We start from the raw sequence: 130,038 nt of genomic DNA, 5'->3' as shown, positions 1-130,038 counted from the left end.
AATGTAGATCGCCCCTGCACCCTCAACCACTATCGGGGTGAAGGGAATGCGGTTGGGGGGAAGGGGGGGTGATCATATCATCGAATGTACGCCCCTGCAATCAATGACTCATACCTCTTTCTTACTTTTGATAACCGTTAGTCTCTCAGTCATCTATATTGGGTTTGTGAATACGCACAAATCGCAAAAAGAAATCACCGTTAAGAAATATGCAACTGTCATCGATAAAAATTAGGCTTACTCAGTATTCTAAAGATCTTAAAGTTATGATAGGTTCAAATATGTCGATGTTTGAAGTTAGAACAACATGTAAGTTCCTAACCATCATTTTCCTTCTTTTTCCTTCATTCATTAACCTACCCATAATGTTGAATGGTATATGCTGTATACAACTCGCCAACTGAAATGATCTATTTAATTGAAATAACTCATTTCTGATAAACAAGTGCATGTTCGTCACCCCGCATAAAAAGAAGGGAAACGGTTTGGATATCTAAAATAAGATGCAGTTGCGTAAGTATCGGACTGTCGATTAAGTAGCTATACGTTGATGGACAACAGCGGACCACACTCCTATCAGTTGGTGAGCCAATGACAAAGAGGTCCATCTCTGGGAATTCACAATAAATATAAGAAAGTGGATATTTAATGAATGAATAAATCCATTTCAAAAATCCACAATCAATATGAAGAATATGGACGTCCAATACCAGGAGTCCATATCCACGACGAGATATCGAAATGGATGAACTGCTGTTAATGTAGAGAGGGTGGAGAGATAACATGTAACTCTACTTGGACGGGGGTTGGAATGGAAGGGAGGGGGGGGGGTGATAAACTCAGTTCATTTCCTGATCGTAGAGAGCTATGACCTCTTGTGTGTTCGTTTGTTTCCAAGTTGTCGACAATCTCGTGACGTCACTTGTGATGTCCGATAACCTTTGGGCGCATAATGACGAACGTATGCTGAAGACTAATTACAAATATACAATAAAATAATCAGCTATAACAAATTAATAGCAATAGTTGATATAACAATACATAATAATGGCGGTACTGGCTAACCACGTGACAGTGTGGTTGGGCGGGAGGGTGTGGTTTGGGCGGGAGGGGGGTTGGAGGGGTTGAAGAGGAGGACAGATTAGTGAAAGCAGACGTAGACAAATAAAATTTCATCACGGATTGCTTTGTACCTCAAAGGGATAATTACCATATACGACGCAGATGCAAGGACTACAACATTTAACTACTTTTATACGTTATAGTGGTAACATGAAGCTACAACAATGTATCCGTTTGGAATTTATTTAATCCCGTTATTAATAAATTAGGGAATCCTGCTTATTACGCAATGGCATAATGTTTATAAGAGTTAATTGTTGTTCCCAACAATGTTTTCATTCTGCGCATGTGCAGTTGAAATCACAATCTGCTATAATGCTTCTTCAACGAGTGCAATAGTTGGAACGCACTGTCATTATCATAATGAAGTTATGTTTAGTGATAGTAAATGAAGTTCCGTGTTCTCGCTTTAGATTTTCAACAGGGCATCAAGGACGTTAAACTTAAAGAGTTCAAAACGACTGTGGTGGATTTTAAAAGCCTTAACCGATACGGTCGAGTCTAACATACTCCAAAGTGAGTAAACAGTAACAACATATGTTTATATATTAATAGATAATATACTTTGTTTCAGAAAGGAACTATGATAGGAAAAATAACTTCCTCATGGAAGTATACACAACATCACTTTAACCTAGATTTGCATTTTTAGTGAGATCTTAAAAATTGTGTTGATTTGCATCATAAATGAATATATTCATAAGGCAATAGCCATAGAAAAATATTAATTCGAAGCATTTCCATGAAATTGTTCCGGATTACAAATAAGGTATCCAGACGTTTATCCCGATTTACCGGATACCCGTGGAGTCTAAAATCCTTCATGTTAAACTAGTCGGATATTAAGTTTATAACAATAATTATAAGATTTGATCGAAATGTTCAATATTCATACGAATACACGAGCGTTTACGCGCAAGCTGGCTTTCGTCATTAAATTGCGACTTTACTTTTCCAAGCAAGGTAGTCACGGGCCTTCCTGGTTTAGCAGTATGTCTCAGTGCTTCTCTTAAAGCAACCGTTGCTGGAGCGTCCTCCTGGAGTCTTGCTACATGACCGAAAAATCTCAATCTTCTATGTGCGACTATGGATGACCAAAGTGTTTGGTTTGTTTCATTGTAGAGCTCATCGTTTGATAACCAATTATTATTGGTCCATCTAATGTTGAGAATATTACGAAGAAGTCTCCTTTGAAAAGAGTCAATTTTGCGATCAAGATCCTTCGTTGTGCCCCACAGTTAGCACAAAAAAAACACTTCTTCCAACTTTCGTTTCCTTTTCATGTGATTGAAAATTTCTCAGTTTTTGTGCAATTGATTTTCAGATTCCTTCCTGTCAGTTTCTCAGAAACTTGTTTTTCGATATCTTGCAGTTTATGCTGACCAGCAAGTTGATGCCCAAGAGATTTCATCAGCGTACTGTTGGTCTACTGTGAAAAAAGAGTCGGTGGTATTGCTGTAATCATGATCAGCTAGCTGAGATGGCAGGATAACTGCATCGATATCATTATCATCTGATTTCAAAGAGTTGGCTAGATAAGTCATAAAAAATAGTGCGCTTGCACTATCTCCTTGTGGTGAACCAATGTTAGTGTTAAAAGGAAGTCCGAGTTTGCCCTCTAATTTGACGGTGTAGGAGACGTTATCGATTAGCAGTGATATCATGTGAAGTTCGTCGTTATCAAAAATCTTTTCTAGGTCATTAAGCAAGGATCCTCTTTGAATTGTGTCGAACGCCTTGCGCATATCTAGCATCAATAGATTTATAGTGTAACCTATATACGGATGTTATAGCTTTTTCTGCTAGCACTTTAGAAACGAAGACTAGTTCAGCTGTGCAACGTCCTGAAGTGTAGGCAGTCTGGGTAATGGCGAGGCTCATCAATCAACGGACGAATCCTCCTGGCCACACAAAATCGCAAGAATTTTCCTTAGTGTTGATAATAAAATGACTGGTTTTAAGTTTTCTGGTAGACCTTTAGTTTTTCCCGGTTTTTGGATAGGAGTTAGGATTCCTTGTTATATGTATATATATATATGTTTATATATATGTTTATATATATATATATATATATATATATATATGTTTATATATATATATATATATATATATATATATATATATATATATATATATATATATATATATATATATATATATATATATATATATATATATATATATATATATATATATACATTTCTTTTAAGGGAGTGCGATGTGCCATGCAGCAATACTTGTTGTGCTAATTTCGGCACTTTCATGTTTGACTGATTATAGCCAGTTATAAAGATTTGTAAAGATAATGATTTTTTACCGAATACACATATTTAGACATGGCAAACTCGAATTCTATTATACTGTGACAGAATTAAAGTAGTATTACGAGGAATTACCATTTTTTGGACGCTCCAGCTGGAATGCGCACGAATAAACTTCATTGTCGTAGGTGACCCGGTTTTGACTAACAACACAAGTAAAAGAAGTAGTTTCGCAGTATGTGACGTATGCGTGTTCCAACGTCATCTCTGGAAGGAGGGACGCTTTCGTCTTGTTGATGATCTGGTACGGACACTCACCGGAGGATGAAACAATCTTGACTTCAATCTTGGGATAAAAGTAACCAAGAACCGTACAATACAGCAAATAATCAGCGTCGACGTCCAATGGCAATGAAGCAGTGTCCACCGCTGAGCAAACAGGTTTTGGTGAAGGAGAATGAGTGTTAAACAGACGATACTTTTGATGTAGTGCGACGGTTCTTGCATGTTTGTATGAACCTTCTTTCAGTACAACATCGTAAACACCGGAATCTTGGGCAACAGTATTTCTGATAACAAAAGCAAGTTCTGCTGAAACTATATTTCCGTCGTTGTCTCGTTTTATATAGTCTATACGAAATGTGTAACGTTGAAAGAGATACTCATCTCTGTACCAAAATTTACCTCTCGACTCAAAACTGATATTCGAGGAACTTCCTCTTAAATTTTTCGTAAAGTTCACAAAAGTCCAATAGTAACCAGGATCAGCCATTGAGAATACTCGCGTTGGAAATACAACATCACAACCAGTAGACTGTACGTAACAACTGAGTTCATTATTTGACGTACCTGAACACATCTTATTACAAGCAAGAGTATCAATAAAGGATGGTTCGATAAAAGAGAGAAGTAAAATAATGTAAGCAGCTTTAAGATCCATCTTTCGAATCTTCTTTGTATGAATCTATCAATGCTGTTTAATTGCTACCATGTGTTTCTTGGTACAAAGCATTGCTGGCTCGTCTTTGGGTGCCTGTGTATCTTGAGATAAAGTGATCCTAATTCGTCGTTCTGCCTACAGCATACGTGAGAAAGTATCCTTAATGAGCGTAATTATAAACTATAGATTATAAACAGAAACATTTACACTTGATGGCTTTGCATCTTTCTATTTTGGAGGACATCGAAATATCATTCAACTTTCGCTATTTGATTGAGTTAGGCATTGTTTTCGAATATCAGACGTTCAATATGAATTTAAAAATAGATATTAAATTAGTCTTTGGTTTCAGAACCATCAACAGAACGCTAACTGTTTATGAAGTATTCAAGTACACGACATGCATGGACGACCCAAGCGCATGAGTGTGTGGGCGTGTGATTTTCACGTAAAATATAACATTAAGCAATTAAATCCAACCCCCCCCCCCCCCAAAAAAAAAAAAAAAAAATTCACTTGTCAAACTAAAATACCTGATTTATGATCAATTTGATCAAAGGGGAATGATATTCAAGGTATTTGAAGAACAATGTTAACATCGAACTATGATATCTTCTCATTTCTATAAATATATGCGTTAATATAACTATCAGTCAGGTATACGATGACAACATCATTTCTGATGACAAATTAACATATAGACAGAACAATTCTGACCTTTCAAAATGTTCTTTTGCATTTTGTGTATTTAAACTGATTGACAATAAAATAGTGACTTGATAAAATGGAGTTTCTGAAAGTACTTAACCCTGATACATAATGTACAAGATACTGTTAGACATTATGGGGAGGGTGGATGGGATAGGAAGGTGGGAGGGATGTGGTGGGAGAAGAGATAGGGAGCAAGAAGAGATGGGGAGCAAGAAGAGATGGGATGGTGGGTGGGTGGGCATGGCAAAGGTGTGGGAGAATAGATGGGGAGTGAGAAGAGATGGGATGGGGGATTGGATGGGATTGGATGTAATGTGGGATGGGAGAACGGATGGGAGAAGAGTTGAGGGAAAGATGGAGTAGTATGGGATAGGAAAGTTGGGATGGGTGTTGTGGGAGTACAGACGGGAAGCAACAGATGGGATGGTGTGGCGCATGGGATGGGATTTGGGTGGGGAAGGGACAGGTAGGGAGAAGGGATGGTGGAAAGATGGAGTAGGATGGGGGAGGGTGACTTACTGGTACAGCCATATTTCCACTGGACTCTGGTATCAGTTCCAGATGCTGCTGATCTCTTAATGAAGTCATCTGCCTTCAAACCAACAGACCGTGACGGCCATGGTTCCCAAGATACTGTCAAAAGAGGAAAGAGATGGTTGAAAGGTTACTTGGAAGTTACTTGACACAAAGATGCAGCACCTGCTTTAAAGTATCAATGAGTGTTGCTGATGAATTTCGGAAAACAGACTTCAGAAGCAGATTCGACGTTCCTTATTCTAAATGCGCTCTGACCAGATAGGTTTAATGGAGAAAAGAAATTTATTTTCCATTGCCCTTATAGTGCGAACGATTTACTGTAAAATCACTGCGACCGCCCATATCAGCATGTTCATTAGACAAAATGTAACCTATACTTGTATCATCGTCCACTCGTAAGTCCCATGCGTAAAATGGTAGTAAAAAAACAGAGAGATTTGATTGGCGCATGATCTGTTGGGAGGGGCTTACAAATTTTTGAGTGAAGTTTGTAGAATCTACGGACTCGTCAAAAATCTGGCGAATTTTATTCAGCACAAATTGTTTAACGACTGATAACTCAATCAAAATAATGATTTTTAATATGAAAATTGTACAGAATGGTGGTATTTTCACTGAGCTTTTAGGGCAGTAAGCTGGAAGGTCGAAGTTAAAATTTGCCAAAAATTTTTCCATGCCCTGCCAACTCTGTCTCTATTGTGTTCGTTCTCAGTGATGAGATAATGCGAGATTCTTAATAAATCAGATGAACAATAGGCTTATCCTAGGATGTCGTTCTTGTTACCTTCAAGACACGAAGGATTAAAAACTGCAAACAAAAGTGAAATGTTTTTCTTTATCACAAATTATTTGCTTCCGATTAAATCATTTGTTATCATTAATAAGAACAAAAGTCATTCCTTCTCAGGTCTGTGTATGATTGGACGCTATAGCTCGACATTTGGCGAAATTGAACGACAGAATATCCATTTTCTCAAACCAAAAATCCAAACAGTACACAATGTAGATCGCCCCTGCACCCTCAACCACTATCGGGGTGAAGGGAATGCGGTTGGGGGAAGGGGGGGGGGTGATCATATCATCGAATGTACGCCCCTGCAATCAATGACTCATACCTCTTTCTTACTTTTGATAACCGTTAGTCTCTCAGTCATCTATATTGGGTTTGTGAATACGCACAAATCGCAAAAAGAAATCACCGTTAAGAAAAATGCAACTGTCATCGATAAAAATTAGGCTTACTCAGTATTTTAAAGATCTTAAAGTTATGATAGGTTCAAATATGTCGATGTTAGAAGTTAGAACAACATGTAAGTTCCTAACCATCATTTTCCTTCATTTTCCTTCATTCATTAACCTACCCATAATGTTGAATGGTATATGCTGTATACAACTCGCCAACTGAATTGATCTATTGAAATAACTAATTTCTGATATAAAAGTGCATGTTCGTCACCACGCATAAATAGAAGGGAAACGGTTTGGATATCTAAAAATAAGATGTAGTTACGTAGGTATCGGACTGTCGATTAAGTAGCTACACATTGATGTACAACAGCTATGACCTCTTGTGCATGTTCGTTTGTTTCCAAGTTGTCGACAATCTCGTGACGTCACTTGTGATGTCCGATTACCTTTGGGTGCATGTAATGACGAACGTATGCTGAAGAGTAAATACAATACAATATACTATAACCAGCTATAACAAATTTAACAGCAATAGTTGATATAACAATACATAATAATTGAGGTACTGGTTAACATGGCAGCGTGGTTGGGCGGGACGGGGGTTGGAGGGGTTGAACAGGAGGACAGACGTAGGCAAATAAAATTTCATCACGGATTACTTTGTACCTCAAAGGGGTAATTACTATATACTACGCAGCTGCAAGGACTACAACATTTAACTACTTTTATACGTTATAGTGGTAACATGAAGCTACAACAATGTATCCGTTTGGAATTTATTTAATCCCGTTATTAATAAATTAGGGAATCCTGCTTATTACGCAATGGCATAATGTTTATAAGAGTTAACTGTTGTTCCCAACAATGTTTTCATTCTGCGCATGTGCAGTTGAAATCACAAGCTGCTATAATGCTTCTTCAACGAGTGCAATAGTTGGAACGCACTGTCATTATCATAATGAAGTTATGTTTAGTGATAGTAAATGAAGTTCCGTGTTCTCGCTTTAGATTTTCAACAGGGCATCAAGGACGTTAAACTTAAGAGTTCAAAACGACTGTGGTGGATTTTAAAAGCCTTAACCGCTACGGTCGAGTCTAACATACTCCAAAGTGAGTAAACAGTAACAACATATGTTTATATATTAATAGATAATATACTTTGTTTCAGGAAGGAACTATGTTAGGAAAAATAACTTCTTCATGGAAGTATACACAACATCACTTTAACCTAGATTTGCATATTTAGTGAGATCTTAAAAATTGTTTTGATTTGCATCAAAAATGAATATATTCATAAGGCAATAGCCATAGAAAAATATTACTTCGAAGCATTTCCATGAAATTGTTCCGGATTACAAATAAGGTATCCAGACGTTTATCCCCGATTTACCGGATACCCATGGAGTCTAAAATCTTTCATATTAAACTAGTCGGATATTAAGTTTATAACAATAATTATAAGATTTTATCGATATGTTCAATATTCATACGAATACACGAGCGTTTACGCGCAAGCTGGCTTTCGTCATTAAATTGCGACTTTATTTTTCCAAGCAAGGTAGTCACGGGCCTTCCTACTGGTTTAGCAGTACGTCTCAGTGCTTCTCTTAAAGCAACCTTTGCTGGAGCGTCCTCTTGAAGTCTTGCTACATGACCGAAAAATCTCAGTCTTCTATGTGCGACTATGGATGACCAAGGTGTTTGGTTGGTTTCATTGTAGAGCTCATCGTTTGATAACCAATTATTATTGGTCCATCTAATGTTGAGAATATTACGAAGTAGTGTCCTTTGAGAAGTGTCAATTTTGCGATCAAGATCCTTCGTTGTGCCCCACAGTTCGCAATTGTACAAAACATACTCTTTAATAAAGCCTCGAAAATCCTAAGCTTAATGTTTCAGCTTATGTGTTTGCTTTTGAAAATACTTGACAGTGTGTTGAAAGCACCGTTGGTTATACCAATTCTTCGGTTAATATCTTCTTCGGTCCCCAGCAAGCTTCCAACATATTTACACTTCTTCCAACTTTCGTTTCCTTTTCATGTGATTGAAAAATTTTCTCAGTTTTTGTGCAATTGATTTTCAGATTCCTTCCTGTCAGTTTCTCAGAAACTTGTTTTTCGATATCTTGCAGTTTATGCTGACCAGTTGATGCCCAAGAGATTTCATCAGCGAAAGAGTTGGTGGTTGTGCTGTAATCATGATCAACTAACTGAGATGGCACATCATGGCAGGATAACTGCGATATCGTTATCATCTGATTTCAAAAAGTTGGCTAGATAAGTCATAAAAAATAGTGCGCTTGCACTGTCTCCTTGTGGTGAACCAATGTTAGTGTTTAAAAAAGTACGAGTTTTACCTCTAGTTTGACGGTGTAGGAGACGTTATTGATTAGCAGTTATATCAGGTGAAGTTTGTCGTTGTCAAGAATCTTTTCTAGGTCATTAAGCAAGGATCCTCTTTGAATTGCGTCGAACGCCTTGCGCATATCTAGCATCAATAGATTTATAGTGTAACCTACAGATGTTATAGCTTTTTCTGCTAGCACTTAAAAAATGAAGACGAGTTCAGCTGTGCAACGTCCTGAAGTGTAGGCAGTCTGGGTAATGGCGAGGCTCATCAATTAACGGACGAATCCTCCTGGCCACACAAAATCGCAAGAATTTTCCTTAGTGTTGATAATAAAATGACTGGTTTTAAGTTTTCTGGTAGACCTAGTCTTTCCCGGTTTTTGGATAGGAGTTGGGATTCCTTTAACTTTAATTGGGAAATCTTCTGATTCGGCTATACTATTTAAGATATTTGCCATGTGTTCGTGGGTGCATATATATATATATATATATATATATATATATATATATATATATATATATATATATATATATATATATATATATATATATATATATACAAAAATACAAAAAAATAAAGACGAAAAAAACAATTTCACGGTTAGGTGTCAGTTTCCACGAACATGAATTAAAACCTGTCATTTCTTTTAAGGGAGAGCGATGTGCCGTGCAGCAATACTTGTTGTGCTATTTTAGGCACTTTCAAACTTGACTGATTATAGCCAGTTGTAAAGATTTGTAAAGATAATGACTTTTTACCGAATACAAATTTTAAGACATGGCAAATCAAATTCTATTACTGTGACAGAATTAAAGTAGTTTTACGAGGAATTACCATATTTTGGACGTTCCGGCTGGAATGCGCACGAATTAACTTCATTGTCGTAGGTGACCCAGTTTTGACTAACAACACAAGTAAAAGAAGTATTTTCGCAGTATGTGACGTATTCATGTTCCGTCGTCATCTCTGGAAGGAGGGACGCTTTCGTCTTGTTGACGATCTGGTACGGACACTCATCGGAGGATGAAACAATCTTGAGTTCAATCTTGGGATAAAAGTAACCAAGAACAGAGCAATTCAGCAAATATTCAGCGTCGACGTCCAATGGCAATGAAGCAGTGTCCACCGCTGAGCAAACAGGTGTTGGTGAAGGAGAATGAGTGTTAAACAGACGATACGTTTGATGTAGTACGGCGGTTCTTGCCTGTTTGTATGAACCTTCTTTCAGTACAACATCGTAAACACCGGAATCTTGGGCAACAGTATTTCTGATAACAAAAGCAAGTTCTGCTGAAACCATACTTCCGATGTTGTCTCGTATTATATGGTCTATACGAAATATGTAACGTTGAAAGAGATACTCATCTCTTTCCGAAAGTCTACCTAGCAACTTAAAACTGATATTCGAGGAACTTCCTTTTAAATTTTTCGTAAAGTTCATAAAAATCCAATAGTAGCCAGGTTCTGCCACAGAGAATACTCGCGTTGGAAATATAACATCGCAACCAGTAGACTGTACGTAACAACTAAGTTCATTATTCGAAACACCTGAACACATCTTACTACAAGCAAGAGTATCAACAAAGGATGGTCCGATGAAGGAGAGTAGTAAAATAATGTATGCAACTTTAAGATCCATCTTTCGAAGTCCCTCAACAGAACCCGTAAATTGTTGCTGTTTATTTGCAAGCAAGTGTATCTTGGAATGATGCTTTTCTAATTCGGCTGCCAGTGTCTGTATGCACGGAAAATGATTTCTACAGGAAGTATTCATTACCAAATATCTAGTACATTCTGCAATGAACATTTTCACTTTCTGTCTTTCCGCCTTTCAATAATTATTGAAGTACCGTCATTTGTTCTTATGCTGAGTGTTTCTAAGATCTATTGACGACAAATATTTTTGATAGCAAAATTTGGTTTCAAACCATTCGCACCGATCTTTAACGTGAAGTAGAAAGTTCTTTCATTAATGCATCTCCACATGAGTGGGCGTCATGAAATATGGAATTACATTCAAAAGAAATGAAAATGAATCTACATTCATATTTTACGCCCCGCCCAGAAGTGATTTATTTTCATTTTCAAATTCTCTGATATAAGATAAATTTGATGTAGACGTGTTATATTCAAGACATTTAAAGCAAATGTGAAATTGACTGTGAATATAAACAACGCTCCATCCATCCGATGTAGCGAGCTGCCTTAATTTACTACTGATACTTACGATCTTATTTGGCCATAGTAGAAGCTTACATGCGGTGCATTATAAAGTAGTAACTGCATGCAAAGTAGTACATCAAGATAAACAAAGCACGCACGATTAAAAAGTGTTACTAACTATAGCGATATAAACTACTCGAAAAAGAAGTGCATTTATTTTTTACAATATTTTTTATGACGTTTCTTGACAAGATTGATTCCACAGATGAAATATGTTGTCATTATGTTTTCTCAGTTTAGTTGTTCAAGCCTGCCATCATTAAACTCTTTGAGCGAAACTTTACACCTTAATTCAGTATCTTGTACATTATGTATCATGGTTGAGTGCTTTCAGAAACTCCATTTTATCAATTCACTACTTTATTGTCAACCAGTTAAATACACAAAATGCAAAAGAACATTTTGAAAGGTCAGTATTGTTCCGTCTATATGTTAATTTGTCATCAGATGAAAGAAGGCCAAAAATAAAGCACTGCATCTGACGTGAAACAATTGGGACGTAATGTATATGAAATCATTCTTCAGATAAGTCTTTCAAAAAAGGCTCGTCTTGTATCACGCGGGACATTCTTTTGTCCTGCTGGAGTCAGTTTTAATGTCTCTTTCAACATATACCTGACTGATAGTTGTATGATTGCATATTTCTATAAATCAGAAGATATCAAAGTTCTATGTTAACATTGTTCTTCAAATACCTTGAATATCATTCCCCTTTGATCAAATTTATCATAAATCAGGTACTTTAGTTTGACAAGTGAAATATTCATTTTTTTTTTGGGGGGGGGGGTCGGATTTAATTGCTTAATGTTATATTTTACGTGAAAATCACACGCTCACACACTCATGCGCTTGGGTCGTCCATGCATGTCGTGTACTTGAATACTTCACATAGCACTTATAGCGTTGTATTGATGGTTCTGAAACCGAAGCCTAATTTTATATCTATTTTTAAATTCAGATTGAACGTCTGATATTCGAAAACAATGCCTAACTCATTCAAATAGCGAAAGTTGAATAATCTTTCTCTTTCGATGTTCTCCAAAATAGAAAGGTGTAAAGTCATCAAGCCATCAAGTGTAAATGTTTCTGTTTATAATCTAGAGTTTATAATTACGCTCATTAAGGCTACTTTCTCACGTAAGCTGTAGGCAGAACGACGAATTAGGATCACTTTATCTCAAGATACACCCGCACTGAAAGACGCACCGGCAATACTTTGTAACAAGAAACACTTGCTTGCAAATAAACAGCATTAACAGGTTCATACAAAGAAGCTTCGAAAGATGGATCTTAAAGTTGCTTACATTATTTTACTTCTCTCTTCTATCGAACCATCCTTTGTTGATACTCTTGATTGTAATAAGAAATGTTCAGGTGTGTCGAATAATGAACTTAGTTGTTACGTACAGTTCACTGGATGCGATGTTGTATTTCCATCGCGAGTATTTTCTATGGCTGATCCTGGCTACTATTGGATTTTTATGAACTTTACAACAAGTTCGAGCCAAAATACATCGAATTTTATTCCGGCGTGGAGATATAGATTTTCGTACGAAGATGAGTTAACCTTTGACCGTTATAACTTTGATATCAGCTATATAATACGAGACAACGACGGAAAGCCAATTTCAGCAGAACTTGCTTTTACTATCGAAAACACTGTTGTCCAGGATTCCGGTTTTTACGATGTTGTACTGACACAAGATTCAAACATGAATGCAAGTACGGTTATACTGCATCAAACGTATCGTCTATTTAACAGTCATTCTCCTTCACCAAAACCTGTTTGCTCAGCGGTGGACACTGCTTCATTGCAACTGGACGTCAACGCTGATTATTTGCTGAATTGTACGGTTCTTGGATACTTTTATCCCAAGATTGAAGTCAAGATTGTTTTATCCTCCGGTGAGTGTCCATACCAGATCGTCAACAAGAAAGGGTCTCTCCTTGCAGGATTGACGACGGAACATGCATATGTCACATACTGCGAAAATACTTCTTTCACTTGTAACGTCAGTCAGATTATTGATGGCTTTAGTCTTGAGACCAGTCGCTTTAATTATTGCACATTTCAGCTGCAGGAACCTTCGACACTTGCATCGAAAGGATATGATAATACCATCCTATATATCATTTTGGCATGTCTGCTCATTATAATCCTGTTAATCCTGTTACTGGTAATAACATGTCATAAAGTAAAGCAAAGGCATCGTGTTTATAAGCATGACAGGAGAGATTTTTCTAACAAACACTATACACAAGTCGTCCGTCGATAATGAAAGATAATGTTAACAAATAGGTAACCATGAGAGGTACACAAAGTAAAAGCGTGTTAATACTTGTATGAGGATGATTACTATTCAAGTCAAGTAAGTAAATTAGGTGGCCTAAGCGAGTCAAACATTATATGTCCAGTATTCTTTGCGTTTAATCTAACAGCTTTTTCAGGAAGGTGCCGGGGTGGAGCAGAGGGGGATGCTGTACATTGGCTACTTTTGAAAGTGGGGGAGGGGCACACCGCAGCGTTGCTAGATCATTCAGCTGAAACCTTTGAATAATTAAGAGTCACACAGTCAAATGATTGGTTCCATAAACCTTACTATCCTTAATCGCCCTTTGGGTACAGTGGCCCAGAAAGGACATGGATAAAGTGGGATTTAAATTTGCTAAGTCGAAAAATTAACTAATTATCCGGAAGTTCCCAAATTTTCTCCCTTTTTTCATTCTTAACTAATATTTATTATATCTTTTGTCTCGACATTTCCACTTTTTATCTTGAAATTTGATTCATAATTTCACTCTCTTTTCCGAAATTTTAACATCGATATGAAATTTCGAGAAAACAAATTCAAAACTTTGATGTAATAATCCAATTTGAAATTTCGACATAGAATCTTCATTACAGGTTCGTAGAAAATAAGACAATATTAAGCAAATTGTTCTGTTTGATTAACTCAAATGATTAGATACTTAAAACGCACTGTAGACCGACCCCGTCCATACGAAGGGCTCACCAAAGTACAAGCTGGTCGATGGTTGAAAGTGTTAGCCGAGACACCTGTAGGGAGCTTTATATAATGGACAAATTAGAAGAAACAGGATCAATCGATTCCCAATATTCTTTTGTATCGCCCGTGCATGTGATACGTATCCATCTTAACTTTTCTTTTTAAATTTGACTAAATATAAATGTGTTTGTTTGAAACGGTTCGCATTGGCGACAAAGAATGGTCCTTTTCTATCTTATGTATTATTTATGACAGCTGTATATAGTTGTGAACTTGATTTTCTTTATCCCATTTATCCAGACTGTATGGAGCGATGACTGACTGACGTATCACAGTAAGAGCAACGAGTACCTATTTTAATTAAAACGTCGAACTTTAATTAATATTAAGATATTAGACAAAGTCTTCGTTTGTGGTTTCATGCAGCTATATCAAATTTGAAATCGAATGTTGTTTAACTTAAATCAGTTGCTCCCAACCTCCCCCCTTTTGCCTTTTGCTCTTTTTGAATATCAAGTTTTATCGTAATGAAGGCGGTACACCCCAGCAGAAGACACGTTCTTATCTTGCTATATAGTAAATTACAAGAGATGTTTGAGACGTGGATAAATTCCACCGTTCAGTTCAAAAGAAAATGCACTTCTTGCCTAACACGGAATCAAGTTCGACTTAATGTTCAAAGCTAGCCATAATAATTGTTTCTTGTTGCGGTTAGGAACGATGTTATTCAAATGGCACAGAACAATATTACTATCAATAAATTAATATAGACGAAGAAATCATAATTTTTTTGTGACAGTTAATGGTCTACTATTACTTATTCTAATCAATATTATATTTATCGATTCTGTAATCTTGAGAGAAAAAAAATACAAGACAATAGTAGAAATGAGAAAATAACCATTTTATTTGCCATGATTTTTATTTTAGACCCACAATCTATCATTAATTGCAAATACTTAAAACCTATACTTCAATCCAATAAAACAAAAATGGAAGCTAACATTTTCGTTAAACATTTGCAATTACTTGATACATTTGTTTTGTAATTCCAACAATGTCTGTTTCCGAATGGAATCTTACCCATGAAATCGGTCATTCAAAATAAACAAAATCCTTAATAATTGTTACCGATTGTAGGAACTTGAAGGAGGAAGTTATCCAAGTAAAATAGAGTTAAAACACAAAACAAATTGGTCCAATGCCAAGCTCGTCGTATGCAATTTAAAAACACAGAAAAGTTATTAATGTTATTACGTTATGTTAAGTACAAATATCAATGGTGTTATTATATGAGCGACACATCCCCCCCCCCCCCCCCCCCCGGTTCTTTTAGCACTGATATGAGCTGTCACAACTTTGGTAAAATTAAACAACCATAGTAAGGCACGTAGGCTTTTATTGTGATTGTTGGTTATAACCAATAACTTTGCTGAGAATTCAACACTTATTGTAATTTCTAATAAGCTTCAATTGTTTAAATTAAATTAAAACAAACAGGAGTGTTAGCTCAGTGGTTAACGCCGGTGCCTTCCAATCATAAGGTCCCCAGTTTGTGTCACTCCCAAGATTAATGTATTTCGTCCAGTTACAGAGTTGTTGAAAATTGACAATTCATAATCATGGACTTGCGGCTTTGATAAGCCAATGAGGCTTCTTCGCGAGTTCCTGCTTGCAGGAGGATCTAAAATACATACAAACAGTAAAGACAGGGACGTTAATAATGTTGTTCCTATGTGACATCACAGATAATTGCTAAATCAACTACTCTGCATAAAGCTACTATCTTTCAGGAGTTTTCTATTATCTCAGTAACATCAAAATAAAATAAAACTGTTAGCAAACTGCTTATCCACTAGAGAGCCTGTGTAATAGAATGTGTAAAAGTAAGTTGGCCTGACGTGTCGATCCTAGCAGGATCTTCTTCAGAGGCTAAATGACAAGTTACAGTAACAGAGGGGACAGAAACACGCACAGAACACAGACAAGTTAATGAGCACGGTGAACACAATGAGAAAGATGAAAGGGGATTATAAGTAGACAAGGGATGGTGAGAAGAAAGCAACAGGGGAAGAGGAGAGGTCGGAGATAAACAGTGGAGGGACAAAGAGACATATCAAACAACGAATATGGATGTTGCACCACGAATGTCTGCTATATTCACTGCTGTTTCACTAAAACAATTATTAGAAATCAGAAACAGCAACAACAAGACCTCTGGGTACAAAGTAATGAAATCTTTATGAAGGGACATTTGACATAAAGAGACAGAGAGAGGGTGATAGACAAGGATAGACATCTATGTGAGTTTCCATGGAGGTCTTCAATGGTCTTTATCACTTAAAATGTCCAAGACCTGTGTATAAAGTAGCTTAACAGAAAGGTTGTTGAAGAGTCCCTCAGCCAGTATCCCAAAATTGGAAAGTAGGCTTGAATAGGATTTCACTTTAATTTTTTTTTGTATATACAAGAAGCACTTCATGTAGGCTACTTCACTTATAATCATAGTGGCAGGTATTTTAAGTCCCAGTTGCTTTATGGTATCATCATTGCATCTGGAATTCTTATAAAATCCTGTATTTTGGTACTATATCATACATAATATATTATTTCTGCGTGACTTGGAAGTTTAAATTTACAAATTTATGATATTTTGATATGCAATATGATGTAACGACGGTTAAAGCAAATTTACCGAAAGATAAGAGATGCTAAATATGGCCAAAGAAATCAACATTCTTTACTGAGAATAGTTATTTCCATGTTCGTTTTTTCAAGCAACCGCTCCAAATTCCCCGCTTCATGAAAGCCCATTACAACTTCCGAAAATCCTTCCTGCCACCTCAAATACCAAAATGTCAACAATTTAAAAATCAGAGCTAATACTTGTACCAGTTACTCCATGGTCTGAAATTGTTAAATATCTTGTGGGTCAACCAACAATAGCACATTAAAATTGACCGACAGACAACCGTCTTATTTACAATAAATGGGCTTGACCCTTGATATAATGAATGTACCAAACATATCCACCATTTCTACGATTTGGACAATCTGTGACAAGATAGATCCAGTTTGAAAGCCTACAAAAAAGTCAGTCTAAATATGAAGAATTTATTTCGTAAACTGCCTGTGAAGTGTAGTAAATATTCCGGAAGTAGATCTTGTTTAACTTTCAATCAAACCACGTACACTATTTTAAATGGTAGCTTTGTTCACAATATCTTCCCTACTGCAGTACAAACATAAAACCCATCACTTCACACACAGACACTTGAACACACACATAGAGACCAAAAAGAGCATATTTACACGGCAAAGAAAAAAAGGTACAAACAAGTTATGAAATATTTAAGCAGGACAATTATTCTTAATAATAAAATGAAATGTCCATAGTGAAGTGGATGCCTAACCTTCCCCAACCCCTACCCCCTCTTTACCAACCTTGTTCAAAGTCATCTGATATTTACATTGCTTATTAAAGGTTACTATTATACAAAGATTTCGCTTAAATTACAACAAAATTGGCCAATTGTGGAATATTTACAACTAATTTCCATGACCCAAAGTTCTCAATCAGTAATGGAAATTAGTACATTGGTTCAGTCTGGAGGTCAGCAGTATTCATTTTCTTGCAGGGTTAACCAAGGATTTTCGATTTAGACTGTTTAAACCACCAGTAAGTAAATACTATAAATTTCAAATTATTCCAATGTTCTTCTTACACCAACTTATCAATTTTATTTAACTTCTGCCCCAACAGATGAGTTATGTTTTCTGAAATTTTTTAAAATTGTAACTGATCTTGCGTGGTGTGCAGATATTGTGTGGCGTGTAGATATTATGTTGTCGTTAGATTTTGTGTGGTAAGTAATTGTTTATGACTACTTCATGTTTATTGAAATGTTTAGAACATTTATATTCTGACTTCAATATTTCATATTATAACATCAATATTTCTGACATCAATATTTCTGACTTTTCCCAAGAGAGTGGCAACCCTGTTTAAATGTCCTTTAATAACATCTTTAATGTTTTTGTTGTCTTGACCGCCAACCCTGATTTGACCTTCTCGTGAAGAGCTTGACAGATCCACAGGCTGGATTGACTTCATCTTCTGACGAGGATGTGGGAGCGAGACGAGATGACCTTCTTGGAAAAGTTGACCCGATAGCAGCTCTGAAGGAGTTATCCCGACTCGAGGCAATCGACAGAGTGCGGCTAAGTTTGCTGACTGAGAGGTCAGAGCATTCTTCCTCGAGGGTTCGCTTCAGAGATCTGCAAAAATCCAGATGGAGAAGAAGAAGAAGAAGCGAACTGTCAAATATTAATTATGCATCAGCAGATCTCCATTTCCTATAAGAGATATTCAAAAGAACTCGGCAGAAAAGCAATATTTAGAGGTTTAAATCATCAGATATTTATCGGGTCAGAAGCAGTCTCCTCATTACAAGAAGGATACAGGAGATAGAGAGGGAGAAAAAGGGAAGAGAAAGCAATAAACAAAAAAAGAAAAAACACCTTCCAGGATGTTAACTTGCCAACTACTGCCATCACTGGACTAAAACAAATGAAAACAACAGCTTTGCAACACAACAAGCATGCAAATTTGAAATTAAAAAAGTGGAAAGCAAGCAAGCAAAAAAAAAAAAAAAAGTAAAAGTAAAAGTAAGCAGAAATGCTAAATGATCTCATCCATTAGCCAGATTGCAAACATGGATGCAACTGAAGCGACCGATGATACTATATTTTAAATTTTTTTGTATTTTGTATTGTTGTTGTTAGTTTTCAGAGAACCTTGTGAAGAGTTGACGAACATCCAAAGACCGCATCTGGGATACTATTATTAAGAAAGAGTGTTGGTTTGAAGCCTTTTTTTCTAATACTTGACTAGAATGACCAAACTAATGTACAAGCACCCGATACACACAGAGAACACAGTTAATACTGTAAATTGTAAGTTTTGTACCAAAGTATAAACTGGATCCGGCTATAAATCGGTAGCAGGTGCTATTAGGATTACAGTAAGAACTGAGGATATGTGTAATTCCACCAAATCAAGTTTTTGGGATTTTGTGGGATTACACATATCCTCAGTTCTTACTGTAATCCTAATAGCACATGCTACCGATGTATCAGATTTGTCAGCACAACCCAGTTTTTACTGTGGTACAAAACTTTAAGATTTACGGTAGTTACTGTAATCCCTGTGTGAATCGGCTGGTACAAGAGCTTCATGAAAAGAACTATAAACTAGTGAATTGCCATTCATACTCCATCAAGAGCATGAAACCTTCTTGATCTCATTATGGGACAAGAATGAATTTGTAGTTAACGTTCCCTTTCTACTGATAAAGTGTGTGAAGTATCAGAACTGTTCATCTTAGGATATCATGTTTCACAGATACATATATATATATATATGCCTTCAGGACTGCAAAAGTTATGATATTCACCAAAAACAATAGCTTTCCTTCCATGCTCCTGATGTTAAAGTTACATTTTAATGTTACTTACGAGATTAAATCACAGATATAAGATAAAAAGCAAAAGCAACAAAACAAAAAACAATGGAAAAAGCGGAAAATAAATTAATCATGCAAAATTTAAGTTTAAGTGCAATTAAAAAGTCTTTCTGCGCAAATTAAAACAACACAAAGTAAGCCTTATGAAGGTGCCACCGACATAAGTTACCTCTTATGAACTGGTCCTAGATCTCTGAAGGCAAATTAAAAAAAAAAGGACACGATTGAAAAAAAATATTAATAAAAGATTGACTTCTGGTTCTGATCTGAATAAGACACTTTATATTTGAAGTTATGAATCTGATGTCATGAAACAACAATTCATCTTTAATATGCAGCAAACTAAGTACACATTCCTTTGCATAATGTTACATGTCTATTTTGCATTTTGTAAAAGATTTGTTTCTGGAGTTAGTTTGACAACATCTTCTTGAAAGGAAGTTTTGTTTATGAAAACAAATATATTGTTTTATTAAAGCTAGTAGCTTTGCACTTTACAAGTTTACATCAAATAACAATCCAGTTGACACTTCTGAGGAAGTTATCAAATAGAAATGCCAATAATTCACTGACTGAATAAAAGAGTTAAATTAAGTGTTAGCTTTCTTACTATATATACCAGTCTTAGGGAATAATTGTAGTGTTCAAGTTTTGTCTAGCAGGTTTGGTGGCTCTGAATTCATCACTTGAAACACTATGATTACTGAATACAATTACTGCTATACATCCTTGCATAATAAGGTCCTTTGATGGGGACTTGAGTGTCCCTCCTGATCCTTTTTTTTCTACTAAACTAAACTATAAGTTCGTATATCACTTTACTATTTCTCATTGTATTTTGTTATGCAATTTTGTATTATGTAATTCACTGACCTACATCATGGTTTATCTGTCATGGGCATGAGGCATAAACATAATGCATAATGACTGCTTGACTGGTTTTACAGAATGATTTTGCACCACCCACCACACATTGTTTCTACTTTAATGCAGAGTTCCTTGTGTGAATAGAGGACATAACTATTCAAAGGATTTTCCATGTCTGAACGATATTAACCATTTACTGCAGCCTTGTCAACAAATACTGAAAGCTAGAGACTTCACAGGGTTGCATTATTTAAGCAGAAGATAAAAAATTTGTTTTACCCCCCCCCCCCTATATATGAAATATTATTTAGTAGCAGAGGTTGTTGGATGTCATGTTCTCTGGAAAGCTTCATGGCTGTTGACATTTCTTGATTATTTTCATGATTTTGATTAATTGATGTCAACAGGTTTTTTACTCACATTCTTGAACTTCTCCTGACCACAGCAGAAGGTGTAGTTGCAGCCTTGGGCGTGTCTTCCAAATCCTCCATATCGACCGTGGTCTCGGACGGCTCTGGGGTGTCGTCTAACAGGTTACCCTGCAGACATATAAGCTCAGCCTTCTGACTATGGTTGCTGGTGACATACACAGCCCCCTCCGATAACGCATAACCGGTGAATCGTGGGTTCGGTAGCTCCATGAATGAGTGTGCTGCCACCCTGTGCATAAATAATTCATAAGAAGGCGAAGGAAGTCAAAAATAGTTATGCTTTTATAACAATTTATTGAGCTCTGAAAGATTCAGATGCACACTTTCATAAGCATTACTATCAATCACGTTTAAAGCTGATATGAACAATGATAAATGGAAGCAATGTGCAAATGTCATAAATAATTTCCTCTTTGCTCTGAAATTTTTTTAGGTCAAAATCAATATGGAAAAAAAAAAAAAAAAATCACTATCATTTAAAAAGACGATGAAATTTTTATTTTTATTTATCCCTTCTTTTAAATGACAACCACATATGTTGATCACTCACCCTTCTTTAGCAGAAAAGGGTTTGATTTCCAGAACCTCCAGGCAGTTAAAGTGTGTAATGTAGAGGTACGGCTCCCTATAGGACACAGACAGGGGTAACCTGGACCACTGCAAGTCATCCTCTCGGGTACGCTTACCCTGGGCATCCACAAACAAGGCAAACTCTGAATGCAAAAGAAACGAAAGAGAACCTTTAATATGACCAGCTTGCTTTCACCCTATTTATAATTACCAGGCAAACTAGAGAAGGGAATTCAACTTTAAATAACTTACAGTGTGATGTTTGACTAAATTACAGAGTAAAGCAAACACTTATAGCTATATGGAGATGAACATGTCTTGTACTCAGTATACAAGATGCAGTGTCATCATTTTATTTTTTATTTTTTTTCTTCAAATTTCAGTGCAGTACCAGACTTAACTGTGTATGAAGAATCATCAATAGTTACTATGGTTACAGTATTCATGTAAATCACCAGTAATAACTGTATCAATGTAAATTCATCATTAGTAATTATTGCTACAGTATCCATATAGCATCATCAGTTGTTACTATGGTTACTGTTTCCATGTAGAATCATCAGTAGTTACTATGGTTAATGTATCTATGTAGAATCATCAGTAATAACTGTAGTTACTGCATCCATGTCAATTCATCAATAATTATTATTGCTACTGTATCCATATAGCATCATCAGTAGTTACTATGGTTACTGTATCTATGTAGAATCATCAGTAATAGCTGTAGTTACTGCATCCATGTAAATTCATCAATAATTATTATTGCTACTGTATCCATATAGCATCATCAGTAGTTACTATGGTTACTGTTTCCATGTAGAACCATCAGCAGTTACTACGGTTACTGTATCCCGGTAGAATCAACTCAAGTTACTATGGTAACCATTTCCATGTAGAGTCACACATGATCTCACCATGAAAGCAGAGTAGGAATTCTTCAGTTTCTCCAGCCGGTGCTACTTGTAGGACAGCAACCGGGAAACTGTTCATGATCGAACTGCTGTTGATAGCATGAGCCAGTGATGAATCATTGGAATCCAGAAATTCTGTCAAAAAAACACAGAAAATGAAGAAATATGTGATAAGAAACAAATGTCTTCATCTTTAAAATGGTCATCAGTAGTACTGTGTCCAAAATTTCAGTTTACAAGAAAGTTAGTTAAATACTTTTATACAGGCATTTGTCATTTAAACTTCTCCACAGACAGAAAATAAACTGACTTTAGACGATAATAACATGTTTCAGGGACAGGCAAATGATTTGAGAGTAGCAGTAAGTGCTTGTTCAAGTTTGAGCAAAAGTGACCGTTATTGAGCTTTTAGCATATTTGAGGGTTTTGCAGATGTCATTTCCAATACATGTATTGAAAAATCTTTATGGGAAGTAAATCAATTTAAACAAAAGAACTGGTTTATATCTGTTACGTGGAGTCATTCTTATCCTAGTTTTTGCTTTGATAAAAATTACCAAACTTTGATATGCTTTTAAAGATACACATTAAGTATATTCACTGTCCATACAAATTCAATATAATATTTCTGCTAGAGAACATTGTTTTTTGCCTGATGAAGAATGAAATGTAAAGCATATACCGTCTGTTTTAAACTGTTTGATTTCTACTTCGTAGAATCGATCCATCCCTGCTAGCAGCTTCCCGCTCTGCGAGAATAAAAGGCAGCTACATGGCTCTGCCGTGGGAATTTCCTGCAAAAATAAAAGACAACAACCTTGAAATAACATGTATTGTCTAATTGCATTTTTGTCTAAGTTCCAAACAATCTGAATCCCTACGAGAACAGAAAGTAACAACTAATGGAAGGGTTATCTTTTGGTGGAAGCGTTAAATAAATCACAAAATTAGTTCTGACTGACCTTCTTTAAGCTGAAGCTCTTCTTCTCGTAATTATACTTCATAATGGCAATCTTCTGAGGCTGAGCTGCACACAGGTAGATGGAGTTATTAATCTCTTCAACGGCGAATAAATGACAAGCCTGTGAATAATAAACACAACCAAATACAAAATAAATAACTAATAAAGCAGGACTCGTGTTATCATATTCTATCTGAGGATAGGAGGACAGGTTGGCACAGCCTGTGGGGAAAGGGGTCTAAGTTGAGAGGTTTCTTATGCCCCTTGTGGGTGGAAAATTGCTTTTGAAGGGTTTCTATCCCCCTTGTGGGTGAAAGTTGCTTTAGAAGGGTTACTACATGAAAATTGTACCAGATTTAAAGTTTGAAAAGCTAAGGTTCATGTGTAACGTTAGATTGAAGGATTGTCACTATTGACTATATATATTTCTTTGCTCACATTGGGTGGCTCCATCACTGCCAAGAAAATGATTCCACTGTATTTATTGCAACTTTTTTGGAACTTTTCTAAAACATTTGTACAAAAAAACATACGTAAAGTTGGCAGATATCTAGATATATGGTATCACTGAGTAGGACTGACATTGAAAAATAATCTTTTGTGATATTGCAGACAATATCGATAAAAGCATGTCATCTACAAATATTTAGGAATCAATGAGTCGCATTAAAAATTTCCAAAAACCTGGACGATATTCCAAGATGATACCTTCTATTCCAACATGTGTGTGCAAACTGCATCTATCAGTTACAGCTCACCTCAACATTCAGGACAGACGAACACCTAACGTAGGAATCTTTCTTGTTTGCTATCTTGGCTTGCGCCGTGAGATGAGATACTTCAATGCAACCGAGCTTCCTCAGCTCTCCTGACAACCAGAATAAAAAACAGAAGTAGTACCATTATATTATATTTAGAATTATGCTTTTTAAGAACTCATTTATCTACAGAGCAGCCATTTATATTCAAAATGGGCTCTTAGAATCTCTGTTATAATCCTTTAAATCTTTCAAACTTCTAATCCTCCATCTTATTTCTTATTTGTTCATGCTTTCATGATTGCACATGTTTACGTCTTTTGTGTATCATTATTATCTGTCCTATTTATAAATTTTGTAATTTATACTGCAATAAAGAAATTGAAATTGAAAATAGATTTCTGACTACCATATACTGTTCATTACTTATTTACTCCAAGACAGTAGTAAATTTTCTATGGATACCAAACATCGATACAAATGCAGTTCATTTAATTTGATTGGTCAAGTGTCATTTTAAGTTCTGAAATTTATTTGAAGAAAACTACTTAAGTTCAATATGAAAGTATTTTGGAAAACCAAGTCAAACAGGGCAAAGACTTTGAGAACCAAGTTAATATGAAAATTGATGTACACGGAGCAATCCTGACTCCATTTAGCACAAGAGAGTTATGACAGATGCCCACAATATATTACATACATACAGTGTACAGGGGTAACTAATATTGCTAGTTGCCAGTGGACACTGATAGGATCAGTGGTTGTGTGACCTTTTGCAAGTTTGGTATTAGGTTTAGACTTTAATCAGTCGTTCTTTGTTTGGAACACTGGAGATCTGAATGAACGCACCAACGAATATGAATCTCAATGTGTTAAAAAGATTGGTTAAATGTTACTCTGGGCTTAAGGTGTAGTATCAATTTTCAATGTTGGTTTTGAAACTTTGGAATTCCCTGATAATTATTACACAATTGTAACATTTTGTCAAAATAAAACATTAGTTAAAAATTTAAAAATATGACATGATAAAACAGGGGTAATATTTCCTCTGTAGAAGAAAAATATTGAACTTCTGACAAAAAATGGAAAAGTCACATCTATGGATTTGATGAACATTGATCAATCTCTGCATTGCTGAAGCAATGAATAATAAGACTATACTATCAGGATTGTAAACCTACCAGCTATAATGATGACAGATACCAGCTGAGGAATATACTTCATCTGATAAATACTACCGACACCGAGGAGCTGAGCTACAGGGTCCGACATCCTCTCCAAATTCATCACGTAGAGGCCCTCATCGCACCCTAGAAGCAGAAACTGATGAGATGAAGAAAAAGAAGAAGAATGAGTAAACCAAACACATTTAATCATCTTGAAAATATTCATGAGGAATTTTGAGTAAATTCCCATTTATTCCATATCATTTATTTGGTGGTTTTATTATTTTTTAATTATTTTTTGAGTGCTCAGTGATAACTGGGAGGTATTTTGTGTGGCTCAGGTTTATTTGTATCAACAGCCATATCTCTGAATATTTGTGAAACATATCACATGGAGAATGGATACCGTTAAACTTTAGTACAGAACTTTGCTTTTAATTTGAGGTTTACATCACATGTAGAATCGATACTGTTAAAATTTAGTACCCTATACGTTATGAGTTTTAAATCACATGATTAATTAATACCGTTTAACTTATTACACGATACTTTTAATTTGAGTTTTACATCACATGTAGCATAGATACGGGTAAACTTTTGTACCCTATGCTTTTATTTTGAGTCACACAATACGCTGCTGACATTGTCGATCACTTACTTCATCATTCAGTATCATGGTACAGTTGATGTCCAGTTTATTGTCCTGCTCTAAGCTGAGTAGAGTATTCGTATGTATGGAGGCGGTCGCTCTCTTCACCTCCGCGCCACCGAACCCATTCAGAGCTACCACATTCTCCAGCACCGCCACCCATCTCTGCTTCTCGGGGAAGGTCGGTGCCATCAGGTAGAGGGCGGTGTCCTCAGAGGGGAAGTACGACTGAGTGGTCTGGTGGTGCTCCAGGCGGATAACGAAAGGGAGATCGGAGGGGACTGTGTTTGGCAGCTCGGCTGGGATGATACCGGCGTGGATACTGACCCACCCTTCCTTCGGTTGAAGGTCAAAGGTCCTCCAAGGTTTACTTGTGTCTTAATAGTGAAGAATAAGAAGAGACAGAAATACCCAGATGATTTGATAACAGTCTGAAATCAAGCATAAGTTTTACGGAACATACTTAAACAGCTTTCTATCCTTCAGATTGATACTATGGTCAAGCTAATTTTTCCTTTCTAAACAATTTCTAAAAGGGTCCTTTTAATGCACAATTATAGAAAACAACATTCTCATTTCAGCTTAAACATACCAAAACATTGTAAAATAAACATTTATGATATACATTGTAAAATAAACATTTCATAAAAATAAATATGTAAAATAAATTTTACACATCTATAGCTCTGGTAAAGCCAGTGTAAAAAGAGATCATGATTTTCTTTGCTGCAGAACAAAAACATCAAAACAACAACTACAAAAAGAAAGAAAGAAACTAAAAAAACTAACCTTTCATATGTTCCCTGTTGAATATTAACAACTGAGGTCCCTCTAATGAAACCCATTTCTTATCCCAGCCAAGTTCAATTGATCTGAGAACAGAGGGAAAACTGTTGTAATATGGAGGAGCAATAATGGAAGATAGCATAGTTCGGAGTCTGCCATTATGTCAATGTTTGTTCACTAAGTGCACACAAAGTGGACAGCAACAAGTAGTGTTCAACCGATTAACCTAATCGGAATCGGAATCGGTACGAATATTGCATAATCGGAACATAATCGGAATCGGTTTAAATTACGTGGAATACCAGTTATTTCATACCGATTATTCAAAAACATATGGAAGGTGAAAATATCATTATTCAAAAACATATGGAAGTTGAAAATATCAACTGATATTAGGTTTGTTCTTTTACTACGAAATATTAAAATAAGACACGCTCTATACGTCTTTCACAGTGTATACTTTCATCAATTTACGCTGCCAGGGTCGCCGATTTTGCTTCCCTCGTGGTTAGTGACTTCAAATTTCTTGGCACAGTAGGCATAGCAGCAATACCAATTTCGCGAATTAACGAATGTGCTTGACAGGGTCGGAAATAAGCGGGAGCGATGTGCTAAAAAGCCCTCCTAAAGCACAATTACGAGTGTGAAAAAGAAATATAAGAAAATCGCCCTCGTTATATCAGGTGTCTGTGTAAAATTAGTTGTGACATGCGTTTGCTTTAGCTAGGAATTGCAGTTGCAGCGCGAATCGCGCAAACAGTTTTCACATCCCGCATCAAATTTGAAGCAGTGCGGTAGGGTCGCGCACAATCCCCGGGAAGTTACCGTGGACAATTACGGCGTGCACGAAGCAATTTCAGTACCAGCGAAAATAACCTAAAATCCTCACAAATCTCCGACCACATGGTAGCCTTACTTCACACTAAGTCAACTGCATGGAAATCTAACCTTGCCATCTGTTTATTCGCTCTAGTTGTGTCGCAAATAAAAAATAAAAATATCCACGGAAACTGCAATCTTCGACCACATGTTAGCCTAACAACCACACTAAGTCAATGAGAAATGTAGCCTAACCATCGGTTTGCAAAAAAAAAAAAAAAATGCGTAGCAAACTTTCAATTTGCTGGAAATCGGCATTTGTTTGGAAGGTACTGTAAGTGATATGTCTTATAGAGGGAATGTTATATTTTATATTGGAGTAGTTTCTAGTTGTTATTATTTCTTTACATCAATCTGGTATTACATTTTAGAGTAATTTTAAACAAGTTACGATGGTACAATTTGCTTTTCAGTTTGATTGGCCTAAGCTTACATTTTCTAATTGAACCTGAATAGAGTTAAATAGGTAACGAATAGGTATGTTTAACTTGAAGTTCGTAACATTTCTATTTGTTCATAAACAGTATAATACTGAAAATAAGTAGAAAATAATGTCGGAATGAAGGCAACATGTCATTAAAATTTACACTTTGGTAAAGATTGAAGATGAATGGTTTGTCTGAGATACTTTTTGAGATGGATATTTTGAGTAACTATTCTTAGCCCATTTCGAGCCATTAACAGGTGACATTCACGTCGAGGTGGTTAGGCCATTCGCTTAGCACAGTACTGACTAGGTAGGATGTCATATTTCCGTATTTTGGAAATTTAAAAAAAAAAAAACCCTTTTTTTTTCTTTCCGAGAAACTCCAGAGGTAATTTGGTACGTACAAAATGATACCTTAGAGCCTTGTATAACAACGAAGCAAAAGGAAACAGGGGAAAATCACAACAATTATATATTATATTGTTTCTGTCAAACTTTATTGCCGATTTCGTATATACGGGATATTTTCTCATTTTCAAATAATCGGAATCGGTACGATTATGGAAAAAATAATCGGTAATCGGTATTTTCTGTTATGCATAATCGGTTGAACACTAGCAACAAGTAAATCAAAAAACATCAAAATCTTACTTTCGGGGTTCAATATTATGTTATATTTCCCCCCCCCCCTTCCACCCCGAAGTGTGTAGCAAACATCTGCAATATTAGGGAGCAGTGTCTTCCCACAATGCATTGCTGTAGGACTATATTAAGAGTCATGAGTCTGTTGTCTTCTGAACCTCAGAAAGCAGTGAGAGTGATGTGTCTCTGCCTTCAGTACTTGTCAATACATTTGTTGTGGAGTAGATTTTAGACCACTTTTTTTGTTCTGGCACTTTTTGTGCTCTGTACTTTCATAGAGTACTTATTTTATTCTCTTCCTTATAAATTCTATATAAAAATCATACTAATTGTTATGTAATTGCAGAAAGATAATCGGAGTCTGAATAAATCAGCCAATCATTCCCAATTAATCTTCAATTGTTGTATCTTGAGTCCATTCGGGTATCTGATATAAAACCCCCTTCGGACCACACCTAGTTCACGACATTACCATTCCATGTAATCTAATGTTTATTTTGCTAATTTAATTAGTGGAAATTTAATTCCTTTTGTTTATGCGTATACAAACAAAGAAAAGGACAAAGACAGCAAGTGAGAGAGACAGACAGAGTAAGAGAGAGAGATAAGGAAAGAGGAAAACAAAACAGAAAGATCAGATACTGACCCTTGAACTTTCATCCACCCTTGTGACTTCATCAAAACAGAAGATTCTAATGAAGAGTTAAACGTTGAGACTGGCGAGTCTGTTTGTTGGTGTAGTGCCTCAGAGAAATGTCTCACAAACTGAAACGGCAAGCCACAGGTGTGTGGTAAGGCACTGGCACACTTTGGATGACAGACTCGATGACATTCTAGGAAGAAAAAGAGGAAGATTTATCTCAGCAACAGAGAAAGTAGGGAGATTCAGGGTTGGAATTTCTGGTAACGAGTCACTTCAACTGTAACGAGTCCCTTCAGAATATATTAATTAATGCCGAACTGAGTCATTACCAGTAACTTTTATGACTCGAGTCAAGTTACCTAATCGAGTTATCACCTCTACGGGCATTAACTTGAAACAATTCTTTCAGTCACTGGACTTTTAAAATCTAGTGACTTGACTGATAATGCCTTACAACCCTAGTTTGACTTTGAAGTAGGAAGACTAGAATGAACTCATTGTTTGTGTTTTGATTTCATGAGTGTCTCCAAAAATGCCAAATTTGAAAGATTTGTTATGAGTTTTTTTCCACAAAAGTCTCAGCCATTTATTATAATGGTTTGCAATGTTTCAATATTATGTACACACTGTAGAAATTATCTACTAATCTGGTGGCAATGTTCTTTGATAGCAAATGAGAGATGAGACCAATGTACATGTATATTGTGACATTCTCCAAACTATTACATATTGTAGGGACATGAAACAAGGAAAATATGTTCATCTTTCTTAAAATTTAAGTTTGAATTCAGCATCTCACTTAAAAAAAAATTATTTATTTTTATAAAAAATTTACAGTGTGGGCTTGACTCCTTGTATAGCATGCAAAAATAATTCTCATAATTTCTCATTTGAAAGGGAAAATTTAACTCTTGAGGTATCCAATTTGCTTTCTGCATGTCATGAGTACTAAACTGTTTCCACATAAAGCAAGGATAAAGAAACTATTAGAATTAAAAGGAATCATAGCTTACTCTTTACTTGATGTTCATTTATGGGAAACAGCTAGAAGAATACTCTTTGAACAATTTCAACTTTATGGTAAATTGTGGTTAATTGAGAGGATAAAATGCCAACAAACTGCTTTAGAAATAGCATATGGGTTACCTTGACATTTGGAGGCGTGCCTGCCAAAGTGCACTGTATCGACACAGACTGAGCACTTTGTCGGTTTCATGTTCAGAATGTTCGCGAAGCGGTGCGGGATGTTGTGTTTCATTCTCTCCTTGACACGCTTAGAAGCCCGGGTATTCTGAGAAACTTTCTTCCTCTTGCTACGACTAAAGGGGCCCCCTCCTGGTGTCGGCAAACTATCGGGGCTGGGCTGGTTCGATGGAGAGAGCACGATGGCGGAGAGGACCGTGGTGGCGTCGCTGAGAGCAGAGGACATCGAAATGTCAGAGGTCAGGGACAGGTGCGACGAAGAGTTGACTGATTGAGCTGGAAACGACAAGAGCCACATTTATGGAATAGGTTTTTAGGATAAAATATGTGATTTACTTGATAGCTGAGATATGGATATGAAAATCATTCATAGGCAATTATAGTCGCAACTTTGAAGATGGTTCTTCCTACTTTTGTGCAGTTTATAGAAGAACTTTACAATCAAATATATTAATGAATCGTTGAGGGGCATCATACGTGCTCAAAGTAAGAAACATTCAGAGGTAGATATTTTCACCTACTAAAATGGGTCTTCTTATTTTGCACAGTCAATCTGGAAACAAAAACCAACTGTACTAAACTATGAGACATCAAGAAAGAAGAGAGGGGTGGGCGGGGGGTGGGGGGGGAGAGTAACTACCAAGACACCTTGACCAAAGGTACATAACCAATTGTGCAGATTTTATTCTTCTTTTTATCTGAATTTTCAAGGACTGTGCAATATAAGTTTAAAGTACACTTACATATTTTGATAATTCAAATGTTGAAAATGTGTACATATCATGTTAGTACATCAAAGTCATTTACACTTATAGCACACTTATTTCATTGTTAATGTTACAGAACATCATCATATTGTAACAGTAGCATTGCTTCCAATACACAAAGCTCCTTCATGTACGGGTATATGCCACTATCTAGTTTAAGGATATGGATGAATTTGTCGCTGTATATGAAAACATGGAAGTCCATCTTATTAATGAATGTTTTTTGAAAGAATTATTAGAGTAAATTCCTCACTGTTTACCACTTGCAAGAGATACACTGCTTAATTTCTAAATATAACAACTTACATTTTAAGGATGTTGATTTAGCTGCTTGCAACTCTTTCCTGGTCTCGTCAAGTATTTGTTCCAGACTGATGTTCTTAGCTCTTTCATACTCTAGTATATCTTGAAGTTCTTTATACTAGAAAGGAAGAAATTAAAGACCAAACTGATTAGTTTTGCTGACGACGTAACATAGCATGTATTTCATTGTGACAGTCAGCAAGATGTAGCTTGCAAACAATCATCTCATGACTGCCTTATGTATGGAAGGAAAACAGATACCTATTGGAGTAGTCACAGAATGACAGCTGTTGGTGTGAACAATTATTTATTGCAATGTGAAAACAGAAACAAAGACATTTTCCAACTAAATACAAGAAACAAAAATCATGAAAGACTTAAAATCATCACCACCGTACAGCATCAGTTACCATCAAGGTCAAGGGAATCTTGTCCCTGGTGTGCATTTGAACCAGCAATGTGGGGCTATACTCTGCACTTCACTACACATTCACACCATTGGGGCCATCAGACCATCAGCAAAAAGAACATTGACAAGTCTCTCAATCTTCCGAAGAGAACCAAAGCTCCAAGTTTGACTGATTCATTTATTTCCCTCTAACAAACAAATCAACTAAGCAGAAAGCTATCATATTTAGCCTGCAAAAATGGATTCATCTTTTATCGACAGAAGCAGTATCAGAAATTTTATGTATAGAGCTAGCATTATGTTTTACCAGAAGACGTGGAAAATTTTAATTGTAGATTAAGTGTTACATTTTACTTGTTGAAACATTATCAGAGTGTTGCGGTATCCTATTTACCTGTAGAGTAAGTTATAGTCTTATAGATGTTGACACAGTATCAGAGTGGTACAGTTTCCTATTTACCTGTAGAGGTAGTGTTGCATGTTGACACAGTATCAAAGTGTTACAGTATCCTACTTACCTGTAGAGATAGTGTTATAATTGACTTGTTGAAACAGTATCAAAGTGTTACAGAACATATTTACCTTTAGAGGGAGTACTATATGTTGACACAGTATCAGAGTGGTACAGTTTCCTATTTACCTGTAGAGGTAGTGTTGTATGTTGAAACAGTATCAAAGTGTTACAGTATCCTACTTACCTGTAGAGATAGTGTTATAATTGACTTGTTGAAACAGTATCAAAGTGTTACAGAACATATTTACCTTTAGAGGGAGTACTATATGTTGACACAGTATCAGAGTGTTACAGTATTATATTTACCTGTAGAGGTAGTGTTGTATGTTGAAACAGTATCAAAGTGTTACAGTATCCTACTTACCTGTAGAGATAGTGTTATAATTGACTTGTTGAAACAGTATCAAAGTGTTACAGAACATATTTACCTTTAGAGGGAGTACTGTATGTTAACACAGTATCAGAGTGTTACAGTATTATATTTACCTGTAGAGGGAGGGAGTGTTATATTTAACCTATTGAAACAGTATCAGAATGTTACAGTATCCTATTTACCTGTAGAGGTAGTGTTGTATGTTGACACAGTATCAGAGTGTTACAGTATCCTACTTACCTGTAGGGGCAGTGCCATATTTGACTTGTTGAAACAGTATCAGAATGTTACAGTATCCTATTTACCTGTAGAGGTAGTGTTGTATGTTAACACAGTATCAGAGTGTTACAGTATCCTATTTACCTGTAGAGGTAGTGTTGTATGTTGACACAGTATCAGAGTGTTACAGTATCCTACTTACCTGTAGAGGCAGTGCCATATTTGACTTGTTGAAACAGTATCAGAGTGTTACAGTATCCTATTTACCTGTAGAGGGAGTACTGTATGTTAACACAGTATCAGAGTGTTACAGTATTATATTTACCTGTAGAGGGAGGGAGTGTTATATTTAGCCTATTGAAACAGTATCAGAATGTTACAGTATCCTATTTACCTGTAGAGGTAGTGTTACATGTTGAAACAGTATCAGAGTGTTACAGTATCCTTCTTACCTGTAGAGGCAGTATCATATTTTCAGCCAGTTGTTTATCCTTGGATGATTTTCCAAAGAGCTTTTTCTTTTTCTTCTTAGATGGAGCTTCAATCTTAGCCTGGAGATAGTCTATCAGTTTAGTCTGTTGCGACATCATCCCTTGCAGTTTCATCTTCTCGACTGAATAGTCGCTCTGTCAACGACGGAAAACAATATAAACAAGATGCACTTATGCCAAATTATACCATATTTTGAGCATAAAAACCAGTATTGTCTTGAAGGTAACCATGAACAATGATTGCATGTGAGATGACTTGGTTGACTTACCTGTAAATGGTTCACTTCGGACTCCAGGTTAGTTTTGGCTCCTTTCAATTCCTCTCCAGTCTCGATGGCTTTCTCCAAGCAAGACGTCAGTTTGAAGTTTGTGGCCTTTGTATCTTCAAACTTATTGACAATCGATGCCAGCTAGACAACAACAGAAAGAAGTTCAACAAGCTATTAGTGAACTGTCAAAACAATCAACAAACTGTAGATTGTATAAGGTAATTTATCAACAAGCTATAGATTGTATAAGATCAACTATCAACAATTTATAGACTGTATGAGGTCAACTATCAACAAACTGTAGATTGTATAAGGTCAACAATCAACAAACTATAGATTTTATAAGGTCAACTATCAACAAACTATAGATTGTATAAGGTCAACAATCAACAAACTATATATTGTATAAGGTAAACAATCAACAAACTATAGATGGCATAAGGTCAACAATCAACAAACTATAGATTGTTGACAGATAATTCATGAGTTGCTTTATACTTTGTTGAAATCATAACAATGACTGACTCATATTCATGCCAAGATATAAGACACTTAACTAAAAGTAATTATGACAACAAGACATTCAAACTTAACTGACCTCTGCAGACAAGTAATCACTGTCCTTACGTTCCACAGCAAATTTCTCCTTCAGGGATCTCAGGTCTTTTTCCATAGAGGCACTATTAGTTTGCATCTCTCCAAGCTGTTGTCAATCACAGAAAAAAAAAAATTGATTAAGGCAACGTGTCACAAAGCAAAGCTGCAAAATCCTGATGCAGCAAAGCTGAATTGTTTTATCAAACAAAAGAGATCATCTCTGCAGACAACTAGCAGGGCTATGAAATGCAAATGACAAAGGGACCAAGTCCAATAACACCCTGGCAGCAGTGATACTGCAGCCCTCTCAGTGTCATATGCCCGACATTGTTCATTAGCCGAACTTGAACTTGCAGTAAACATTAGAGGTACATTGCATAAGTAGGACTTTGGTATAGCTTGGATACCATTTATAATCACAGCATATACTAACTGCATGGATCTGGTCTTTTGCCTTATTAGCGTAAAAGAGCTTAGGTTTGTTATTTTCTTAACATAGCAGCAATAATTAATAATGCATCCTTCACTCAGACAGAAATAACATCTGATCATGTTGCACAAGACAGTAAGGGTGAGAAGTATGTATGATCTAAAGAAGCTGTTTGGAGGTAGTGAGCCACAAAAGTGGGTGGTGGTAGGATAGGGATGATGTAAGGTGGTAGGATAGGGATAGTGGTTTGGTGGGGTAGGGGTCTGGTAGGGGTACGTTTGGGGTTTCTTCCTCTTCATATTGTTTGATATTTATTTTCCCCTTCATTCTTCTTTTTCCAGGGAGTTTTCTACTCGTTAAGCCCACAATGGTTTTTAGATCACTTCCTTTCACATCTGTTATTCTTATTTATTTGACTTATTCATTATACCGTGATGTGAAAAAACAAATAAATGAAATGAAAAATTCCTGAGAAGAACAAATACATGTAGCCTCTATTCTAAGAAAAGTAGGCTAAATACATATGATATCATATGTTGAAAGTAGAATGCTATTCAGTGCACATCTCTACCAAGATATTAAAGCATCTAATGTCTCATTAATGCAACAACCTAATTAATTATAGTTTACTGTCAACAGAAATTAATGCCCAACGAAAAACAGCTTTTTTCACTAAACTTTGTAAAAACAGCTGCGGTTAGTTCGTCCAGAATTGTTACTCCTTTTGGAACAAACACGACAAGTGCGGCCAATTGGCTATGGCGTCAGACTCGTGATCCAAGGATTTCTGGTTCGATTCCTGCCTAGTTCATTACGTTGTATCCGTGGGCAAGATGCTTTATCTCAATTGCCTCTCTCCACCCAGGGGTTAAATGGGTACCTGTGAGGTAACTTGTCATTGGGCGCAGTATATAACTGCTGCCTACTGGAGGGATTGTCTCTGGGACAGGTTATCATTGACCAGGGGTAATATAACGTCTGCAAAGCGCTTTGAGACCTATCGCTGGTATAAAGCGCTATATAAAAAGCAAATATTATTATCATTATTAAGTGATTAACGTAGTGAATATCATTATTTTTCCAAACCTGTTGAGCTAGCTGGAGAGCCTGCTCTCTGTAATTTTCGCTCTGTTCTTGCCAGTGTTCGAGGTCTCCGCTCAACTCATCCTTCTCCTCTTCCAGAGCTTTCACTGCCTCTTCATGGGCTTTTAACTCGTTCTCTCTGTAAATAATTCAGAAACAAACAATTACATGATTTGACCTTAAACATAACAATACTAGACTAGTTTGTTACTTCTTTTGCTGTCTAAACTGAAGCTCATACATGAATATGGTGAGTATGGCTATGTGCTAAGAGTTTTAACTTTTAAGACTTAAAATGCAAACTTAATCGTAATTTACTATACAATTATTACCAATAGTTGATTTTTTTTGGTATCACCCCTTTCTTTTTTCTCTTCTTTGCTGTTCTATCATTCTAATTATTCGTAAAGGGAGACTGATCGTGAAAGCCCGTTCTTCAATTCAGTCCTCCTCCATTGACTTGTATTTATGTATACCATTTTAATATTTACATTTTGTGGAAACAAACTTAACCTCTGTAAAAAGGCACAAATACATATTTCCTACAATAGTAATTCTTTCATCTCAGAAACCTACGACCAGGACATAGCTGGCACAATATTCAACTCTTTGTATTCTTAACTTGACATAACTTTGCTTTAAAACTTTGTAAATGAGTTAAAAAAGGTTTGAGTGAGAGGGAGAGAGGAAAAGAAATAGAAATTTTAGATGACATATCCTATGAACTGATTTAACATTTAAAATGTGATTATGCTTGAAATTATCATCTGTTTATTGCAATAAATTACCTTGTTTTCTTTATTTCTGCCTCTCTCTTCTCTAAAGCAGCTAGTTTTCCCTTAACTGTTTCATTTTCTCTCTTCATCTCTTCCATCCTCTCTCTTTGGTCTGTCTTTTCCTGGGAATTCCTTTTTTCCAAGTCCTGGCATTTCTCTAGACTCTCACGGAGGTTAACCTCCAGTCTCTCCGATAAACTTTCCAGGTCAGCTATCTGTTCCTCGAGCATGGAACAGGTAGCCTGAAGTTCCGATATTTCCTGCAGAAACAAATTAATATATGAAGTCTAAAACACTTACTTCTATGGACACAGCTGAAGAAATAAGTTTGGAGGTTTCTACAGAAGACTTAAACAGAAACAGATACCTGTAATTGGACTTGTTCAACAGCAAGAGACGGAGTACAAGTATATATATATAAATACCCCTTGGTGTGAGAACGAGTGCAAACCAAATGTGAGTACAAGCTTGCACAAGTACCTATACTAGATTAAAACATCCCCATAGTGTGAAGACAAGTATAAACACCCCTTGGTGTGATAACGAGTACAAGGATCTAAACATGAGTACAAGCTTGCATTATTATCTATACTAGATTCAAACATGCCAAGTGTGTGAGTACAAGTGTCATATACCTTGATGTTAAAATGAGTACAAGGATCTAAATGTGAGTACAAGCTTGCATTATTATCTATACTAGATTCAAACATGCCCAGTGTGAGGACAAGTATAATACCCCTTGGTGTGAGAATGAGTACAAGGATCTAAATGTGAGTACAACCTTGCATTAGTATGTATACTAGATTCAAACATGCCCAGAGTAAAAGTGTAAATCCACAAGGGCTAGTACGAGTACAAGTATAACTCCCACTGGCATGAGTACAGAGTACTAGGTTGCAAGCATGAGTACAAGTATAAGAAACCCTTGTTGTGAGAACGAGTACAGTACAAGTATCTAAATGTGAGTACAAGCTTGCACTAGAATCTATTCTAGATTCAAACATCCCCATAGTGTGAAGACAAGTATAAACACCCCTTGGTGTGATAACGAGTACAAGGATCTAAACATGAGTACAAGCTTGCATTATTATCTATACTAGATTCAAACATGCCAAGTGTGTGAGTACAAGTGTCATATACCTTGATGTTAAAATGAGTACAAGGATCTAAATGTGAGTACAAGCTTGCATTATTATCTATACTAGATTCAAACATGCCCAGAGTGTGAGGACAAGTATAATACCCCTTGGTGTGAGAATGAGTACAAGGATCTAAATGTGAGTACAACCTTGCATTAGTATCTATACTAGATTCAAACATGCCCAGAGTAAAAGTGTAAATCCACAAAGGCTAGTACGAGTACAAGTATAACTCCCACTGGTATGAGTACTGAGTACTAGGTTGCAAGCATGAGTATGAATACTTTATATTGCACTAGTCAGTATTTATACTAGGTTTCCAAAATATCTCAAGTACAAGTAAAATTCAATTCAGACGAGAATGAACACTGTCAACTATGCTAGAATACAAACATGAGAACAAGACTCACTAGTGTGCCTAAAATTAAACTGCATGTAACTCAACTAGATGCATTAGTTTTGTTTTTGCAAACATTTAATCAATCTTATCACACTGTTTTAATGTACATGGCAGTTTCCATTTCCAAATAAAATCAACTGTTAGTTTTAAGCCAGTGTTCGCTTAGGCTTACATGACATTACTACCATCTGAGACTAATGTAATTGTTACTTTCTTACAAATTATTATATGTTTGGGAATAATTGTAGTGGTTGTCTAGGACTGATAAATCACACAGTCATTTGCCAAATGTTACTTGTGAAGCCTAAAATTACAAAATCGAAATTAGCTCCATTTTCTAATCTGAGTGGCCACAATCAACATTCCATTTTGACATAAGTCCCAATTATATCCCAAAGGTTGTAATGCAAAAGAATGGCCTTTCGGTGTAATGCAGGGGTTTCCTAACTGGGGTGCATGAACCCCCAGGGTGTGCGTGAGTCTATCCTAGGGGGTCTGGAGACGTTTCTGAAAGTCAAAACTATAGTACTTTTTGTTGAACTAAAATCTGATATATCACATAATTCAGTAATGTACAAATGTTGTAGCTATCGACAAACTCTACAATATAACACTATAAACTTGATCTCTTACGAAGCACTGTTATGCGTATTATAGTATTATAATGATTCAGATAGTGTCTTGAAAAGTTGGGGGTTCGTGGACAACTCTGACATCCACAGGGGGTTTGTGGATAATGACAAAAAACAAAAAAAAGATCTAATCACCTTCTCTTTCTCTTCCACAGCTGTCTTCCCTTCTGCCAGGAGTAATTCTACATTATGTTTATCAGTTTGGACTTGCTTCAAGTCTTCTTCTAATTTGCTTGCTTTGGTCTGTATTTCATCCTTCTCTCTTCTGCTTACCTCTGTAAAGTCACTCGCTTTAGCCTGGACTGAACAACGCTCTGAGAGTAAGGACTTGTTCTCCTTGGTAAGAGAGTCAACTTCTCGTTTTATTCTGGAGAACTCCGCCTGGATATAAATGGAAACAGAATTGACTTTTAGGTAGTCAATAGACTAAGTAACTTAGTAACTATTGCTTCCCAAAATGAGAGTAAATTACCCCCCCCCCCCCCAGAGGAAAATGAGCTGATTTGTTTGGGGTAATGTCACTGTTGCTATCACACACACACAACAAAAACATTAATGTAGAATGTGAAGATATAAAGTTTCATTGGTTCAGACCTGTGTGTCTTTCTTTTCATTTTGTGACTTAAGTTTCAAATTTATCAAAATCCATTATAAATACATGAAAGTACATAAATATAAGGGAAAAACTGCAATTGGGAGACTTTTTGCTGATACAGTTAATAAATACACTACTAAACAATGAAATAAATATGAACAGTTCTCAAACCATGTCTATGACTGTTTAATATAGATAGGACCAATCTGGGGGCCGGTGGCAGGAGGGGGGGAGGGGTTAATGAATCATGGAGGAAAGGGTGTTTTGGGCAGCGGTTCCAAAAAGCTTGGGAACCACTGACTTCAGTGACTGTGATTAAGAACCAGAGAGTCGGTTGTCAAAGGGATACAAAGTTGCTAAGGATTTCCATTTACCAACATGGTTAATACAATATGGCAATAAGGCAGACTTCCAAGGTAATGGTGCTACCGACATTTTACCCATGTCAATTCACCCATTAAATATGATGATATAATGTTTCCAGGGTGTGTCAAATAGCAGACTAAACAGTTGGTAGGGTGGGTGGCACTGCAGGCCGTTTTAATCGCTTCAAACAGAGAGTGATTTTTGTACATTTCATTTGAAATGGGAGTTTTTACACCGAAAGAAGAACGAACTCCAAACAGGTAGCCAAGGAAAACTATCTGATATCACATAACTCAATATTATTTTAGAGGCATTTCCCTCTAGTATCCTTGGTAATTTGCTATATTAGATTCTTTCTTCTTCTTCTGTCTGTACAACTTTGTTAAGAATTATAATCTTAATTTACCCAGCTTGAAAGTTTCAACAGAAAGGACTTTGGTTTTGCAAACTATGCAGTTTGTAAACAATAATCCTAAAAATAACGGGAAAATCTAATTACTTACAGAAAATGACCTCATCTCTTTACTATGGCTGTCCCTCTCCTTCGCAAGGTCAGATTCAGCTTGTCTCAATCTTTTAAGCGATTGTTGTTCTTTCTCCTCCAGACTTTTGTAGTTGCTTCTTAAGGTTTCCAATTGACCTTTGACATCTCTCAGTTCTCCATCCAGGACAGTCACAGTATCTGCTGCTTTTGCTTGCGTCAGATCTTGTCGGAGGTTTCTGTTCTCCTCCTGATATAGACAAACACACACACATGTTTGTATTACATTCAGACCGAGGACCCCATTGTATTTTCCATTGTTCAAATCCACGTACCCTAACCTTAACAATACCCCATACAATAGAATTATTCCGAGGACGTGGTGATTCTTTAGAAATCACAACCGAGGACCTGAAATTCTGTTGTTCAAGTCCTCAGTCAGATAGAAAAACAAACGCACACACACAAAAACAAAATAATGTGTTGCAACTTGCCACTCAGAGAGCAAGGTATTCCAACTTATTATGCTGATACTCATCTACAATTATACTTCATCAATACAACTTTAAATGCTTAGTAAAAGCAAAGAACACTCTCTTAAGTACAAGTATTGACTTGAAGATACAAAGACAATGTTATACAATGAATCTTTTATAATACATAATATAATACCTGATTCATGTCATATCAGTTATTACTTGTCTAACTCGTGTTGGGTAGAAAATTACAATAAACAAAGAGTACAGACTTCAATTTAGAAAACAAAAGAGTACTGGCCTGTTATAATTCAAGTTGTGATTTACAGTTGACTTTACAAACTTCCAAAAGTCACCTCTCTCCCCCCCCCCCCCCATCCACTATACATCCCTCTTAATCTCGTCCATCAAGACGTTGATAATAACTCCAGTTCACAAGTCTACGTACTTATCTAAAATTAAGGGCAGTAGGATACCTATTACAATATTCCATATAATGTTCCCATATTTTAATTCATGTTCTAAAGTGGAGTTACCTATTTCCTTCAGTAAATCAATTACACTTCTGTCTGTTTCGGTAGAAATTAAAACTCCAGTCCACTCTGGTTGAAAGTTTGTTAACAGGGAAAAATGTCCCTAAAATAAATACAGCATTACCAAATCAATCTAAAAGCTTATGACACAACATGATTAATTACCATATCAAACTGAGAATAAGGAAATGAACACAAGTTATTAGTTCATAACTTTCTTTTTTCTTGAAACAGTTGATCAAGTCTAATTTGATGTCCATTTATACTATCTTGATCAGGGGTGGGCAACCTTTTTGAATGAATGGGCCAGATATAAGGGGTGAAAAATTAACTAGGCCGCACCTAAGCAACGACCCGCTGTTGATTTCAAACCTATGATTCCGAGGACTTTCAAGCAATAGGTGTGTGTACTTAATCTGTATTCACAAAAACATACTGTAATGTCAATACAGTACAGTTGACAATTAATGCGGATAATAGGCCTACTTGAGAGCATCATTAGTGCCGATAAATTCTAAGCAGCTAGCTCGTTTTTTGTGATGATGTAAAATAGATTGGTTTTTTTTCTTATTCTTGAGACATCTCACGGGCCACAAAAAAATCACTGGCGGGCCGCATGTGGCCCGCGGGCCGTAGGTTGCCCACCCCTGATCTTGATGATAAAGGGAACGTGTGTTTTGTTACCTCCACCTTTGACACCGTCTGCTGCCACACATCCTTTTCTTGGCAAGTCTGGACATCGAGGTCAATCAGTTGTTTCTTCAGCCTCTGTTCCGATATTCTCATTTCTTTGATGGTCTTCTCCTTATCCTCTTCTCTCCTCCTCAGAGTCCTTAACTCAGACTGAAGAATGGCCATCTCTGATGAACTTTGACCTTGCACACTCTCACAGGCAAGCTTCAGACTTCTATTTTCCTCCTGGGGGAAGGAAAAGCAAAAATAATATTATTTGTGTTTGACCAAGAAACAGATTTTCCTCTGAAAAAAAAAGGTGATTAGAAGACATTTTTCGATTGAAACATGCACATAGTTTAACATTTTGAAATATTTCCGCCAGTAGTATATATCTATTATCTACCTTCCATACATAAATGTCAATCACAGCTAAACATAACATGAAGTGAATGAACTAACATTGCTCTCATGCACTTTCCAAGAAATGGTCTTCTTAAATAAGGATTCCTGAATGGTCACATATTTTTAAGGATGACCACCTGCCCAAGTACAATTAAATCAAATTTTCCACACAAAAAAAAACAATCATGTTATAATATTTTCAAGAAAAGTGTCCTCAAGCAGTGTTTCTCACAATGGTCATACCCACACCAAACTGTAAACAAATGATATAAATACATCCCAAATGTAATGAAGAGTAATCTTGTCTCCTACTCTTTATCAAAATCAACAAATATCAAAATATGAGTCGCCTGTAAAACAAACCTGATAACGAGATATATCTTCCTGTAGTCGCTCTTTTCCTGCTCTTTCTTCTTCCTCGAACTCAGTGAGCCTCCTCATCAATTGCGTTTCTGATTGTTTGAGTTTGCTGACCTCTGACTCCACCCTCTGCTTCTCTTCTTGTATCCTGTCGTTCTCCCGCTGTGCACCTGCCATCTCATCTTCTACTCTCTTCATCTTTTGCTCCATCCTCTGTCTTTCTAGCTGCATCCTCTCAAGCTCTGCTTCCATGTGAGTTTTATCTTCCTCTTCTCTCTGCAGCTTCTCGTCTAGCCTCTCTTTCTCCTGCTCGACTCGTTGCCCTTCTTGGCGCAACGTGTCAATTTCTAAACGCAGCAAGGCGGTCTCAGATGAACTTTGACCTTTGGAATTTTTCAGAGTAGACTGAAGGGTTTTCTTTTCCTCCTGATTTAAATATTAAAAAAAAAATTAAATCAATATGTTCAAATTTTTTTATATTATTATTTTCTTTTCATTAAAGTCTTATATGATGTTTTTTAACTTTTCAATAAAAATTTGTATATATTAAAGGGAAGAAGATTAAGCTGCCATCTCTGGCATCAAACAGACCTCTCTAGACAGAACATAGCAGGTCAATATAGATCATTTCATAAATTGGCGATAAATTAACCTCCACTTATTACTTAAAGTTTCATTCATGGCTTCATCAAATCCTACCAGAAATGATAAAATACTCAAAGAATGGAAACATTACCCTGATACTGTGGCTTTCTAGTCACTTCGCCCAACAACCATTTCGCCCAACTGCCATTTCGCCCAACCAGCCTGGTCATTTCGCCCAACCAGCCTGGTCATTTCGCCCAACCAGCATGGTCATTTCGCCCAACCATCATAGTCATTTCGCCCAACCAGCATGGTCATTTCGCCCAACCGTGTTGGTAATTTCGCCCAACCTTATTTTTACTAATATTCAGTCAGAATAATATTACTTTTTCTATTCCACTAGTTCAATTTGATTATTTTGGGTAAGGTTACTTCGTAATAAGTAAATAAAAAAGTGAGGTCCGCTCGATATCGATCGGAGTCTGAGCAGTTATTTCGGGTATAATGGGAGGATTACACTACTTTAGGCGTTTACGCATACAATGGAAGTTATATTATTATACAAACACAGGGAAATCGGTCTTCATAAAAAAACTATCAAACCTAACCCCTAAAACACTGATCCATCCTACTGACTAACAATTCCTGAACGTTTCCTTATTAAATTGAAAAAAAATATAAAACCCGTCCGTAATATTGAATTACTATATTTAATCAATGTAACCACTTTATCAATGTAACCACATATGTAATCACATATGTAATCAATTTAACCACGACTTCAAGTTTCCTTAATACTTGGTTCGTATCCCGTAACGTTAACAATTCCCGAACGTTTACTATATCAAACCTATCAAACCTAACCCCTAAAACACTGATCCATCCTCAAGATTCCTTAATATTCGGTTCGTATCCTGTAACGTTAAAAATTCCCGAACGTTTCCTTTTGAAATATCATATTTAATCAAGGTTGGGCGAAATGACCAGACTGGTTGGGCGAAATGACCAGGCTGGTTGGGCGAAATGACCAGGCTGGTTGGGCGAAATGACCAGGCTGGTTGGGCGAAATGACCAGGCTGGTTGGGCGAAATGACCAGGCTGGTTGGGCGAAATGGTAAGGTTGGGCGAAATGGCAGTTGGGCGAAATGGTTGTTGGGCGAAGTGTCCTGCTTCCATACTGTGCATGTGCTAACATTATTTAATTCCAGAAAATATATGAAAATAATTCATGAGAGTGCCACACAATAAAAGTTAGATGTTTCTTCCTTTCACTGTATCAAATTTAGTCATTTTTTTTTCCGAGACTGTAGATCAAAGTTTTTATCAAAATGAAGTTTCAATTTGACATGCAAACACTACCACAAAAGTGTAAATCAGTGCGCAAAATTAAATTTACGGTATATCACAATTATCCTATACTACTGATAATAAACTTTCACCTGACGTATTCCCTACTGCAGAATCAGCAACCAAAACAAGACAAATTTGATTACCTGTAAGGATTTTATCTGTGTCTTAAACACTTCCCCTTGATCATCAAGGTCCTGTTCTAATCTGGTGACCCTCTGACCAAGTTTAACCTCTGATCTTTTCAGTCTGTTCACCTCTGTCTCAAGATCCTCTCTGGCACTCCTTGTCTCCTCCAATAATTCCTCAAGGTCAGACACTTTCTTCAAGTTGTCATTCTCCAACTTTGCTAACTTGGTTTGAAGCATGTCACATTCATTCTAAACAAAATAGCCAAAGAAAATTATCAAAATACCAAGGAAACGGTGCTAAATAATTTTGAAATTTTAGAAGCTCCCTCCCCCACCCCAGAATAGCCTCTTACATTGAACCAGCTTAACTTTTATCTTGGGAGCATTTTGCTATAGCTTGGGGCTGTACCTCACCCTCTTCTGGGCCCATACAACCCCCCCCCCCAACCAAGGTTATTTCTCCCTCCACTGAAAAAAATAGATCCAAAAATTAATCATTACATTCACTTCCCACAACAAATTTGACACCGACTTAATCTAAACATTTAAAAGAGAATCGTTTGAGTTTAAATAGAATTGCAGGCCTCGACATATATTTTTAAGAGTACTCACCATTGGCCTGTAGAGCCGTATAATTAAACTAACAAATAAATATGTAGAACTTCAATCCAGTCGGAGACGACTTAGGTCTTGACAAAGAAGTTGATGAACAAAAGAGAACCCTCTTACTTATCTCTGATAAATCAGTCCACGGTTTTCAGTCTTACAAAAAACACGATGCTTTCTGAATTATTTATAGAACAAATTAACGAACCTGCAGAGTTGACAGATAATTTCATGAACAGATGCGATAATCTGACAAACCTGTATCAATTCAGCAGCGTTCGTTTTGTTCTTTTGACCAGACAGTTCTTTCTGAAGCATTTCCTTTGCTTCTATCTCTGATTCCAAGTTTGATTCGAGCTCTGCCTTTTCATTCTGGAGAATGTGGAGAGACCGCTCCAGTCCAGCTAACTTTGTGGTATTTTGGCCAGCCTGTGAGGCTAGTCTACTGCGTAATGCCTGGTGTTTCTCCTGCGAAGGCAAGTCAAATTGATTTCGATACATATTTTACGGATGTTTTAATTGATTTCATGTTATTGTAAAGAGTTTAAAGCAAATATTTATTAAAATTTCTAATAAGTTGATAATTTCAAAAATTCTTATGAAACTGACTACTTCTTGAATGACAGATGACATTGAAAGAACTTCTTTAATGTTGAACTTTCTATGTCAGAAATATTACATCACATTCGAGCTAAGGGGGCTAAAAACATGATATACCTTAGTTTTAATATTTCTTTAAGTTTTAGTTGTTTTCATATTTCCATTAGTTTGAATATTTCTTTCTTTAAGTATTTTTATTGTAGGCCTTTATCAAATCTGTTTGGTTAATTGCTTACAATGAGGTTTATCGGTTTTTTAATATTTCATTCAACAAAAAAACGAAAAAAATTTCAGCATCTGTCAACTTAGTCCAATTTTTTTGGGGTGTGTGATCAGTAATAGGCCATACTACAAGTGTAATAATGATACATAATAATTTGATTCAAATGGAAAATTCATTAATAGTCCCAAAATACATCTACAAATGAAGGATATAAAAAGTAGACTGTCTTTATTAGTTTGATCCAGTGCCATCTTTAGACAATTTCGGTAAAATTATGTACTTTTGATAATATTTTCCAAAATTGAAAACCAGATGCCAAAAATCTGGTTAAATCCAACACAATCATAGCACTACATATGGGGGAAAGAAATCCTTTTCATTTCTGTACCTTTAATTCAACCAACTCTTTCCTTTCTTGATCGGCTTCTCTCTCTGATAGCTCTAGAGATTTGACCTTTGACCTTAACTGGTCTTCACTCTCCTTGAGTTCCTGTATGGTTCCTTCGGCAGCCTTTAGTTTCCTGTTGACCTTTGACAGCTCTGCCTCTAGTTCAGATGTACCAAAGGAGATCTCGGCCTGGATCCTCTGTTGTTCTTGTTTTCTCTCCTCAAGTTTCTCCTGCAAGAAGGAAATGAAAATACAGTAGTCTAAACCAGGGGTTCCCTAACTGGGGTGCATGAACCCCCAGGGGGTGCGTGAGTCCATCTCAGGGGGTTCGTGAGACGTTTCTGAAAGTCAAAACTAGAGTACTTTTTGTTGAACTAAAATCTGATATATCATATTATTTAGTACTGTACAAAAGTCGTACAGTACCTATCGACAAATTCTTTTCGCGTTCCATATGCATATGCTGCCATAGTAGTACCATACCGTGCATGTAATAAATTATGAATCGTTGCGTGATACAATTCGTGATCTGACCTTGACCAAATAAATATTTGTTCGTCTCTTGTTTTTTTCATTACATTACACTATGGACTTGATCTTTTACGGACCACTGTTACGTATTATAGTATAACAATGACTCAGATCGTGTCTAGAAAGGTTGGGGGTTTGTGGAAAACTCTGACATCCACAGGGGGTTCGTGGGGGATAAAGTTAGGGAAACCCTGGTCTAAACTATGTGTTTAAAATATTGCATCAGGATAATACTGCACTAAAGGCAATGACTATTATGTATGCACTGTAAGTGAAGATTTGCAAGAGTATTCACCAGGGAATAATTCTTCTGGTATTGCAACAGTAAAATGCTATGAAAACTGGGTAAATTGCTGTTCAATAGCAAGGATGTATTAAAGGTTTTATAAAAAGGAACCATATTATTTTAGAAGACACATAATTCAGAGCCTGCAAAAACTGTTACACAAAATTTGAATATTAAATTATGCAGTATATATTTCAACATTAATTAAAAATTTAATTTTCAGGATGTATGATACTTGAGTTTCCAATAGACTAAAAGCAGGCATTGGATAATATTCAAACAAGCATGCAATGCTCACAGTGACATAGCTGGTCATTGGTTTTGCCTTTGTAATCTAGCATGTAAGTAATCTGTTCTCATAAATTATTCTCAGACGTTGAAAAGTGCTGAATTAGGCAAAAATATGTCTCATGGGAGACCTGGTTAATTAATTTTATTGACTGGGTACAACCAGCAGGTTAACAGCAATAACCATTTTTGTGTGTAATATAGTCTAGGCATAGGTATTCTGCCAAAGAAGTGCTTAGATTAACAACAGTTGGTGAGTTCTATGTACAGTATAAGAGTGATGAATATTAGTGAGGTGTTTTTTACATTACTGAAACAAACTAACTGTGGTTTGCATTCATTCATTCATTTTGTCAACACTATCAGCTACATCAAATCCACACAATATTCCAACAACATAATTCCTACATGTGAGCTAATGTCAGAATGTATTATGGCTCATTCATAGTAGATACCTATTAATAGGAGATAGCAATTATTTGGCTGCATTTATAAATGATATGTTTATGGCCACTCTGACATTTTCTTAGCATACCTACATATCCCTATGGCACAAATGGAAAGTCTTTACATAGAACTGTACTTTACAAGGCCACACCCATCATCATAAAGGAGCCAATCATCTACTCACTTAATTAATAAGCCTGGTATTACTTGATCCAATCAAATGATACCATGAGGAAAGGAATATATATACAGAGAATTAATGTACCTCCTGTAGGAGACATGATTAAACAGGAAACAAAGGATTTAACACAAGTGTTTCGTACACACATACATGTACCTGTTAAAAGGAAGTCCCTGCTACCACCCACAGAGCTTTTAACAATAGCATCTACTTCAGGAGATACCACAGGTGTTTAGTTCATTATTATAAAGTGTTATTCAAAGTTATTTATATTCACAAAGTAAATGTAAAGTAGGTCACAGTAACACCTGTGATCTGTGTGTTGTTGTTTTTCTAAAATGCAAAGCCTTCAGATCAAACATTTATACAACATAGTATGTCTCCTCTTTGTTTTTAATATTGTTTCATTTGTTGCATTTGTTCAGTTGTTATTTATTTATAGATAGAGAAGGTACCTGTAGATAGGGGTGGGGTGATAGAGAGAGGGGAAGAACTACAGCGACATGATGAACATTACAAAGTAATGGTAAAATAGACTAATGTAAGAAAGACAACATATAACAGCTTAAATACAAATGTTCCTTTAGTTCCTGTTACCCCCCACAGAGTCATTAACAATAGCACCTATGTGGCAGGTGTTTGGTTAATTAAATTACAATGTTAAGTTCTATTCAAAATATTCAAAACAATTTGTAGAACACATATAAATGTAAATGTTAAGTAGGTCACACCTGTAGAGACACCTGTTTTTCTTTTGTATAGAATGCTAGCTATCAGATTACAAATTTTTATGGAACATAATACGTTTTAATTAAGTTTCATAGTAATGTCTGTTCATGTTCATTTTTTTTCAATATCTTTAGTTTTCGTGGAAGAGGCAGGGGTGGAGGTAAGGAGGGAGGGAAGCATTCAAGTGACATGCTAGACATATCAAAGTAACAACACACCAAACTAATAGAAATTTTCAAAAGTTTAACCGTTTAATTTCCCCTTCTAATGACACTTGTTTAGCTTTCCTGCATGATTGAACTCTAATCTTCCAATATTTGGGATGTCCCAAATACTTTATAAAAGTTCCTTTAGACAAAATGTTCTCACTACGGAAAGCCTTAAATATTAAACATAATCTACAAAAGCCACCAAACAATCTGCTCTCTTCACTTTTCCTTCTCCACCACTTTTCTTGTTTAATTCCCTTGACCTTGCTCTCTCCCTTCCCTCTCCCTCCTCCGAAACTACACAAGTTATCATGAGGTTAATATTTTCTTTCTTGTATCTTCTAGTTTTGTTTCTTTCTTCTAGTGTTGTTTCTTTCTTCCTCCCTCAGTCATTTTCCCCCCCCCCAAACTACAGCATACATCCAACCCCACCCCCTTAAACTACAGCAAACATATATCTCCCCTCAAACTACAGCATAAATTCAACCCACCCCCTCCCAACTACAGCGTACGTAATATCTCCTGCCTCACCCATCAACCTACAGCATACAAACAACCAGCCCCCCTCCAACTAAAGCGTACATACATAGTTCATACTTTTCTCTCATGAAATCCTATTCTGCTTCCTACCTTATTCCAGTCCTGCCCCCCCACCTACTCTGTCTCATTATAAAGTATAGCATACATACATACATACATACATACTAGTGCTGTGCCGTTTACACGTTTAAACGAACGAAACATCGTTTAAACGTTTAATAAAACCTTATGAACGTTTAAACGAAACTATGATATCAACTGAAAATTAAATTATTGGCAAAAATCGCGTATCAATTCCCGTGTTTATTTTGTCTACTACGCGAAATAACAACACAACTTACGATCAGTCGAATCATAAACCGCGAACGTAATCCTACTTTTGTCCCCCCCCCCGATGTATCCGGCGATATGAATGGCTTAAACTTGAATGCTGTTATCCTTTTGTGAAAACCTCCTTATTCGTGGCACAAGTGTACTTTATATCGAGCCGACAGCGGCGGCGCAGATAATCCAGTCAATGCATGTTCGATCGAAATGATTACAATCCCTGTCCATCAGGTTGAACTCTCCGACCAGATAATACCGGGTCGAATACTCGACTTGGTAATAGTTGTTCAAATACATGATCAAAGGAAATGTATCGATTGGAGATCGTAAAAAAAAACTCTGAAAATCAGTAGAGAAATTACCAATTGTGTACGAAAAGTAAGTTGGTACACCTTTCAAATTTTACGAAAGATCCAGCAAAACACTTTCGAAAAATTCATGCGAAACTGGCAAATCGTGCTAAATGCAACTAATGTCATGTATACAAGGCTCTAGTACACCCATTTATGAATAAACCGTAAGACCACATCTGGTGTTAAGCGGGGGGAAAAGAAAGTATTTTCTAGAATTTCCAAAAATACGGAAAAAATAATGTCCTACCATAGTTAAGTGTATAGCAAATAGCCTAACCACCTCGTCTGTTACGGATCTCACGTAACTACAAAAACACAACCAGTTGTATTTTGCGAACTTGACGTTTTCTACAAGAACATGGAAATAATGTTAAGCATTAGTTAATCATGCCGTGTGGCCTAAAACATATTTTATTACAAGGTTTACTTTCATAAAGATGACCATAGCTTGATATCTTGTGCTGCGTGTATGAACTGTGCCTCGTGTATCATGGGGAATACTCCATGAAACGTTTCTTGGAAACGTGCCAAAAATGTTAACAAACAGGTGTTAGACAGGGGATGAGCTCGCAGTTGTTTGGCAAGGTACCTGGGAAAATTCTGAGCACATATACAGTATCCTACCGTAGTATTTAAGTTAGGTTAAACCGTACTGCAGTTGTAAACTGATGTACGTTTAGTGCGCGCTATTCATTGTTAGGCATTCTAGAAACGGGGCTTTGCCGAACGTTTTTTGTTTCATAATATCGGAGGTTCTGTAAGTTAAACTTTTTAAAGATTGTAAACCAGATTAAATCTCTTTTCATTTTATAACATAATACAGCTACTCTAACTTGTCATTTAAAATTTTTCATCAGCTTCGTGACCATTTAAATTAAAAAAGTTGTCAGTATTTTGCATCCTCAACTGCGAATTTTTTTATCGCCAGACACGCAAAAAATTCCTTTTCCTTTTCCGGGGTCTTCGCCCCACCAGGGCCCTAGGGCGGTCCCCTGGACCCCACGCCTTTATGCTCGGCGTTTTCTCGCGATTTTCGCAAACGTTTAAACGTTTAAACGAACGAAAAATCGGCGGTTTAAACATTTAGGTCTTTAAACGAAAACTCACAGCCCTAATACATACCATTAGTTCACTCCTTTTTTCTTGAAATCTTCCAATCTATATACTTTCTTTTCTCCCTCCTCTCCCCCACATCCCCCTCCCACCCACATCCCCCCCCCCGGCACTACAAATCACATAGTACATACCATTACTTCACTCCTTTTGTCTTGAAATCTTCCAATCTCTATACCTTCTTTTCTCCCTCCTCTCCCCCACATCCCCCCCTCCCCTGCCACAACAAATCACATTGTACATACCATTAGTTCACTCTTTTCCTTCTTGTGTCTTCTCATCTCTTTTTCTTTTTCTTCTTCCACCTGTATGATCCTCTCCTGTGCCTCCATCTCTAGTCTGGTCGCCTCCTCCGTGGCTTCTTCTTTCTCCTTCACCCTCCTCCTAACACTGTCTAGTTCAGTGGTCAGTTGTCTCACCTCTACACTGTGATCTGTCTCGTGTTCGTCTGCTGCCGACCGTAACTGTCGATTACTCTCCTGAAAGAAAAAAAGTGACATGGCAGAGTAACATCGTAAGTAACAAGGTAGCAAGGTATCATGGCGAAAATAATGAACTAGACACTTTGGATGGTAGAATGAGAAGAAAGGGCAGTGACCGGCGGAGCCGGTCCTAGAGGGTGCTCAGTGTTGAAAGGTTACCAGGACATTCTAGGCACGGTAGAATGAGGGTGCTAAGGTTGTGGAGAGACAGGTAAGCGAGGAACAAAGTAAATTGTGTAATATGATGTCCTTACACTTCTGACAAATCAAACATTCTACAAGGGAATCAGACTGAATAAAAGTTTCTCTGTAATACATATTATATATTTTTTACTATTGTTGTTGATTATTCCCTGTAGCACTTCATATAGCTGTAGTATGAAGGTGTAACAGTAACTTTATGAGTTCCCTTTGACTTCAGATACTGTGGTATCCATATGCTGCTGCACTGCTAGAAACTTTTAGCTGCCATATTTGAAGGTCAAATTGTAACCACTTTTTCAAACACAATTTCAATCCATACCGCCTTGACGAGCTAAAATTAATACAGTGCGAGAAAGGAAACATCACTGTTATATATAAAATGAGGATTTATATAAGTTAACATAATGAATGATAAAAGAAAGATGCTGGAATAAATTATAGAAATACAAATAAAGCAGGACTCTATAAAAAAAATTAACTCAGTACTAGCATTTTAGATTAACAAGGTATTTATTCAACTACAGTCTACAAAAATTCCTGGTTTATAAATGATACCTTTAGTTGATGTATCTCTGAATGTAGCTGTTGTTCCATCTCAGAATGTCTGTTCTCTTCTTCCTGCATCCTCTCTTTTAAGTTCTCTTCGGTGTGTTGCATCACCCCTAACGTCTCCTCCGCCTCTTGAAGTTTCCTCTTTGTCTCTCTCAGCTCTGATCTAGATAGGATCACCTCGTTATTAGTCTTGTTCTTGGCGTGTTTCAGATCTGTTCTTAGGTCCATATTTTTGACCTGGTAGAATGAACATATGTCAACAAATTACAATCAAAAGTCTGGATAAACAAATTCTCAACTTTTCTATGTTAAGACATACAAATTTCAACTAACTCAAGCTCATCAATTAAATTTAAAAACAATCAATATTTATTGTTTAATAGAAGAAAGCATAAACATTGTACATAGACAAACATACAAGCAGAACAAAATTTGCTTTGCTGTTCTATTCCTAGAAATAACCTCAAATCTCTGCATGAGATGTCCTAATTTTTTTTTTTCATTAACAGGACTAAATTATGGCCCCCATAATTTACTTATATAGGTTTCATTCTTACTTATATAGGTTTCATTCAAATCTCAGCTGAGAGGTCCTAATTTTGTTTTGTCATTAAATTGACTAAGTTATGGCCCCCATTGGTACTGTCAACTACTTATATAGTTTTCATTAGTGTTTGTATAAATACTACAAGTTGATGCCAGGACATAACATTGTGTCTTGCATTAATTTTTTTTAAGAGTTTCATGTTTATTCTCTACTTTCTTACCTCTGTTATATTTACAGTAACACTGTCACATCATACAAATATTTATATTTGAAGTGATTATGCACTCATTGTAAATTAACATTAAGATATGAAAACCAACGTTGCCTCTGACTGACAGATATTCCTTTCTAAATCAAATATCCCCTCTTACCCTAGGCCTTGAACACTTTGATGACAATTTATTTCCTGAGCCAAGACTAATTTGCATATGAAGTATTGTGTTTGATGCACATTATTAATTTCATGAAGCAATTTAGGCTTAAATTAGCAGCTTAGCAGCGCATTTTGGGTTAAAAGAAAAACAATCCTAAACAAACATTTACACAGAACAAAACACAAGTCACTAGGTTGAATAAATTATTAAAATTGGTTGGAGAAGTAAACTAAGGTGGTACCATTTTGATATGGTATTCCATTCATATTTCTGTACATAAAAATAATTTAAATTTTGAAGTAAAATCACTACACGAACCACATATCTCCTGTTCTCTCTTTGAGATTAATTTTTCAAACCTTTCAGAGGTCAATATATTCATTCATTTTGGTCAGATTTTATTACTTTCATCTTACCAGTACTTCTTTGATTTCCAAATCTCTCCTCTCTATTTTGACTTGAAGTTCATCCACTCTGGATGTCAATGTTTCCACTTCTTCTTCCAGCTCACATTTCTCTCGCAGTATCTCCATCTCTTCCTTCAGTTTCTCTTCATAGCTCTCTTTCAGGCGAAGGAATTCATCTTCTGCAGAGGCTTGAGCCTATTAAAAGTAAAAAACATATTGATGAACATCGAAACATGTGAAACAGCTGGATGCATTCCACAGCAAAAGTTACGCCAACCTAGTTAGTGTTTTCACCAGATTTGCACAATTTTCACTGACTTAATGAATGAATCTTGGTTATAGACATCAGGAAAACAAATATACTTTGCTTTTTAGTAACAAAACATGTTTTGCTCTTTGTTGAGGTAATAACATCATTAAGCGAATCTAAGTCACTCTGAAATGCAACCCTGGGCAGGTTATGCCTTTTCAAAATAAAATAGCAATGCAGATAAATATAACTGAAAAACTGAACTGAACACTATTTCAAAATAAATTCAATAATAATAGCAAAAGTGAAATATGTTTCTTAAACAGGAATAAACCACTAAATACCTTCTGCATAGCATCAGTTTGTTTGGTAATCTTCCTCTCCAACGATTCACTTTGCAGTTGAATTTCACTTAACTTCATCTCTAAACGGTGTGCCTTAGTTTCCAAGGCAACATTTTCTTCCAGTAATTCTGTTAGTTTCTCTTCCTCTGCTTGTCTGAAAAATTGGTGAAAAGAGGCAAATGAATTGTGTAACTAGGATAAATTATTGAGAGATAGAAAATTTAATTTTCACTTGTTTTGGTGAGGGAATCGGTAGACTTCACATAGATTCTGAAATCCTCAGCACTTTCAAATGACCTGAAAGTGACTTTCAAATGACCTGAAAGTAACTTTCAAATGACTTAAAAAGCGACCTTCAAATGATTTACTGACATATTCCTTGCAGTAGGAAAATATTTAGCCAACCTGATAGCAAATGATATATGATAACTTATTCATCAATTTACTATTTGGACTAAAAATTAACTGTAACTTTTGGAAAGAAAATCTTATCGTATATTCTTTTCTCTTTATAAGTGACCTATCAATTTGACATAAAGGAGACGAGAGAGATATTTATCTCAGAATAATGGAAACTTGTTAAAATGACTTACTTCATTTGCTTTCGTTCTTTATACAGTTGGTCATGCTTTCCAGCGATGGTTTCTGACAACTGTTTATCTAGACCTTTGATCCTCTCTTGCAGCATACCGATGGTCTGTGGTGATAAGATGATAAGTATAAACCTTACCAAGGAACAAGTGCTTATGATGCATGCTCCTATATATAGTATTTATATTTCTTTCTTTAATGTTGTTTCTTTAACCGTATATCTTAATGCTCATCCACTAATCCTCAAAAAAAAAAAAAATTATTATCCCCTCGAATCAGGGGTTAAGCTATTTTATTGTTATCCACTGATGAGAAATAAATTTGAACTTTAACAGGTATAAATGACACAGAGGAAAAATGTGAACATATGAAGAACTAAGCCTTCTGTGTTAGCGAATGATGGATGCTACATACAGCTCAGACATCTGTGTTTAGATGACAGGTAGTTCTTTTCTAGTTCCCATTAAAGTAAAAACTGCTCAGTAAATAAAAGGTAACTCTTGTTTTAGAGTGAGAAACTTGACCACCGTTCACAAATGATTGAGAAAATAATGCTTTGGCCCCTCTTACAATGCTTAATTTAAAAACTTACCATGGCTTGTTCATGAATCTTTTGAGACTTTTCTTCAATGATCGGCTCTTTGGCTTCGCATGACTTGACCAGGTCAATCCTCTCAGCTCTGTGGCTAGCAATGTCGGATTCCAATTTCTGTATCAAACAAAAGAGTGACTAAATATTACAGACAGGTAACCTTTGATTTTGGCCACCTGATATTAGAAACATGCATCAGTTCTCAGGGGAAGTTATGGAACTATTTTTGAAAGAGAAAAATGGTAACAATCTGCCCACCCCTGCATTGTCAACACATCCTCTAGTACATGGGTTCCCTAACTGGGGTGCATAAACCCCAGGGGGTGCGTGAGTCCATCCCAGGGGGTTCATGAGACGTTTATGAAAGTACTTTTTGTTGAAGTAAAATCTGATATGTCATATAATTTAGTAATGTACAAAAGTCATACCTACCTATCGACAAACCCTTTTCGCGTTCCATACGCATATGTTGCCATAGTATAGTACCGTACCTTGCATGTGATAAATAACTGAATTATGAAACAGACACAGGCTGTTATGCGTATCACAGTATAATCATGACTTAGATCGTGTCTCTAAAAGTTGGGGGTTCGTGGACAACTCTGACATCCACAGGGGGTTCGTGGGGGGATAAAGTTAGGGAAAACCTGGTCTAGTACAACCTATCCCTTCCCATTGTCATCTCATCCTCTAGTACAACCCACCCCTTCCCCTCCCACTGCATCACCTCATCCTCATTCTCCAAGAGGAAATTGGATGAAACTCAGTATTAGCTTAAAAGGTGTCTGAGTAAAGCCTTTCTAAAAGTTAAAGAAGTTATGGACCGATTGTATAACTGAGACTTAATCTGTCTAGGTCTATATAGAGTGCTCAAAAATCTTAACAGCCCAAATGAAGACTTTACTAGCAAACCTTAGCAACTACATGTACAGGACAAAATGAATGGAATGAAATTAGACAGAATAAAGGGGCAATGAGATAAAGTAAGCATGAAATGAAATGGCTGCAGGGGGTAAATTTCACAGAGGAGTCTATCAAAGAGAGCTAGCAATGGAGGTTAAGGAGACAAAAGAGGCACTTAGGGATAGAAACGTTTCTGTTTATATCTATGGATTGTTTACCTCTCACCTAACTATCAGCCCTCGGTTTTATAAAGTGTCTAACATTAGATATCTTGTACCTATGACTCAGCATAAACAAGGTCTAATGCCACTTTAATCATTTCAACAATACCAGTTACATTTCCATCCTAAAATGTTATCCAAACAGATCAAATTTGATCTCTTTAGACTGACAAGCAACTGAAAAAGAGAATGAAAAATTGTCAGAGAAGATATGACATGGGGAAAGCATCATTCACCTTGATTCTACTTCCTGCTACTTGGTCCTGTTCGTTCAGGTCGATCTTAAGTTTCCTCAGCTCCGATGATATCTGATGTCTTTGCTTTTCTAGTTCCTGTAGAAAGTTAAACAAACAGATTTGGCAAATGTTAGATTATCATGACATTATCATTTGTGCAAAAAAATCAAAAACTAATATATAGTACAGATAATGTGAAACAGCAGACACTCATTGGAGTATCTAATAACTTTTCCTAACCAATATGTGAAAAACTGTAATCTATCCACATACTTGTAAAAGTATGTTATAATTATGCAATAATATGTGATGTCATCCAAACTCTTAGTAACTTTCATAAACCTCAAAATTCTGCTTTAAGTGACCCTATAATAAACCTTGTCAGAATTACAATCAACAAATTTCTATTATTTAACTTTTGTTGTAATTTAAGCATTTGGAGGGAAAAGTTTATACCAAGACAGTTCAATGCAGATGAACTAATTTATGTTAGAAAAATTCAGCTTTTATCTGTTTTGTACTGTATTAAAAATATTGGTCAGAATACTGTGGTTAAAAAGGAAACTTCAATAGGCATGTCAATATAGAATTATTATAATAACTAAATATACAAAACACTGTTCAGTAGAACCAAAATATCAACATACACTTTAAGAATGTTTGTAAAGCAAAAGAACTTTGGGGACAGAGACTGCTAAAGTTTCATGTACTTTCAAGAAGAAGGAAATGGGACAAGAGAATATGAGAATATTTTGAAGATGTTAATTAAGGAAGAGAACTATAAATGTATTTCAGAGAGCCATCTAATGATCATCTTTCTTTGCTGTTGGCAGCCTTGTGAATACAAAGTCACATTCACACAGCCAAAGCAGGGCATAATAACTGGGTTTGATTCACCAAGATTTTCTTTGGTATAAGTAGAAATTACAAGTTAGACTATTTTCTTAGCAGAAAATGGAACGAATTGAAATTGCAATGATTGGAATTTCAATGGAATAATTAATTACTAGCTTTGTGATACAACATCCTGGGACATATTATAAGGTATGCAGATGAACTTTAGTTGGTTTGCTCACCTGCACCCTCTTCCCTGCCTCATCTTTCACTGTCTTCATCTCATCTCTGAGCTGATCATTCTCTATCTGCATCTTATATCTCCTGTTTTCGACTTCCTGAAAAAGACAAAACAGTTTCCAGAACCAATAACAATTTGTGTTTCTCCGTTGCATAATTGATTTTCTTTTATAAATCACACACTGTTTAACTTAACATTTCTGGCCATCAAGTATCTATTGACCTAAAGTGAGATCTGTGACGTTCTACCTGTTCCGACATATGGAAACTCTCTTCATCCTTTACATTGGGTTCAAACACATAACAAATGAGTTGATCTAAATAACTTGGCATATGATATTAAATTGGATATTTCATGGTTTTGATGATGTCTTTGCAAAACTAAATCACTATTATAACCTCACCCTTGTGACAAACACACAATGAAGAAGGATTCACAGAGAGACCTAAGGTCGGAGTTACATGATAAAATCATAAAGCTATGGTGTGTGGTATAAATGTACTACTGTAGAACATCCTAGATTGTTCCCTGTGACTCTTGTCTTCAGGACATGAATGTTAATGTATTGAAATCATTTAAGAAGACGAACATTAACCCATGTATCTTTGTCAGGTTAAGGTCAGCTTTTTAATTCATTTGTAATCATATGCACTACTAGGAATAAATTTGCCTGGTATTACATGGTGAATAACAGTGGTTGGACAGAGGACTTTAGTATTAACACATTTTTTATGAACAAAATTCATAACATTCCAAACTTGCTATGTACAGAGTCAAACTTTCAACTATTATCTATTCTTAGCATTTCATACCTCGATCTGTTCTTTAAGATGTTGTTCCTGTGACATCATCATTTCTTCACACTTCTGAGTCTTAGACTTAGCTCGAACCAACTCTGCTTCAATACTCTACAAAGTAAGTCAGGAATAAAGTATAAAAGAAGTTCATCAGTAGTTACAAAGAGAAAAATATACATATATCTTTCAAAGTTGGCAAAGTCACTCAACCTGACAATGTCATTCATCACAGTTTTTTTCTTTATATACTGTGTTACTTTGACCACAAGTAGTATCTTGTAAACATTAGTCCACTGTTTTGCTTCTCACTTAAGTAGCAGCGAGGTTCACATATAAGCCCAACCTAAGTGTTATTGCTCACATGAATTCTTCTCTCTTACCTCCACAAGAGTCTGGAGCTCTGTCTCTCTTTGATTAGATTCCCTTTCCATCTTTCTCTTCTCTGTGGCAAGTTGGGCATTACAAGACTCTAACTCCTGCAAAAATGAAAAAAAAAAGTTCCATTTCTCAAAATAAATCTCCTAGTTTGGGGTTATTTTATGAATGTATCTGGCAATTGCATTAGACAATATTCCACATATATCACATTTCAAGTACACATCAAAAACTCAACTAGAAAATTTGGCAATGACAATCCCTCTTCACTCTCTCCACATGAGATTTCTTGTCCTTATGAATTATCAATATGTTACAATAAAATATCAAATAAAATTACATATCTTTTATCGTACTTCATATTGCTAGAATTTTTGCAGTATTACATATTGCTAGAGACCAAGTGGAGAACTTTCATTTGAATTTATTTTTCTGAATAGATCTTACGATGGGGTGTTCAACTAGCTATGCAGAAAGCTTTGCAGGTGTCTGTACCTGACACAACGCCTGAAACATTAGAAGCCTATTTGACCACCATACATAGAGTTTAGAAAAAGATTGGATTCTCAACTAGTCATATTGAATACTTTTGTCTCTCACATCAGAGTCACAGCATCTCTCTGTGACCGATTGATGTAAAGAAAATGAAACTCTGACGCTCTCAATAATTTCTCTCACCTGCAGTCTCTCTTGTAAATTCTTTTCCTTTCTCCTCATCTTCTCCTCCAATTTGTTATTATCTGCCTCTAAATGACACTTTTCTTCATCTGCATGCTGCATATAAAATTGTAAAAATTTTATTTCATCAAAATTAATAGGTTATCAGAGCTTAAACGGAAATAGAACGGAGTCTGATAATTCTATAAAGGTGAAACAGTTACAGTTGTTTGCCTTTTCAAAAAAAAAGGTTTTAATTCTCATCCAGTTCACTTACAAGTGTACTGTAAAAGTCTTCTTAGTTTTTTTTTATTTATTTTTTTAACTCAGAATTTTCAGAATAAGCAAAGGTTAATTATAATGTACCTCACAAAAGAAAATGGAATATTACAGTCTAAAGTATTTATATCTGAGCAATTCCTATTCCACTTACAGAATTCTTTGAACCGATTGCATTTCTATTAGGAATTTGATTGGGAAGAAAACCCTTATTCTGTTTTGATCATTATCATACTGTGGTCTTAAGTTTGCAGACAAAAAGTTCTTCTAATCAGAGGACGGTAAGCAGGTATGGATTTGCTTTGTTACAACAAACCTTTAACTTCTGCTGCCAATGTCTCTCTTGTTTCTTCAACTTTTCATCTAGCTGGTTATTTTCGACCGATAGCTGATTGCATTTGCTCTCAATTTCCTGTAAATGAAGCAAAGGAACAATGGGATGAGTCACTGGAATCTTAAATCAAGTAATACATCAAATATGGAAGCTTGTCTTTCAAATTGGACATTCTACCAAACGATCAACTCAAGTTATCTTACAAACTAAAAAAAAAAGTTAATAAAAAAAACCCAACCCAAAAAGAAAGAAGAAATATGACTTTCTTTTCATAGTAAACAGAATCCTTTGGTAAATTTTACAATTCATTTTTAAGGACTCTCTGAAGAGTGTGAGCTCACCTCAAAACATCTAGTTGTGTCTCAATGGTACCAAATTTAAATTAATTATTTATACACAACTCCACCATTGTGTTTCTTCTTGTTCTCCCTCTCCTCTGGCCCTCCCCAAACAGGTATTCAGCCCTACCCATTCATTGCCAATGACAAGGATTGCCCTTTTTCTTGTGTGCAAAGGAGACTACATTAATGTTTCTCTGCTATGAAGTCTAAAGACAAATTATTGATAATCTTTTCAAAGAGCATTCTTTATTTGAGGTATGAGACTTCTGTTGTGACACGAGGCTTGCAATGTGTCTGTACTTGTTTACTAACATACAGTATATACTGTAGTACAGTACCTGTACTTCTTCTCATGGGTTTGAACACTGTTGTGTCAAACATTCATAGTGTCCTGACCCATTGCACCCTTATGTATATTAATGAATGCAGATGTATGTAGATGCTCTGTTAACTTTCCCTTAAGTGATTTCCAGGAATTAAAGCATACATGTATAGATTCTGATTGGCTGTTTCTGACATGTGACAGAAACATAAAGTGGTGATTGGGTAAAAGTGTCATGTCTTTTACTTCGTGTCTGGGGAGTTCTATAAGCCAAATCAGTCTTGCTGTATACCTCTACTGTATAAGAACTCCGTGCATGTGTGGCACGTAAAAAATGTATTATTATCACCGATTGTAGGGTTCGTCATAATAATTCTAATCAACCCAGGAGAATAAATTGCCAGAAATCAGTTTCATATCTCTGTTGGACTGCTAATTTGTGTCGTTTCTGCCACTTTATCGTCCAAACGTGCCTTAACGGGGACCGGGACGGACAGGACAAACCCATACTCATACTCTGGTCACGTTGGAATCTAGTATAGAAGACTAGAAGTTGCAGTAAAGCTTGCACTCATGCTTTGAGCCTTATTCTTGTACTCATACCAAGGCTTAATTTAATGTAGCATGAATATATTGTAACCACACTCCTGCTGTTGTGTTCATACAAAAAGTCCGTGTGACACTAATGAAACAAACCAAGTGTGTTGTGTATTAGGTCCGAGACGTTACTGTGAAAACATTCACCAGCTGTTGAAAGAATTTGAGTACTTTGGATTAAATGCTTTTACTTTCACCTCAGACTAACACTATTTCTCAGTCTGAATGAATATGCAAATCTGCTCACCCTTTTAGCATAATTCCCACCATTGAAATACACTTGAACAGAAACTACTTTGCACATCAGATTGTGTGAGGCTATGTTAGTCTTGCCATAAACTCTGTAGGCTAAACAACAGTTAACTGCACCTTTCTGGACAAAAATAAGATCTTCAGTCAGTTCACAGAGACATTTCTCTAGTAATTTGATTGGATTCCATTGGAAAAGGAACAAAGTTATGAACAGCAACCAGGTGTTTCAAGTTGTACAAGTATCTCACTCAGTAACACAGGCTGTCCAACACACACTTATCACTGGCACTGGTATCTCATTCTGTGTATTTACCAGAATTTTTGATGACAGTTCACAGGTTACTTTGTGTTTGAGTTCCACATCTTCTGCCAACCCTTTCTCTCTTCCCTGGATGGTATTAAGCCTCTTCTCCAATGAGAGAGTTTGTAGCTATAAATGTAAGATTTTCACAAAGTAAAGATATCACAAGATCAAGCAAAGTTCTTTCTTGAAATTGGAACAGAAACCTGGACGATGTTATCAATGATCTTAATGACATAGGCCTAGTTTACTTTACATATAAGTAAGCTCCAGGACAGTGCTATTTATTGCTATGACATGGCAGGGCATATTTTCAAGGATTTTCTCCGGTTGGCCCTGGGACAACCAATTCCTAACTTTCTGGTTGCTTGAACAGCAATTGATTGTCTGAAAAAGAATAACCAATATGCACACTGTAGGACAGATATGTAGGTTTGGTGAATAGAACACCAGCTTTGGGTCAGTAAAACTCACCTTTGGGTGGATCATAGGCCTACTGCTATTTATGTCTTATTTCAGTATTTCCAAAATGATGGATGGTGTAACAAGATTATCATTTTTCCTATTTGGGGTATTTATTTACAATGCACTCTGATTTTGATGTGAAAATGGCGGAAGTCACCAAAGCTGATTTTACTTGTACGAACAGAAATTTGGTCGTCTTGGACGACCATAAAAAATTTGCTCCAGATGATAATGTGAAATGTTATCAAGTTTAGTAATTCTGTATCTCGAAAGTTTCTCTAGATACTTGAGTTAGTCTGCCAATATGTGGTATCTGGTTATGTAACGTTATATGCAAACAGTGCCAGAATATTTCTGTGAAATTAAAGTTCAAGAACCCTTGAAAACAAATTAGAAATGAATTGTATATCTTTTTACCTATCATTATTTAGGACGGTTGTGTATGCAGACTTGTGCCATACCAGCTGAACATCTTTTTGGGACATACGATAGGTTTGGTCAATTAAAAGTTAAAACTTTGTTGCTTATCAAAGTCAATGTTATCTCAATCATCAGTTCTTTTTATAAAAAGCTATTTCTAGATGGGAAACCTTAGTTATTGTCATAAAGATTCTTGCTCAAACTAACCTTTGCCTCCTGCAGATCATTTTTCAAACTGCTTGACTCGTTTCGATACTTTTCTGCTGCAGCTTTCATATCTGTTCTTAGCTTTACATTTTCAGATTCCAGATTTTCAAGGGTCCTTGAAACATCTTTCTTGGAATTGTTGACTTCTTTAAGTTTCATCTTCAATGCAGCAATTTCCTCCTTATGTTGTAGTTTTTGCTAATGAATTGGAAAGAAAGTAAAAAAGAATATAAAATTTGTAGTTGTTACAATGGATAAAAAGAAAAGAAAAGGTGACAATTTTCTTTTGAAGATAGCCATCTCTAAGTCTTTGCCTCAACATTTACAATCAGGAATTATGGGGCACTGAATCTAGTATTTAATATATTTATTTAATGTAGCGGCTCAAAGGAAGCCCTGATGGAAGTTTACTAGCAAGTCTCTTGATCTGCATTTTGACAAGTGATGTCAAAAGATGATTTAACTTTTGCAAAATTGGGTCAAAAGTCATCATTTTTCAGTTACTTTGTAAGGTAATTCAGCTTGGGTGTTATTTATCTAAAACTTTCCTTTTGAATTTTTCACATGATTATAATAACTTTGGAGTTAGCATTCTTTCAATGATCATTAAGAAAGGATGAAATGCCTCTGAGAGTTTTTTTACACTCCTTACACTAACACCCTTATCCTGACCCTTCACTGTGACAGATCTGTACTGTATCATTCTTCTTACCTGTTCCATCCTTGTCTCCATTTCCTTATGGTTTCCATTTGTTTCTCTCAGTTCGTCTCTCTTTCTCTGTAAACTGTTTTCCATCCTCGTCAATTTTTCCTCCATCTGCCGATGTGTGGATTCCAAGGTAGAGTATCTCTCCTTGTTTTCTTGAGCTTGTAACCTAACACATGTGCATGTAAAGGATATACTCATTGGAACAAACTGGAAACCAACATGTTCAATGCAAAAATATTTTAAGCATTTTACAGCGTAACCTGTAGGTAGAACGCTTTCCTTTACAGTTGATTTATCATGCTAAACAAGTTTATGATACTTAAATCCCAAATATGACTTACAAGAAACTTACTTATATCTGTTCAGTTGGGGAATAAATTTCACTTTATTAATGAAGGATATGTATAGTATGTCAGTAACAAGTCAATCTGAATCCTGATACAAAATGAAGCAAATCTCCTAATGCAATCAAGAAACTTGAGAGTAAAACTTCCACTTCCCATTTCTCTCAGAACTCTTTGTAAAATATGTGACAGGATCTATAATAATATACAAACACCCAAACTGACTTAGAGTAAAGGTAGTGGAAATGTAATTACCTCCATTCATCCTCCTGTGCTGTGTGAGCTTTTTGATATAAATTTGTCAGGTCCCTCAGCGAAGAGATGACTTTCTTCTCTGTTGCTTCCTTCTCATGGCGTTCATCGTTAACTTCGTCTTGAAATTTCTGTTAATAGATTTTTGGCAATAGAGAGGAAAGAAAATAAATAAACCAATCAGATTTAAGAGAAAAATAACAATGCTTACAATGGAAGCCTACATGTATACACTCACTGACAATGTTGATTCAACAAGGTGGCATATAATTGTTTATTGTTATTAAGTGTTTACATTTACTATATTTACACTGAGTATCAAATATATTAAATATATGACTAAATGAGATATCACACTTGATAATTTTGTTGTGTGAGCTGTTATGGCCATTGTTCTTTCTTCGACCACTTAATGAAAAGTATCATACATGACGCATTCACATGTTATCATTTTAATGTAATATTTAGGTATTGTACTGCATCTACAGGAATATTGAATATAGTACTAAGATTTTTAAGTCCAATATTGATAAATACATATATATGTGCAAATTTGTCTTGCAAACATAATAACTGACTTACTTTTGTCAATTGAAGAAAGAATCTGAAGAGAAAAAAATACCTTTGTAAAGGTAGCGTACCTTTAACTTTTTCACATATGATTTTATCAGTTCTTCAATTTCTCCGTCCATGGTAATAAATGCTGATTCTACTTAAGGAATGACCTACTGCAATGGAAGAAGAGTATGAGATTCCTGTGTTGGTTATTACAGTATTACATAAATATCAACATTAATAATTATTCAACTTACCTACTGTATATTTTATTCTAAGGTAAATTTGAACTGTGAGACTCCTCTAGCAATTGGTGATTTACTAAGTAGACTACAAAAAACTACCTGACAGTGTTAATAACCTGATACTCATGGTACATTTATGCTATTGCAAAAATATGTAATCAAGATATGTAACATTGGCACATGTTTGCAATTTACCATTCAGTGGGTGCTATGAGTTGACTACTGCACCTAGATTCAAACTTATATAAGGTTTCATTCAAAAATTCATTGTTGCTACAAATTTGTCGTTGTATGACTAGCAATTAGCTATGGCATTACTAATGACTAGATCCAACAATTACCGACAGGAAGGAGTTTAGTACAAGTTCATCCAGAAACTTTTTCTCACATAGCCAATAACAGCGGAAGCTTATCATGCATACAGTGCAAATGCATGCTTATAATGCATACAGTAGTTACCTACAAATTCAGCCATGTACCAATTGCAATGTATTCAGATATGAAGGCCTTTTGTAGACAGGTGACTTTGGCAATAGTAGTAAATAGTACAAATGTCAGTGTATCTCAAGCTATGAAAAGTTCAGTGATCAAGTATACCTATCATTTTCAAAACAAGTTAAAAAATTACAAAAGAATCACGAATTGCTTTTTAATTCCCTTCTCGGCAAAGTGCAAACAAGATATCAGATAACTTTAAATGGACAATATTTATAAGTAAGGTTTAGGCTTAACTTTCAGCACAAAGTTTGTGTCATTCCCTGAGGGTGTCTCACTATTATGTTATGTACATGATTTTAGCCTAACACTGAGACCATCACCACAAAATTGCAGGCAAACACTGTAGGCTATGTGCACAGGTTCACTGAGTATGGCACTAGCCAATTATAATTCACATATACTGAGTTATATATGAAGCTGCACTGATAGCCACTGTAGCTGCAATCTTTAAATTGAAGTTTATAACCAACTTTTTGAGTCCAAGTTCTAACCCATACTATAATCTAATTATGTTATATGGTGGTGTACGGTAACTTTGCGTGTCCCCTAAATTTGGGTACTGTGTTACAACTTACATATGTAGTTGAACTGATAGACATTGTAGTTACTGTGTTTGTAAACCAAATTGTGACTAATTTTAGTTTTAGAATCACAATTTTAATCTACAAAGCCTTAAGGAAACCGTCCAAAATTGCAACAGTGGTACAAGGAAAAATCAGTTTTGTATTTTGAGGCACTTTCAAATTTCAATTAGCTGAATTGTAAAGTAAACTTCAACGCATGTGTGAAGTAAAGGAAAATATTCTATGCTTCGAGCAATTTGACTCCCTACCCTTACAAGCAGAGTTCTTTTTATTTCTGGCAGAATCTGTTCAAACCATCGATGAAATCACATAGCTGAAGGATAGATAGCTAAACCACTGAGCAAAATATTTGAGATCATCATCAGAGCTATCATTTATGCCCTTTTATGCCCTTGTTATCATGAATTAACAACATAGGCCTACCATCATGATAGGCCTACAGTACAGGCTACAGTACTTAGAAGTATGATGGTGACTTCGAAGTTCGGCCACTTAAGACTTAAAACACCCCAAAACTAAATCTTCTGGTATAAATCATTTGAAAATATACTTCATATGGTGGGAGAATTTTGTCATAGTACGATACACGGCCAAACTTTCTTTCCTGCAAACTGTTTTCACGTTGTTTTCCAAGAAGATTCTTCGTGATTGTGGAACTGGTATTTCTTGCTAGAGTATTGCGAAGTTCGGCCGCGCAACCCACAGTGTGGCGATGGTGATAAAATTGGGGGCGCAGTTGCTTTTTCAGTAATTATAACAGACTTCATAGATCTTCGTCATTTTATTGACAAATATGTAAGTAATTTCTTGCACACGGGTCATTTTGGAGAGAAAATAACTGTAGCTTCGTACTTTTTGGTGAAATTTGACTCTTCCTGTAGATTTTCATGGTGAAATCGTGTATTTCTTAAGGGTGGCCGATCTTCGCAGTATGGCGAACTTCACAATACTGACTATACTTTTGACAATATTTAACATTCATTTACATAGCCAAAACTACCACTGCAAGTCATGACTTGTTATGGGTACAGGCCACGAGCATAGGTTAGTCATACAAGGCTTGCACTTTCACTGAACACAGAATCTAGTAAAGCCTTAACTAAAGACAGTATGTACACCAAGTCATTAGCCAGGTTAGGCGTAACATACCTGTGCGTTAGCCTACTATTACTAATACTAGTAATAAGTAATACGTTGAACATAACCTAGGCCTAGGTCGATATGCCTAAGTTTAAACACTGTGATAGATTGTACGTTAGGAATAAGAACAGCAAAGCCAACATTGACACTTGCAAGTTGTAGCGATAGGCTAAACAGTAAATATGAAACACAAACTAAATAATTCCAGCAGCAACTATTCACATATTACCGGTAATTTTCATTGCAAAGCTAGAAGAATCTGCCGAATTCGGGAGATCATTTGGAAACCCTCGCATTAAGTGTATTGCTGTGACAAATTGCAAAACAACCGCTAGAAGCGAAATATGAATATTTATAACGTCTCCAATATTTTGATTGGCTGTTCAAATGCCATAGGCGTTACAATTTTGACACTTTGGTGTGTATGCTACCCTCTCTATCAGAGTTGAAAGACGTTTTAAACAGTTTCAAGCAAATTAATTCAGCTGCAGATTTTCAAAATATACTGTCATTTTCATGTTTACATGGAACTAAATTCTTCCGATTGTCTAAAATAGCACAGTACCGACTCCAAATGTCTCACTTTGTACTAGTAGCAAAATTGTTTTGCACTGGCTGGATAATTCTCTGGACGGAATTCTGGTCAACAGAGCTTTAATGGTGATGACGTAAGAAAGCTGTGGCGAATCGGTACGGTTAAAAGAAGAAGCAGGATCGGAAAGCTGTATTATTAGTGGTAGATGTAAGAGGATGGAGATGACGAGCTGATGACTCATTGGCATACATCGTGCTCTTCAATTAATATTACACGGTAAGAAGACATCTTCAGTAGAAATGTCCATAGTGTTGCGCATCTGTACGTGTACTCTGAACATAACACCAGGCTGTAATTTGATGCTGGAATTTGTTTGAAAGATTCTAACTTGATGTAGAGCCGTGATTCAGCTAGTGAAAGTCTCTGAATGTCTCACTTGTCATATTGTCATAAACAGATGATTTTGATATTTTCGCGACCTTCTCAAAGTCAGGCGATGTTTTAAAATAGAGGAAGGAGATCTAACGCTAAGTTCGCGTAAGGTGGGCTTACCGTTCTGGCAGCCAGATCCACTAAGTGTGAATCAGCATCTTCAAGTACGTACTTTTTCAATACCATCGTGAGAGTTATACTATAGTATAGCCTAGGAATATACATCGACTAGGCTAGGTTACATGTCGTTATTAGTAATATTAAGTTCAAAGTTTATCGTAGCCACTTTGACCCAAATGCACTTGTAACGTTATCTAGGTGTATAGTATATAAACACGGTTTATATACTATACACCTAGATAACGTTACGAGTGCCTGTGCTTTGACCATTGAGTCGGCCCAGTATCAGTTTTCCCCAACTTGATCGATCTGCATGGTACGTATGCAAAATATATAGAGCCACTGTAGGCTGATCATTTGTATTACTGTGTTATTGTGTCACAGAGCTCTTCCAAGTTCCAATGCACTGCATTAGACTGAAACCTTTTTTTTTTTAGCCCACTGCCCCACCCATGCAGTTTCCCCACCCAGATCTGGTACTGATGCAAAATATTGGCCTGGATCTGGTACGCCTAGGCTATATGTATGAGTAACCAAAGCTTCAAAGGGGATGCATCATGCTTTTGATGCATTCGTTTATGTTATCTAGACTGGCGTCGCCAAGGGAGGGGGGCCTGGGGGCATGTGCCCTCCCAATTAAAAAAATCGTTTTCCCCAGGTGCCCCCAATTTCGAGTTGTATTGTTACAAAAGTAATCAAACAAAAACCTTTTTTACAAAGGACGAAACATATTATGTTCATCAGTTAAACTTCTTTCCACCAACCATCACAATAAACCAGTTGTAGTTAACAACCTCACAGAGGACCTGGCGTGAACAGCAAGTGCTTAAACTTCACTACTACCCTGCATAAATTTCAATTTTCAACACTCTTCTTCGTGTTGTAAACTTGTCCCAAACCCTCTTGAGATGGAAGGGCTGAAGTATGCTTCCGCCCCAACTATTCAAGCGGAAAACATCTTTTTGTGAAAAATTGTCAAATGATTTTGCACCATTTTAGCTTCCGCACCCATTTGACCCCCTTCCCCATATCTGTTAACATTTTTGCCTCCCCCGAAAAAGAATATTTCATGCACCTTAGTTGCCCCCCAAATTGCCTGTTAGATGATAGGTCTATAAGCTGCAATTTTGCGCAGTCAATTAATGGCACATCTTAATTTAAACAGGAATGTCTTCCAGAAGTTACAAGTGCAACTTAACAAAAGGAGAGCAATTCAACATGATCTTTAACTTAGACCATGGAGGAATGATGTATGTATGACACATTGACATTTCTAGGATCATTTCTAAAGACGGCTCCCCTTCCCCATCAAATACAAAGGCCTCTCCTAGTTGTAATATACTGAACTTTTTCTACTCTACCAACATTCTGTAATATGGTCACAAGACAACTGGTCAATTATGTTCGAATGTACAATCATACATGTACATCATTTTCACATTTGCAATTTTTTGTAAAGGTCATCAGTGTAAATCAATAAAGATTTCCTTATTCCGTATTCCTGTAATCCGAAGATTATTCAACGCAGATGTAATGAGTCGATTCATGGTTTATTTTGCTGTGATATCTGGTAATCTGTTCAATAAAATCTTTGGTTTAACACTGGTAAATTCCTTTTTGCTTTAATACGTTCTTGATATCGACTGAACTCATATACCGGTACATGACCGTAAAGACAGAGCCAATGAAAACAACAAATTTCAAACACATACTCACGCAAGCAGGCACGCACACTCGCACAAACACGCACACGCGCAGTAGCACTGCAACTTTACATGACGCATACTTCGTAACAATACACAAACAACACATCGTGTGAGCGCGTTGACAATCAGTATTGGGCTAAAATTTGCTATAAAGTATAGGTAAAGTAAAGCTACTGTAATTCTCATTATTGTGAAGCATATTCTAGTTGTTGTTATTGTGAAGCGTATTCTAGTTATTATTATTATGACGTCACCCATGGCTCGCGCATTGGTGGTTTGCGCTGTGGTGTGGCGGGGTATAAATCACGCGCTATTAGAAGCGTATCTTTTGTTTTAAATGATTCGGGTTGGAAGACAGCCAAACTGGTTCAAATTGGTTGAGCGCCCATTTGCATATGCTCATCTGCATATCAGGTTGGCACTCAACCAATCAAGAGTTTGGTAAGGGGTGAGTTAAAAATTTACACCAATCGGGTTCAAGGGCAGAGCGTGTGCCCTGTGCAACGCGTCTTAATTTGTTATTTTGGAATCAGGGGTTTAAGTGTTTGATAAAGACATATCGAGGAGTTGAAGTTTATCTCCCGAAGTCTACAGACGTAGAACAGTAGGCTCCGTAATTTATATTTACGTCTGTAGTCTTCGGGCTCTTTACATTTTAATTATCTAAAGTTACCTGTACAAGTTACAGTTACAGTTTTATCCTGAATCAATAAAAGAAGACATATATTATGCAGTACCCGCTTTTCCTGATTATTTCACGTTTCACGCTCGGTTCTACGGTATCAGTGTAAGGCCGGGCTTACCGTTCCCGAACTACCTAAAATAAGCCTTACATTATGTTTGCACTTAGCTCTTTAGCCTATTAAACAACTTGCTTTCAACATTGTTTTTGTTACAGATTAGTAAAGACTGCTTTATTATATCATCAAGTGTAGAAAGGACATTGATCACAATGGCCTCATTAGGCACTAATAAGCAACCCACACCGGTAGATTCACCGGATGGAGTAAATGTCTTTGCCCAGTTGGAGCAAAAGGAGAAAGATTTGATGCTGGCTGCAGAACTTGGCAAAGCTTTGTTAGAGAAGAACAAAGAATTACAGGCCAAGCAAGACCTCATGCAGTCACAATTCTCTCAATCTATCGAGGTACTGTACATTTTAATTACTTTAAGTGAAGAATGTTTGTTTCAAAGTTTAAACAATTCTGCTTAACTTTGCCAGATATGCCATTCTTTGTTGTTGGTTTCCTCCCCCCTCCCTCCTTTTTCTTTTCATTATGTACATATAAGTAAATAAATAAAGGAAAGCTTCCTGGGAAATTTTAGACAATGGAGGAAATGTATGGTTAGAACAAGATTCAAACCAGAGGCCTCTGGGTTACAAGCCCGGCGCTCTACCAATGACACACAAGTATAGATCTGTGTACATTGTTAAAGTAAATTTTGTGTACCAACCGTATCCAATTTCTTGCCTGCATGTAATTTGTGGAGTGTTAGCTCAGTGGTTAGCATCAGATGTTAGCATCGTGGAGTGTAAGCTCAGTGGTTAATGCTGGTGCCTTTCAATCATAAGTTCCCAAGTTCAAGTCACTCCAAGATATATGTATGTCCTCCAGTTACATAGTTGTTGACAATTGACAATTCATAATCATGGACGTTAAATATGAATGTAAGAGACTGACTTCGGTCAGCTTGTGGCTTTGAGAAGCCAATGATGGCCTCTTCTCGTATTCATACAATACATACAATTTTGTGTGAAATAATCATGCCTTCTTCAGGTGTTACAACAAGAAAGACATGCCCTGGAGAGAAAGCTAGCTACAGTAGAAGGAGAACATGAAAGTCATCTAGAGGAATTGTGTTCCGAGATTGATAGGCTACAGGATGGACTGGCCAGACATCAGATTTCCAACAAAAAGACAGAACAGGAGAAAGAAGAATATATTGGAGAGCTGTTGCAACATAATCAGAGGATTGGAATGGAACTCAAACAGGTAATGTGACTACAAAATTGATTTGCAAGTTCTACAAATACTGTACTATTGGGGCATGAGTTATTACGTCACGCAGAACAAGTGGAAATCTACTGTTATAAAGTTCGCCGTACTGACAAAAATTTAAATTTGATCTAACGTTTTCATTTTTTCTTCAAAGGCAATTCTATTTCATACGATAGATTTGCCAAGCAGATAACAGAGTTAGAGGTTTGAAAATATATTCCATGGACAAATTTGTCGTTGCAGGATTTTTTAAAAATTATCCTTTAATATTGTTCAGTACTGATATGAAAATAATCAGCCATGGTTGTGAATTAGTTTACAAAGCTGGTTCAAATAAGTTTGACTTTGATGCTTTAAAATAGCAATTCTCTTTGGTTTGATTTTCATACATATAAATTTAATTAACTCTGCTCTATGGCAAGGAAGATAAATGAGAATATTTAAGAGAAAAATTAGAAGTTGTCCAAAACAAAGCCACAATGTGTTATTTTTATATATCAAAGCAAATAATTACCTAAGAGCTTGTTGTTTTTTTTATCCTATTTAGACAACAGAAGAAAAGGAGGAGTTGGTTGCACATATCGGTAGTCTGGAGAACCAAGTCAGAGCTGGCATGTCCCCCGATCACGTTGAACCCGCACTTGTAGAAGAATTTGAGAAAAAGGTATTGAATGGATATGAGGGTCTGTTGTGTCCACTGATAAATAGTTTGATCATCCATGTTTGTCCATGATAATTATTCAATCTTTCAGCCGGTAGGTGAATTGTGAGGATTTATATAAATGAAAATTAATATGGAACTGACCAAAACCCTGTCAACATTTTTGTCTAGGTTTTTGGGGTACACCATTCAGTATGTACAAGTGTCAGATCAACACGTACATAAAACCTGTGGATATGTTTTATTATAAATGTAGTTAAGAGACAAAGAGCACTCTTGAAAAGTATTAAACATTTTTTCCAAAATTGTTTGCCCCGATAGAATTGTTATATTAATTGGAATGTGGTTTGGCGGGCTCTTATATTTTCGGCAATTTGGCACCACATTCTTCTTATTCTTTTTATGACTTGATTCCTTATACCAGTCATGAATGAAAGGGATTACATATATAAGCAGAGCACCTTGGTTGTTATATGCCCGTTTCTTGTCTGTATTATCGAAAGGTGAGAGATCTGGAGGGAAGAAAGAGTGAGTTGATGCAAGCACTGCGAGAGTTGACCTCAGAGAGAGAAAACATGCACTATGATCTGGAAGATGCCAACAGAAGGATTTTGTTGTTAGAGAGGAATGTCAGGGAACTTGAATCACAGGTGAGGAAAACTCTTTCTGATTATGAAGAGAAAATATTGAAGGGGTCACCAAGCCACCAACATAGGATCATAAATCTGTATTATAAGATGTAGAAAAGAAGCTTAGTTTAGCAATTGTTTGTGATTTGGTAAGAGTTCCACAAAGAATGATGTTAACCTGTCAACAGTCTTTTGAAACAACTTTATTGAGTTGATGTTGATAAACCTTAAAGATGCTCTTTAGATATAAATATGTCGTAGGAATCTAGTTCATTTGCTTGATTAGTCAACCTTCATGGCGAATAGTAAAATCAAAGTACTCTATGGCAAATTGCTCCACTTCGTAACAACTCCATAACTGTGGTGAAATTGTTGGCTAATACCAAAAAGGTTCTTGAAACACTTAGCAATTACAAACAATTTTGTATCAAGATAGGTTTATGACATGAAACAATATGAGAGCCAGCTTTTTGCATTTGGCCACCAAGTTTAGAAAGCATATCAGAGTATCGCTCAAAATAAGCATGTAATTGATCAACATAAAGACTGCCTTGCACTATGTTAATTCCACCAGTTGGAGTCCAATGTTAGTAAGTAGTATGTACATAACAAATGCATACGATTGTACTGAAACCTTTCCACATATGCACTTTTACATAATTAATGCTCATCGTATCAGCTGAACATTAGCAAAAAAAATTGGCACTTTCTTTATGATCTGAAAAGAAACTACATTACTCAAGCATGTAGTTATTATTGGATTCTAATAGACAGTCACAAATTTGACCATATACTCCATAAGTTGCTACTTTAAATGACAACTTTGAGCCATGGAAATATTCTCTGTTTATTCAGAAAAGTTCATGTTCTTAATTGGAAAGGATGGATGTCACGTTAATGAGTAATGTATTTTTTCACCTCTTAACTGAAAGGTATTCATTCAAGAGATTCAATTAGAGGAGCTTCGCAGGACCCACTGTACGACTCTCCACGACCTGGAAGAGCTGCGTCTATCAGAGGCCATGGCTCACATCTACACCAGTACAGCCGCTCAGGGCCTGTCACTCTTTGAGGAACTCGGAGGAGAAATGTCCTCTTTCACAGAGGCGGACACTCACATGATGGAGGAGAGTGGAAACGGGAACCAACTGCAGGAGAAATGCCAGAAGGTAAGTGTCAAACTTTATCTTATTGGAAACAAACCATTTATGATAAAAAACAAGTATCCTTGCAATACTGCATTGACCCTAGAGTTAATATCCTCAGAAATGTCCAATGACATTTTTAAGTTTTGAAGCTTCAAGATAGATCCAACCCAGAAAATTCATGAGAATCAAAAAATTTTTAAATGTCTCATCATTGATCTTTTCTGTAGTTGGCAAAGGAAAGGTGTGTTAAAAGTTACTAATAGACTCTAGATGAACATTTCAACTCAGACTAGCTTTATTAAATCCAAACTCTGAAGTTTACCCTCACTTAAAATATAAGTTTTATATTGTGTTCTTCCCTAGAAAAGTTTCTAGCCCCTTTGTCAAATTTGTTTGTAGTGTCGCCATCAATGTATCGTTGTACTTTGACTTATTTATTATATGTTTTCTTACATCTTTTCTTTTTACTTCCTGTTTTTATCCCTGTAGCTTCAAGGAGCGATGAATACCATCCAACAACATATCTTGTTGCTGACTCATAAGTTGAAAACGTGGAAGAGTGGAGATTTTGATCCTAACGTTCCATCCACCAGTGGGATAAACGATAGAAGCTTGGTACCTTACGCCGATGATGAGAACATCACCCCGAACGAAATTATTGAAAGGATCGAAGAACTCCAGGGTCTACTGGAGGAAATTATGTCAGAACGACAGATTCAGGTGAACCTGCAGAAATTAAAATCTGTTTTGAATAACTGTTTCTTTATTATAATTCCTGTTCCTTCAAATTCATATGATGCTGCATGATGTATTTTCTCTCTGCGGCTAGAAATGTATATGTTTATTATGTTATGCTGCAGTATGAATACACTACCTCCAACATTACTCAAAAATATGATCTCAATATAGCTGTATGTTTTCTGTGAAAAGTTTTTGACTTTATGTCAGTTATATTATGTATTTGTTCCTATAACAGCGCCCTCGTTATTGGGGGGGGGGGTGAGGTAAGGTAAAGGGTTATTTTGACAATTTGCAAATTGTCGCTGCGAGTTATTTCACATTACTGCCTGTTCTCTTTTGCAGCTAGCTGCAACTAGTCATACCTATATATATAACTATCTATAACTATATATATAAATATATATACGTGCATACATATAAATTTTGCAGCTTCCGCCGCCCAGCCCGTTACCGGACCAAGAAGCTCAGATGGAACAGTTACATAACCACATCACTTCCCTGCGTCAAGAGCTAACCCATACACAGACAACAGTAGACGACCTTCAGAATGAAATTAGCAGGCAAACCCAGCTGCTCAGAGAAAGAGATGAAAGGATTCAGGTTTTAAATGTCAAGGTATGTCATCTGTAATGATCAAAATTTCGCATTTCGTAGCCTTCTTCTTCAATATAACGAAAACAAATTACCTAGTTGGTTACATTAAATTCTGATTGCATTGTAACTAAATACCGCCAAATTGGTAAAATGATTAATTGTTTTCACCCTCCATCACTTTGGAGACACCAAAATAATAAAGATATTGTTAGGCTGTATGATCCACCCAATGTAAGTTCTTTTTTTTTTTTGCCCAATGCCTGGTGTTCTATTCAACATACCTACACATCTCTCCTACAGTGCAAATAGTGATAATTCTTTGTCAACGTGGTGCATTTTTTTCGGACAACAAAACTTGTTGTTCGGACAACCAAATGAAGAGCTGGTTGTCTAAAGGACAAAAGACAGAAAATTCTTAAAAATTTGTACTGGGTTAGAGTATCCAATTAGTGACCCTTTAAAATGACTTGCTTCATTTTCAAAAGAAGCCCCAAAACAGGGAATGTTGAAACCAAAACAATTAAAAATTGGTTGTGACATGTCAGTTTGCCGCATTGTGATTGTGATATTGTGTAATTTAGACAATTTTGTTTTTGTCATTTTAAAGCTTGACTACAGAAGGAGTATGCCTGATCCGGAGGCTCTCTTCAAGAGATATATGAACTCTCAGGACACATCTAGCCTTGCTATACTCAAAGAGGTTTGTAAACATTTTGTAAATGCGAATGTAAAGGTATTCGTAGAGCGTGGTGGACGATTGGCTAAGGCGTCGGACTTGTGATCCAAGGATTGCTGGTTCGACTCCTGCCTAGTTCATTACGTTGTGTCCTTGGGCAAGATGCTTTCTCTCAATTGCCTCTCTCCACCCAGGGGTTAAATGGGTACCTGTGAGGTAACTTGTCATTGGGCGCAGTATACAACTGTAGCCGCCTTGAGGGATTGTCTCTTGGACAGGTTATCAATGACCAGGGGTAATATAACGTCTGTCAAGCGCTTTGAGACCTATTGCTGGTATAAAGCGCTATGTAAAAGTGGAGTATTATTATTATTATTATTCATGGGTTAACGTTTGGTCGGTTTGAAAACTTTGTGTATGTTATCACTCAGATGTCAAAAACTTGTATCTATCTTGACATGGCCAATAAAAATGTAAACGTTCATATGTAGATCTTATTTGGACATCAAATCAAATTGTATCACTTGAACTGGGCATGACACAGACAGATTAAAGGCAATGTGTATCTTGTTGTGTCGTTGCTAACCAAAGGTAGAAGAAGCTTGATCAATTTACCAACAAAGTAAAAAGAGAAACTTATCAATTGTTACCACAGCAAGAGCAGTAATGTTACTTGTCACCTGAGTTTTGAAAATTTGTTGGTCAACACAAAGGTTACCGTTATGTGACCACATATTTGCTACATATGCTATCAGGATATTGGTGTTTGTTAATGCTTTGCTGTTGTTATTCAAGACACTCCTAACTACAATGAGTCAAGAGCTCATCTTCATTAGACTGCTTCCCAGTTGCATGTTGCCCTTCATACACAAATGGATACAACCACTGTTATCCCTTCATTACTTTACTTTCCTTTATTGTTTGCCAGGGGGTGGGGAGGAGGAGGAGAATGGATATGGTTGGAGAAGGATAAATCAGAACCCTCTGCTCTGTGGGGGTGGGGGATAATGGGAATGGTGTAATCTCATAGAACATCTGCCAGTGAATATAACATGACATATTCAGTGGCTGTTTTTAAATCAAGTAACACTAGTATATAATTCTGTGTGTTTTATTTAAAACAGCTGACATCCCAGCCATCTTCCTCGAATGCTACTCCAGACGACGCCAGTATTTTGAGTGATGATAGTCTGGACTCTGCAATGTGTCTGCAACACGAACAAGAAATTGAGAAACTCAAGAAAGAGAGAGATGAGGCCATCGGCAAGTGAGTCCAAGTCGGAGCTACTCGTATTTTACATTCATTTGAATTTGAATGATAAGTCTTTTTTCAAAACCTGTAGTTGTTTTGCGCTTCTGATTGTAATTTACATGTACAGATTTAGATATGCCCGGAAAAATCCCGGTATAGATGATAAGATAATCGACAAACATCTGTAAGAGTGACTCTTAGATCTCTCAACTTGATCTTCTTCCTAAGATTTAGGTTTACAAGTGTTAATTACTATTTTCCTTTTGAAATTGTGAAATAAGTTTTAAAATCTTTGATTCTCAAGGAAAATCATGATTATTAGCCTCCTGATTCACTACATATTTATTCTCAAGAACCAGCAGTAGGATGTGGCAAAGATACAGTGTAATAGGAGATGTGTCCAGTGTGAAAAGTTTACACAGCTTATTATGGTGAAGTTGACTAAAAGTACTTTGTGAAAAATTGTAGCAGAACGTAGGAAAGGCTCAAAGCTGGATTGTTACCTTTAATTTGTTACCTTTTACCCGAGCAAGCACATTAATGGAGTTAGGCATGTGCAAGTACATCACACAAAATCCCTCCAACTACTAGTCCAGGAAACTTCTTATTAATTAGGAGGTATTTCAAAGCTGGAAAAGTTAACTGTGGGTAATAAATGAAGAATGTAATTTATTTTAGCCCTTTACAGAGATTATTTCTTTCTCTCTGTGAGAGGGAAAGATTATCGATGCTTTGTCATAGTTGTCGTTATTTTTATAATCCTTTTAGACGTGACAGTGCAGAGAAGGAGTTATCGGAAGCCAGAGCCACTCTCGATCAGCTGGATGGACAGATGGTCGGTGCAGTACATCAGAAACTAGAATATTGTAAACAGACCGACAACTGGGAGGTAAGAAGCTTAAAAAATAAATGCATCTTCTGTTGTGATTTGTCAACAACTTGCTTTCCTCCTCGTTCATGTTTTTAAAGACATTCTCAGTGATGTAATTAAGCTTTGAACGCTTTGTTTTGAAATTAGGTAAACTAGGAAATTATTAGAATATGTTTAGTAATTAGATTCTACTCTGCATCAGATTTACTCGACTTACTAGCGGATGTCCTTCGTGTACAAAATGAGGCAATTAGATGATTATTTTGCTTTGATAGTTTAATGACAGTAACCAACTTCTGCCCAGACTCTTATATGCAAAGTTGGCAAGAACCAGCCAATCTAATACAAAGCATGTGTTCTAGCTTAGTCTAAGAGTTGATACTTGCTTTGAAAAAGGGAGAAATATACACATGGTTTTAATTTTTGTAATGTAACAGCTAAATGATAGCTTATGTTCAAGGGTGTACTGCTGTGCACTAAACAGTAAGCTGTTTTCTACACTACCCTGTCATTTTCATAAGTTTCCTTAAATCAACTCACAAAGATGTTTAGGATGCTTCAAATTAATTGAACACTATTCATACTACTTATGACAAAACTGTTGATCACAAATCAGTCATATTTTTTATCATATTTTTTTATCATATATTTTATCATATTTTTATCATATTTTTTATCATAAGAGATATACTTAACAAGTAATGAGCACTTACAGTAAATGACAATTACAAAATGCTGATTCAATTCCTGTCAAGTAAGCTATTAATAGTAGGTCTAGATTCATTGCTGATTTTTGTAATCAAAATAACTTTTTCAGTGGAAGAAACCTGTTGTGACCATCAGTCAAATAACATTATTTTCTTCCCAAGTGCATTTGCATGACAGGAGATAAAATGGTGCAAAATGCAAATGCAACTTAATACATACAGCAAAAGACAGTCACATAGTATCCATTGATCTAGCATCACAAAAAGCCGAATTCACTGACCCATTATTTTGCTTCCCCTATGACAGGTCGACTTGCACGAGATGTTTGACGAAAGGTTCAAGAAGCAGCTAAGGAAGCACGATGTCGGAGGCAGAAAGAAGTCAAAGAAACACCTCAACAAAGCTCCAAGGAAAAGGATAGGCAATCTCAAATAATTTAGGATAATAAATGTAAAATGACATCACATTCATTTAGGATAAATTAGGCATAATGATTGTATCTGCACAGTCAACCAGTTATTGTCTTGATTTGATGGGAAATGGTTTAGTGGGATCATTACAACTGTAGAATTGTTTAATGAAAAAGGATAGATAAACTAGATTAGATACACAAAGAGGATCCTTGAGTTGAACACAAAGCTCAGAGTCAAATAATTAGTACTGGTAACTCTGACCAGGAAGTTGTGAATCAAACTTTATAGTGTTAATGACCTGTGGAGATGGTGTAACCTGTTTATATTTATTTGAAGCATGTCTTGCATGTTTAAGATATATATTATCAGGGCAAATTTTTAAGGATAATCTTCTGCTGTCCCTCGGAGAACCAAGTCTTACATTATGGTTGTCAGAACCGCAAATTTGGTTGTCCAAAAAAAAGTAGTAGATATAACAAAAAATGACCATTGTATACACTGTAGGTTTAGTGAATAGAACACCAGGCATTGGGCCAGTAACCCCCCCCCCCCCCACCAATTGGGTGTTTCATAGGTAAAAGAGGGTGATACCAATTTATAATTTACCTATTGGGGTGTATTTATAGAAATGCGATTTGAACATGATATGAACAGCCAGTCGTCCACCAGACAACCTTCAAAGCTGATTTTGGTTGTCTGAACAGAAATTTAGCCCTCTCAACGGGACAACCAGTTGCCCTGGTTATGCAATAGTAGTGATTCTTATATGCTACTAAAAGTACCTACATGCATACTTAACAAAAACTTCTCATTTGACCCACACTAAAACTGGGTCAAATATAAATGCTCATTAGTTCAAGGTCCTCAGTATGGGCCCAAAATTTTAAAATTGTTAGAAGTTTTCAAGAGTACTTTCCTAGAGACTCCACATGTATACCACATTAGTTCCAGACAAAGAGAAGGGTTCAATTAGAAATTCAAATGACTTAATAAAGCAAAATACTTTTGGGTGTGGCAAGCAAATGTGTGTTAACAAATGAGCCACGGTGACCATAACTTTACTTTCTAGCATATTGAGGGGCAATACTGTTGAGATTTTGAACTACTGGGAGAGTATGAGCTTTGGAAGGCACAAACGATCACTAGATAGTGTAAACATGGCCAATTCGGTAATTAGAATCCCATGTACAAAGTCAATGGAAAACTGGTTGAATAATGTATTGCCTCTGCCTGTTCAGGAATATAGTTTTTTCCCATGGAAGTGATGTTTTAAGGCCATTTAGCTATGTTACTTTAATGAGATAAGTCAGTGGCAAACAATGTGAGTTTTATATGGAAGACAAAAAAATATTGACCACTCCTATTTGAAAACACCATTCCAAAATCTTCCTCTTTGCTGGAAATATTGCTGTTCGGAGCTACAGTATGTCTTTGCTTGATGAATATGCTCAGATTTCTGTCAATTTGTCTATCATGTGTTTTGAAAATATGTATGTTTGGAATGTTTCCTTAAACCAGTATAAATCAGGAAGTTAATGTTTCTTCTTGGAAGGCGATTTACCGTTTATAAGAAAGGCATTTTAAAATTCAAGATTTTTTTAAGGTCATATGACAAGATGGTGTGTAACCCAGTTTGCTATCACAAAATATAAACATACAGTACCTTCCATAATTCATTGTGTTCAAACACAAACTGTGTTTTCTAGCTGTTTGGAGAAAACATGAAAAATTGTGAAAATGCAATTCTGTCCATATGCAATCAGACCACCATCACTATAAGGAATAAAATTATGCCAGCAATGATAATTTCGATAAAGCCAAATACAAAGCTTTCCATGATGCTAGAAAGGTTTTAAACTATCCATTCCAGCTTCATTAGACTCCTTTGTTAATTCTATCCTTTAAAGGAAACAGTTTTACAATACCTTACCCTGGGATAATAGCTAATAAAGCACAGTTGCCAAGATACAGATAAAATCCAAATCTAATTTTTTTGCTACGCAACCATAATCTTAGGGAACTTTCATAGCTTAGCAGATAATACTTGAATATTATGATCTGTGTTTTAGGTGATCAGTTTATCATCTTCATAGTATCAACTGAGATGCACTTCACTGGTGTGAATTTTGATCACCATGTCCACCAAACTTAATTCTTATGAGGTCTAAACTATTCTCTTTGCCCAACATCTGAAGGACATTGTGTGTAGCCTCAGTGCAGCAAAACCTCCTTATTCAACTAATGATATTTTCTTAAGACAGGGATTCTTCCTTGTCTCTCTGGAAGGTCTATCCTCACTGCTATCCTCACTATTTAGAAAATTCCTGCTGAAGGTGTGTAACATATGACAATAACAATGGGAGACCTCAATAAGCCATACATGCTTGGAAGTATTAAAGAAGTACAGCCAAGAGTGAAGTGATTGTCCCCTCACCACCTCCCCCCAACCCTTTTCCACCCAGGCCATCAAAAGTTCTTACAGTATTGATATAAAAACAGATGCTAGACATGATTCTATGACTTGTATTCCATTAGTCACAGATTGAGAATTATCTTTGGACTGCAGTCATCTTAGGTTTAATGAAGGGTATATCTTGCTTTCAGACCAAAATGTTGTGTATTTATTTAAGAATTCAGGGAATCTGATAAAAGTATGTTTGATGTGTAAGAAGATGGTTATTATGATCAGTACCTTGTGTTAGTTCAAATTATAAATGAGTAGAGTAAAATTCAATATTGTGTGATTGTCAGAATTATTTTCAAATGCATAGGTACAAAAAGAGTAGAAAGTTATATGTTTTGTGAAAATAATTGCAGAAGTTGTGGATATGTGATGTTATCGATGTATGGGATGCAGTTTCATGCTTTCAAAATTTGTTTATCAAAAGAAATATTCATCATAAAAAAATATGTTATTTCACTTATGTTCAATTTATGTCAATGTTCCATAAAGTATGATAACTGTATTCATAAAAAATATCACTCAATGTTTTTTACATGTTTAGTGGACAGGTTTTGTTTTTACAACTTGTATTTTATCCAAAAAATTGTTATTTTTATTTTTATTTTATTTTAAGTCATAAATCATTGAATCATAGAATATTACATAGTCTTATCATAATAAAGTTTTTGCAAAAGTATTGTGTTAGTTTAATGTGGTGCAATATAATCTATTTAGTGTGCTATCTCTTTGTCTTATATTACATACTATTTACTTTCATGCCAAGTTACAATTGTAATTTCTATCCTAGTTTATTTCAAACATGCTGAATAATTGTAACAGATTGCTTTGGTGTTTTCAAAGGAAACTTTTAGTCAAACTGTGACACAGACATTGTCTAGCAATTTGTCAAAATATACTAGATAGCAGGAATAAGACTCTTACAGAAAAATTGCAATTACACAATGTCACTAGTAGTTCTTAAAGGCATTGAAGACTCGTCCCAAACCGCGTGCCGCGCTCTGAAAAAGTTAACTTTCTGTTGCTTGCAAGTGAAGTTTTCTTCCTGTCGCTACAAAATGCAGACAGTAATGAAACGTGATACCTTGTTATCTTTTATCTAGACCTGAGATGTCCATCGCTGCTTATGTACACTGTGTTGTGGTTATTGACCGTAGCTGTATGTATTGACTGTGCACAAGTGTCTAATTACGGACGGTAGCAATCGGTGTGCGTATTTTCTGGGATCGATGGTGGTGTCTATCACTTCTGTTACACCTCATTCGAAACTAGATCAGATTACCCACATGAGACGTTTCTTTGTGCGCGAGTCTTCACACCCTTTAATGCATAAGTGTATTTAGAGGTCTCTTGTTCCCCAACCAATGTTATTTGCCCTTCTTCCATTTGACATTTAGTTTGCTTTGGCATTCCCCTATTGTTGTAGATAAAGGTAACCATACACACCTTTTTCCTTCCATTCATCCTGATTAATTTGACCTTGTTTTAATTTCGTTCAGTACTTATTTATATTTCATTATGTGCAATACCTTTTCCCCGCCTTGACCTCATATCCATTTTTAAGTTTGTATGACATTTTGCTTCTGGTGCAATATATATTGGTGCAAGATTGTGAGACTTTCATTTAAATTATCAATATTATATTTAATTTTAATTCAATGTGCAATGTGTATAATTTGTGATGAATGTATAAACTATAAAATCTTTTTGTGGAGATTAGAGGTATTTGTCTAAACATCTGACAAAAGTTTTTGTCTTTTTTGGTGTATCAAATTACTTTATGTATTTTAATAAGCGAAGAAGCTATTGTTGCGACCAATGTCATAGCATTTAGTGTCTTTGACCCCTTACCGATGTGTGAATGAACTAAATAAGTAGAACAAAAATGCAAATTGAAGATTGTTATTCAGTATCCCTAGAATAAGTAAACTTAATGTCTGACTGTATGGAATGATTTAAAATTTCTTTGTATGTTATAGTTATAACTGGAAACTCAAAAAAGATTAGGAGAAGTAATGTGTAGTTAAAGGACAATAATTTATTCAGGTAAAGTGATCAAAGCTGCTCGGCATACAAATTATGAAAAACATCAAGGTGACCTCTTGCAGTGTGCGATGCTAAATCTACCATCAAAATAAATCCAATACAAATGTTTGACTCACAATTATGTTATGGATGTGTTATAATCTAACACACTGCATATTGTTTTCATACACATACAACAGAATCTTTAAAATCAATTGCAATAATTATTGGCAACTGAACCTTTATTTGTTGAATTGGGATCTAGGTAATACTTGGAAGAATTGGACATCAAAACTCCAAAAAGCTGCTATATCTTATCTAAATCATACAAAGCCAGCAGCACACTGCTCTGACTGATTGCAATTAGAACTCAGACTTCATGGTTTTTATAAAAGCCACGAGAGAGATGACCCATAGTCTCACAGCTGACACACTGAACGACGGATGAACAAACACAATGACGTTTTCTTTTGAGATGGGTGATTCATGCACAATGATTTCTCAGTGACTGATTACAATTGTTGAAACTGTGCAGTTGTGTCAACTGCCAGTCTGGTAAAATGTTATAACATGTTGAAGCCAATTTGATAAAAACCTGGCAAAATCTTGACCAGTCGTACTCCTAAGCACACAAACACTGCCCCACTATCCAAGATGCTCCATGTTACAATGGTCAAGTTCGGTCGGACGGTGTGAGACCGCCTTTTGTAAGCAATGTACCAAAAGTGACATGTTTCACATCCTTTTCGCTTATTGACAAATAACATAGACTTAAATAGCACAATGTAAACTATAACACAGCACACTTGCAACATTCCTCTCATGACAGAATCAAACACAATTTCTGTTATTAACTTGAAAATTATTTTAAACTGATTTTTCTTCATAATTTGATCCAGTTATAATTCAATATATTGCCAATGCCATCTTAAAAAAATGAAGATTTTGAACTATAGAGTATATATAAATAATTATTACTTTTCTTTAAAATTTCTTTAAAATGTGTCAAACGGAATTTTAGATGGAGTATACTGCTACGAGTTCAGAAATTCTGTTACAAGACTTAACAATTCTCGTGGCTTATCGTAGTGAACCCAATGACTAGCTCCCTCTATCATCTTCACTTCTGACCTTGGAAAGTGCTGAGTTATATCGTCCAGATCTTCAGCCCTTATTGACAAAGAAAAATAGACGTAAAATGAAGCAAATATAGAAACAAAACTGTCCTGTTTCAAAGAAACTGCAAACCAGAAACCAAGGGAAATGCATGTATGCTTCCATGTTCGTTACTACACAAGTAAGTATGGTTTTGTTTAGGAAATTGAACAAATAAGTGTTGTTTTTGTTTAGTTCATAAACTATAAACCACAATATTATATCCTACTGTACTTGTGTTTTCAAACTAAGATACAGTAGATCTCATCTTACACAAAATGGTTAACCAATGCAATTGTATAAAATGTAAGATAGCAATAACTCGTACAATGTAAAATCCATCAATGACATAAAACTAAATAATGATGGAAAATAAACAACAGCAAATATTAAGAAGGAATGAATGTTTCATCAGGCAGATTAGCTACATACATTGCATATTTACAAATGAATATAGTAAAAAAAAAACTATTTTTTCATAACAGTAAGGGCGAAAGACTACTTATAATATTTGTAAGAAATTAATGACATGAATATTAAACCTGAGTGATACAAAACAATGAAGTCTAAATTGTGAAGAACAGTTCAGGTAATTACATCAAACAATAACCTTAGAATAATTTCTTACTTGATGTAGTCTGAAAGACTTCCTCCAATGAATAATGTTTGACCTCTGAAAGGTGGAAGACCTTTGGGTATCCTCCCAAGTTCTCTAAAATTCTTCAATATTGCATTCACATTCACTCTCCAAGTCATCTCTTCATCTTTCATTGTTAAATTTGTAAGAATAAAATCTCTAATACTTTTGTTCTGCAAAAAGAAAAGGGTTCTATTGAAGGCAGTGTTTGCAGTTTCAAGAAATTATGTTAAGAGTCATGTACACAACATTACTCAAACATGGATGCATGTTTTCCTTTTCTAAATAAATGAGACATATCATAAAGTACATAAAATTTGAACAAGTATTGCCAATGATTTGAAATACCATTTCTGTGGTAGATGAATTAACCTCATGCATAGGAATTTTTTAGTTTGCAATGGAATAACCATGTCCACTCACAAACTATCAAATTTGAAAACCTACACACATCCTTATCCAACCAATAAAACTCTTAAACATTCAGCTAGGATATGTTCCAATGCAAAATAAAGCCAAGACCTATTAAGCAAGGTCCCCCCACCCTTCTCCCCACCCAGCTTATATTGCTACCCCTGCTGAGCCCTAAGTTTCCCTTTCTTTAATATGCTATCAATGATGTGCTTCTCTGTTGTCACCCAATATGTTAGTGTCTGTTGTACCATGGCAGATTGATTCAAAAACTAATGAGCAACATCTACTTCAATACCATATTCACTTGATGGAGATTGAACACACAAAAACAAGTCGACAGAGAGATATTTAGCCACTAATAACTAGAACAATCTTTCCAGTTTTCTTGCATATGGATATATTTGAATACTATTGAACACTTTCTGTGATAGCTCTAATGTATGTATTTTAGATCCTCCTGCAAGCAGGAACTTGCTAAGAAGCCTCATTGGCTTATCAAAGCCGCAAGCTGACCGAAGTCAGTCACTTACATTCTAATGGCAACCCGACTACTCTTGACTAATGACTCACCGGTATAAGGGATGAAAATTGCTCGCTAGCATATCCTCGTGCTTCTCTTAAATTCAAGTCCTTTGGTATTTCCAATTTCTTCATTCCAAGAAGGAAAGACAGAACTTCGGAATTAGTTCCGTGATGAACCGGAGAAATGTCAATACAGACCAGTTTCTCTACCATCTCTGGCTACAGGGGCAAGATGCAGAATACAACATATTATGTGATTTGATAGACGAAGTCAAAGACAGCAATGAGGTTAAAACATGGCGACAGCTCCTTAGCCAAAACTTCATCGTACATTTTAAATATGCAAACAAGAGTTTCCAAAGCTGGTAGGAACAAACCATTTATATATTATTTTTAATCTATTTTGCTTTTGTTTCTTTGAAACTGCACAAGTTATTAAGCCAAATATTAGTAATATTTATTAGTTAATGATTTTCTGCTTCCTAAGAAGAGATTTTTGGGCCACATTCCCACCCCCCCCCCTTGGGATCAACACTTTTAACAATACATTATAAAAAACCATGGTCATCACATTTATTGTAACCCACAATTATTGCAATGATATGATTAGAAAATGAAAAGTTGAGAAAACAGAAATTCTTCGTACATGCAAATATGAAGTTGTGAGCAGACGTTATCTTTTAGGAATTGAGAAGAAAAAAATATAGATATCTTTACAGTCTGTCCTGATGTGACAACCAATTATCTAGCGGGACAATGTTGTTCCTGCTTATATTAAAATAAATATTTCGTTTGGAATTCCGTGGGTTCAGCAAAAGATCAAACATCTCGCTAACTAACACTAGAGGGCTTGTTAAATTTAATGAATGGTTATGCAATTAAAATGCAAAGTATATCAGTGGAAAAAGATTGAAGCAGTTTCAAACAGCTACTATTCTCTCAGTTCCCTTAGTGATAAAACTTTCAAGTTACTTACCTTAGTCAATGCTAATGTCATGGCTGTCCTTCCACCCAAACTGTGGCCAATAGGAATGCAGGATTTAGCTTTGATCTCCTGTAGCAGATTAAGTATATCTGCAACCATAGCACTGAAGCTCATCTCATCTGAATGATCACTATTGCCATGGTTACGAGCATCACATGTCACAACCTATGAAGAAAGTCATGATGAAAAATACACAACACCATGTCTTTGACATTCTTGAGCACTTAAGACAAATGGCAAACTTGAAACGGTTTAACTTAGCCATTTCTTAAAGTAAAAATTAGTAAATTAGTAAATGTAGATACCATGACCAGGTCTAAACAATAGCAGAACAAAATGTTGTAATATTGTGAAATCGAATAAGTACTAATTACTAATGATCATATCAAAATCCTCAAAAGATTTGTTATTATTTCAATAATTTCTTGCAGCCAGTACCGACCGTTCTACCAGTAGTCCTAACGAGCTGTTTAGCTAGAGCATCAAAGTTTTTGCCTGTGCCAAGAAGCCCATGCAGAATCACAACTGGCTGTTCCGGGTGTAATTTGCCTCGATGAACTCTGTAAGACAATTTGATTGCTTGCCTACCACAAAATGAAAGGAAAACAATACAAGTTTGCGTAATTCCAAAAAGTACTCCTGAAAATAATGGGTAGATGAATTGGTTTGAACACACAGAAGCAAACATAATGAGTTTGTAAGTTTGTAAATGAAATACTGTACGTCCTGGATAACTGAGAACTAAGGTCCTGGATAACCGAGAACTAAGTCAGAAGCACTTGCATATAAACAAAACATAAATAGTCTATATCATGTGGTAGAGCTATATCACTACTCTATGGCAGAGATAATTTTGAGGAGTTACTTCTTCAGATTAAACATCACAGATTTTGTAAACTAATAAATGCATGAGACACCCCAAAGGTTCAAATATATCTTCCAATTCAATTCCTTACAATAAAAAAAGGTAACCTAAACAAAGCCAGTTACCCCTGTGATGATGTTGTGTGTAATAACTTTGAAGAAATGTTGTACTGGTGGGCATTAGCAGGTCTCCTTCTCATTAGCCTAGATATATGAAGTAACCTCCTGGTAGCCATCGCTACTGTTGTTTCACTGTATATATTTTTCAGTTTCAGTCAACATAATCTGAAAGAAAAAATGCAAAATGCTCAAAATAATATCTAGTTATTTCTGGTAAGCCAGATTAGTGCCACTTTGTAGTACCATCAGTAAAAGTCCAACATTACTCTGTGATCATTTCAAACATAATTTGTTCTCACAGACCTGTCTACCAGTCTGTCAGAAATGTAGGAAGTTTTACAATTTTCTATTTCTAATAAACAGGAGATATATTAGGGAGAATAGGAAACTCCAACTAAGAAATATAGCAATATAAAAAGTTTACACATCACCTCTGCAATAAATTCTAAAAGGGCTCATTGTATTAATGTTAGCACTACAGAACACAAAGGCATAAGCAAAATTAACAATTATGTCCGGAAAACAGATTTTCTTAATTTCCCTACAACCCACGTAAAAACATACATGGCTCATTTCTGATTGTAATTTAGCACAAAATTGGATATCAGTATTGATCAATGGGAATTAATACACAACTTGCACAAACTCTCTACAATGGGTCTTTTTTCCAATTTGCATTACAAGACATTGTTAAGGTGATACTTTTAGAGAATCATGTATGTTTAATAGTAGCCTCCTAATAGGGCTTAAAATAATGTTATTATTCAAAACTAGATATAAAACAATGAGCTTCTCACTATGCAATAACTTACTGTACATTGTTCCACTATTAAATTACTGTTATCAGCTCTATTATTATTCATTGTGTCCAAAGTAAGAATGAATAAATAGACCTGTGCAACTATAGAATGCAGGGCAACTTGAGAGATGTATCCGGATACATCCACTTCAGAATATTACCCTTGGAATTGATTTTTTTTTAAATATACATGTGCACTAACAACAACATGATGTTGGGTTGTTCTCAAATAAGTCTTGGAGATTCCCCCTCTCTACAACCATGCTTCCACTTCATCTACAATATCACTAGCTGCCTTGGACTTAGGCCTAGCCTACATTCTTTTAAATATTAGGGTTTCTTGGAATATAAGTGTACCAAGGTTTAGGAGAACTAGATCTGGCAATATCGACTGGAGCGTTCTATGATAGGTCTCCGAAAAGGCCCTGCATTCAATAGTAACTTCAAGAAATGTCTGAAGTTATTCTTTGTAAACCTGGCCTCAGCTTAGCCCTTGTTCTAGTTTCATGTACTGTATAGTTTGTATAACATATTATCACGACTTCATTCATACTTAGTAAAGATTCCTAAATCCTATTGGTCCATTCAGGTCAGCTGACCGTGGTTAATCCTGTGAGTAACACACGGTTAAATTACGGGGCATCACTTTAATAAATCTTTGGTTATATGTAACCAAAAATGTTTTGTTTTATGATTTTTTCCCCACACAAATGGTAGTGTATGAATGAACGGGGTTAATCAACGGTCTAGCGTGCGTTACTCACATGATTAATGCACTCCGGTTGTTAATGCTATCGCTGGATGCACTCGGGCTCCGCCCTCGTGCATCGCTTGCATTATCCCCCTGATCGTGCATTAATCCTGTGAGTAACGCACGCTAGACCGTTGATTAACCCCTTATTAATGCATCGTCTCACGATGAGACCAAACATCATTAAATGCAAGAAACAGGGAGAGAAAACCAACAGTTCAAAATCTTAACTGCACCATAATTCACACCACCATGCATTTACACAAGTTTTCGTTACAGAATTACTTTTAATTTCGTGAAACTAGGCCTCACTATTAACCCATATGCTGCTGAAGTGTTAAAATAGTACTGTGAAAGATGCGAATTCTCTGCGAGAGGCGAAGTTATCAAATTTACAACGTATATATTGTACTGAAACTTAAAATTAATAATCTGAGTCCTTAGCACTGTTTTCGTACAATTAATCTGGCAAGGGAATCTTAAAAATTGTAATCACGGAAACTTACATGCTTCTGATTACATCATTTAAACTTTTGACGACTGCTCGGGGACGAGGTAGAACCAAAACAATACGGCCACTAGTTGACTTTGCGATACAGACGAACAACAAATTTGTCACTGGTCGTTCATATTCATGTTGACACACCTTCCATTGATTAGTATTTATCTACTAAGGGAGTGCAGCTATAAACTATTTTACAAGAGAGTGTATCAATTCTGGTTTTCAACATCAAAATGTGCAAACACTTTGGAATTCTCTTTTAAGACTACATTGATGAAGTCGGTTCCTCAGTTGTAATAATTCATTTCATATAAACAACAGAGCCCCATTGGAGGACATTCAATGCCATTTGTCTGTGATAAGCTTTTTTATTTAAGTTGTAAAAGTGTTAGTTGAGACCATAAAGCCTTATCTTCCTATTGAGTTTTGTGTCATATCTGAAGAACTGACCATCTGGCCTCAGATGTTTAAAGGGTCATTTCTGAAGTGGTGTAGACATAAAACATGAAAACCTTGACTGATGGCAGAGTTGTTTATCAGTCTACAACATAAACAATTTAATGTTGTAAGTTACCTGAAATTAATTTTGACTAGAGCACCAATGGTGCAGAAGCTCATACCTTTTCGAGCTTAAAAATGTAGGGCCCACAAAACTTTATGGCCCACCATATTTCAGGCCATTTTTCAGATTCCACCAATTTTGGGCCCATTAGGGATAACCCCCCCCCCCTCCGTTAGCAGAATCCTGGCCACACCACTGGCTATAATTCCTATTTTCCCCCTTTAAATCCTATTTTACCCACTCTCTCAAACAATACCACTGACCTACCCTATTAAACTTTCTCCCCTCTTCCTGAGCAGAGCTGAAGTACTCCTTGCCAAAATTTTGGCTGGCTGCCTACATACCTCAGGCTCAAAGACTTCTAAGAATCGGCAAGTGCTGATTGGCTATAGGGCTCTCATGCTTACAGTTCAACAGTTAATAACAACTCCCAGTCCTGCTTTAATTCCACTAACAGCCTCTGCAGAGCTTTACCACAAATGTAAACAAACACTGCAGAGACTGGGACACAAATTAAAGGAGCTTTGGCAAAAAGTGAAGGCTCAGATTTTTTAAACAATGGGGATTAATTGTAATTGATTAACTTTTGACCAAAAATTTTTAGGCATCACCTTATTCATACACAATCCAACAATCATCAGTTCAACTTTGAATATGATCCATCAAAATCTTGAGGAGATTGAGATATTTGAAAATATTACAAAGAATGACCCCCGATGACCCCCTAAATGACATTTGACCTCAATTTTCCGAACACCCCTCGTAACTCTCATCCCGAGGAACGTTGTCACCAAGTTTCATTATAACTCGCCATACACTGTACGAACAGGAGCAATTTGAAAATATAGGGCCTCGGCCCGGGCCACAAAAGACCCCTAGTTGATCTATGATCTCAAATTCATGAACACCCTGAAGGTAAAACTTCCATAGTACTATCGTGACAAACCCGCAACATTGTACCATGGAATCTGTAGGAGAAGAAGCATTTTGCGTATTTCCACAAAATGGCCCATTACGGCCCACAGGTGACCTTTGACCCCAAATTTCGGACCATTTCTGATGGCCCTATACCCAATGGTCCTTGTGTCCAAGTTTCATGAAATTCCATCAAACACTGTGCAAGTAGCAGCGGTTTTACCAATTGTTGACGGATAGAGTGATAGACGCCGCACTGTAACAATAGCTCACACCAGCATGCTGGTATGAGCTAAATATCAGTAGACAACTTTCTGTCAGTTCTTTGATCAACAAACTGATGAATTCACTATTCACTCTATGAAATATTGTTATAGAAAAGAGATGACAGGATATTATTGGGATTGAGGAACATTCAAATTTATTTCTGATCTGTAAAACAGGAACATAACAAAATTCTTCACACGATCCAAACGTATCCTGCTTGTACTTGAACATCCTTCCTGCTACAAATTTTCCAAGAATAATAAAAATTCAGCTGTGTGAAGCTGGTGATACAAATACTGCTCACTATTGTCTTTAAATGGACTGAAAAGCATGGAAGTGAACACACAATCACATGCAATTGAAAAGAAATGTCGCCCTCTTCCATCGACGGTAAAGCTCTAAATATTTTCTGGTAAATAATCTTTCTTAGCTACAAAGTCATTGATTGGTTTGGGTTCTTCAAATGTAACTCCAGACCCGACCATGGCATCGTAGAATGCTTTATTCTGTCAAAAGAAAACACCAGAGAAAGAAATCTGTAATCTTCAGAGATGTTAACTATGAGTGCTTTTAAACAATTTTGTTTCAAAAAAAAATCTTATCAGATAATTCTGTCAACCAACTTCTACATCAAAAAACAGTGTATAAACTTTGAGACTACATCAGAAAGAATTCATTAGACGTAATGCAGTCATAATATACAACAAATATCTCATTTCATCTTAAGCAAACGTCAGATGAAAAGTAAAGGAAGTTAACAAATTTATGTTCTTACCCCTTCTCCTTTTAACTCTTCTGTGTCTAGACCACAAACCATATATTCGATGCCGGCTTCAAGACATCGCTGAGCTAGGACTCTTCCCAAATTGCGCCGAGCTACGACGTCGGTGGTACTATACAGGTGTTTCTTGATGGCCCATTCTTCTGTCGATGCCTTCACAGGGATGTGTCCATTTACATGTTCCACCCAAGCAGAGACATGTCTTGAAGTTTTCTTAACAAATAATCTGGTAAAAGCAAAATTAATATTAAAAACAGATGTTATGGATTGAACACAATGTTAGCTTAACAAGTAAACGTAAAACACTTGATACACTGGGGAATTGAAAAATTCAAATATTCTTCTTTGTGTGACAGAAAATGTTTATTCAACATGAAGGTTGACCTACAGTTTAGTTCAAATTCACCATTTCAATAAGGAATTTGTTATATTTAACAAACCAAATCTAAACAATTTTTACAAGTAGTATACTGCTCAAAGTTTACCTGTCATATAAAAATGCTAAGGATCAATTGATTAATTTGGTGGGAAAAATAATAAAGGAAGGTGTTTTAATTGATCAAGTGTGATCTCATTTGGAGTGATATCCAGACAGTAAAATTAATGAAAAAATGCAAAGAAGTGCTTCAACTAAATCCATGATTACGTTGTATTGTTACATTCAATGTTAAGTATTAAAACAAAATAATTTAAATGAAATTTATATCAAAACTATTAGATATGCTTAAATTGTCACAATTCATTACCCAGGACAGCTTAGAGATTTTATTTGATAGCTTTTGAATACTTGTGTGTATTGATAAGTTTTTTGTTACCAAACCAGCTGTCATGTGACAACTGACCTAGCAGTCGTCATTGAACATTGGTATCACAAAGCACTTGTTTTTTCTCTCTTTTTTTTTGGGGGGGGGGGGAGGTGGTTTTCATATAATAATAATAATCATTAATACTATAAAACAATGTATGACTTGCTTACTTGTGCCAGTATTCTTTCCTTGGGTGTGACTTATACCAGCCCTTGTCTTTGTATGCTAGGGCCATCTTCTCAAGGTTTCGTGGGTTGCGATTAACAAATTCTGGGGAAACTGTATCATTTTCTGATACCCTCTCACATTGCTCATTTTCAGTAGTGGAAGTTGTAGAGTATGAATTAGTGGATAAAGAATTCTGATTTCTTTGAACAAAGTTCACTACTGACCATGTCAATAGAGGACCGGCTATGTATGCAAATAAAAAGGAAAGAAAAACAAGTAAGAAAAATTACATGTATATCAGAATACAGTACAAAACATGTGGCATTTTTCTGAGCATAAAGATATTAGTAAATTGAGTAAACTGATACTGATAGGTTTTGCAAAAGATTGCCAGAACCAATAAATTGCTTACTTAATTTATAGAACTTGGAAGATCTGCAAATACTGTACAAATGCCACTGTGGAATATCCATAATGAAATCAAACACATGACTAGTATGCATCGGGTCAACAAAATGCCTTACATTTTCTGGTCGTGTTTGTCATAAATTGCCATGTTATTGAGAATGTATTCACGCCTTAAGATTTATACACATAGGCCATTACTAGTTAGTAATACTAAAACCTAACCCTATTTTTGAACCTGCTCTCGGCTATAGTATCCATATTTCTCTACATGCGCCAGCCTTATACTAGTACTTTCACAATCACAGGTTGGGCAGTTGTGCACTTTCCAAATTGTACTGCCATATGATATACAGCCTAGTCCTAATAATATTATAATACTACATCAACAGGGTATTAGTTACACTGTAGGAATTGTGGTGTTCCTTGGTTCCTCTAAATTTGTCAATCTAATGTTTCGCAGAATAGGCCTGATTGCTATGTGAACGTGCGTTTTGATATGTTGGTTTAAGTTAAATTAGGTTATATTTTAATTAATTATTTTAAGCAACATGTGCAAATAGTGTTATTACCTTTCAATGATCTCGCACAAGTAAGGGCCGCTGATGGAGTGGCTAATCTCTTCATTAAAGCCATCATTTTATTATTAACAACCTGTACTAGATTCGAGTTACTTTGCTCGGTGACGACTGCAGCAACATACATCAAACACTTTACACCTTCCACGCTAGTACCACTACTCTGCATGGCGGTATAATCGTGGTTTACACAGAGCCGTATGTCGGTTAGGACATGCGTCGTTCATTTTCCTATGCCAAAGTATTGTTGACGATCCACAAAAGGGCTGAAAGGGGGTTATGGATATATGTGAAGAAGTGAATAGTGGATGCTGGGGATTGGGGATTGGGAAGTGTTGAGGTGGGCTAGCTTGTGGGAGGGGGTAGATCATAGTGCATGATGATATGGTTTGGTCACACATGGATTTACCCAAGTCAGTATCCTAGACTCCTAGTTTCTCAAGAACTCATATAAATATACTCTTGTAATACTATACTAAGTGTTTTAGTCATCATGTAATACTATACTTAGTGTTTTAGTCAAGTGTTTTAGTCATCAGAATCATAAACATTGGCATGTAGTTATGGGCTCAAGAAGTGCAAACAAAAATCAGAATAATAAACGTTGGATCCCTTTAGAGTTACACAATGCATGATAGTCTGTTGAAAAAGTTGAATAGTTCTACTGTTTGTATGATTTTCAAATAACTATTAATATTTCCAATCTATGTGTTCAGCACGTCCATTTCAATTAAAAAATATCAATCTTACAATGCCAAAGGTAACATTCGAACAGTGGTTAGATTTACAGTCTGCAAGTAGCTGAACTGAGAGAAGCATATCTAATTTTGTAATGTTTTTGGGGAGGGGGCAGGGGGAGAAAAAGTCTTGAGGGGGTACATTGTTGGGTGGAGGAAGGCCACCTAAAGGCACCACTGATAGAGGAGTCAGAATGCACTTTATTTACTTTTTTAGTTTGAAATGACAAAAAGTAAGAACAGAAGACAATGAACAACACTTGAATAGCAAACATGCAAATTTAATGACAAAAATATCCATTATGAATTCAACAGACTATTATCTCATTTTCTCTGAACAACTGAATTATCATATCAAGATTATTAATAAGCATAGATGGGGGGAGCAAAATTAGATTGCACAAGTCCTTTCCAGCATCTTTTTCGACATATGGGGAGGTAAGCAGGGTGTCTTCTGTAACATACTGTGCCCCAGCTGTCTAAATAGAAAACCAACAAACATCCCAAAGCAACTGTTGGTTGGAGGCCACGCCCCAAAACATAGTCAATGCAGCATTTCAGCTGGAAAACCTCATGAATTAAAGGCTAATCATTCTTCATTCATTTAATCAATATCGGTGTTAATAATTCCTCTTTATATTAGTACAGGTTTCTTTCAAGTATTGTTTGTGTGTTACTCACACAAGATTGTTTTGACTGCATTACTTCTCCAACAGGTTTTCTGATTTCCTTGCAATAGCTTTCACTACCAGAAGCATATAATGTTCACTGCTTAATCTCTTAAATATGAATTTCCTCCTATCCAACCCCCAAAAGTAAAGAGTTTCAAACATGTTTTTTATGAGAATGATCACAGTGTGCCAAGATCTTTTTTGCTTGGATCTTAACATAAAAATCACAGTTTTGATTTACACCAGTTTATACTGACACCAAACAATACTTGTCCAAATCAGCCATTGGATTAAGCTGTTCACATAGAATGCCACATTCTTTGAGTACTGAATTAAAAGACTTTAAATTTTTGCATCAAATATTGTAGCTTGTTTAAAGTCAGGCCTTCCATTTTTTTCTTCATAATTTGAAGCCAGAGTGAATTGCTGCAATGCCCCCAGACAAATTCTCAACTGTCACACAAGCAAAGCCAGCCTCTTCAATCATATATGCAAATTCCTCCTGCAACCAAATGTAAAAGAAAAAGAAGTAAAAAATTAAAGTGGTATAGTGAAGCAGCTCCAAAGATCACATTGATCCAATGATCACAGCTCAGTTTGATGTTAGATTTCCAATTCCTTATCTTCAAATAATCTAAGCAGAGCTACCAGAAATTTGATACCACACAATAACAATTACCCAAACTCAGAATTTCTTGCAGTACTTGCAATTAAGTCATATTTTACACACAGTTTGGTACTCTACCATGAAAGAATGTAAATTATGTTTTAATGACAAAATAACATTTTGAAGTAAATCAAGTCATACAGATTCTCATGAATTATTCAACAGCTAGCACAGCTATAGTGTGACAAAATCAACACATGAGAATAGCCAGTATAACTGATTCTTACTTCAAACTCACATGGGTCGGAAGGAATGGGTGGGATGTGGGAGTCTTATTAATTTGGTATCAGACTCACAGGGGGAGGGTAAAGCCACTGAATGAAATAAATAAATTTTCAGAATATTTTATAAGAATTTGATACCATTTAAATGGCATAAACACATACCTGGGGTGGAAACTTCCTGATGCTTTCAATTAAATACTGGTAAGAATTCCAATCACCAGCAAGGATTTGACCCAAAGCAGGAATAACTTGAAAGGAGTAGAGATCATACGCACTGTAAAGTTAAAGGAAGGATTCTATAAAAGTAACTGAAAGTTAAAATCAGAGAGGGACGAGGGTTAGAAGAGCAACAATGTAACTATTCTTGGATTTGTTGGAGACAAAAGCAAACATGAGAATACAAGTAATTAATAATAAGAATTCCATCCTTCATTTACCTCTATGTTTGTTGTAATTAAGTGAGTATATCTGAAACCATAAATGTTAGCTTATGGGCCACAAACTTACTTTTTGACGAGAGGGTTCTTGACTTCACTAAATTCTAAGCACATGAACCTTCCTCCTGGTTTAAGAACCCTGTAAGCTTCATCAAGAGCCTGAAGAGAAAAGAGATATACAGCAATTAAATGAAGTTGTAGGTAAATTATGCAGAAGGGGGAGGGGGGGGGAGGGGGAGAGGAGGAAAAGGTAGGAGAGGAGGAAAAGGTGAGAGAGGATGGAAAGTATAGGTAGGAGGGGGGTTTTAAAAGAGTTTGAACAACATTTATATAAAATTATCTTGTTATTTATGTAATGACACTAAAGATACTTTAAAAGTCACAGCTTCCAAATAGTGTAAAGACCAATGAAACACTAAATAGAACCAATACTTACATAGGTAAAAATAGCCACCATCTGTCCACTTCAAAAGACATTTGTTAATACTATGTAATTTCCCACCTAAACAAGCAGTAACATGTTACTGCAGTCTGAAATATATAAATGGCAGACCATGAAGTCACTTTGAGAATGACTTGTGTTTAAGTTGGTGTTTCACTTTAACCCTACAAGTCACGTAGGCATGAAGAAACTTGTGAGTAAAATAGGTCCGCATGTTCATTTGTGTAAGAGTTCTGCTATTCCACTATGGTTATAATTAAAGGCATGAGAACTACTGGTGGCCTATAGGAAAGTCAGTGCTCACTTACTTTTTGCACCCTGGTTACATTTCTTATGCCGAATGCTATCGTGTAAGCATCCATTGATTCTGAATCAAACGGAAGTTCTTCTGCATTGCCCTCTACCCAAGATATACCTGTTAGAATATGAGCAGAGTGGAATATAAAAATGATAATGTTGAATGCTTTTGGTTTGCACAGCCTATTATTTAAAATATCAGAGACGAAATTGTATTATTCATCCAACGAGTAAAAAATGATGTTTAAAAGGTCATTCAACAAGTAAATGATATTTTAAATGGTATCTCTGAAATCCTTCCAGATTCTAACTTACCCTCCGTAAGGCCTCTCTGACCAGCCCTCTTCTGCCCCACCTCAAGCATATTTTTGTTGATGTCACAAACTGTTACATGGTGGCCATCGCCTTCCTCGTCTGATGAGGAGGAGGTGTCCCCCTCTGCCTCTGATGGATTCTGAGGCCAACTTTCTAGATTCTTAATCTTTTTGGGAATTTGCCAGGATAACTCTAATGAGTCCTGATATTTCATATATTCCAGGAACCGAAATGCAATATCCCCTGATGAAAGGATGACAGAGAAAGACTGTTAAAGAGGAAATTTCCTTTTGATGGGTATAGGGAAAGAACTGTAATGAATGCTATTTAAGACATAAGAAAATGAATAAAATCTCCGAATTTTAAAGCTCGTCTTCAGTCCATTGGATGGCATATTTTTAGATATTCGACACCGGGTTTCCCTAGGGCCCGGGCCCCAAAGTTTGTACTGGCCTAGTTATGCCAATGTCCTTGACACTGAAAAGTTTGACAGTACTCAAACTTATTTTATGGAAGATCCATTGATTATTTAGAAAGGTATAATACTTTCAGCAAACCTGTTCCACCAGCAACGTCTAAGAGCTTTGTTCCGGGCATTGGGGTAAGCTTTTGCATGAAGTAATCTTTCCATATTCTGTGAATTCCTAAACTCATGGCATCATTCATCACATCATATTTTTCTGCAACCTTTGTGAACACCTCATGTACTGGGGAAACAATCAGAAAAAAAGGGATTTGATTTTTATTTACTACAGTGAATAAAATACAAATTATATTGGAACTTTCTCATATTGTTTATTTTTCTGCAAAAGTAAAATTTACAGCAGTTCTTTGTGTTCATTATGATCTTTTTTCCAATGTTATTCAATACATGATAAGGTTGTGTTAACTTGATCGTCAGGTGAATAAGCATGGTCCACTTGCTTCTTCATCTGATCAGTCTGTGAGCTGAGAGACTCATCAAGCTAGAGAGGAACAAATTTGGGTCTATATGCATCTCATCTAAACAGTCAAAAGGTGTTCAGATGGATTTTACTATCTAAAAGACTGCGGAATGTATCCAAAAAATAAAAATTAAATTGTCAAATATACCTCTACTACATGAAGGATAAGGCCCTAGGGTCATTGAAGCCAACTCCATTGTAGGAGGCCACCCAATAAAACCAAAACTAGATATGAAATGGAGCAAGCATAGGCTATAAATCTGTTTTACACTCAGTTGCATGTAAGGTAGGAATTAACGACTAGTTTTAATATCTCAGGGAAGTTGAACAGGAGATTGGAGTGTTTCCCTATCACCTGGATCTGTTATCCCAGAAAGGTCTGCTAATTTCTATATAAGCATTACATCAGGAATATTAAACCTACCATTGGGTAAATAAACACCCCTTACTTAAACGACCATCCGGTGAATTAGCATCCCTTGTTAAACCGACAGTTGGGTAAATAAACATACTGTATGCGCCATCCTTATTGAACATGTCATTTCAAAGACTAAAATTAAAAAATGTGCATTTCCAATTTGCCTTTTAATTACGATTTGTAACAATTTATCTATGTTATTCTAGGTCTTGTATTAGGTAGTAAAATGGCCTCATTTGGTCACTGCATTAATGGCTGTATAAGTGTACACAATTGTCTCAAGTTTCACTGATTACGTAATGCTAGTCCTACATTGCCTACTGACAGACAGCACTGTACGCAACCATGCAATAACTTTGAAACAGTACTAGTTTACTGTTGTGAAACATGTTTGCGACTCCCTACCTCTCTTCGTCTTTTCCTCCTTAGATACATTTTCGTACCCAAAATGTGTACTTTCGTCGTTACCAGGAGGGTTAAACTTGCTTTCGTTTGATGTAAACCGTACTCCTAAAGCTAAACAACGTTTACAATGAACAAAATTTGACGTAAATACTTGTGAAATCGCTCTGCGGGTGAAGGACATGGTGGCTGCCATATTGCTGACTCGGTCGATACCTAGCCAAATTTTACAGTTAATAAAATAATAAAATAAAGGTATTTCTAACAAAAATTAGATGAAATACACCTTAATTATGTAAAATATTATTATTCTTGCTAATGCTTGATATTCTAGAATATTTTATTCTTAAAATCTGCATTTGAAATAATTTTGTGAAGCTTTGTTAAATCCGCAGCTGCATGGTGCCTTAGTTTCCAAACTGTGTATCGTAGAAGTTGGGACCCTGTTATGAAGTTATGACCACAATACATCTTTTAAATTAAAGTTATGATGGATTACACGCTGGATGAGAGAGACAGGTACGAGAAATCGATCAGTAAGCTGATGCGAGCTTCTCAAAGTCCATCTGGTTACGGCAGAGATGTTATCAATGCAACTCTTGACGACCTAATTTCGATTGATTACATGAATGCCCGTTTCATTCGATCAGAGGTACAGTTAGCCACCAGTAATGCATTATAAACAGAAGCCTAACTTAGGCTAGGTCTGATATTGTAATGAAGTTCATATAGTCTGCTGGACGAGTACATGCTTTCAGTTATATCTGAGCCTAAATGTTAGTTGTACTCTCTACTTTCACATAACACATTATGTTATGCAGTGAATAATGTTCTTCACTGTCACTAGGAGGATCCAGAACAAAAAACTTGGAAGAACAGGAAGCCATTTTATGATTTACCCGATCATGGGGCATATATATGCAGATGGTCTTGCTTATTTAACCAACCGTTGATAAAATAAGCATTGCACTAGTGTTGATTTACCCCAACTGTTTTGTTATATATGCATTATGATAGTTCTTATTTAAACTATCTTTTCGAAAGAATTTAAAGAAAGCATTCCAGTAGTGCTTAATGAACCGATAGTGGGGACACATATGTAGCAGGGTAAATGGGTTGTCAATTTGTCAATGATCAAAAGAAAAGATAGAAAGGATGGTTGTCAGATTTGAAATTGGTGACCCTGGAGTTAGTTAGGAAGTAAGGAAGTTAAATAGCATTAGGCTGCCAAGTTGAAAACCTCAGCTGCAGTGTTATATCTCATTCCAGTGTAATTGTTATGTCCCTTGCCAATTAGTAAATCCTTATATAGTGGTACAGTTGTGCATGATCTTGTTATGTTAAAAGCATTGAAGACTTGCCCCAAACCGCGTGCCGCGCTCTGAAAAAGTTAACTTTCCGTTGCTTGCAAGTGAAGTTTTTCTCTTGTCGCTACAAAATGCAGATAGTAATGAAACGTGATATCTTGTTATCTTTAGTTGGACCTGAGATGTCCATCGCTGTATCGTTTGCCCACTGTGCTGTGGGTATTGACAGCAGCTATATGTACTGACTGTACACTAGTGTCTAATTGCTGATAGTAGCAAGCTTTGTGTGTATTTTCTGGGTTCGATGGTGGTGTCTAACACTTCTGTTACACCTCATTTGAAACTAGGTTAGACGTATCTTTTTGCGCGAGTCTTCACACCCTTTAAGCCTGTACTGTGTATTTGTATTATAACTTTTTATATCCTCTTTAGTGCATTCTTTGTTTTTCCCTTGGTCTTATGGGATGAGAAAGGAAGGCATACATAGTCTACTTTAAGTTTATTTTATTTTCTTAACGTATCAGAGCTTGAATCCAGTCATCTGCAAGACAACCCATCTTATTCCATTGGATGACGACCTGTTGCTGACAAAATTCAGCCAGTGGTTAGCTACGGCAGCAAATAATAAAGTAAGTAGTTTGTAAGTACTGTAACTAATTAGTCCGTCATCAATTAATGTGCAGCATCATCATTAAGAGACTTCTCCATGTTTACTGTGTAATCTCTAAGTACAGTACCATTTGAAACCATTGGTTGTTATTTTTGTGACCATCTGGAACGCCTATTGATGAAAGAAGAATGCTAATGTCCGATTGCATCTCCACATATCCCCTCTCATTTTAAGATTAAATTCTGAAATATATTCACCAAACCTGGGATATATTTTTATTGTGAAAGAGTTAATTGATGATTTTTTTTAAACCTCTCAGTCAAATGTTAACAAACTGATCGATTATTGTGCTCTTTTCTCCTCCTAGGATGTGCGGTTCAACAAAGTCACAATTGATACCCTCTGTCGCTTTCTGCTCCAAGCGTTTCATCAAAGTCCAGAGTGGGCCCAACCTGAGATCCTTCGTGCCGTTGGTGCAGTTCTCTACGAAAATGGAGCAGGCTGTCCACAAGTAAGATAGCAGGGCTGGATGTGTTCAATGTACAAGCATAGAATATGTGTGTATGCAGAGCCAAACATTATGGCAATGCGTGAAGGCAGTGTTATTCTATCAAAATAATGTTGCTAGTCACACATTGCTTTTGGAGGCCTGGATCTTTCAAGATCATACATTAAAATGAAGCCATAGAAAAAATCCCACTTTCCATGAGGTGCTGAGAGAATTATGAGGCAGAGTGCAACTACTTTTGCTTCAGTCTCTAGTCTTAAATTTCATTTTGCATTAAGTTGTTATTTAATTTCATGCCGAGCAAGCCATGTAATATTCGCACATAAGTTAACATTCAACATTCTTAAACTATGTGTTTGTTTGTATATGTTTAATCCAGTGCTGAAACTTTTGGACCAAAAATTTTAATGACACAGTTTGTTGTTTTGTTTGCACATAGTTGAAGTTTGTGTCAAAATTTTGTCAAACCTGGGTGCACCATTCCTATAATATAACTAGCCAATGATGTTTTGCAGAGACCTTGCCTTTGGTGTAGTTGTTGAGATCGGGGTCCACCAGATTGAGGCAAATTCCACAGCAAACACAGCTTGAAGGACAGAGGTTAACATGTTTCACATCTCTGTGCAATATAGTTTAAAAGCATGTGTGGGAATTCCTTTACTGATTGCGAGAAGATTGATATAAATGCGGCCCACAGAACCTTATAGCAATGGGAGACATGACATATATGTGATCTTCAGGGAGTTTGTGTCTAAGGCCTACTCCTGATAGGATATTTCAAACATAGCAGATTAACAATTAACATGTAAAACTCTCTGATCTATATCTATATCAATCACAAAATTCAATGGGCTAATTGTGATGTATTTTAAAACTTCTTTTTCTTTACATGTGACTTTCAAAACACTAATTCAATGACATATTTTTCTTGTTTTTGGTGAAACCTTCATGAAATTTGGTTGTTTTTTGCTCCCAGTTTTTAGATGAGTTGTTATTAAGTGGTGTGGAAGAAGGTCTGCTCATCCTGCTATTGAGGTCAAGCAACTCTGAAGTGAAGCGGACTGCCATGCAGTGTATTGGAAACGTCTGCATGAAGTGAGTATTTGTTCTTGATATCAAGGATTGAAATTATGAAAGACAAAAGAAAAATATCTTACACTTAGTTCTTAGTGGAAAGGTGGTATATTGTAAAGTACAGGAATCTTGAAATCATGAAGACAATAGAAATCAATCTTACACTTCGTTCTTTAATAGTGGAAAGGTAGTGTATGGTAAAGTAGAGGAAACTTGAAATCATGAAGGCAAAAAGAAATTAATCTTACACTTAGTTCTTAGTGGAATGGTGGTGTGGTGTATTATGAAGTACAGGAATCATGAAATTATGAAGACAAAAGAAATAATTCTTACACTTAGTGCTAAGTGGGAAGGAAGGTGGTGTATGGTAAAGTGCAGGAATCTTGAAATTATGAAGACAAAAGAAATCAATCTTATACTGAGTTCTTAGTGGAATGGTGGTGTGATGTATTATGAAGTACAGGAATCTTGAAATTATGAAGACCAAAAGAAATAATTCTTACAATTAGTGGGAAGGTGTATTATGAAGAACAGGATTCTTGAATTAATGAAGACGAAAAGAAAAAACTCCTACACTTAGTTCTTAGTGGCATGGTGGTGTTTGGTAAAGTACAGGAATCTTGAAATTATGAAGGCAAAAAGAAATTAATCTTACACTTAGTTCTTAGTGGAAAGGTGGTGTATGATGAAGTACAGGAATCTTTGAAATTTATCATAGAAGAATATCTGTTATCAGCAGCATCTCTTGATTAGAATTGGACAAAATGATAACATTTGTTTTTGCTCAAAATTTCTTCCCCAATACTTTAGGAATGAAAGTGGAGACGTGATTGACGAACTATATTTAAAGAGCGGTTACCAAAATGTACTGAGTGTGTTACACGAAGGTCATGACACAACTGAAGACGATACAACCTACTTAAGAGTGAGTTCATACGTATAACACCAATTTATTTCAAATCATTTTCATTTGAATCTTACCACCTGTGAAATATCTGCATGCCATCTAATATACAGTGATGTGTCACTATCTGGAAATAACTTAGATAACGACATAAAGAAAGCTGTGGTGCTCTGGCTGAGTGGATAAAGGCTGTGGCATTTGAAGCAATTAGGCTTAGCAATCGTGAGGTTTGGGGATTCCATCCCCGTCCGGTTTGTGGTAAGGTGGGTTTTTCATTCGCTCTCTAAATTGAACAAAGAGTCCAAATTTGAGTTAAAGATGTTGCATTGGGAGCCACCTGAGGTGAAAATTGTAATCCATAAGCCCTTGTGCGCTTTTCCCACATTGCTGGTCACTTAAGCGTTGTCAAAATAACTGCTGATTATTATTTTATGATTATTATCATTCTTAAAAGTTTACTCTACGATTAATTCAAACTTACATTTCATTTACTGAAAAAGTATGATCAATAGGTATATTATTATTACTATGTATTAGATAGAGCGCTCTACAAAAGATTACAGCTCTTTATAGAAACAAAAATAAACTACACATTAAAAACAAACACCAATCCTAAACACAAGCAAAACATACAAACATTACTGCGCAGTAAATAAACATGTTTTCATGAGACCTTTGAAGACTGAGACGGAAACCGCCACGCGAATACCCACCGGTAGCTGGTTCCAGAGTCGGGGACCAATAACTTGAAAAGACTTATCAATTTAATTTGTTGGTGTTGCCCTTTCCGATGTTTCTCTCTTCTTGCTCTTTTCATGATAATGATTTGTAAACTTCTCATAAAGCCTTGCTTCTCTCCTGCACCTCCTCGTGTTTACATTTATACCATTGTACCATTTTATCCTGTGTGAAAGTGAACTCAAAATCAAGTTATTTAGAACTGAGGTTAGAAAAATTATTAGGTCATCATTTTAACTTAAATGATACTCCTGATTACTATGAATTATTATAATTATTAAAACACATTGTTAAAAACAAGTAAACAATTCAGAAATTCTAACTTAAAATGATTCCGTAAACAATTCCATCTAATACCGTTGACATTTTATTAAAAATTATCCATTTTTTGTTGTTTCTCATTCAAATATCATCCTAAGTGATCACAACTAATACAGCAAATTAACATTGGGTCACTGCCCAGTTCAAACGTACCCAATACTATAGAAATTAGTTATGTAAGAATTGTTTATTCTCGTTTTCTTTTCTTTTGTAGCTTCTTCTGGCATCTCTCAAGTGTTTGCAGAATATCCTGGGAGCTAGTAAGACCGTCCACATGAGTGATCTTGGGAAGGTCCTTGCTGCTTTAAAGGTTCGTTCACCTTGCGTCTCGTTGTGTGTCATCTTCTGAACGGTTGTCTGTGGTAACCTAACACTTTGCAAATTAGCATTACGATTGTCGACTCATCGCTGTCTGACTTGAAAACTGTTGGATGAGCTCTTAAGTCAGGGGTTCTCTAACTGGGGTGTTTGAACCCCCAGGGGTGCGTGAGCCCATCCCAGGGGGTTCGTGAGCTGTTTGTGAAGGTCAAAACTAGAGTACTTTTTGTTGAACTAAAATCTGATATATCATATAATTTAGTAATGTATAAAAGTCGACAAACTCTACAATATTACACTATGAACTTGATTTTTTACGAAGCACTGTCATACGTATTATAGTATAATAATGATTCAGAATGTGTCTCGAAAAGTTGGGGGTTCGTGGAAAACTCTGACATCCACAGGGGTTCATGGGGGGATAAAGTTAGGGAAACCCTGTCTTAATTGGTACCGTGCAGAAAGGTAGATATTGTGAGGCAAATGCTCTGTCTCTTATATATGCTACATTCTGCTGCGATCAGATGAGAGGCCGGACTGCTAAATAGTTAACTAATCTAATCAAATGAGTTGAACATTTCTTTTCTGATCTAACTTTAGGTGACAGAATAATTGAAACAAAAGTATTTGTGACATATTATGCACACTTGTAGAGCCGAAGAAACTTTTGTTTAACAAAGCTAGCGACCAGTCGAAACAAAACAGAAGAAAACAAAACCCAATTAATGATTGATTTTAGATATTTCGCAAAGACACAGATTGATGATTTCCTGGTGATGGTTTTCTGTCTGATTTTTTGACAGTCATTCATGCTGCTTGGATTACCTGGTATCGGGATCAGTCCTCCCGTGCAACCGTCTCTTCTGCCATCCTCTTTCTTTATGCAAGAGAAGAGTCCCGCAGCCAACTCACCTTCCAGGAAGGACATCAAAGATGTTACAAGTACCCCCAGCACTGGCAAGAAGTCCAAAAGAAAACCAAAGAGGTTTGCTATTAGATACCGTCAATTGAATATGAGCTTTAATTTCAATTTCTCTCTAGTATAAGCCAAATATTATAGTTCCGGTCAATAAGTTTTGATATTTCAATGTACTACTCATTTTATTCAATTTCAATCCAAACAGTGTCAACAAGTTTGTTGATGAACTTAAGAGGTATGTTTACAAACTAATTATCCCATGAGAACTTACTTTTTTCAATGTTAAGGTTAGCTTACAACCAGACCTATAGGTGATATTCCCATCTGTACAGTTCTTCATCAAAGTAACAATTTGCTGTCTCAGAGAGTGGTTAAAGATGACATAACCCAAAAAGTTGATGGGAAAAAAAGCTCATTATCAAAGTAAATTGTTTATGTTTGTTTCAGAGGGAAACAGACAAAGGAGGCAGAGACTGGAGATGTTTCTATGGCAACAGGTGGAGAATCCAGTAATGTTGTATCCGATGATGTAGACGTATTTGAGAGATCCTGGCCCGTGCCGGGAAAAATCAGCAGCTCAGAATCTGAATATTCAGATACAGAGGGCGGTGTTATGTCCAAATTACGGTCCCTCTCGGGTAAAGTGAGGCACGCATCGCTGGGTTGCCTGCATACATTATTCAAGGTAGGTGTCTGCAGGGTGATCTTCGAAACTGTTAACTAAACATAGTGTATTTAAAGTTTTTCATTGTTGTCTTCACTTACATGAATCATAACAAAGCGATCTCATTTCTGTCATACCTTTTATAAATTCTAAGCTTCCTTCTGAGATGTTACATCTTTGTATCACTAAAAAATCATTAAGGGAACTGCTGGGCTTAAAGGGTGTGAAGACTCGCGCAAAAAGAAACGTCTAATGCCGGTAATCTGACCTAGTTTCGAATGAGGTGTAACAGAAGTGTTAGACACCACCAACGATCCCAGAAAATATACACACAGCTTGCTACCATCGGTAATTAGACACTAGTGTACAATCAGTACATACAGCTGCGGTCAATACCCACAGCACAGTGTACAAACGATACAGCGATGGACATCTCAGGTCCAGCTAAAAATAACAAGGTATCAGGTTTCATTACTGTCTGCATTTTGTAGCGACAAGAGAAAAAACTTCACTTGCAAGCAATGGAAAGTTAACTTTTTCAGATGGCCGCACACGGTTTGGGGCAAGTCTTCAGTGCCTTTAATATTAATGCTAATATACCATATAACCTTACAAACCATTGCCTCTCGGGTTCAGGTTAAATTAATTAACTGCATCAGCATTATGTTTTGAGAAATGGTCCCAAATCATTGGAGATTGGTAAATCAAGTTGCTAGACTATCTCAATAGTACACAGACCATAAGGTTAGCTTCTCAAAGGCAAGATAAAACTCAATAGGAAGAGCTAAGACTTTAAAATTGGTCTCGAAAGGCATGTTTCAATCCACAGTGCATTCCCAACTTGTTAAGTATGAATGGTGATGTATGTTGTCCATGTGGTTAAAACTTAATATTAAGTGTAAATAACAACAGTTTGCTGGGTGTTTAGAATTTGTAAAAAAAAAAAGTAGCATTACTAATTACACTTTGCTTGTGGAATGTCATCAGTTATACAGCTTTAAAAGAATATTATTATATATTAATAGACATAAAATCATTTAAAAGATCTTGAAAGACTAAATACTTAGACAAGCTTTTATCTGCTCTCAAATTTTGGATGCTTTATGTTTATTCCTCAGAATACCGAAAAGAAAGTTTTGTTTGGTTACTGGTCGTTCTTTGTTCCTGATGCACCTCTCGCAGTAGCCGGCGGTCCTCCTCCTCAGACACTCTTTACCAGCATTCTGAAGGAAAACAATGCAAAGGTTAGAACAATAGATTTAATTGTAACAAAACAATTCGGCAAGGACAGTTTTCATTTCATCAGATTTGATTGTTGTGTTATTAAAAGTTAATTTAATTTAATTTAAAATTAATAAGTGGATACTGGGGTCTTCTTTCTAATCCTTGCACATTCAGCGACTTTTAAAACAAGCGACTGGCTTCACATGAAAATCATTTTGTAACATTGTACACATCATATGTGCTTTAGAAATTGAGACAAAATGTGAATGAAAAAAAAATTGTTCTTGAATTATGATCTAACAAGAGGCCACTGTACAACTGTGTTATAGTTCAACATAAATATTGTTCCCATCTGCAATTAATTTGAGAACTATTTTATATTTTTTTATTTTTTAAAAATCATTCGTCCTGAAGGGGAATTATGTTAACCATCATGTGTTCTTAGAACCACCTTTTCATTGGGGTTTGACTGAGAGTAAACGTGTGATGTGTTTTTCCCACCCATTTGGGCAATAATAGAATATTCCATGAAATGTGCAACCCATGTTTCTGCCAGTCATTGTGTATGCAGTCCTGTCTGGTATCACCTTCTACTTGAAAAGGACAAGAAAAGAATCAGAAGTTTCTTGAAATACTGCTCAAATATATTTTATCTCTACTATGAAAGCTTGGTTTGTAAAGTAAACACTACTGCTAGAAATGACTTCATAAGACTAGCTAAGAATATACATAGTTCTAAAGATCACCCACTTCACTCTGAGTTGATCTCTCTGTGCAATAGAACAAACATGTACAATCTACGAAATCCTACTATCTTGCCAACTTTTAGAATTATACTTTTTAAGAACTCATTAATCTACAGCCATTTATATTCAAAATGGGTTCTAAGAGTCTCTGTTATAATCTTTGTAATCCTTTTAAATCTTTCATTCTGCCAAAAAAAACCCTTCTAAACCTCCATCTTATTTCTTATTTGTTCATGCTTTCATGATTGTACATTTTACGTCTTTTGTGTATCATTATTATGTGTCCTATTTATAAATTTTGTAATTTATACTGGAATAAAGAAATTGAAATTGAAATGTGTGTTCCTGATAGGATTAATACCAAGGAGCCTTTGTTCCTCCTTTCAGTGCCGAGCAGGGTCTGTTATGGTGCTGTCTGCTCTACTGGAAGGCAGTAAACAGTTTCTCTTTGCAGCGGAAGAAAGGTACCAGTAACGATAAACTTCTCTCTCATGTGTAGAAAAAGAGGAGTATTTGTTTTAGATATTTGTAGTGTAAACTCGAGTTTGAATAAGTAAGGGTATGCAAACAAAGCATATCAAAACAGGATTAAATTATGGGCATAGGAACCAGGAAGACTCAATCATTTGAAATGAGCATTAAATCCACATAGTATTCTGGCATGTGTAGTTAGCTTGTAACAACATTTTACAAATGAGTGGAACTTTGTATGCAGATTTAGTCAGTTATGAAATTAGCCTATTGAGGTTGATACTTGAGTAGGCTTTATCCAAGCTAATAATTAGTACTTGTTTTGTATTTAACTGATTGTTACATGATATGACTGTTATATTATATTTTATGCATGTAATTTCATGCACAGTATGTGCATACTCATCCTCTCTGTTGCTGATTGTTCTCAGGTTTATCTCATATTCTCATGTTCATATTCTCATATTTATCTCATGTATCATATCTCATGTTTATCTAATGATATCTCCATGTACATCCACTTGCAAGGCAAAATTTTGACGATGATCTGGTCATCCGAAGCCACCTAATTTACAGGCGTTGTTAACATTAAATTTCGGATTGCATTGTAACTAAATAACCCCAGATAGGTAAAATAATATATTGGTACCACCCTCCATCACTTCGGAGACACCGAAATAAAACAAAAATATTGGTTGGACTATGATTCACCCAATGGGAGTGTTTTACTGGCCCAAACCTGGTGTTCTAGTATTCACCAAAATGTAAACGTCTCTCCTACAGTGTACATATTGGTCATCTTTTGTTATTTTGCTGCATTTTTTTGGACCACTAAATTTGCTATTCGGACAACCAAAATGTTAGACCTGGTTTTCCAAGTGACAACCAGAAAAGGTCCTTAAAAATTGATCAGATTTTCATAGGCATCGAAAACCAGGTCATTTTACTTAAAGTCTTCATTTTACCTAACATGTAGTATGAAAATGAGAATACATGCTTCTTCATCCCACATTTCTCCCAGGTCCCCTTATTGACCCAGGGTTCTGGGAATGTAGTCCCCCTCAACTCCCTTCCTCCCACTCTCCTAGGGCCTGTCTATATGTGCAGTCATATCATACATTTTCATTCAACCATGGGCTGACTATATACCAACACCATTCTCCGTCAAGATTAAAATCATAAAAAAAAAGACTATATATTTACCTCTCTTTTTCATTCTATAGGGACAATAATCAAACTGCCTTCACTGCCTTCTCACAAACTCTTGTATCCATGATCAAAGAGATTCATCGATGCCTACAACTCTCGTTAGCAGCAGAAACATATGGGTCCAACATTACACAGATTATAAAGGTAAGTCAGGAGCAAGCTTTTAGCCATGTCACACCGTTATTGTGGAACAAGTTACCATCCAAAATACGAAGTCTTACCTCTATCAGCACTTTCAAATCGGCGTTAAAGACATTTTATTTCAAACAAACCTATGGTTAAGTGTATTCAATTGTATTTTTGTATTTTGTATTTGCTTTGTTAAGCGCATTGAACCCTGGGATTTTGCGCTATATAAGCACCGGTGAAATAATAATTATAATAAGTCGAAAATAGTTTGATACATTTATTGACACGGAAGAAATGCTAATAAGCATAAATTAATTAAGATAATCGAATTGTGAATCCCTCAGACCTTCCCAATTTATTAAGTCTAAAAAGTACATGCTAGGAAAAATCTTAGTTAGGTCAAGGTTATCCAATCTTATACATTTTAAAACTTTTGTATCTGTATGTTTTTTCTTTCTACAGTGTATGTCCATACTGGTCAGCAACGTTCCATACCACAAGTTGAATAAGGGACTCCTGAACAAAGTGGTCCGTTCGATGAAACCATTTTATCAACATAAAGGTTAGTACATTAATAATGTGCCTAAAAGTTATCAAAATCAATGATAGTTGGTACTGATTAAGTGACGAATTTCATAAATGCAATTTAACTATGAAGTTAATCTTCGACACAAATGTGGTGATAAAAATAACATTGAAAGCGATCGACATTAACTTGATTTTTTTATTATTTTTTTTTCAGTACTGTTTCTGATTTTCTGTAAAGTTTCATCGACCAGATGTAAATGTTGAGCAACATCTTTCAACTACTGTTTTAGAATTTAATTTAATCAAGTTTTACCTGCAATGTTGAAATTAACATGATCATTAGCTTGTGATATAGATAGTAGTGCAAACTTCATTGCTCCCCCTCTCCTTCTCACACCCCATTCCTAAACCTATCCCCCCCCCCAGTAGTACCTGGACATGAGTAAACAATGCCAGCAGTACAAGAACCTGTGTCTTAATATATGTGACAAAGAATGCACTTTCGATAACAGCTTTTGGTTTCTCCTTGAAAGTGGAGTAGATTTCCCTTGATATATTAATTACACTATCATTGCTTTATTGTTATCATCTTATGATCTGTCAGATAAATAACAATGGAATTATTGCCTAACTTGATTGAACATTATAAAGTGTGTGTTTATTAGTAAGTTATTATCACTATTATGAATTTCTTGCTTTGATACCAGCCTGATAACCTTTTGCAGAGTGTGACTAAAACATGATGCAAATATAAACTTCTTTGTAGTTATAATGGCAATTAACTATGATTATCTATGCACATGTCAGATAACCGTGTCCGTACGGCCTGTTTGACCTGTCTTGGTGCCGTCGTGTCAGCTTCAGCTCCTCTACCTGAGGTCTTTGAACTTCTGACAGATACAAAATTCACAAAGGGAGATGGTTCAGAAACTCTGTTCACACGACAGGATAGGAGAGGTGAGTCGTGAATCACATGACACAAGTATAGTGCATTATGTGATGTATTAACGTAGCATTATGTCATATATTAAAGTAGGTGGTTAAATTAGTGCAATGAAAACCATAATTTGCTGAAGAAATCTTGCACTATCATCTGTTAAGTGATTTGTGATAAGAATAAATAACAGAATATTGATAAAAAAAGATGGGATAGAGGTTTCTGGTAGGAGTCAAGTAAACTTATAGAAAAAGAGGTATCGTAAAGATACAGGTGCAAATTGGGGTGGGAGGGAAGGAGGGGTTTAAAACCCATTTTTCATTCTCAACATAAAGTAAAACGTAGTTAGTCTTACAATGTTCCGATTACACCAAATAATAGACCTAATTTCCAGCTAAAAGAGATGTCACAGAATGTACCATTTGAAGTCTAGAAAGATAACCCTTTCATTGGAGGATTCTCCCAGACTCACCTTCCAATATGTGAGTCAGCATCAATGACCTCAGGTGGGGGTAGGGGGGGGTTACATCCACTCTTTCTGGTAGCCATAGAGGTAACTTGTTGAGAACTTTTGTCTCTTTGTGTAAATTTTACAGAAGGACCGTTATCATGGAGGGATGACCCTGAAGAATATACGGTAAAGGACAAGAAGAGGACTGACAGAGAAGGGATGTCATGGCTGCTACAGTGGTGCTCTGACATCATCACTGGGGGAGAGGAACCAGTTAAAGACCCTCTCAGGTAAGGGTAACCTGCAGAGGGGTGTAAAAGTATTATTTATTGCACTATTAGTGTTAAACCTCCACCCCCACACCATCCAACCCCCCTATCCCTCAAAAAAGAAAAACTACAATGTTATCTTTAAATAGTAGTAAATCATTAGCCTACGATGTATGCTATATACCATAAAGACCCTCTCAGGTAAGGTTAACCTACAGAGGGGTGTAAATAGTATCATTTATTGCACTATTAGTGGTAAACCCCTGTGTAAAGATTTGTTTTAACTGTATATGTGCTTTATTTTTTATACAAAACAAAAATGTTTTTAGAAAAGAGTTCTAAGAAAATGACTGTTGTTGTAGTATGATGTCATTTATAGAAGAAGCTCCTTATAGAGTTTACTTTTATTTATGACATATAATGCATCATTTCAACCTTTTCATGATTAAAAATACAAAGTTATTCATCGGACTAATAGCATAGGAGACCCTCCCCTCCAACACCGCCCCCCACCCCACACACCATCCAACCCTCAAAAAATACAATTTTTTTCTAAAAATAGTAGTAGAGCATTTTGCCTATGATGTATGCTATATACAATGAAGACCCTCCTGAGGTATATGTATTAGAGATTTTAAAAGGTCTTTGAAGAACACACCTAGGAGGGCCCTAATGCACCATATACTTTCCCCATTCTTTTGCAAGTACAGCTGGAAAAAGGAAAACTAGTATCTCTTGAGTGGAAGTATTTTAAGCGCCCTGGACCCTTGGGGACCCTTGTGATCCCCTTGACCCTGTTCACTTTGAGGCCCCTAAACTGTTACCTCATTTGCATATTGGATAATCCAGCATTGACTGTTAGATTTTACAAATGGTGCTGTTGTGTTTGCTGCAAAAACTGTTCTTTATTACAACCCTTGTTGCTACCACATCTACTACTATATCATAGGTATAAACTCTCACTGTAAAATTACCATCAAACTTTGTTTTAAAGACCATAGGATTGAATCCTGTTCCAGCCAATATTACCTTTAACTTTTCAAGGTAAGAAACGATTACGTCTTATATTTAATTGATTTCTGTGTGTTTTTGTGCAGCACCATAGAGGTCCTTCCGGTTCGTTTAGAAGCTCTCCAAGTGTTGACCCAAATCATCAAGCATTACTTTGACCTGGTCCATCCCTTTCTGGGTCAACTGACCGTTGTGATTCAGACCTGCTTGATGAGAGGGGACGATGACCAAGTCAGGCTCCATGGACTCAAGGTATGGAATTGTTTAGGTTGAGTACCTCGGCTAAAAAAAAATTTAGTTTTGCAATCATCATAATTATAAATAATTAGCAGTTATATTTACAATGTTTAAGCGACCACAAATGGGCGAGAAACCCGCAACAGCTTATGGATTACAATTTATATCTTGGGTGGCTTTTAATTCAAAATTTTAACTAAAATTTGGAATATTTTCAATTTAGAAAGTCATTTCAGATGGGAAAACCGTAGATTGCTCTTGGATGAAAATCCCACCTTACTATGACCTGGCCGGGTATTGAACCCAGAACCTCCCAATAACTAAGCCTCATTGCTTCATATGCCACCACCTTTATCCACTCCACCACAGCACCGGTTATATAAAAAACAACAACAAACATTTGTGTCTGTCATTAGTAAGCATTGTCAAATCTCAGGAGGGGACACAAGTTGCTCAGAACCCTTCTTCCGAAAGTTTGTGGCACTATAAATTAATTGCAAACATAATGTTGCTCCAAGCAAGCACAAGATATTGGGAAAATTTGGGCATGCTTCTTGCATAGGTATTCCTTACCCTTTTCTGAGGTTTTCTTATGCACCATTATTTTGGCAGTAATTTTGGTATCTATTGGTACTCGTCTCCCAGGCCCCCTTTACCAAGAAACACCCCTCTTCTAAGAAACCTGCCATGCTTTTTCAAGAAACCCTGGATCTGCCACTTGTAAAAAATTTGTTAAAAATAAGAACTTCTTAAATTCTGTACACTTTGACTTATTAATTATGACTTGAAAAGCACATCACTTTACCTGTATTGTAAGTATTGACATGTGATGTTAGGATACACTTTTAATAAAGATATTAATTATAAAATGATTGCCAAGTTCCAGAACGTCTAGAGCCTTGGTAACACTTTTTGGTTTATATGCAGTAGTAGACTCATAGGAAATAATATCATATCATCAGACTTAGTTATTCATTATATAAGTCACTGAAGTAATTTTTGTTACAATATTTTCAGTATGATGTATGTATCGATAGCAATCCACATAGTCTAACAGGAAATTCTTGTTAAATTATTGGATTGAAAAGAAAAAGTTTAATAAAAATACATTAAAAGCTGTTAAAGCAGCATTTTGCGTTGGGTCGCTTTTTTCCACTTTTTTAACATGTGCATCGATTTTTTTACATGTATCAATCATAAAACAGCAATCTAAGATACCATCCAAGTTTCACCCTGCCAAGAGCGTTAATTAGCGAGTAATTAACGATTTATGTCGATAAATGAGAAGAGTGTCCTCGACAAATTTCACAGTTAAAATTAATCGCATACAATTCCGCCAAACCCACTAGTTTGAATTCAACCAATCAGAGATGCAGGTTTAGTTATGAGCCGTTGCTAAAAATAGATTCAAGACTTCGCGTTGGTTGTACCAGGGAGTTGTTATGCAACTCCCTGGTACAACTGCCATATAGACTGTACACAAATCAAGCGTGGTGTTAAATTACGTATCTGTCAATGACGTTCGTAGTGTTTAAATATTCATATTATGGGCGAGGTTTATTGGGTTCCCAACGGAAAATATCTTGGAGAACAACAAAGTTGAAAGTTGCAATTTTTTCGACTTTTATGCCACCATTTGAAGTAAAATATAAATAGATTAGCTAGTTATGTATGTCGTTATGGCAAAGTGGAATCAGTGAGGTTGAGAAAAATCATAGAAAAGGACGCAAAATGCTGCTTTAACCTTTTTGTATCTAGAATGAAAGGAGTGTACAAGAAATATGACAAAGTAGGCCCAAAGTATTAAAGGGAATCAAATTGTTTACGACTATTTTTTTTCCCTGTTTATACAAGGTTTTAGAGGAGCTTGGCAAGTCAATGCTGCAGAAGTTGACAGAAGAGAGTGTGTCGGGATCTAAGTTGGATGTCCATCAGGTGTGTACAATCCTCTAACTTTTAGACTTGTCGATACCCAAAATAGGATCAAACTTGCATCAAATCCATCACATCATCCATAAGGGTTCCAATTAACACCTCTGTATTTTACAGCTTATTTAGCCAATAGCCGAAATATCCCATGATTCCTGAACAAAGGAAACATCTGTTGTGGATGAAGAAGCATCCACTAAAAACTAGCCATGTTATTTTTGTAGAAGATGGAGTAATTAACTTTTGTGTGAAGATGGAAATGTTGTTAAGATTAATAATGATTCATTAATCAATATGAAATAATGTATTATCTACCGAATGGTTCATATTGCTTACCATATTTCTTCTGCGGTTGAACATGTGAGCTATACATTGTGATAAGCAAAACATACAACAACAACAACCAAAAAAGTGTAGTTATGCTGTGATAATGTGTGTCATAAATTTGCAATTTCAGTACAAAAACTCCTGAAAAGATTTAAAAGAAATTCGTCTGAATATGTGAGAGCAAGTCAGAATGGGATTAAAACGGTAGTCACAAACATTGAATGATGTAAACCATTCAGAAACTGTCATAACATAATCTGTTGTTATTCGTTGTCTTGTATTAATGGTGTTATGGTGATATCGCTAGACTTTCACTGTTCTCTTTGGTGTCATGTTCTTCTAAATTTTGTCGGCAATCAATTCTATCTACTATATAATAATGACCCCAGGAAATGTCCACCACAATAATAAATAGTTTGAACTTTTCTATGATGTATTTATATATGTCAGGCCTATGGTTCATGTTTTGCAATCCCACATAGGCAATTTGTTTCAAAGGGAAAAGTCATAATGCGTGAAGTTTTAGAAATCAAACTGACCCCATTTTTCAAGTTCAACCATAGAAATTAAAAAAAAACATGTAATCCAGCAAATCACAGACAAGACAGAATCCCGATCTTCTGTAAGTGATGTACCGAGGTTTCTTCAGTAAAACATTATGACCTGTCAAGCAAGTCTGGTTAATCTGATAAATCATGGATAATGGTGGAGTGAAAATTCAGGTTTATCATAGAACAACTCGTATCTCTTTGTAACACTTTGCTAATATGTATCAGCTCAATGAAGCTAAACACGTATTCAGAGGTATTTACCCTTTAATTCGCACACGTGGAGTGACAGAACCACGGTGAAAAACTTGTTACCGGGCAAAAAACTAGCGGGACAACAAGCAGTGACATACAGGGGCGTTCAGGGGCATACATCGCCTTTCTGGGGTTTAACAGCTTCTTTTTATACGTACGTTTTCTGCAACCAGAGCACAAGCGACACTTACTCCGAACCAGGAGAGGAATGAAGCATGCAACTCACACAGTACATACAAATACAGAGTAGAGAGGCGGGTATATAAAAGGCCACACCCCTAAAACACCAATGGGAGAGGGCAGCAGCCACCTTAGCCCCACCTCAACCCAACCAAAATTTCCCTTGCAACCACGCTTAGGAAAACACATCGGCAACGATGACAATGTGTATCAGCTCTCCCATTTTGATTTATATTTCTTTATTTCTAGGTGGTTGAAGTGTGGAATGGTGTACTTAGCGGTGCTCTGCCATCAGTATTACAGGATACATCTCACTTGGTTCTCCAGGCCTCGGCTTGTGACTGCCTCGGTACGATTGGACCCCATACCATGGAAATCCTACCAGTGAGGCAATTACACTTGTATTGTATGAAAAGAAGTCTGCGTAAAGTAAAATTCTATGTAAAATTTATAGTACTGCTCTTTGGGAGCTCAGATTGGAGTAGCTGCATGGATAAACGTGGTGGCCAATTAGCTAAGGCGTCGTACTCGTTATCCAAGGATTGCTGGTTCCATTCCTGCCTAGTTCATTACGTTGTGTCGTTGGGCAAGATGCTTTATCTCACTTGCCTCTCTCCACCCAGGGGTTAAATGGGTACCTGTGAGGTATCTTGTCATTGGGCGCAGTATATAACTGCTGCCTCCTGGAGGGATTGTCTCTGGGACAAGGTTATCATTGACCAGGGGTAATATAACGTCTGTAAAGCACTTTGAGACCTATCGCTGGTATAAAGCGCTATATAAAAAATCAAATATTATTCTATTATATTATACATAGGAAGGAAGTTTGTCTACTGCATTATAACAAACTTTGTGGGATGACCTAAAAAAACGGACATATGTCAAAATGATTGTAAATCTAACTGGACAGTAGTGTAAGATAGAAAAGAGGACATATCCGGGTAAATTTAGATTAATGCTACATCTGGTCCATTTGATGCATTGAATTAATTTATGTCTTAATTGAAAACTATGGAATCCATCTGTCCTACTACTTATTATCTATAACATGTCAAATGAATCATAAACAAGTAATTGACAACATTTATATTTATCTTTATGTAACTTTTTGTGACGTGTGTGTATGTACGACTTCTTTCACGCCAGGTTCACCATCGTATTCTCATTATGACCGTTCTTCTTGGATTGGTCAACGAAGAGGACTATAGACTCAAAATGGCCTCCATCAGGGCCCTCGGCATAATAGTGCAATATCCATGCCTTAGAGAGGTGAGGACAGCTTTAATAATCAAAATTGATATACTTTTAATGTTTCATTCGGTTCAAATAATTGTTTTCCTTACAGACTCGTGAATAGTTCAATTTGATACTTTTTGTTATTTTACGCATTTGAGTGGACTGTTTTCTATGGTGGCTTCATAAGGACTTAGGAAATCAAAATTTTGAGATTAAAAGTAAAAATTTTGAGATAAAAAGTCAATTTTTGAGATGATAAGTCAAAATTTTTAGATAAAAAGTCAAAATTTTGAGATTTGGGGAACCTTTTTTTCTCCCCTATGTCCCTATAAAGCCACTGTAGTTTTCAAGTGAATGAAGACACTTTGAAATTTGAAGAGTGAAGTGACGGAGATATTAAGCTGGAAATGTTTTACTACATGGACATGATTCCTGTAATTTACTGTAGTGCTCCAATTAAGTCGTAGATTAAAAAATATTATCAGATGTGACTTAATTTGCTACTTTAATACTGACATCACTTAAAACATGAACATTTTGAATGTCCTAGAGGTCACTTTGTGTTCTTCACAAAGTCATAGTTTACAATTAATCCTGTTTCCTTTTCTCTTTTTCAGGATGTCACTTTTGTTGCAGACACGGCAAACGCCATTCTTGGATGTATGCAGCATTCTTCTATTAACGTAAGAATGAGGGCAGCCTGGTCACTGGGAAACCTGTGTGATGCCCTTCATTCTAATATGTGAGTCAGTATGAAAACAGAATAATACAGTCTGCTCAGTTGGTTGTCATGGAGATCACATTTCTTGATTAAAAATGATCTCCCACTTTCGTCAAATTTTAACAATGTCAGGTCAGCTACTCGTGAGAAAATAAGGTACTAAATCTACTCGCCCATTGAATGTGGACGACCACTCGTAGACCTGAAAAGAATTCAGCTATGCTTTGTGAATCACTGTCAAGGCTGCTTTTTCTCAATATAGTTAAGTCCAAAATCAACTTGACTCATCATACTAATGACCCATTTATTGTGGTAAATTAGTATCAGAGAAATTCAAGAACAAAAATAGCATCAATGAATTTATTATAATCAACACATTAAGCAACTTGAAGAGTCATGGTTTCTGGTAGAGCAGTTAGAGTTTTGATGAATCAGGTCTTTCCTACACTGGTATATACTGATTACCCAATAGAGTTTCTGTGTAATTAGTGTAGTAACTACTCAACAACTTCTTTATGAAGAATCTGTCTCTGGAAGGCGTACATCCCATATTATGCAATGACTTTATGTTGGGAAATTGCAAGGAAAGGACCATTACATTCCATCTTGAAATTAAGTGGCATTTTTAGTTTCTTGAAGGGGGGGGGGGGCGTGTGGAGGTCCTACTTTTGTACAGCCTAGACATGTAGGATGTACCACAAAAAGATGAAAAACTTACAACAATAAGTGCCTTTTAATAACACATATAATTATGTCTACCTATATATATGAAAATGATGTGTTGAATGATAATCATTGAAACTGTAGGCAACACAAATGTTAATTTTCCCTGGTATGTATTGCAGGTTTATATTAAGTATGAATGCTAAATATCAAAGTAAGAAAATAATATCATTGTACACACTGCTTGTTTTTTGTTTTTTTGTTGTCTGTAGACAAAATGGTGACTGTAACTTCCTGCAGGCATTTTCAGAATTGTTACTCCAACGTCTGTTGGAGGCTGCTGTAAATGGAGCAGCCGACCACGACAAAGTGAAGTCCAACTCGGTCAGGGCTCTCGGTCTCCTAGGAAGGATCTTAGAGGCTCACACTTTGAGTAAGTTTAACAGTACATTTCTTGACAAATAACTCTTCAATTCACCTCATCTGTAATCTGTATTACCTCTTTATGTATTTATACAAAATTTCTTGTCTTGAAGGATTGTTATTTTTTAAATATGTCACATTTTCCATTGTCTTTCTTTTACTAGAAAAGAGTGTTTTTCAGTCATTAATCAACAAAGCTGTCCAAGTTTTACTCAGAAATATTAACACAGGAGCTATGAAGGTAAATTGAGTTTTATTTGTAATATATTATTTGTAATATAATATTTAATATGATATATGTAATATTTTATTTAATATAATATGAACATGCTAGATTAATATGCTAAAAAGTATCTTGGATATGATAGGAGCTGTTTGTGGTATATCATGGGCACTTTTGCCAAATATATTAACTAGTTCAATTTCAATTTTTTTTCTCATATGGCATATGAAACTGAAGTACAGGTAGTAATTAATAAAACTTAGGAATCATGGCATATGATAGTCACTAGAAAAGTATTACTAAAAATAAGATTGCAGCTGATCTAACAAAGACAATCTGCTAGATACTTTCATCAATCGATTAAATTAAGAAGGAACAAAATCCTTCCATTCAGTTCTGAAAATTTTGTCACCTAGACACTTTTTCATGCTTCAGAATTAATCACATGCTAAAGTAAATCAGAAATGTTCACAAAGTCTGACTATTTCCTCTCTTACATAAAATTTTCTGTTGTTTAGCAGCTTCGGTGACTTCATGTTTGGACAAGCCAAATTCCCTTCAAACCTTCATCAAGTCATTTGTATTGTGATTGGATGGATATATTTAAAATTTTAAATTTAGGGATGCGAGCATATGACCCACGTTTCCTTTTGCTTTTTGCTTCGAACCAAAAATATGTAAGAAGAAAAGATGAACTTTTAAAGTGAAAAATGCTTTGTTGTTCTAGAAATTTTTAATATTTGCTATATAATATCAAACAAGTTTTATGTTTTAAATAAAAGAACCAGTAATATCTTTAGAAAGATCCACATTAGCATGTACTTGTTTGTTTGATTTCCTCCACAGGTCAGATGGAACTCCTGTTATGCTCTGGGCAATTTTTTCCGAAACCCAAATTTACCAGCAGATGGGGGAGCTTGGCAGGAGGACATATTCACTTCTTTTACAAAGCTGCTTGTCAGCTGTAAAAACTTCAAGGTTGGTTGTTATTTTACAGCATTCCCCAGCTGCTTTACAGTAGCGTACATCTGATGCATACTGAAGCTGTATCATGCATATACAATGCTACATATGTTTTATTCATCTTAGTTGTAGCGTTTATGCCTAACATGATATGTAATGTTACATATCGGCAGAATGCAAATGCAATGTCACTTATCTTTCTTTCCATGCATATCTTAGCTGCAACATGCATGTGTTACGTTTCACTTCATACATCTGATGCATACTTAGGCTGTATCATGAATATGCAATGCTTAATATGTTTTATGCATATCTTAGTTTCAGCATTTATGCCTTACATGATATGTAATGTTACAATATTTGCAGTATACATATGCAATATTACATATCTAACTATTCATTCATATCTTAGCTGCAACATGCATATGTAAATGTTACATATCTGATGCATATCTTAGCAGCAGCAGCACCCTAGTCAGTTGACAATTGTGACAAAACAAACATGTTATACTGTTATGTTTGTACTCAGAACTTTTTTGCAAAAATTGAAAGACTTAATATAGTTGGGCCTATCAAGCTCTTTTAGTTGTTACCATTACCTTAGCTCTTGTTAACTGTTTTCAATGTACCCATACAATTGAACTCATGAAGTTGAAAATATTCCTAGTATTTGTTCATTTCAATAAATCTCTGTATTTATATGTATTCTTGGTCATCATTTTAGGTCAGAATAAACGCTGCCCTGGCCTTGTCACTGATAGAGAATCGAGCTGCTTACGGATCTCAAGTCAGACACCTATGGACAAGTCTCCTACAAGCCATAGAATTAATAAATGATGTAGAAGAGATCTCTGAACTCAAGTACAGAGACACACTTAGGCAACAGGTAAATTGAAATGTGTGGTACCATATAGAAAACCTTTGATGACATACTAAACAGTGTGGAAGTGGTCTCTGAGCAATCATATAGAGAAACACTTAGGCAACAGGTAAACAGAAATATGTCATGTAATGAGTGATGGTGTGGTACTATATAGAAAACCTTTGACAACATGCTAAACAGTGTGGAAGTGGTCTCTGAGCTATCATATAGAGATACACTTAGGCAACAGGTAAACAGAAATATGTCATGTAATGAGTGATGGTGTGGTATCGTAATAAACCTGTGATAACAGGCTAAGGGTGCTTGCCACTGCTTTTAGAACAGATCCTGTCATTACCCCCCCCCCCCCACACCCCCAACCTTTTATCTGTTTATCTGTTTCTTAAGAACATTAACAAATATTGTCTTCTTTCATGATAGATTGAAATCCAGAGGTTAAATTCATATTTATTAATTGGATTAATCATTATAAACTCTGTAGTTTTGTGTCGGATATATAAATAACAGTTAACGGTGTTATTGATTTTGCAGCTTTGTCAGGCCATCGTTCATCTGTCTGGGATACTAAACAAGGAGGATGTATGCATGATACTGCAAGATACCATCCAGATGGAGAAAGAGGAACTACTCATAACAAATATTAAGTCATACGCATCATCTCTCAGAGACCAGAAGACTAAGACGAGCGGAAATGATGAAGATAGGTTATTCGATGCAGCTCAGGGTGAGTCAGAGCGTTATGTCCTATATTTAGTATTACATGGCAGTGACCTCTTCAGATGGCATTGTGTATATTTAAGGGAGGATTTGAATCTATCTTGGTTCGTTGTAAAAGATTCTTTGGATGTCATATCCTTCGAGATCAAATAAATAACATTTTGAAAAACGGGATGTTTTTATGCCTTGATCAAACAAATTGGCATTTCAGCTAGCATTGGCATTTCAGCTAGATTTGTTGTTGGAAGTGCACATCTGACTAAAATCTGTATCAGTTTTCATGTTCTCAGTGATCCATTATGATCACAACAAGTAGTTGCCAGTAAATATTACTGATCCAAGTTAACTTATATTAATTGGTAAAGAGATTATGCAGTATTGTTTTCCTAGTTAAACCTTTGTTGCACAGTGAGCACAACAAATATTTGCCAGTAAATATTACTGATCCAAGTTAACTGAGATTAATTAATATCGAGATTATGCAGTATCGTTTTCCTCGTTAAACCTTTGTTGCCCAATGCCATAAGAAGTGCACATACCTGACTTTTAAATATCCATATCAGTTTCATGTTCATCGGTGATCTATAACGATTACAACCGACAGTTGGTTTACCACTTAAGCGTATCCATTATTGTGTAACAAAATCAGTGAAAACAATAACCCTAGGTAACGTTCCCATCAACATTTTGCCCTTTCTCTCTCATTTCTGTAGCATTGAGAAAACTCGAGAGCGCAATCGAGAACACATCAACTCTGCTGCAAGGAATCTCGGAGTCACAGCAACAAGTTGTAATGAGTGGCCTTGAAGCTGCTATGAAGAATGTATCCTTGTCAGAACCAGAGTCTCAAGAAGAGATGAATTAATACTCTGCCTCTGCGAGTGGTATGATGAATGTATGAAGAATGTATCCTTGTCAGCACCAGAGTTTCAAGAACAGATAGATTAATGCTCCACCTCTGCGAGAGGTATGATTAATGTATACTCTTGAGACTCCTGTCAGTCACAGAAATGATTGATTATCAAATCTGAATGGAAATATCTTATGCAAATTACCATTTTTCAAAAATGTTTTCCAAATGTTACAAAGGGGGTTTTATTGCCATGGTTCCCAAACCTGTGGCATATCAGCTTTGTCCAGGATATGTTAGGTTGATGCATATGGCATAATTTGCAGTCCAAATGTTGATAATAAGTAAATGGAAAATTGACTGGGGAAATAAAAATCAAATTTTTAAGTGACCTTATAATGCTTAGCCTAAACAGGATTCAAACTAGTGATCTAAACATTTCACATTTCACTTGGAACCATTTCCCTGCTGCTTTCTGGGTTGTATCTTGAAACTGACATGCTGTCCCTGGTTTAGTATGTAACATACTGTGCCCCCCCTCTCTCTCTTCCACCCCCCAAATAGCAAAGAAATGTTTTTATCTACCAAACTAGAGCTTGATAGCTCACTCACTTGGTAGAGCAAAGGATTTGTAATCCTGTGGTTACTGATCTGAATTGTGCTCTAGCCAACAATTTTTTTTGTTCCTTCAAATTTTACAAAAATCAACTTTTGGGGTGCTGGGTTGAAGGGGTCCTCTACAAATGTAAAACAAGGAGAATCTGCTGATAGTGATCTGTCTTGTCTTAAATAGTTACCACATTGATCAGATCTTGTCTTTAGTAGTTACGATATTGATCAGATCTTATCATTAATAGTTACGATATTGATCATATCTTGTCCTTAATAGTTATGATATTGATCAGATCTTGTCTTTAGTAGTTACGACATTAATTAGATCTTGTCTTTAATAGTTACGACATTGATCATATCCAGATCTGTTTGATGTGGATTGGTGTTACCACCACATAGGCTGTTGTGCCCTAGTCAGACTTTTTATGTTTTAGGGTTAGCAGACCTCTAAATGTGTGGGCTGATGTTACGGCTTCCATCTAGGAATGATGTGGTTATTGCATTTTTGTCATCTGAGTTAACATTGTTTAATGATTCAGTAATCACTCCCATAAACTTGTTGGTATTCATTGTAGCCTTGAATAGTGGATAATTCAAGTGTAACATTTAAGTTCCCCCACAAGAAATAGATCAATGTTTTGCATCACTGGACTATAGTAATTATTTGCTTATTTCATTTCAAGCGAACCAAAATTGTGGGGAAGAATACACCCTGCAGTGATAATAGCAGGCTCTACCTATCAGTCATGAAAATGATCATTTAGGCTGGCAGGGGGTTAATCCCAGAGCTCAAATTAATGAATGGGAGGGGCAAAGTAGATATTTTATGGCAAATTGGAAATTGACCTAGATTTTCATTGAAATGGAATGGCACCATGGCAGTTTTTCAGCTTTCAAAAGGCCAAGGGCACATTGACAATTTTGTAAAATCTTAAAATGGCATCCAAGCAGTTATTTTCCAGAGTGAATGAAACCACATCCAGAAATGACAGAGAGTGGCAGAGAGGAAGGATTCCCGAGACCATTTGTAAAACCTTCCATCTATATCTTTGTGTTTACCACAGCTGCTTAATAGCGGTTTTTTGGGGATATATGTTATTGGCATTTGGGACAATTTTTAGCCCGGATTGAATGATTATGAGAGCACCTGTAGCAACTTGTTTCAAGAGGCTTGGCAGTTGTTGCCATCGGTAACAGATGATATTTAAAGGGCATTAAGGAAATTTTTAGGGGCACCAAGCTCAATTTGTCTTCATTGCTGTCAGGTAAGTTTTAGGGGCACCAAGCTCAATTTGGGCACCAAGCTCAATTTGTCTTCATTGCTGTCACTGAGGTTTTAAGGGCACCAAGCTGAATTTGTCCTCATTGCTGTCACCTAAGTTTTAGGGGCACCAAGCTAAATTTGTCTTCATTGCTGTCAAGTAAGTTTTATAGGCACCGAGTTCATTTGTCCTCATTGCTGTCAGATAAGTTTTAGGGGCACCAAGCTCAATTTGTCCTCATTGTTGTCACTTCGGTTTTAGGGGCACCAACTTTTATTTATCCTTGTTGCCATCAGGTCATTTCAACCCTGGTTGTGTAATGTCTGTAACAGAATCCAAAATTTGTACCTTTCACCAGATTCGAAGTTGAGAAGATGAGTTGTATCAGTAGTTTTAGTGAGCTGGTTCATATGGAGGTCTTTATGCCCCGTAGGTCATTAATGCTTTACGAACCCATTTTGCAACATCAGAATATGTATCTTCATCTCACTTTATCACGATTCACTTGAGGTTACTTAATATACCAGAAGAAGAAGATCGTGCCAGGATTGAAATGTCGTGCCCTCTGACTCACTACAAGTGTGTATCATTTTAGACGTAAACCTTCCTTGACTCCCGTTGGAAAGGATTCAAAGATATTATGCTGCCGCATGCTGAGAGTATAGTAAGCCCTCAGTGTGATGGTGAATCAATGTTGTTTTGTAGAGTTGGTTGCCATGGTGATGACCTATCTTCAGGAGTCATATTTTGTTACTTGCAAGGTAAAGTAAGTTTTGTATTGCACGATTTTTTGTGCATCTACTCCATCCACCTTGGTAGTCTCCCTAGTTGCGACAGCGATTGTCCTTCAGGCTTTGACAGGACTCAATGTTTCATGTTACTGTTCAGGTAGTGTACTGTTCCTTCCTGCACCCGACTGTTCTACCTTGGTGCTGATCAGCTTCATTGGTTTTTATGTTTAATTTGAGGTAATATTCTTTTAAGTGTTCCACTCTGCTGCCCCTAAGATTCAGTTTTCCTGCTGCGATACCTTTCACCTTGATGTTGGGAGTCTCTGAAAGCTTAGATATGTATGCAATTTCTCAAAGAAATTTTTATTTGTTTTTTCCTTAAACATGTAAAACTTATCATTTTTGTAAATGGTTTATCTTGAAATAGATATATTATATTGAACTGACGACATGTATGTTCTTCATTTTATAAGGATATTCAGTCACAATCAATATCGCCAGCTATTCTAAAGTATTATTTTTGGACAGACCAAAGGGTTGGTTGCATTTATTAAAATGGATACACAAATGGCCCCCTTCCTCAATTTCACAACACAATTTCACTGTTTGCATTTATACTGGTTGGTGATACCAATCGAATATAGTGGTCACTGAAATCTAAAATTGTAGAAGTAATTTGGAATGAATAGATTGATCAAAGTAATAATAGGATTGATGGAAAACAACACAAAACCTTACCAAAATCAATATCAAAAATTCAAATCTCACCCCATGCCACCCCCACCACCAAATGGCTAGGT

At 36.1% G+C, this 130,038-nt stretch overlaps 7 protein-coding genes across 11 annotated transcripts in view; 2 read left to right on the top strand and 5 right to left on the bottom strand.

Annotated features, from left to right (window-relative positions):
* The window catches only part of LOC139981075 (uncharacterized), a 14,264-nt gene extending 9,585 nt beyond the window's left edge, over positions 1 to 4,679 (bottom strand). Inside the window, exon 1 of the mRNA XM_071993234.1 lies at positions 3,519 to 4,679. Within this exon, the coding sequence (XP_071849335.1) occupies positions 3,519 to 4,323 (805 nt within the window). The 5' untranslated portion in view covers positions 4,324 to 4,679. The remainder of the gene's footprint in view (positions 1 to 3,518) is intronic.
* Positions 4,680 to 17,091: 12,412 nt separating this feature from the next.
* LOC139981583 (uncharacterized) lies at positions 17,092 to 68,744 on the bottom strand. 3 transcript variants are annotated; one of them, XM_071994066.1, is made up of 44 exons: positions 68,613 to 68,744; positions 66,003 to 66,089; positions 65,365 to 65,492; positions 64,769 to 64,931; positions 64,057 to 64,254; positions 62,977 to 63,093; positions 61,134 to 61,229; positions 60,560 to 60,655; positions 59,887 to 59,982; positions 59,522 to 59,617; positions 58,711 to 58,806; positions 57,635 to 57,730; positions 56,275 to 56,391; positions 55,685 to 55,788; positions 55,092 to 55,245; positions 54,507 to 54,692; positions 53,173 to 53,406; positions 52,177 to 52,410; positions 46,928 to 47,158; positions 45,975 to 46,184; positions 45,126 to 45,359; positions 43,051 to 43,473; positions 42,295 to 42,528; positions 40,624 to 40,851; positions 39,295 to 39,540; positions 37,001 to 37,248; positions 36,216 to 36,351; positions 34,701 to 34,805; positions 34,103 to 34,243; positions 33,795 to 33,968; positions 31,831 to 31,945; positions 30,701 to 31,033; positions 29,558 to 29,744; positions 26,967 to 27,049; positions 26,187 to 26,554; positions 25,544 to 25,685; positions 24,363 to 24,472; positions 23,606 to 23,725; positions 23,326 to 23,437; positions 22,647 to 22,778; positions 21,713 to 21,875; positions 21,152 to 21,391; positions 20,034 to 20,057; positions 17,092 to 18,617 (listed from the first exon to the last, which is right to left on the bottom strand). In XM_071994066.1, the coding sequence occupies exons 2-44, from the start codon at positions 66,051 to 66,053 to the stop codon at positions 18,368 to 18,370; spliced, it is 7,251 nt and encodes a 2,416-aa protein (XP_071850167.1). In that variant the 5' UTR covers positions 66,054 to 66,089; positions 68,613 to 68,744; the 3' UTR covers positions 17,092 to 18,367. The 3 variants fall into 3 exon arrangements, with proteins under 3 accessions (XP_071850167.1, XP_071850168.1, XP_071850169.1); XM_071994067.1 differs by having other exon boundaries at positions 66,003 to 66,086; positions 68,613 to 68,735; XM_071994068.1 differs by lacking the exon at positions 20,034 to 20,057.
* A 292-nt stretch (positions 68,745 to 69,036) lies between these two features.
* LOC139981587 (BICD family-like cargo adapter 1) lies at positions 69,037 to 85,069 on the top strand. 2 transcript variants are annotated; one of them, XM_071994084.1, is made up of 12 exons: positions 69,037 to 69,194; positions 72,075 to 72,323; positions 72,955 to 73,170; positions 73,724 to 73,840; positions 74,341 to 74,487; positions 75,399 to 75,635; positions 76,104 to 76,334; positions 76,785 to 76,970; positions 77,557 to 77,649; positions 78,750 to 78,892; positions 79,646 to 79,766; positions 80,763 to 85,069. In XM_071994084.1, exons 2-12 carry the CDS (start codon positions 72,129 to 72,131, stop codon positions 80,889 to 80,891), a joined length of 1,815 nt encoding a protein of 604 aa, XP_071850185.1. In that variant the 5' UTR covers positions 69,037 to 69,194; positions 72,075 to 72,128; the 3' UTR covers positions 80,892 to 85,069. The 2 variants fall into 2 exon arrangements, with proteins under 2 accessions (XP_071850185.1, XP_071850184.1); XM_071994083.1 differs by lacking the exon at positions 69,037 to 69,194 and adding an exon at positions 69,206 to 69,514.
* Positions 85,070 to 85,348: 279 nt separating this feature from the next.
* Positions 85,349 to 92,216, bottom strand: LOC139981590 (sn-1-specific diacylglycerol lipase ABHD11-like). Its single transcript, XM_071994091.1, has 7 exons — positions 92,109 to 92,216; positions 90,059 to 90,217; positions 89,511 to 89,652; positions 89,060 to 89,233; positions 88,132 to 88,302; positions 87,139 to 87,320; positions 85,349 to 86,525 (listed from the first exon to the last, which is right to left on the bottom strand). The coding sequence occupies exons 2-7, from the start codon at positions 90,166 to 90,168 to the stop codon at positions 86,390 to 86,392; spliced, it is 915 nt and encodes a 304-aa protein (XP_071850192.1). The 5' UTR covers positions 90,169 to 90,217; positions 92,109 to 92,216; the 3' UTR covers positions 85,349 to 86,389.
* Positions 92,217 to 93,976: 1,760 nt separating this feature from the next.
* LOC139980836 (large ribosomal subunit protein uL18m-like) lies at positions 93,977 to 96,724 on the bottom strand. The gene is made up of 4 exons (XM_071992793.1): positions 96,581 to 96,724; positions 95,606 to 95,846; positions 94,624 to 94,855; positions 93,977 to 94,354 (listed from the first exon to the last, which is right to left on the bottom strand). The coding sequence occupies exons 1-4, from the start codon at positions 96,711 to 96,713 to the stop codon at positions 94,247 to 94,249; spliced, it is 714 nt and encodes a 237-aa protein (XP_071848894.1). The 5' UTR covers positions 96,714 to 96,724; the 3' UTR covers positions 93,977 to 94,246.
* Positions 96,725 to 97,583: 859 nt separating this feature from the next.
* On the bottom strand, positions 97,584 to 102,364 carry LOC139980915 (ubiquinone/menaquinone biosynthesis C-methyltransferase UbiE-like). 2 transcript variants are annotated; one of them, XR_011797735.1, is made up of 7 exons: positions 102,144 to 102,364; positions 100,934 to 101,083; positions 100,377 to 100,619; positions 100,073 to 100,179; positions 99,393 to 99,481; positions 99,048 to 99,133; positions 97,584 to 98,496 (listed from the first exon to the last, which is right to left on the bottom strand). XR_011797735.1 is itself a non-coding variant. In XM_071992958.1 (7 exons), exons 1-7 carry the CDS (start codon positions 102,334 to 102,336, stop codon positions 98,395 to 98,397), a joined length of 996 nt encoding a protein of 331 aa, XP_071849059.1. In that variant the 5' UTR covers positions 102,337 to 102,363; the 3' UTR covers positions 97,584 to 98,394. The 2 variants fall into 2 exon arrangements, 1 of the variants encoding a protein (XP_071849059.1); XM_071992958.1 differs by having other exon boundaries at positions 99,048 to 99,159; positions 102,144 to 102,363.
* On the top strand, positions 102,281 to 129,687 carry LOC139980913 (HEAT repeat-containing protein 6-like). Its single transcript, XM_071992957.1, has 26 exons — positions 102,281 to 102,395; positions 102,536 to 102,792; positions 103,972 to 104,076; positions 104,425 to 104,568; positions 105,542 to 105,660; positions 106,450 to 106,564; positions 107,817 to 107,912; positions 108,724 to 108,905; positions 109,287 to 109,524; positions 110,622 to 110,747; positions 111,861 to 111,937; positions 113,168 to 113,297; positions 113,745 to 113,844; positions 114,618 to 114,767; positions 115,344 to 115,488; positions 116,565 to 116,730; positions 118,570 to 118,650; positions 120,204 to 120,338; positions 121,101 to 121,223; positions 121,808 to 121,932; positions 122,847 to 123,007; positions 123,162 to 123,238; positions 124,067 to 124,198; positions 124,908 to 125,069; positions 125,598 to 125,790; positions 126,497 to 129,687. The coding sequence occupies exons 2-26, from the start codon at positions 102,628 to 102,630 to the stop codon at positions 126,646 to 126,648; spliced, it is 3,399 nt and encodes a 1,132-aa protein (XP_071849058.1). The 5' UTR covers positions 102,281 to 102,395; positions 102,536 to 102,627; the 3' UTR covers positions 126,649 to 129,687.
* The last annotated feature ends 351 nt before the right edge of the window (positions 129,688 to 130,038 follow it).

Source organism: Apostichopus japonicus, chromosome 15, assembly GCF_037975245.1.
Source record: "Apostichopus japonicus isolate 1M-3 chromosome 15, ASM3797524v1, whole genome shotgun sequence".
NCBI lineage: Eukaryota > Metazoa > Echinodermata > Holothuroidea > Aspidochirotida > Stichopodidae > Apostichopus > Apostichopus japonicus.
The sequence above is the reverse complement of the archived record's forward strand: the minus strand, read 5'-3'. Positions and strand labels throughout refer to the sequence as shown.

Bases quoted from the DNA above. Each gene is read 5' to 3' on its own strand.
- LOC139981590 (XM_071994091.1), bottom strand. From the start codon at position 90,168: ATGGCTACCAGGAGGTTACTTCATATATCTAGGCTAATGAGAAGGAGA. The intron at 89,234-89,510 runs GTCGGTACTGGC...CTTTCTTCATAG, and splicing joins TTAGGACTACTGGTAGAACG to GTTGTGACATGTGATGCTCG. The intron at 88,303-89,059 runs GTAAGTAACTTG...TTGCCCCTGTAG, and splicing joins TGACATTAGCATTGACTAAG to CCAGAGATGGTAGAGAAACT.
- LOC139981587 (XM_071994084.1), top strand. From the start codon at position 72,129: ATGGCCTCATTAGGCACTAATAAGCAACCCACACCGGTAGATTCACCG. The intron at 72,324-72,954 runs GTACTGTACATT...TGCCTTCTTCAG, and splicing joins AATTCTCTCAATCTATCGAG to GTGTTACAACAAGAAAGACA. The intron at 73,171-73,723 runs GTAATGTGACTA...TATCCTATTTAG, and splicing joins TTGGAATGGAACTCAAACAG to ACAACAGAAGAAAAGGAGGA.
- LOC139981583 (XM_071994066.1), bottom strand. From the start codon at position 66,053: ATGGACGGAGAAATTGAAGAACTGATAAAATCATATGTGAAAAAGTTA. The intron at 58,807-59,521 runs GTATGAAATGCT...TGTCTTTTTCAG, and splicing joins ATCTTAAAGAACAGATCGAG to GAAGTCGAAAACAGGAGATA. The intron at 56,392-57,634 runs GTGAATGATGCT...TGTTTGATACAG, and splicing joins TAGCAGGAAGTAGAATCAAG to AAATTGGAATCCGACATTGC.
- LOC139980913 (XM_071992957.1), top strand. From the start codon at position 102,628: ATGATGGATTACACGCTGGATGAGAGAGACAGGTACGAGAAATCGATC. The intron at 106,565-107,816 runs GTGAGTTCATAC...TTTCTTTTGTAG, and splicing joins ACGATACAACCTACTTAAGA to CTTCTTCTGGCATCTCTCAA. The intron at 125,791-126,496 runs GTGAGTCAGAGC...TCATTTCTGTAG, and splicing joins GTTATTCGATGCAGCTCAGG to CATTGAGAAAACTCGAGAGC.
- LOC139980915 (XM_071992958.1), bottom strand. From the start codon at position 102,336: ATGGCAGCCACCATGTCCTTCACCCGCAGAGCGATTTCACAAGTATTT. The intron at 100,620-100,933 runs GTTTGCTGAAAG...TCCTTTCATCAG, and splicing joins AGACGTTGCTGGTGGAACAG to GGGATATTGCATTTCGGTTC. The intron at 99,482-100,072 runs GTAAGTGAGCAC...TTTTCTCTTCAG, and splicing joins ATGTAACCAGGGTGCAAAAA to GCTCTTGATGAAGCTTACAG.
- LOC139980836 (XM_071992793.1), bottom strand. From the start codon at position 96,713: ATGTATGTTGCTGCAGTCGTCACCGAGCAAAGTAACTCGAATCTAGTA. The intron at 95,847-96,580 runs GTAATAACACTA...TTGCATACATAG, and splicing joins TTGTGCGAGATCATTGAAAG to CCGGTCCTCTATTGACATGG. The intron at 94,856-95,605 runs GTAAGCAAGTCA...TGCTTTTACCAG, and splicing joins AGGAAAGAATACTGGCACAA to ATTATTTGTTAAGAAAACTT.